Source organism: Salvelinus namaycush, chromosome 1, assembly GCF_016432855.1.
Source record: "Salvelinus namaycush isolate Seneca chromosome 1, SaNama_1.0, whole genome shotgun sequence".
Taxonomy (NCBI): Eukaryota; Metazoa; Chordata; class Actinopteri; order Salmoniformes; family Salmonidae; genus Salvelinus; species Salvelinus namaycush.
Window position 1 is genome coordinate 29,062,213 of NC_052307.1, and position 123,203 is coordinate 29,185,415.

Below are 123,203 nucleotides of genomic sequence, written 5' to 3' on the forward strand. Positions count from 1 at the left end.
TTATGTCAGTTGATTGATTTCCTAATATGAACTGTTGCATTTCACATTTATATTTTTGTTCAGTATATATAGAACCTAAAAAGCTTTGATACTTGTTTAGCTCACCCTGTTATGGCATTTTTTGTCCAACTGACAGCCTCAGGAGAAGCATGTTGTGTTAAAGGCTTTCACATAACAGCGCAGCAATGCAAGAATGACTCCACTCCCCTCCTCCCCACACACATGCCATTTTATGAAGAACGGTCCATCATTAATCACGCACACTACCATACGGGCCAGGAGGAACCACAGCCGGCAGCAAAAGTGCTTCAAACTGGGACAGTCAAGCCAAGCGCTACATAATCTGGTTATTATAACACCACTCTCCTGCCAAGGTATACAGATGGGGGCATTATGCAATTTCATTTCAGGATGTGGGCCACTACAGTCAATCGTGCAGTCTTGACCCAAGCACTTAGCAATGTTTAGCAACGTCAACCCCTCCCCTCTATGAAATATTTCATCACTCACAGTGGGTCTGTAGCAATCAGAGGACAGTCTTCTGTCACTGGGAGAGGATTTATTACCACATCTCTCTTTGTGACTTCATGTTCAATGTCAGGAGAAATTAAATATATCCTAAGACAGGGATTGTGATACCACATGCCTCCTCTCCCTGCTGTGTAACTGTTTGTCTGTGAATTAGCAGATCAAAGGCTATGTTGTGGATCTAATGTCTCAAACAGTAGTAGTTTGGAGATATGACAACAAAAAATGTTGAAGAAAAATGTAATACTGTGATAGCATGAAAAAACATTTATTTTCATAAACACATACGGTACATTATTTTAACAAATGTTTTAAAAAAAAGTGCAATATGCATTCAAACTACAGCAAAATTACAGTACAAAAAAATTACTGCATACTTCAATATAAAAAAAGATAAATTGTAACAAAAAAAACTGTGGAGCAACCTATCACTGTGATCTTTGCCAAATTGGTTTGACTTTAAGCCTATGAGAAGCTTCATAAACCATTAGTGATAGGAACACTCATCTATCGGTATGACACAATGCGGATGATTCCACTGTATCACTTCTGTTTCTCCCAAAAGTGCAATACATAAGATGTAACAGAGATCACAGACACACATAAATAAAATACATTCTGATTCTCATTTTGTATCTTTTAACAGCTTCAATGGTGTCTCTATTTAGTGACAACACCCATGGATAGAACTTTGGTCTTCTTCCACATTTAAAGGGCACAAACAAGTTTGGAGTCAAGATCCCGTCTCGGCAACCCTGATGGACATGTGAACGTGATAAGGAAGAGAAGAGGAGATTCAGTTTTATTCCTCTTCAAATCAAAGAATGTACCAGAAGGTTAAAAAATAAAGGAACACCAGGTTTCAGATTCTTGTTTCACATCGAAGTCTATTACTAGAAATAACAACAATGAAAGAACTGAAACGAAATGCAAGGCCATTGTTCTACTAAAGCGAAAGGGAAGTCTTGCCACAGAGTGTCCCATCATGCATCTACCCTTCCATCCAAACCCTCTGAAATACTGGCAGCTCCACACACACACACACACACTGCTCTATGCCTCTGGTCTCCCGGCTAAGGCACTTGTGTGTCCATAAATCAAACCTAAATGGATGTGGACTAATGGCTCACACACTCATATACCACTAAGGACCGCCATCTGCACTGTGTGCAGCATCAGACGCCACACTGAACACACCCCACAACAGAGGTTGGCATACATTTTTAAAAGGGACCAGATTGCCACTCACATTTTAACCAGTGTGCATATTACATGATTGCACACACATTCACACACCATAGGACAGCCCTGCTGTCCAGAGATGTTGGCCTTGCACCTGGGAAGCACATCCATCGTTCTGCCTTCTGAGATCTACTGTACAGCAGAGAAGGAAAAACGGCAACTAAACCCTCATCCTGTAATGAAAGCAGCAAGGGTGTAAACTGGGGAGAAACATTACAGAGCCATCTCTACAGTACAGAGGTACTGTATATGTGCACATCAGTGTTTCTGTGTGCCACAACAAATATACACTTTTACACAGTATCTTTTCCTTGATAGTGCATCATAAATGTTATCATGGTAGCAGGGTTCTCCCCAGGAATTTTGGCATTTTTTTAACACCTGTAACTGCCATTTACTGCAATTTAGACCTCCCAAAAATCATATATGATAACAAATAAAGTACTATGTTTATTTTTAATTGACTTAAAAACTAAATATTACAGTGGCGCAGCTAGTCCACAAGGTGGCACAGCGCCTCTATTACATTCTTTGGGGAGAACCCTGGGTAGACAGGCAATGTGCCAGCTAATTGAACACTTTCTTTGAGGTCAAGATTTCAGCGGTAAGTGGCTGTATGGGTTGTGCCCAATAGAACCAAAAATAAAAACAGGCATCTCTGACACAGCATTTCAATAAAATAGCATATGTACATACATACACAAACACACACACAGTACAACTGATTAAAACTGGAAGGACACTGCTTGCAGTAACAGTGTGTGTGTCCGCACAGGAACTGGAGTCATTGGGAAGAATTAAGTCTGTGCTCTCCATGTTACCAGACACATACAAACAGTACTATACAGCAGTATCTTCTGTAACATCATCAACTACTGTACATACATATTAACATACAGTACATACTTCATGTGCTCTCATACTTGTGGGAGAAATGCATGTGCAATATGAACCTATTCATGTGTTTAAAGTTTATTTTCACTTCTCATAAATAGTTCACAGTAACCATGTAACCACTCTCATGCACAAACACACAAATACTGAACTTAAAAAAACATTTCAAAACAAAATATTTGACTGCAACATTTTTGTAAAAAAACATATGGCAAAGTAGCAAGATGTTGCATAAAGAACCTCTATTCTTTTCACTTATAGATGAAGACAAGCTGAGTGGAATGAATTGGGTGACATAGAATGTGAAATAGTCAGTGGGACACTTTCAGAACAGCAGTAGTGATACAGGAAGAGGGAGAGAAAGAAGAATGATGGAAGTGAAATGGCACATGGCTCTTGTGACTTCATGCATGAGGAATGGTGTGACCCTCAGAGGAAAGATCAGAGAAAAACGTTCTCTGGAACCTAAAGAAGACTTTGTACAACTCCCAATGCAACTGCTCACAAATTCAATTATGCAGCACAACTCAGTTCTCAGACGCAATAAAGGACATGATTACAGACAACCGTGGATCAAAAAGAAGTTACGGAGGTGGGGAATCCTGTGAGTTCCCTGCTCAAATTATAAACCTGACTGAGAGCAGTTTAACATATAGCTGCAAGCAGCCATGCCGGGGTTCAAGCTATGACTCCAGAGCAAATTAAACACGTCACCCTAGGGCGAGCCACTTCTGTACTCCTTCCCACGCTTTCCAAATATCAGAACTCAAAATCCAACAGATCATGCAACATACTTTTGATGTATTTTGGACCTTTTCAAATGTTGACTACTTTAAACATCTTCTCCAGAACCGCTGGACCGATCAGCACCAAATTTGGTATTTAGCATCTATAGACACGTCTTCAAATAAGACTCTAGCTCAAACAATATGGCCGCTATAAGCCAATGAGCTCGCATGTATTATTTTTCATGTCCAACAGCGCCCCCATGCGGCCAAACAGAACCATACTCTACAGTTTAGCTAGACTCGCCTCCCTGAGCATGTGTGCCAAATTTCACGACTAAGTCAAACAGATCAAGAGATGTAAATATGTGCCCATTTTAGCCACTGTGTGGTCGATCTAAATGTGCTTGCATACGTTAAGTTCAGACAGTGTTTTGAACATGTATAGCAAGTTGTTACAATATGAATAACCGTGTCAGATTTTTATGCATTTATGTGCCAGGTCACGCCCACTTGAATGTTTATTGGTTCATGTTCTTTCAGATGCTAGCCAGGAAAATATTGCATTGAGAGACCTTGGTCCATAGATGCTATAAATCAAGTTTCAACCTGATCGGCCCAGTGGTTCCGGAGGAGATTTAATTTAAGTGTTTTTCAAAAAATTCTAAATGGCAGAAAATCCATCATAGCGGACCTTATGGGATCTTGAGGAAAATGTGTTCCTTGTGAGGAGAGAAACCTGTGTACTGAATTTCAGGACTATAGGTCACATGGGATAAGGCGCATGACCTTTCAAATTGTGCAATTTCAAGCGCTTGATATAGCGCCACCATGAGGCCCTGGCGTGGCATTACATGAGACGGTGTGGACTATGGGCCTTTCCCATCATGCCAAGTTGTACCCTCCTCAGCCCTACCATTACACAGGAATTTGCATGTTACTTTTCCTTGCGGAAAGAACCGGTATAACAATGAACGGCAACAAATACAATAGGGTTTCTCTCAGCTTCGCTACTACTTCGCTACCCCTAATAAGATTAGTGTTCAGTGTAGCCAGTCTCAGAAAGAACCTGTACAACTACACGGGTAAATCCAGGCCTAGACACAGGCTAATCCATGTTGGGAAGGGAGGGTAGAAAGGAGCTGCAAGATGTTGTTAAGCGAATGGCTTTCTCCGGCCCCTTTGGCTGTGTCATCATATCATTCTCATGTACTCTACTGTTGTTGAATCTCAGGTGAGAGTCCAGGTACAGTATGGGGGGCTCAGGAGACAACCATATTAAGACTATAAACCAGACAACTACGGACTACCCTGCATACAACATACAGCCCATAGAGATCCTATATAGATACAACATACAGCCTGTAGAGATCCTATATAGATACAACATACAGCCTGTAGAGATCCTATATAGATACAACATACAGCCTGTAGAGATCCTATATAGATACAACATACAGCCTGTAGAGATCCTATATAGATACAACATACAGCCTGTAGAGATCCTATATAGATACAACATACAGCCTGTAGAGATCCTATATAGATACAACATACAGCCTGTAGAGATCCTATATAGATACAACATACAGCCTGTAGAGATCCTATATAGATACAACATACAGCCCGTAGAGATGTAGGATCTCTATGATAAAGCATGTGAACTTCTCACCTGACAAGAGCGGGGTCTGTAGAACTACTTGAACAAAATGAAAAGCACCACTTCACCGCGGTGTCACAGAGGTTGAATGGTCCCAGAAGATTCTTGGAATGACACCTGGATGTTTTGACACGGGGACATGTTGGAAGCTTGGAGGACATTATAGCATGAAAGCGTCAGAAATGGAGGGGACTAGGACGAAGGAATTACTTTTCTTACAGAAGTGGAATCACACCGCAGTACTTACAGGAGGGGGCTATGGTCTTTTTGTTTTTGTATTCTATGTTTTGGGATCTGAATTGTTTGAAAATGATTTCTGATATATATATTTGGCTCATCCAAAATTAATCTGATTGATTAACTTTTTTATGCAAATACCTAAATACAACGCAGGCTCAGAAGCAGAGGAGCTAGATTCTATGCTTGTATGATTTTTTAAATACATTTCTAATATCGTAACAGCCTCCAACCTGTAACGGATAGTCATTAACACTGAGGTGAAAAGAGGAAGAAAACATTTTAGCATACCCGATATGATGATGTCACATACATTTGACCTATCACGACATTTCTCCCCAAAATACATGATGCACACCGAATTAATGGTGCTGTTTGTGTTATGACAAGTTTACGGTCTATGTGCGTCTCATATTGCTTACTGAACCCAAGATAGCAGTGACAAATACAACACAGACAACTATACCCACTTCTCCCCTTTGTTTTCAGTACATGGTGAAACTTCGGGAGCTCTATACCCAATGATAGCGCAAAATCAATATCATCTGATGATCAACTCTGACTAAGGCAGCACTTAATCAAAATACACCACAATTAACATTAACCAATGGAAAAGTAAACAACAAATTGTGATGATAAAGTCTGTGATAAAAACAAAATGTATCTGCTTGTGAAAGGCAGGGTATATGATGGTGATGATAATGATTATGATAATGATTATGATAATGATGAAGCTGTAACTCTGATCTCTGGACAGCTAGAAAGGCAGAGGACCAGACATGAACACCACTTTAAGTCCTGATGGAGACCAGGTCTTCTGTATGAGGTTCATCTTTGCGCACACATTCATTGCGCTCCATGCAAGAACAGCCTTTAACCAAGATACCGAGCAGCCTTCAACCAAGATACCGAGCAGCCTTTAACCAAGATACCGAGCAGCCTTCAACCAAGATACCGAGCAGCCTTCAACCAAGATACCGAGCAGCCTTCAACCAAGATACCGTCTGGATTATGGTATAATATTTGGATTCTGTTTATTTTTCCTTATATATGATGTGGATTTATATTAATATATATTTATATTATTCAAATGTTTATTTATACATGTATAATTCTATATACACATTTGTTTTTTAAGACTGTCCCTCTCCCCTCTCCAAAATCTGTGTGACCCTCCCCAGCTCAGATTGGGGGATGGAGGGATGGGTGGAGGAGTGTCCCTCCATCCTTCCTGTCAGCTCCTGGGACCCCCGGACAGTGCTCTCTCTGGGGTGGTCTGGTCCCTGTGTGCTCTGGGCTGGGTGGAGGAAGAGGTGGAGGGGCACTCCCATTGTAGGCCTGGCTCTGGGGAAAGAGAGAGGAGCAGGAGGGTGCCTGCATCCGAGGAGCAGACGGAGCACAGGTCTTCAGCCGAGAAGTTGAGGCTGCCCAGTTTGGCCAGTGAGTTGGAGCGTTTGAGGCTTGAGGGCACGGTGAGGCCGGCCAGCCGCATGCGGGTCTCGATCTCCTGAGCCCTCTGGCGCACCAGGCCGGGTTTGCCCCTGACGCTGCGGATGCTGTCACTGCTGGAGCTACGTGTCAGTGTGGAGCCATGGGGGGAAGAGTTGGGCGTCAGCCCCCCAGAGCCCACTGCACCCAGCAGAGCCTCGTTAGTCAGAGGAACCACCAGCAGCTCTAGGGGCACTGGGCATGGTGTGGAGGACTTGGGGAAGTCTTCTGGGAAGGCTGAGAACTCCACCTCCACAGGACTGGGGCCCTCCCTGGCTCCTGAGTGGGGGCTGTCTAGAGGCTCCAAGGGATGAAGCCCCTCCTGGGACAGACCTGACAGCCTCTCCAGCCTCTCTGCCCTCCGGCGGACCAGCCCTGACCTCTGTAGCTGCACTAGAGTCTCCTGCTGCTGGGCCACGTAGCAGGCCACCACCGGCCTCTTCTCCTCCAGGTTCAGTCCCAGCAGCTCTGGGACAGGGAGAGGCTCAGAGACCCCTAAAAGCTCCCCTTCCTCACCCTTGGCCTCACCAGCTATGTCCTCAGATGTCAGAGAGCAGGGGGAGTCCTGGGCATCAGGCAGAGGTGTAGAGGGCGGAGCAGCACAGTTGGCACAGTCACACAGAGGGCCACAGGGGTGCAGCAGGCTGGGGGTACAGGGTGTGTCGGGGGAGGTAAGTGGGAAAGGGAGAGTGGCACTTGGGACCTCCACAGAGACACTGGGCACGCTGGGGAGGTGTGTGGGGTTAAGGCAGAGATCAGCATCCTGGGTCAGTGAATCCATGTTATGGCTGGGCTTGTTGTCTGATCGCGAGAGAGCTGAAGGCTTGACTGGGTGAGCGGGTTTGGAAGGAGCAGTGTCCTAAACAGAGGGGAAACAAGTAGTCAGAAACAAAGAATAATCATTACTCTTTACTAATGTAGTTATCTATTTATTATGAGCTATTATATATACATATGAATTGGTTGTATATTACAGAGACAGAAGTCACCATAATGAAAACCGCTCCCACTTACATTGAGGCTGGACAGGTTATTAAAGTGGTTGTTATTGTTGGAGTTCTGGTTCAGGGTTACCAGGTCCAGCCCATTGCCCTCCTTCTCTCCCTCCTCTTCCTGAACCATCTCCACCTCTCCATCACCATCACCTCCTCCTGCACTCCCCACTCTTCCTCCTGGCTGTGCTAACGCCTCCATCTCTGCCTCATCTTTCTGAACCTCCTCCTCATCCTCCTCCTCTACGGTGCTGAACTCCAGACGCAGGCGCAGCTCTTCCAGGGGCTCTGGTCCTCGGCAAGAGGTCTGGGCCGCCGTCCCCACCCCAGCCAGCCCAAAGTGTGGCAGCGGCATGCCCTCTCGCCCCTCAAAGGCCTCGTCATCCAGCAGGGCGTCGCGCTCCACGTCCTCAATCTCTATGAAGACCCGCTCCATGTCCAGGAGGGGCGGAGCGCGCACCGGCGTGGAGGGGTCACTGTCCAGGGCCGAGTCAGACAGCCTGCGGAAGTAGTAGTTGTTGTAGGCGGGGTCCACCTCCAGACTGATCATCCTGCAGGGGGAAAGGGGACATGCCGCCCCCTTCTCCTCAAGAGCCTCCTCATAGCAGGGGGACATCCCCGGCTCAGGGGTCCGGTTCGCTGGGTACTCCCCCCCACAGCACTGGGCCTGCTGGCCCTCATGGAGGTCACAGTCTGGGTCGGGGCGGTCAGGACGCCACAGCTTGTTGTGGCGCTGCTTACTGGAAGTGGACAAAAGAGGTGGGGGGGGGGGGGGGGCAAGGAGGAGCATGGGAGATATGCTTGGATAATACACATAGAACATACAGCAAACTCTATAACCTAGGGCACTATTTCAGTGCTTTGATCCCTTGTTGGGCTACCCTAGTTGATCTGGGCTATGGTAATTACAGAGGGTGTAGTCGAGTGTGACTGTACCTGGCGTCCAGGATGCCCTCGTACTCAGCCAGCTGTCTCATGAAGCCTGTGTTGGGCCGTGTGATGCTTCTCTTCTGCTTGACAAAGTTGAAGGCCTTCTCCAGTGACCAACCATACTCCTTCATGGCGTAAGCAATAACGGTGGAGGCTGAGCGGCTGACACCCATCTTACAGTGGACCAGACACTTGGAGTGGTTCTTTCTGGTAGGGTTAACACCATGAATGTAGAGTAGTTAGGATAATCAGACTAGAATCCTCTGCCAGTTCTGTCACTCAAATGACTGTTCTCTGTCTGTGGCAAAGGTAATGACAGCCTTTGTGTTGCTAGTGGTAACCATCTTCAGCTTCCTTCTCTAGGACAACTTTGGTCACAGACTTGGTCCTACACTGCCTCGAATTACCCTAATTACACCCCAGTCAAGTCACTCACAGTTCTCTGTAAGCTACTATTACTGTACCTCAAGTGAAACAGCAAGAAGATACATGTAATACCAACGTATGAATAAAAAAAAGGATTATACAGGAGTGTGTTATGGTAAAGAATAGCTTGCTTTATCAGCTCTATCCCTCGCAATATCTCTGTCCTTTCCATCCCTCTTACCTGTTTCGAGACAAACATGACTTACTTTGCTTTAACTATGAAGTTGTATGTCTCGTTCCAGTGGGCCAGCAGGTCTGTATCCTCTTCGTCATAGACCCGTATGTTGTGGTAGGAGAATGTTCCTGGGAAGAAGTTATCTATCTCCCTGGTGACGTTGAGGATATAGCCCACCCTGGTGAAGAGACAGACACTACCCCATAATACTCCCACAATATTCTGACTCACACCAATGACTAATCTATGTTCTAATCGATGAGACAACCTTCGTGACAACTAATCATGTTCGTGACAACTTTAGTGCCTCTGAAAAAGTCCATTGACAGTGTTGGAGACATGACAGCCAATAACGGATTCACTCTATGGAATAGAAATGCTTGGAAGCGAGCAAAAGGCTGTACTTACCCAGTGTCCTGAAGCTCTTCCAGATTGGAGGCATTCCATTCAGATCCCTGCAAACAAACGTGGAAAAATGTCAGACTTAACTGCACATAAACACACAGTCAATTCCTCCACATGCTGAACAGTTATGGCTGTCCAAATGTTGCTCTTCCAGAGTACAACTTTTTCTAGCACTATCAGCCAAATATCATGGCTTCAGCAGGCCAAATCTCATTGAGACAAATAGATAATTCGACCTCAAACAATGAGAAAACTTATGAAATGCACTTGATTCATCAGATTAAGCAGAGTTTGAGTAGCCTGAGTGCCAGCCTGTTTGTGCTAGCATGCCAACTTCTTCTCACTTATTGTCATTCCAATGACAGCAATGGAGCTGGGAAGAGCAGAGACAGATCTGGGACCAAGCTAGAGTTTGAGCGGTTCCAAGCAGTTCTGGATAAGGAGTTGTTGCCAGGTGACTAACCAAATAGAGGTGGTCAAATATGAGTGTTGCCTTGTCCATCTGGCCCAGGATCAGCAGCATCTCGTTGTCGATGAACTCCTTGTACTGCATCAGGTTACAGCTCATATGCTGCTCCAGCTCCGTCCGGATCTGAGGGGACAGCAAACTCATCAACTCCCAACCATTTGATATTCTACCATTTGTACTTGTAATATTCCTGACTACAGTTTCAAATACATCAAATAATGTCTGGTCGAAATTGACTGAAGACTACACTACAAGTCAGTTAAGGCTGTAATGCAAAGATGTTTGTTTTCAATACCTTGTCCCAAATGGCACCCTATTCCATATTTTGTGCACTTCTTTTGACCAGAGCCCTATTGGCCTGGTCAAAAGTAGTGCACTATAAAGGGAGGGCACGCAGCTAATGTGTGCATTTAGTTCATCCCTCCCCGCTGCTTACCTGTTTAGAGGTAACGTTCTCCAGGTCCTGGAACATCATGATGCTACGGAGTTTGGCTTTGATAAGGCACTCTGTCCGCTCCCTTTCTGTGGGCCTGCATCAGCAGAGACAGACACACAGAGGCTTCATCAGCACACTGCTCTACTCTCAGTCAATGGGTCAGTCAGGACCAGCAGACCATCACACATTTCCTATACTGTCTATCTCGTTCTACATGTTTGACTTTGTGTGAAACTATTCACGTTATTTCATATCCATTTGCTATTTCTGTAGACTCACTTGTCGACAAACATGGTGGGGGAGTCAGGCCGCAAGGTCTCCAGGTCTCTCATGGCGTTCCACTCGTTGATGCAGCTCTGCTCTGAGGCGATGCAGCTCTCATAGTAACCCATCCAGGTGAGGGCCATGCCCCCGGGGAAGTAGTTGTACCTACGGGACACCTCACACACCTTGTGGAGGATCTGCAGAGCCGACCTGGGACAGGGGTTAGAAAGAGACACTGGTCAAAGTGGGTCAATTTATCTTTAATCAACCATCTTTGTTACTCTGGGAGAAATTTGGTGCAGTATAATAATTTTCTACCAATAGGCATTTAATGGGTAATGAGCTGATTCACATGAACAAATGGCATTCATTTTAGGCTGGGTATCTGTAAAGCACTGTGTGACAATTGCTGATGTAAAAAGGGAAATATAAAATACATTTGATTGATTGATGCATGCACCTGCATCTCTACACCAGTATTTGGCAGAGTATTTTGAAATGCCTCAACCGTGTGGTCTGATATGAATTCAGCAGCCAATGTATTGATGTGGGATTGCTTCATTAACAACAATGTATTAAGCAGTCATTCCTACGGTTGTGTCTACTCACCACATGGCCTGTACAGACACAGGTTTGAAGACATGATTCCGGCTCACTGTGTTCACACTGAAACCCCTGAGGGAGACACAAGACAGGCAATGACTCTCCCTGATCACACACTGATTCATACCTAGTAACCACTAAAACATAACTCTCTATCAAAACACATGTGGAGGTTAAAGTAATTTTAGCACATTAGCCTGTGCTGAGCTCAGTGTCTTTTTCTGTACCGGTATTCCAGTTATAGGTATTCCAGTTATTGGTATTCCAGCTTTTCCAGTTACAGGTATTCCAGTTATTACAGCGTTAAGCAAACAGAGCTGTTTCTCTCCAGAGTGTATAGCAGGGGGCTGTAGTCTGAAAGAGGGGTCACAGATACAGAACAATTGTATGTGTATGGGGGACTTGCTCACCCGTCTCCATCCAGATGGATCTTGGTGTCACTCCACAGAGGCAGCACCATGCCAACAGAGCAGCTTTTACTGGGAACAACACCAAAAGACACGTTCCCAGCAGATCAACACACCTGGTTTGACTTCAAATGGAGATGCTGCTACAACAACAACAAGGGTCTAACAGCTGGCATCAAGGACGACCATAGTAAGTGAGGAAAGAGACACACACACGAGCTGGCCCAGGCCCAGACCCATACACACCTGTCCTTGTCGCTGAAGTCTATGCCCAGCAGGATGTTCTCCTCTGTGTCCTGTCGTCCGCTGGTGTACACCACCACCATGTAACGCACTCTGTCTGACCAGGCACTCTCCAGCCGCACCGCCTGTAGCAGGGGACGTGACAGTTTCATCAACTCTTTCACAAACAACGAGGCTACATTGCCTACCTGTCCACGCACCTCTCCCAACATGTGATCTGATAAAAAGGTCATACAAACTGATTCTGAACATAGAGGGTACACACAGTCTGACTGCAGGGACACATGGGCTGCTGCATCATGTAATTCCACACGCACAAGACATGGGCATAACACCCACACAGTCCAACCGTAACACACACACATACACTCCAATCCTATAAAGTAATCTCCTCACAGTCAAAAACAGTTTGTTAATACATGGGAGGCATCATTCCAATGGAGTGTGAGAACATAGTGGTAGATAAACTAATAAACTCTCCATTTCACAGACACCATGGAAACACTTGGTAATGCTCTTCTGTGTGAGTTCAAACATGTTCTCATTATCTAATAATTACAGTGAGCAAACAAGTCTTTAGTACACAAAGGTGAAATAAAAAAAATAAAGTCTTTAGTACACAATAAAAAGCATTCAGGCAGGTTGACTATGTCATGGTGCCAGGTGGTTAGTCACTGGCCAGGGTTGTGGGGAAGTGTGTGTGTGTTGTCTCTTACCAGTTTGATTCGGTCCTCCGAGCGAAGAATGTTGATCATCACCTGCAGGTGCTGAGGTAAGTCTCCTGTTGAAAGAGAAGAACAGAAAAAAATAAAGACCTGGTTGGTTAGTGTCATCAGATAACATGGTTTATTGTGATTATAAATACATCTTAGTCATATGAAATAAATCTTTGACATTAGGAAACTGAACATCACTCATCATGGCATGGGCAATGGATGTTGAGTGAGAACATAAACGACAACTTAATGCACTCTATCGTTGAGTGAGTGAGCAGCTGCAGGCACAATTTGCTAGTGTCATGAAAGGATACATAGCAGAGAACAGTGCCCTCCAGAGCTGGGAATTTCCATGTAAAAGGATCCATGAACACCAACATGTGAAGTTCATAGGAGCATATCAAATTGGGTATTAAATTAAAGTTAAGAGTGTATATTTTGGGGAAATGAAGGCATATCCACATTTTTTTTTAAATGAATTGTCCATCTTAACAATTAGGCATAAGTAAAGGCTTTGATTTCTGGATTCAGATGGAAAAGGACTCTTAGAAAAAGTCTTAAAAGGTATCAGAAATATTTCAAAAAACAATAATGTTGACGTAAAGACCCCTGCCAACTAATATCAACATATATTTAGTTTTGGAGAAATTGTTTTCTGTAACTTCAAGAAATATTACCTTGTGCCTTGTAATTCCTTTACCAAAAACCCACATACCGTGCCTTCAGAAAGTATTCCCACCCCTTGACATTCTACATTTTGTTGTGTTACAGCCTGAATTTAAAATGGATTCAATTAAGATTTTTTTTGTCACTGGCCTACAAACAATACCCTATAATGTCAAAGGTGGATTATGTTTTTAGAAATGTTTACTAATTAATAAAAAATGAAAAGAGTCAATAAGTATTCAACCCCTTTGAGTAAACATTTGCTTAACAAGTCACAAACGTTGCATGGACTCACTCTGTGCAATAATAGTGTTTAACATGGTTTTTGAATGACAACCTCATCTCTGTACCCCACACATACAATTATTTTTAAGGTCCACCAGCCGACAGTGAATTTAAAACACAGATTCAACCACCAAGACCTGGGATGTTTTCACAAAGAAGGGCACCTATTGGTAGATGGGTAAATATTCAAATAAAGCAGACATTGCACATCCCTTTGAACATTTCTGTAAAAAAAAAAAAAAAAAAGATAGTTGTGTTCCTATTTTTTGTTGTCTCGGGTTGTTGACAGTAGGTGCACCCGATTCAGCTGCCCTGCATGCCAGGTAGGAAAACTGTTGCCATTTTGAACCATTTCATGTGTCTGAAGGTACAAACTCTGCCTTCCCGGCGGCCCAGAGAGCAAATCAGGTGCACTATAAACCTACCGCTGACTGATCGTATGGCTCAGATGACCATGTCCACAGTAACGTAGCAGGCATAAAAGAAAGCTACAGCAAAGTTGATACTGTGAGATTTCAAAACGTTTAAAACCAAGACTAGAGAGAGACTGTCAACAAATACAGCAAAGTGTTGCTGTTTTTATGAGTCAGTTAATGTTTAAGTTCTTACTCAGCACTGTCAACACTTTGCATTCAACACTTTTATAAGTCATTAAATGCACGTTCTTCCTATTTCCACTCAGTGCCTAAACAAGCACTGCAGCAGTAATTAATGAGTAGGGAAGTGTAACTATAGCTTTACTTTGTTGTTATTATTAGCAGCTTGGGTCTTTTTTCAATATCAAGGAATATTTCACTTTCTCTGTTCATAGGAGTAACAACATGAATTTGTGCACGAGGCAGAAATAATGTGGTGCGACTCGAGTTTTGCCATCAGTTGGAAGACGAAGTACCTTTTTGGCCAGTGTCATTGGAGGAAATGTAGAACGGAGGGATGTTGAGAGGCGGACCCTCAGTCTGCTGCTCTCTCCCTCTGCTAAGACTGACCATCAGCCCAGTAAAATAAAAATAAAAAGCAAATAATTTAAATGTATGCTCACTCAGCTGTGCTTCACAAGTAATACAACAACGGATCTATTACCGGTGTGATCAGATGGCCTACCTTAAATTTTGAAATATATATATTTTTAAATTGCCCAAACAACAATGCATTGGCAGGGCAATTCAAGCAAAGCCAATATGCGGTGATAATGTATTGGGCCTATAGCTTACTGCACAAACCTCATTGCTAAAGTACTGTTTTTAATTGGTTAATGTTGCATAGGCTTACGAGCGGTAGATCTCGGCTTGCATTTTGACTCAAAGTAATCTTGACTCAGAAAAGGTTGGTGACCACTGTTCTAGTGTTTTCCCTGTTAACACTATCTACATTTCCCTTTACTGTGACAATTGTGATCGAATCCACACAATATTAGCCACTTTCAATGCAGCATACCGAAACAAATCTAACTATGCAAGAGATTGTGTTGTAGGCAGAACGCATCGGTGTATGATTCTATTGCATTGACAAGCACTGCTCAGCCCATACTGTACACAGACCGGTGTGGCATAAACAATCAGAGCTGCAGTAGGTCTATAAGCAAATAGACCATTGATCTGTACCATTAACTTTGAACTGGACTGTGTTTACAGCATGAGCAGTCGTGAGTAGATGCGCTTGTTTTGAGATCAACGCGAGAGCTGCATGTAGCCATGTGTGCACATTTTTTCCGTTGCTAGTTAGTGAGTCATTAGCTCAGTTATAGATCATTTGTAGTCAGCCATAGGTGAGAGAGCACAAAACGTATACATTTCTTGACATCTTTGAAGAGAGTCAGGTAAAGAGCATATTTCTTCTTCTTAAATGGGCAGTTTTGTATTTTGAGTAGCCAATAGGCAGAGGGTAGTAAAATTTTTCTGATTCTCTGTGATAATGGTATGGTAATAATAATGCATTTTATTTTGTAAAGTGGTTTCTTGCATCAAACAACACAACAACATTTTCAGTCAATTCCTTGTCTGAAGGACAAGTGGATACACAGGTCAATGTCAAGCCCCTGCATGTTTTTTCTTCTTCTTCCAAAAGTCTCATGGAATGTAGTCCTACATTGAACACCAAACATTGGCTGCTACTGTAGGCTGAACGATAGAACAGCTATTTCCATGTTAAAATGTTATGGGATGCATTTACTCCATTGTTTTTTATTGTAAGACACCCTGGTAGGCCTACATTATGATCAAATAGCCACAGTAGCCTACATGGCCACTTAAAACTGTAACTTAAAGCGAGTACAGCCTCAGTGTTCACAGACTTTTCACAAATCTCAAGTTTGTGTTCAGCAGACCTGAAATTTGCTCAGTGCCTAAGAAATGTAGGGAAAATGAATCCCCACCACGTCTTTGAAACATTTTTTAATTGCATATCTGAATAAGTGCAAGCTATTGTTAAATCACTCCCTGTTCATGCACTTTCCCCAATGCATTAAAAACTGCTATGGTGAAACCCCTTCTGAAGAAAAGTCATCTAGATTCTTCAGCTCTTAGCAATTTTCAACTCTTTCATCTCCAACCTTCCATTCTTAAGCAAAATTCTGGAGAAATTGGTTTTGAAACAGCTAAATTATTTTTTAAGTACCAATTATTTTAAAAATCCAATCTGGTTTCCGTGCCCACCACAGCACAGAGACAGCCTTAGTTAAAGTTTTAAATGATCTTAGAGCCAACTATGGCTGAACCCATTTAGTCGACAGGTCGATTGTTTGGTCGATAGGCTGTTGGTCGACCAAGATGTTTTTGGTCGAGCAGTCGCAAATATTTAATTTTTGTCAAGGTGCCAAAGACACCTGTCTGATTCGCGCCCATCTCAGTGGACTAATCCATTGCGGAGACCACAGGGATGGCACAGTCCATCACTCTAAGACATGTGATACTGAAATTGTATACGGTTATATTATGTAAAAAATAATGATGCAACACTAATCAATCAAATATTATTTTATAACAAATGCGCTTTCTCCCGCATTGGATACGGTCGCTGTCCGCGGTTCTGAACCATAATCTTCCTTGAATTGGTGCCTTTCCCTATGTTGTTATGTGCATAATAGCAAAGTTAACCAGCAAATTGGGATTGAGAACAAAGCGGCGGAGGCAGCAGAGACGAGGAAACAGCGCTTGCCTTAGCCTAATTGTCTAAGAAAATTGAGGAGATTTAATTAGGTCTATAATCAATAGCCTAACTGTTAAATGTGCCTGGCTTTAGAAATCACCCATATATATCTACATAAATAAGACAGATCTTGCTTCTGTTGCCTGTTTGAGTGTTTGTTTAATAGCCTACTGTTTCCGTGAGCACCAAGCCTCATGCAACAGCAAAATGTTGCAAAAAGCAATTTCACAGATTCGGCTGTTTTTAATCTTTGCTATGCTGTAATAAAGGCTTTTAAAATAATGTTAGAACAGATTGGTATTACTTATAATTTATTTGGTGTTGTTTACACTGTTCCAAACAGGCAGAAAAATAATATTGTAATCTAACAGCACCTGTTTGTCACACATAATATGCACGTAGCTTTCACTCCTATAGCCTCCTTTTTCGTGATCTCCTTCTTGTTATAATTACAATTATTATTATGATCATCGTTATAATAATAAGTAATGTAGTTATTAGGCCTATAATTCAATATATATTCTACCTTAATCATTCATTCATTCATTCATGCCATCACACGGCACACGAGACATTCATGCTGTGAAATGCAGTCAAGCATTTTAGTTTTAAAATTAAATGAAGGGAGCTTTGAATAATTAGCCTAAACAATAAATAAACCGCAATTCACGAATGCATGCAACTGTTTTTAGTCTGCTGTAATAAAGGCTTTATATATTTTTTTCCCCCGTTAGACATTCTCTCTGGTACACTTATTTAGTGTTGTTTACACTGTTCTAAATGGTCATTAAAAAAATATATATTGTAATCTAACAGCAATTGTTTGGCACATAATACACACAACACTCGCTCATATACCCTCCTTTTTATTAATCTTCAGTCGTTTCCACAACTAAGTCAAATGTCTTCCACAGATCTGACTTCCACTTTCCCTCCTGAGAAACCAACAAACATTTTGTTAATATTAATATTAATATTTGCGACTGCTCGACCAAAAACATCTTGGTCGACCAACAGCCTATCGACCAAACAATCGACCTGTCGACTAAATGGGTTCAGCCATAGTTGGCTCTAAGATCATTTAAAACTTTAACTAAGGCTGTCCCCGTTTTTCTTTTTCACATCCTCGGGATCCATTTTTCTGTCGCCATTACTGTGTTCGGATTTTGTTATAACCAATTTACTGATGTGATTATGATAGACTATAGGTCAGGCACGATTGGTCACATGCATACGATGCTTACAGGGTTGAGGGAATAGGGAATGTTTTTCATAAAACAAATGAGGGATTTCGGTAACAGAACTTTTCACTCAGAAACTAAAATGGCCAAAATTACGTTGCAGCTTCAGAACAGACAGCGGCGTAATACTGCAATGCTCTTCTGTCTGGTGTACCCAAGAAAGTCATTGGTCAACTGCAAAACATACAGAATGCTGCAGCAAGTGTACAGACCAAGACCAGATGGAGAGCACACATTACACCGGTTTTAAAGTCTCTGCACTGGCTGCCTGTGAGTTATAGAATACATTTTAAGACTCTTCTATTGGTTTTCAAATCAATCCACGATTGTGCACCCCAATACATATTAGACATGCTTTTAAGTTATGTAGAGAGAGACATTAAGAGAGACAGCAAAAAAGGGAGGGCTACTCGATATGGCGGCGTTAAATGACAACCCTAACCACTACAATGATCAGTAAAGAGTGGCAGCCAAACATGTGTCAGTCAAGGTATTCTGATGACTGGCAAACAAACTATGTCCTCTCCTCCTGGGCGGCTTTAATTACAGCTGTCGGCGCCACGCTGGCTCTGGGCATGTTCCCCTGCTTCATGGCGCATCCATAGGTAGACGCCTCATAAAGACACGTTCAGACATATATTCATTTACATGTATTAGTAAGTTAGTACTTTACTCTGCAACTGTTCTGGGCCTTAACAGCCAGGGGCTACAGGAGTTCTCAGCTCAGACTCACAACCGAGACAAATGCTAATCTCTGCATTTGGTTTGGTTGAGGCCCACATCAGTTGACACGCAGGTATCTTTCTTTTTGTTTTGGAAGTTCTGCAAGTTCTTCACTGGGTGGTGTTTTCATGACATCTCCTGCCACTGTTACAGCTTTGACAAAAGATAGTGGCCAGCCAAGATTTGGGCCAGCAATGGTTGGTTACTCAGACAGAAGGGACCGCACAGTGTGGCCTCAGCTCATGGATCGGAAATCAGTCACCTCACAACCTGAGGGCACCGCTAAGTATTCTAACTACAAGGCGCAATGTTCACTGGCAGTGGGCTACAGGATAAACATTACCCAAAGGCCAGGCTAAGGAGATTATCCATTCCTGTTTGAAAACATTCTGTCCTACAGCAAACAACCTAAAAAAAATGGCCTGTTCACTTTCCACAGACAGCACTTTCTCTATAAGAAACACATGACTGCATCCTCCAGTAACTCCCGACCAACTTAATCACTCAATGCGGGCTAGCAGCCAATCCTGATTGTGCTCAAGATCATGTCAATTCACTTGGTGACGCAAACCATTCCAAATTCCATTTGAATTCACTTCAACAAGGAAACCAAAAATGAGAAACCAATTGGAATGAAATGAACAAAATAATAGCTCACAGAGTAAAACTAGAACAGCATTGGGAGAAAAAAAAACTATCCTTGGTTCTCTGATATTGAGAGTGCATGTTAAGCTCTCCCAAGCAACTGCAGGATCTTGTTTTTAACTAATTAAAACCTTTGCCTCAGAATCATACTTGAAATATCATGCTTTACATTATACTGGTGACTAAACACTGGAACCTCTTATATCCTTTTATACTAGGTCCTATGGTATACCATATGGCTTTGCAAGACATTGAAGCTTTGAATAGACTCGCAGATAAATGACTAGGTTACAAAATAGATGACAGCCAAATAGGGCTGACCCCAATTAGTCAACTGGTTGACTGTTTGGTCATTAGGCTGTTGGTTGACCGAGATTGTTTTTAAATCGAGCAGTAACAAATATACAGTGCCTTCAAAAAGTATTCTGACCCCTTAACTTTTTCAAAATTGTTAGGTTACAGCCTTATTCTAAAATGTATTAAATATATTATTTTACTCATCAATCTACACACAATAACCCACAATGACAAAGTAAAAACATGTTTTTAGAAATAAAAAAACTGAAATCACATTTACATAAGTATTCAGACCCTTTACTTAGTACTTTGTTGAAGCACCTTTGACACTGCTTACAGGCTCGAGTCTTCTTGGGTATGACGCTACAAGCTTGGCACACCTGTATTTGGGGAGTTTCTCCCATTCTTCTCTGCATATCCTCTCAAGCTCTGTCAGGTTGGATGGGGAGTGTCGCTGCACATCTATTTTCCGGTCTCTCCAGAGATGTTCGATCAGGTTCAAGTCCGGGTTCTGGCTGGGCCACTCAAGGACATTCAGAGACCTGTCCCGAAGCCACTCCTGTGTTGTCTTGGTTGTGTGCTTAGGGTCGTGATCCTGTTGGAAGGTGAACCTTCGCCCCAGTCTGAGGTCCTAAGTGCTCTGGAGCAGGTTTCATCAAGGATCTCTCTGTACTTTGCTCCGTTCATCTTTGCCTCGATCCTGACTAGTCTCCCAGTCCCTGCCGCTGAAAAACATCCCCACAGCATGATGCTTCCACCACCATGCTTCACCACAGGGATGGTGCCAGGTTTCCTCCAGACGTGACGCTTGACATTCAGGCCAAAGAGTTTAATCTTGGTTTCATCAGACCAGAGAATCTTGTTTCTTATGGTCAGAGTCTTTAGGTGCCTTTTGGCAAACTCCAAGCGGGCTGTCATGTGCCTTTTAGTGAGGAGTGGCTTCCGTCTGGTCACCCTACCATAAAGGCCTGATTGGTGGAGTGCTGCAGAGATGGTTGTCCTTCTGCAACACAGAGAAACTCTGGAGCTCTATCAGAGTGACCATTGGGTTCTTGGTCACCTCCCTGACCAAGACTCTTCTCCCCTGATTGCTCAGTTTGGCCGGGCAGCCACCACTAAGAAGAGTCTCGGTGGTTCTAAACAGGATGCACCTGAACTCAATTTCGAGTCTCATAGCAAAGGGTCTGAATACTTACAGTATGTAAATAAGGTAAGTGGGTTTTTTTCTTCTAAAAACCTGTTTTCACTGTCATTATGGGGTACATTGCTGAGGATTTGTATTTATTTCATCCATTTTAGAATAAGGCTGTAATGTAACAAAATGTGGTAAAAGTCAAGGGGTCTGAATACTTTCCGAAGGCACTGTATATATATTTGCGCCCATCTCAGTGAACTAATCCATTGCTGAGGCCTAGACTAAAAGCCAATTTATACCTGATCCGAAAATGTGGTCGGAGGCTCCATATGGAAAGTGTGATGCAATTGTGGAGCCTCCAGAGGCATGCAGAGGCCAAATGGAGCTCTGTACCGCATTGCTATGTGCCTCCCAAGTGTTGTAACAACGCGGAGGGCTATGTATAGCTCCGCATTGACATGATTGGTTGATGGTAGGTGGGGGCGGTACGTCCTGTATAAACACAAACTCACTTCCTTGACAACAGCTCTGCACTGCTCCGCAAAGTGCAAAAAGTATAAATGCCATGACCTCTGCTGAGGGCATTTCACCGTAAATGCTGCATGGACAATGCAAACGTCGGATTGACCATGCACCCAGATGCACAATGCACGTCTCTCTCCAGAATGGGCTCTATCTTATGAATTTGTGCACATTCATTGTTTCATAACTTCATTGTGTGAATTGTTTGCGTTTGATTGTTAGTGTCTATCACTTCACCATTACATATATCACCAGTAGTACATTTACCGTTAATTCCTATAATTTCTAATCTACAATGTTTGTGATTTTGTTTACGGTAATGTCTTTTAACGCATTCAATACTATTATTCCAGTCTTCCCGTTCTCATTGTCTGACTGGACACGTTGTTTGCAGAGTGCACAACCTATGCTACACTTGTGAGAAACAAGTTTTGGTTCATTCCATTTACGAGTTCTGTCAATTTAGTCCATTGTCTTTTGTTTGAAGCGCTCCTGTCAATGTTGAGTAAGGACACGCACGCGCGTAGGCCTATAGGCTACCTGGCCTGCGAGCAAATGTAGGCATATAAATGTGCCCATTTGGGGGTCTGATATTATTTCTGATTGACTTAACGCGCACCACCACTAATGACCTGTGGAGATTTTCAAAGTAATGTTTTCTTCACCTCAAACAGAAAGCAAACAAAGTCTGTTTTGACATCAATTCAGAATGACAATAGTTCCTCAATGTATTTGAAAAATCTTTCCAGCTCTCACCCTTTTGATAACCACTTGGAAGGAAGTTACTTTTTTAGGTTTGTATAATTTTCCTTAAGATAGAATTTTGATTAACCACATGACAATGATTTTGAGATATGACGTTATTATAAATTAAACTGTTTCATGAAAATATGCATATGAAAACCTTAACTGGCACGCAGATCGGTAGAAATGGTAAGATAAATTGGCATACAACATGAGAAAGGTTGCAGATTCCTTGTTCCTATTACCGGCAACTTCAGGAGAGTAATGGCAAAATCTGCTAAAGCCAGCAGGAGCGGGAAGAGGATAGATGGGTCAGGTTAAGATCTCTGACGCCCTCTTGAGACATTTGTCTTAACATATCAAACCGTAAGCTTAAAGCATCAGAAGAGCTCAATGTTTACTAACGACATGCCACTGACTGAGTAAAAGCCAGAGTGTCTATGTATCCGGATGACTCAACACTATACACGTCAACTACTGCAGCGACTGAAATGACTGCAACACTCAACAAAGAGCTGCAGTTAGTTTCAGAGTGGGTGGCAAGGAATAAGTTCGCCCTAAATATTTTTTACAACTAAAAGCATTGTATTTGGAACAAAACCCTCAGTAAACCCTAAACATCAACTAAATCATGTGGAAATTGAGCAAGTTGAGATGACTAAACTGCTTGGAGTAACCCTAAGATTGTAAACTGTCATGGTCAAAACATATTGATGCAGTAGTAGCTAAGATGGGGAGAAATCTGTCTATAATTAAGCAATGCTCTGCCTTCTTATCAACACTATCAACAAGGCAGGTCCTACAGGCCCTAGTTATGTCGCACCTTGACTACTGTTCAGTCGTGTGATGAGGTGCCACAAAAAAGGGCTTAGGAAAATTGCAATTGGCTCAGAACAGGGCAGCACGGCTTGCCCTTGGATGTACACAGAAAGCTAATATTAATAATATTGTGGCAGACAGCAGGGAGAGGTGAGGGGAGTGGTAATTGAGGGGAGATATCTTGCAGGTTGCTGACTCCACCCCCGAGCCTTAGATGGACTTCCTGCCCCAACGAGGAGAGGCTGTAGGTCGTTAAGCCAGGGAGTGCTTGGGGATAAAAGAGGAAGCAGCCTGTCCAAAGGGGTAGAGGAGGAGCGAACCAAGAGAGGTATGAAGAGTGAGAGAAGCGAGAGCAATATCTGTATGATTACCCGTTGTGACCTGGACTGTCGGACTACCTCCCTTGTGTATTTCATAGTATTGATGTCTTCACTATTATTCTACAATGTAGAAAATAGTATAAATAAATAAAATAAAAACCCTTGAAAGAGAAAGTGTCCAAACTTTTGACTGACACTGTATATAGCTGATTTTTTACAAAACATAGGGTGCGTCTATATATGGAAAACGACATGTTTAAAAATTGATTGGTCGAAAGAACAGATGACTTTCGGTCGACCAAGATTTTTTTTTGTCGGGGACAGCACTACTGCCAAATCCTCAGTGTCCTGTTTTGATTGATATGGAACAAAGGTAGGCCTACTAATGAGCACAACTTAACCACTAATCTGCCTAAGCTACACACGACACGTCTGGAACATGCTAATAATCAGCCAGACACTGTCCCTCCACCTCAACCCTGGGTGCACTCACTCATCTAGTGTGCTTTCCAGGACAGCAGGTAGAGACACTCATCAGACAAAGCAGCAAATAGGCTAACCAGACAAAACAATAACAACACTATCTAAGATGGACAGGGTAATGAAGTTAATTAGTCTGAGTTTTGGGACCATTTACCCACTTCGCCTGGCAACACAAACTTCCATTGGGTCCTGTCCTTTGGTTGTGTGGTAGGTACTCACCTGCATGTTTGTGGTGGGGATGTGCTTTCTGGTCCTGAGGACTGCTGCCCTGCTGCAGGAAGAGGGCGGCACCCTTCACCATGAAGAAGCTCTCGCTCAGGCTGCAAAAGCACAACAGATGAAGAGAGCAGTTAGGATCTCTGGATCAAGCAACAATCTGGGCAGACTGAGCCACATGGTCACTCACAGTTCATCACCGTGCAAACTGTTCCAGTCCTGTAACAGAACCCTTACACCTTTTACAGCCCTATGTTAGAGGGAATGAAGATAAAGAGAGTAGGTAAGTCATATTTGGGACCAGACAGTGTTTAATATATGGCTTCAGGTCAGGAGGCCCAGACAGGCACTGAGATAAGGATAAATCTTGGGTGTTGGCTGCCACTATTTCTGCCGCTAAACCAAATAGGAAAAGTCCAGCTGTAAGACAGGTTTGAGAGGGAGCCGGAGCCTCAACCTACAGCAGCTATGAATCAAGCTTTGATCCTGAATGCTTATTTGGCCTTTTTCCCCTGCATGAGCTGCTGCATCCTGATGGGATCTGGCAGGTCTCTGCTGGCCCAGACAAATGCAAAACAGCTTGAATAATTAGCTGCAGTATTTTGTAATGCATTCCTCGGAGCTACACACAGCATTTATATATGTCTCACCTGTCTCGGCTATATGTCAAACTTCTCGTTGACTTCCTGAGAAATCTGCAGGTGACAATTAATATAGAATGGTGATGGTGAAAGACAAAGTGGGGCTGAAGCTGTTCTCCATGCTAGCTCCAATTAATCCTTTTCACTGTGCTTTCAGAATGAGTCTCTCTCCAGGCTCATAAATCCACCTGACAGAAGGGCGGAACACATACCCAATGTACCCTGTTTGTGCAGTCTAGCAAACCAGCATGTCATTGGAAAGTACCGGTGTGATGAGAGACAGGAACAAAACAAACACCTAACAGGAAAACTAGACAACACCAAAGCCTAAGTACTGTTAAATGTCTAAACCAGTATTTCAGGTGAGACACTAAATGCCATAGGTTGTGCTGATGACAAAAGTCTGGTTGAAAAGGGGGTTAGCCTAAACATTCAGGGGTCATATATTTAAGCCCTGTGAGGGTCAAGAACCATCCCTGAGTCAGCCCACCACCCCCCTCCTTCATTGTCTGTCCCTGACTGGACTTCCTGTGTCCAGGCCAGAGGAGGAAGAGGCCTGGCACAAGCATACAATAACGCCGAAACAACAGGCTCTGCTTTGTGCCGCCGTCACACTAAAATTACCCCCCCCCCTCCGACCACAGAGACAGAGTTCCACAGTGACAGGCCCATGGGGGTGGCCGGCCACTAATCACAAGATCCTTTGTTTCACTTTGGCCTTTTGTTTCTCTCCTCTTTTTCCCCTGTTGTTAAAATGTATGGGGCTGTGTGGAGACTCCGGTCAGGGAATGATGAATATGAGGTAGAACTGCAGCTAGCTAAGTCTATAGGAGGAAATGGAGAACCTTCTTCAAACATCATGTCATTCTGTATGTGCAGTTACTTTGTGGGAAAGCCACTAGAGATAATCCCCATCCATGAATTCTACCTCCATCTAGTTTACCACTTTGAGCTGCCTTCAGCATTACCTGTAATATCTCGGCAGGATATCAATCTATTATAGAAAACATAGGGTATTTCTCTCCTACTAGAAAACAAAATAAAAGTTTCATTCTATTTTGTTGGCATCTACACATAGTACATACAATGCTGTATGATCCATTGAAATATGCTGCATGCGTAAACCACAGTGAGAAACCAATCGGAGGATGTGTTGAATGTGAACCGTCCTCTCCTTTCCTGCCATGTAAATCACCAGCATCCATACTCAGACAGTCAAATTAACTAGCTTCTGTTCTGCTCTACTCTGGTGTCTCAAGTCCTCCGGCACCCACCCTGCTATCAGCCTCTCCACTAACACCAGGACTAAAAATATATCTGCTACCACGGCACACAAAGACAACGATAGAGAGGCTTGCCAAATAGCCTCAATGATCCCTTATGATTATAGAGTAGGCCTACCTATTCTTCTGGGAGAGAAAAGAAGACAGGCTCTTCACTCTGAATGAGCAGAATTCATACAATCACAAGTGTATGACTAATTTTAGTATCAGGCTTGTTATGCGCATTAACTTGATCCCATGATTGCTCTTCAGTTGATCTAGGGAAGTTTCAAGCCAGTAGCTAGGCTATATACATTCCCCACTGTGTGTATTTGGACAGTGAAGCAAAAAAATTACATTTGTCTCTATACTCCAGCATTTTGGAATTGAGATTAAATGTTTCATATGAGGCGACAGTACAGAATGTCACCTATTATTTGATGGTATTTTCAAACATATGTTTTACCGTTTAGAAATTAAAACACTTTATATATCTAGTCCCCCCACTTGAAGTCATAAGTGTTTGGACAAATGTATTCATTTTTAGAGTATTAAAGTAGTCAAAAGTTTAGTATTTGGTCCCATATTCCTTGCACGCAATGACTACATCAAGTTTGTGACTCTACAAACTCATTGGATCCATTTGCAGTTTGTTTTGGGTTATGTTTTGCCCAATAAGAACTGAATGGTAAATAATGACTGGAGTAATTTTCTTTCTAAGTGAGTAGATAAGATGTTTCTGAACACTTCTAAATTAATCCTGATAATGTAATGGCACTATTAAAGAAAAACATCTTGAATAATGATGATTGAGAAAGTTAGAGGCTACAACAAAACATGCTAACCTCTCACCATTACCAAGGGGGGTTATGATCTTTGTCCCTTTTTAACCTTCACACTCATCATCATTCACAATTCATTCATGGTTATTCACAATCATGGTAGCATCCACATTACTGTAGAAGTGTTCAGAAAGATATTCTATTCTTACTTAGAATAAACATGACTGAACTTACACAACCCATTATTCACCATTCACTTCCTATTGGGAAAAACATAATCCGAAACAACCAAAACAAGCTGTAAAAATATCCACATTTGTAGAGTCACAAGCTTGATGTAGTGGTCATTGTGTCCAAATACATACAGAGGGGAGTGTAACATTTAAGATGGACGGGCAAATTAGCAGGTATTGTTCAGATTATTTAGGACAGATTGTGTAAGTACACAATAACATCCCAGTAGCCTTCCTAATGCATTTGTACACCACTGAGTTACCAGTCGTACACATCAATACATTCTACACAACTAAGAAGCACTGGATGCACTCCTGTCTTAGAACCACACAGGCACACAGTTCATCTTATAGCATTTCTATTCTTGTAGATCACACACTATATCTATGAGGGAACGGTTCAGAAGTCCCCACCCACTCCACACAGAAGCACTCTGCTAAACTCACATGCAGCATCTCTCGCTCTGGGTCAGCACGGCATTCTCAACAAAATAGGGCAGCATCTTTAGCACAGCCTCCTGAGGGGACTCCACCACCAGATGCATTCTGTTGACAGGCCAGAGAGATCTCTAGCCTCTCCCGTCTGCTCTGCAGCCCTTGTCTTCAGATCCAAGAAACAGAGTTGGAGTAAAGTAATGTAAAGAGAGAGATCGCGTCACAGCCTGACCCAAACCCTGGGTGACAGACTTACTTAGTCCGGTCTCTTCTGTGAGATGTAGGTAGGCGGCTGCCTGCTGCTCTGTAGTAGCACTGAGTAAAGCAGTGAAGACAAGCCAAGTCAGAGTGCTCCTGCCTAAGAAGACTTGCTGCTGCGCACTGTCTCCACCCGCAGGCAGAGGCTTGTGTTCTTCTGCCTCCCTCACTCGCTCTCACACGATAACAAAATCTGATTCCTCTTGCTCTCTCTCTCCCTCTCTCAGGCACTCTTAAACACTCAGACTATCACACAATCAAACCTCCTCATTTCTCACACATTCAAACTCACAGACTCAAACGTACGCACAAATAAACGGGACACTGTATAGCCAGAAGTGTTTACGACTCAAGAGGATTTCAGATGTTGTACTACCTCTTTTCTCAGCATCAATTCTTCCCCGGCATGAAATCCATCCTTATTTAATCAATTCAATTCTAATAAGACCACCAAACAATGTGTCTGTCCTAGTTCTCAGCTGCAGAACAACAGGTTTCCACTTCAGCAGGGGAAAAGAAGGTCCTCATCCAGGATCTTATACTGCTGTCCAACAGAAACCTGCTCTCCAAGACCTCAGAGAATGGCTTTCTTTCTCCCCTTCTCTGGGACCAGCAAAGCTACTTGTTCAATTGCAAAAATAAAATATATATGTCTTGATCTCCTTAGCTAGCAGGTTGCATGCCACCCAACAATTCAACTGACTCCAAGCCAGCGCTGCCAGGGAACTCCTCACGTGGACCAAGCATGGACGGGGAGGGCAGCGAGCCTGGCACACACAGCTCTGCACAAATCCCATTAACCTCAGGGGAGGGACCAACCCATTTCCCTCATTTAAGACTGGCCACTGCCGCCTGTCACTCACTCCCATTCCCATCTGTCCCAAACAGTGTTATTGTTAGTCACTCCACACTTGTGTCATATATGGATCAGGGTGGATCTGGGGGTTAGGAAGGGAGAACTTTAGAAAGAGTTGAGTATGTATTAGTTCTATGTTATGGTGTGACTCCTCTTTTCTCCAACACACATGCAGACGCACACATACATACGCACACACTCACTCGTAATTCAACTCATCTGAGAGGATTTGCTGGCATCGACAAAGGCAGGAGCTCTAGTACACAGATTTTAAAAAACACCATCTCCTCGTCAACAGGAAGAGCTCTGCGGGCTGTGCCGTGTGGCGCAGCAGTCTAAGACACTGCATCTCAGTGCTAGAGGTGTCACTAAAGACCCTGGTTCGATTCCAGGCTGTATCACAACCGACCGTTATTGGGAGTCCCATAGGGTGGCGCACAATTGGCCCAGCGTTGACCGGGTTAGGGTTTGGCCAGGGTAGGCAGTCATTATAAACAATAATTTGTTCTTAACTGACTTGCCTAGTTAAATAAAGGTTAAAAAAATGTTTTGTTAAATTTAAATACCTAGCCAACAGGCTACTAGCTAACTGACCTCTAGCCGGAAAACTCCTTCAAAACTCCTGGAAAACTCATGTTATCGATATAGTCAGGAATAGCGAAAGGATTAGCCGAAGGTGGTGCTGTCACCAGCCCAGTGAGGACATCTTTAGTACAGGGAGAACACAGGCCTAAACCATGTGACTGGGCACCCAGCTAACAATTCTAAGGAGAGAGAACGTATTTGTAACATTACACGTAATGTTCTCCTAATGTTTGAGTGTCCAGTTATTCATTAGTAAGGGGGAAAACCTTTTTTTGTTGCATGTTTTGGTGTTACTTTGGAGAACATACCCTTAATTTCAAGCAGAAAGTGCTTACAATGTTCTCAGAATATACAACATAAATGTTGTAGATGGATTTTATGGGAAGCTGAAAGAACATTAAATGTGTCCAGTTCTCTGAGAGTTAGGAGAATATTCCATCAACGTCACATCAAACATACACAGAACACGGTTGCAATGTTCTCAGAATATAACATATTGACGTTATAGACACGTTTCATCAAAACGTTGCAAGAACATTCCTGTGTCCATGTTCCATTTTTATTTTTTCCCCCTGCCTTTTTTTTTTTTTTACTCCACATACAAACTTATACATACGAACAACAACTTGGCCTTAAATTGTAATAATTAGTTTTCTCGCCGCCCATTCTATTTCAATAATAAATCATTCGATTTTTCTATTTTGTTAATGATGGCGGATTGATTGATTTCCAAGATTTTAGTATACCGTGCATTGGGAAGGTATTCAGACCCCTTGACTTTTTCCACACTTTGTTACGTGTTACGCATGATTCTAAAATTGATTTTAAAAAATTATCTTAATCTACACACAATACACCATAATGACTAAGCAAAAACAGGTTAAAAAAATGCTAAAAAATACAACTGAAATACACTGCTCAAAAAAATAAAGGGAACACTTAAACAACACAATGTAACTCCAAGTCAATCACACTTCTGTGAAATCAAACTGTCCACTTAGGAAGCAACACTGATTGACAATAAATTTCACATGCTGTTGTGCAAATGGAATAGACAAAAGGTGGAAATTATAGGCAATTAGTAAGACACCCCCAAAAAAGGAATGGTTCTGCAGGTGGTGACCACACACCACTTCTCAGTTCCTATGCTTCCTGGCTGATGTTTTGGTCACTTTTGAATGCTGGCGGTGCTTTCACTCTAGTGGTAGCATGAGGCGGAGTCTACAACCCACACAAGTGGCTCAGGTAGTGCAGTTCATCCAGGATGGCACATCAATGCGAGCTGTGGCAAAAAGGTTTGTTGTGTCTGTCAGCGTAGTGTCCAGAGCATGGAGGCGCTACCAGGAGACAGACCAGTACATCAGGAGACGTGGAGGAGGCCGTAGGAGGGCAACAACCCAGCAGCAGGACCGCTACCTCCGCCTTTGTGCAAGGAGGTGCACTGCCAGAGCCCTGCAAAATGACCTCCAGCAGGCCACAAATGTGCATGTGTCAGCATATGGTCTCACAAGGGGTCTGAGGATCTCATCTCGGTACCTAATGGCAGTCAGGCTACCTCTGGCGAGCACATGGAGGGCTGTGCGGCCCCACAAAGAAATGCCACCCCACACCATGACTGACCCACCGCCAAACCGGTCATGCTGGAGGATGTTGCAGGCAGCAGAACGTTCTCCACGGCGTCTCCAGACTCTGTCACGTCTGTCACATGTGCTCATGTGCTCAGTGTGAACCTGCATTCATCTGTGAAGAGCACAGGGCGCCAGTGGCGAATTTGCCAATCTTGGTGTTCTCTGGCAAATGCCAAACGTCCTGCACGGTGTTGGGCTGTAAGCACAACCCCCACCTGTGGACGTCGGGCCCTCATACCACCCTCATGGAGTCTGTTTCTGACCATTTGAGCGGACACATGCACATTTGTGGCCTGCTGGAGGTCATTTTGCAGGGCTCTGGCAGTGCACCTCCTTGCACAAAGGCGGAGGTAGCGGTCCTGCTGCTGGGTTGTTGCCCTCCTACGGCCTCCTCCACGTCTCCTGATGTACTGGCCTGTCTCCTGGTAGCGCCTCCATGCTCTGGACACTACGCTGACAGACACAACAAACCTTTTTGCCACAGCTCGCATTGATGTGCCATCCTGGATGAGCTGCACTACCTGAGCCACTTGTGTGGGTTGTAGACTCCGTCTCATGCTACCACTAGAGTGAAAGCACCGCCAGCATTCAAAAGTGACCAAAACATCAGCCAGGAAGCATAGGAACTGAGAAGTGGTGTGTGGTCACCACCTACAGAACCATTCCTTTTTTGGGGGTGTCTTACTAATTGCCTATAATTTCCACCTTTTGTCTATTCCATTTGCACAATAGCATGTGAAATTTATTGTCAATCAGTGTTGCTTCCTAAGTGGACAGTTTGATTTCACAGAAGTGTGATGGACTTGGAGTTACATTGTGTTGTTTAAGTGTTCCCTTTATTTTTTTGAGCAGTGTATCACATTTACATAAGTATTCAGGCCCTTTGCTATGAGACTCGAAATTTAACTCAGGTGCATCCTGTTTCCATTGATCATCCTTGAGATGTTTCTACAACTTGATTGGAGTCCACCTGTGGTAAATTCAATGGAACAGGACATGATTTGGAAAGGCACACACCTGTCTATATAGGGTCCCACATATATAAGGTCACTGACAGAGCTCCTCTGTGGAGATGGGAGAACCTTCTAGAAGTACAATCATCTCTGCAGCACTCCATCAAATAAGGCCATTATGGTAGAGTGGCAAGATCAAAGCCACTCCTCGGTAAAAGGCACATGACAGCCTGGAAAGGCTAGAAAATAGCTGTGCAGCGACGCACGCTCCTCATCCAACCTGACAGAGCTTGAGAGGATCTACAGAGAAGAATGGGAGAAAAACTCCCCAAATACAGGTGTGCCAAGCTTGTAGCGTCATACCCAAGAAGACTCAAGGCTGTAATCGCTGCCAAAGGTGCTTCAATAAAGTACTGAGTAAAAGGTCTGAATACTTATGAAATGCAATATTTCAGTTTTGTATTTTTAATACATTAGCAAAAACAATTGTAAAACCTGTTTTGGCTTTGTCATTATTGTAACGGTCGTAGAAGTCGTTCTCCTCCTCAGACGAGGAGGAGCATGGATCGGACCAACACGCAGCGAGGTATGATGACATACTGAATTTATTTAACAAGACGAAACACTATGAACACTTGAACAAACTACAAAACAATAAACGAAGTAGACAGACCTGAGCTTACGAACTTACAATAATAACACGAAGAACGCACGAACAGGAACAGACTACAAAACACGAACGAAAACGAAACAGTCCCGTGTGGTGCGACATACACAGACACGGAAGACAATCACCCACAAACAAACAGTGTGAACAGCCTACCTTTATATGGTTCTCAATCAGAGGAAACGTCAAACACCTGTCCCTGATTGAGAACCATATAAGGCTAATTACCAATGAACCTAAACATAGAAACACATAACATAGACTACCCACCAGTGGCGTGCCGTGGGCCTGGGGCCTGGGCCTTCAGTGAGGTACTACACAGTCCCACCCGAATTAATCCACCTCATTATGATGCCATGGCTCTAGAAACTATACATTTAGACAGAAACGCAGTATAACCAGGCGTTGCGTCACCTTGAAATTGACAAATTGACATTTTTGGGTAAACAGTGTTTACCCAAAAACATGACACAATCAATGAGTCTTTTCAATATTTCCCTTCACCTTTTCATTGTGCAGCTCCGTTGCCCTGCGCGTTTGTTCTTTGAGCTGTAGATCCACTCCGGTGTCCCCAAAAGTTTTCAAAAGCACCATTGCTTGTTAGTGCCCAGCCGTACTTTGGTGTCTCGTTGCTGCCTTGGTTAGACAACTCAAGTTTGCAAAGCCAGTGTGGCTCCAAACACCAAATCGATCACTTGCAAATAATAGGCATTCCCAGCAGTACAGTTTGCAGTGCTTCTCGGAGCCAAGGAGCCTGTGAGCCATTGACAGCGCTCGTAGTTGAAACTTTGAAAGTGGCGAGCGAACGAAGCACTTTCCCGCCTGTGACAGGCTTTGTGGCGTCGGGCGACCTCTCCTTACAATGTCTAACTTTTCTTGAAAAGTTCGTCTTGAGAATGGCGTTATAATTATATCCTCGACCAAATCGATATCTTCTCCTCCTTCCGCCATTGTGGGTTGAAAAAACAGCTTAGTAGTACGCGAATTAATTCGTTTATCAAATTCAGTTTCCTAGATCTCCATAGGACCTGCCTCTCAATATTGGTAATCCAATCAAAAGACGTACACGCACTACGCCTGCTAGCTGGCTCCTGTGTAACACTGGAGCCAGCCAGAAGGCGTACAATAGCCAACTCTAAAGCTGATTGGTTGACACTAAATTTTCATTTCCATTCACTATAAGCTACAAGCGCCCGCACTGTTGATTCTGAAGGCCTGAGGGCAGATTTTAGACCCCTGGCAACACATGATGGCTGAATATGATTGGATAAAAGATCTAACATAAAGACCATCCCTCAAAATCTCAACCTGGGGCTGGAAGCAGTGCAACCAAGAGGAAAGCTATGAAATGAAGAGTATAACTCTTACTCTGGGGAATAATTTAATACATATTTGTGGGGAAATATATTTAAAAAAAAAATTATATTCTGATGATGTTTAGGCCAGCAGAGAAGGCCTTGCAGGCCCTGACGGCCCACCACTGCTACCCACCCAGCTCACGTCCTGACCAACTAAACAAAGTAAAATAAAGGAAAATAAGGTCAGGAACGTGACAGTACCCCCCCCCCAAGATGCGGACTCCGGCCGCATAACTGAACCTCAAGGGGAGGGTCTGGGTGGGCATCTGTCCGCGGTGGCGGCTCCGGCGCAGGACGAGGACACCACTCCACCATTGTCTTTGTCCCCCTCCTTAGCGTCCCTTGAGTGGCGACCCTCGCCCCCAACCATGGTCCATGAACCTTCACCAAAGCCCCTCCTAAATATAGACAACTCAGGACAGAGAGGTAGCTCAGGACAGAGAGGTAGCTCAGGACAGAGAGGTAGCTCAGGACAGAGAGGTAGCTCAGGACAGAGGGGCAACTCCGGACAGAGGGGCAACTCCGGACAGAGGGGCAACTCCGGACAGAGGGGCAACTCCGGACAGAGGGGCAACTCCGGACAGAGGGGCAGCTCCGGACTGAGTGGCAGCTCCGGACTGAGTGGCAAGCTCCGGACTGAGTGGCAAGCTCCGGACTGAGTGGCAAGCTCCGGACTGAGTGGCAAGCTCCGGACTGAGTGGCAGCTCCGGACTGAGTGGCAGCTCCGGACTGAGTGGCAGCTCCGGACTGTAGGGCAGCTCATGACTGTAGGGCAGCTCATGACTGTAGGGCAGCTCATGACTGAAGGGCAGCTCATGACTGGAAGGCAGCTCATGACTGGAAGGCAGCTCATGACTGAAGGGCAGCTCATGACTGAAGGGCAGCTCATGACTGAAGGGCAGCTCATGACTGAAGGGCAGCTCATGACTGGAGGGCAGCCCATGACTGGAGGGCTCTGACGGATCCTGGCTGGCTGGCGGCTCTGGCGGATCCTGGCTGGCTGGCGGCTCTGGCGGATCCTGGCTGGCTGGCGGCTCTGGCGGATCTTGGCTGGCTGGCGGCTCTGGCGGATCCTGGCTGGCTGGCTGGCGGCTCTGGCGGATCCTGGCTGGCTGGCGGCTCTGGCGGATCCTGGCTGGCTGGCGGCTCTGGCGGATCCTGGCTGGCTGGCGGATCCTGGCTGGCTGGCGGCTCTGGCTGATCCTGGCTGGCTGGCGGCTCTGGCTGCTCCTGTCTGGCTGGCGGCTCTTGCTGCTCCTGTCTGGCGGAAGGCTCTGGCTGCTCCTGTCTGGCGGAAGGCTCTGGCTGCTCCTGTCTGGCGGAAGGCTCTGGCTGCTCCTGTCTGGCGGAAGGCTCTGGCTGCTCCTGTCTGGCGGAAGGCTCTGGCTGCTCCTGTCTGGCGGAAGGCTCTGGCTGCTCCTGTCTGGCGGAAGGCTCTGGCTGCTCCTGTCTGGCGGAAGGCTCTGGCTGCTCCTGTCTGGCGGAAGGCTCTGGCTGCTCCTGTCTGGCGGAAGGCTCTGGCTGCTCCTGTCTGGCGGAAGGCTCTGGCTGCTCCTGTCTGGCGGAAGGCTCTGGCTGCTCCTGTCTGGCGGACGGCTCTAGCGGCTCCTGTCTGGTGGACGGCTCTAGCGGCTCCTGTCTGGCAGATGGCTCTGAAGGCTCATGACAGACGGGCGGCTTTGAAGGCTCAGTACAGACGGGCGGCTTTGCAGGCTCAGTACAGACGGGCGGCTTTGAAGGCTCAGTACAGACAGGCAGTTCATGCGGCGCTTGGCAGACGGACAGTTCAGACGGCGTTGGGCAGACGGGCAGTTCAGGCGCCGTTGGGCAGACGGGCAGTTCAGGCGCCGTTGGGCAGACGGGCAGGTCAGGCGCCGTTGGGCAGACGGGCAGTTCAGGCGCCGTTGGGCAGACGGGCAGTTCAGGCGCCGTTGGGCAGACGGGCAGTTCAGGCGCCGTTGGGCAGACGGGCAGTTCAGGCGCCGCTGAGCAGACGGCAGACTCTGGCCGGCTGAGGCGCACTGTAGGCCTGGTGCGTGGTGCCGGAACTGGTGGTACCGGACTGGAGACACGCACCTCAAGGCTAGTGCGGGGAGCAGGAACAGGGCACACTGGTTTCTCAAAGCGCACTATAGGCCTGGTGCGTGGTGCCGGAACTGGTGGCACCGGACTGAGGGCACGCACCTCAGGGCGAGTGCGGGGAGAAGGAACAGTGCGTACAGGGCTCTGGAGACGCACATTAGGCCTAGTGCGTGGTGCCGGAACTAGTGGTACCGGGCTGGGGACACGCATCTCAGAGCTAGTGTAGGAAACAGCAACAGGACTCTGGAGACGCACATTAGGCCTAGTGCGTGGTGCCGGAACTAGTGGTACCGGGCTGGGGACACGCATCTCAGGGCTAGTGTGGGAAACAGCAACAGGACTCTGGAGACGCACAGGAGGCTTGGTGCGTGGTGTAGGCACTGGTGGTAATGGGCAGGAGACACGCACCATAGGGCTAGTGCGTGGAGGAGGAACAGGGCTCTGGAGACGCACAGGAGGCTTGGTGCGTGGTGTAGGCACTGGTGGTAATTGGCAGGAGACACGCACCATAGGGCTAGTGCGTGGAGGAGGAACAGGGCTCTGGAGACGCACAGGAGGCTTGATGCGTGGTGTAGGCACTGTCTTAACCAGACGGCTAGCACGCACCTCAGGACGAGTATGGAGAGCTGTTCCCGGTGACATCAACTCACCGCCACGTTCAGTCGGACGGATGTCGTGCCTCATGCACCAAACCAGTACATCCCTCATTACTCTCTCCTCCAATTTCCCCATTAAATCCTTCACAGTCTCTGCGTCACTCACCTCCAATTCCGCCCTCACCGGCTCCTTTCGGTAAGCAGGGGGAGTTGTCTCAGGTCTGACTCCTGACTCTGCCACACTCCCCGTGTGCCCCCCCCCCCCCCCAAGAAATTTTTGGGGCTGCCTCTCGGACATCCAGCCGCTCTGCCGTGCGAGCGCCTCATAATAGCGCCTCTCCGCCTTCGCTGCCTCCAGCTCTTCTTTGGGGCGGCGATATTCTCCTGGCTGTGCCCAGGGTCCTTTACCGTCTAGAGCGTCCTCCCATGTCCATTTCTCCAAATAGTGCAGCCTCTCCTGCTGCTGCTGCTGCTGCTGCTGCTGCTGCTGCTGCTGCTGTCGCTGTTGCCCGTTACCCCGCTGCTTGATCCTTTGTGGGTGGGTGATTCTGTAACGGTCGTAGAAGTCGTTCTCCTCCTCAGACGAGGAGGAGCATGGATCGGACCAACACGCAGCGAGGTATGATGACATACTGAATTTATTTAACAAGACGAAACACTATGAACACTTGAACAAACTACAAAACAATAAACGAAGTAGACAGACCTGAGCTTACGAACTTACAATAATAACACGAAGAACGCACGAACAGGAACAGACTACAAAACACGAACGAAAACGAAACAGTCCCGTGTGGTGCGACATACACAGACACGGAAGACAATCACCCACAAACAAACAGTGTGAACAGCCTACCTTTATATGGTTCTCAATCAGAGGAAACGTCAAACACCTGTCCCTGATTGAGAACCATATAAGGCTAATTACCAATGAACCTAAACATAGAAACACATAACATAGACTACCCACCCAGCTCACGTCCTGACCAACTAAACAAAGTAAAATAAAGGCAAATAAGGTCAGGAACGTGACAATTATGGGGTAATGCGTGTAGATAGATGAGGGGGAAAAATATTTAATCAATGTTAGAATAAGGCAGTAACGTAACAAAATTTGGAAAAAGTCAAGGGGTCTGAATACTTTTTATTCAACATTCTGGCTTGTAGACTACTGCATCTTTCTTAGCGCGACTTCGGTCAGAGTGACGATTTATAGAGTAACGATGGTAAAGGTCTGGTGTTTAGACAACGTGTATATTACCTTCAAAAGCATCTCTCTACCAGTGTGTTATATCTTTTTTATGTTAACGGAATTCATGCTGTAGGCTAACCCGTTTCCAATAGGCTATCGTAAAGTGTTTTTACCCAGCTTTACCTTTTCCTTGTGGAAATGCTCCCATTACTGTTTGTTAAATCGAGGAGAAAGAGAACAACATTTTTGTCAAATGCAAACTCTGCAAAGGCTGCATTGATATCTTTGTCCAGAAACACAAACCTGAAAAAGCATCTAGAGGTTGTGCACAAGAAACAAAGCTGGTAGTCAAAGTTCCAGAAATTCAGGGAGGATAAATCTACAGTCGTGGCCAAAGGTTTTGAGAATGACACAAATAGTAATTTTCACAAAGTCTGCTGCCTCAGTTTGTATGATGGCAATTTGCCAGTTTGTATGATGGCAACAACTCCAGAATGTTATGAAGAGTGATCAGATGAATTGCAATTAAATGCAAAGTCCCTCTTTGCCATGCAAATGAACTGAATCCCCAAGAACTTCAAGGAGAGCGGTTCAATTGTTGTGAAGAAGGCTTCAGGGCGCCCAAAAAAGTCCAGCAAGCGCAAGTGCATCTGCACGCACAGTGAGGCAAAGACTTTTGGAGGATGGCCTGGTGTCAAGAAGGGCAGCAAAGAAGCCACTTCTCTCCAGGAAAAACATCAGGGACAGACTGATATTCTGCAAAAGGTACAGGGATTGGACTGCTGAGGACTGGGGTAAAGTCATTTTCTCTGATGAATCCCCTTTCCGATTGTTTGGGGCATCCGGAAAAAAGCTTGTCCGGAGAAGACAAGGTGAGCTCTACCATCAGTCCTGTGTCATGCCAACAGTAAAGCATCCTGAGACCATTCATGTGTGGGGTTGTTTCTCAGCCAAGGGAGTGGGTTCACTCACAATTTTGCCTAAGAACACAGCCATGAATAAAGAATGGTACCAACACATCCTCCGAGAGCAACTTCTCCCAACCATCCAGGAACAGTTTGGTGACAATCAATGCCTTTTCCAGCATGATGGAGCACCTTGCCATAAGGCAAAAGTGATAACTAAGTGGCTCGGGGAACAAAACATTGATATTTTGGGTCCATGGCCAGGAAACTCCCCAGACCTTAATCCCATTGAGAACTTGTGGTCAAGAGGCGGGTGGACAAACAAAAACCCACAGATTCTGACAAACTCCAAGCATTGATTATGCAAGAATGGGCTGCCATCAGTCAGGATGTGGCCCAGAAGTTAATTGACAGCATGCCAGGGCAGATTGCAGAGGTCTTGAAAAAGAAGGGTCAACACTGCAAATATTGACTCTTTGCATCAACTTCATGTAATTGTCAATAAAAGCCTTTGACACTTATGAAATGCTTGTAATTACACTTCAGTATTCCATAGTAACATCTGACAAAAATATCTAAAGACACTGAAGCAGCAAACTTTGTGAAAATTAATATTTGTGTCATTCTCAAAACTTTTGGCCACGACTGTATACACACTATGATGCATAAATAATATTTCCAAGTGAAATGTCCATATAAACAAAATGTCTGAAAAATACAATTCAAAACGGCAATATTGACATTAGCATTCACTGAGTGTTCAAAACATTAGGAACTCCTGCTGTGGAATGCATCGCCTCTTGTAAAGTCCATGCCCCGACAAATTGAGGTTGTTCTGAGGGCAAAAGTGGTGCAACTCAATATTAGGAAGGTGTTCCTAATGATGTGTACACTCAGTGTATATTGCTAAGAAAGCGAGAGTAGGGTGACTCCCCGAGCGGATCTCGAACCCAGGCCACCAGCACCAATGACGAAAGCCCTAACCACTGTCCCAATAAGGTGTATCTTTACAGCATGTGCTTATTGAGCCATATGGTTAGGTCCTGTTCAGAAGAAACCACAAACCTCTGTAGATACTTGTGTAGATCTGAAATAACTTGATAGGCGTAAGCAATATGGTGAACGCACTTTGAAGTCATTCTCAGCTCTGTTAAAAGTACGCTGAAGAAATTGCTTTTATCATATTCTGTGTATGTTTGGTTGCAAGTTAATGGAATATTCTATTTACCCACATAAAACTGGACACATGAATGTTCTTGCAACATTTTCATTTAACGTGTCTAGAACATTAATATCTTATGTATGGAGGGGGACAACCTCAACTAGTCAGGTGTCAGTTGGAGGAGATGGATTGTAAGGAAAGGAAACAATGACATCAGCCTGCTCCCTATTAATAGGCAGCACACACACGCACACAAAAACACCTCAAATTCAAAATATCTGTCCAACAACCACAGGGCCCCAGCCCACAATCCCAGAGTTCAAACTAAATGCCTTGCTGACTTATTTGAATTGCATAAACCACTCTAGATAAGGGTATTTTCTAAGTAAGCAAACACAGCATGTTGCATCAAGTCAAGACCTGAGTGAAATAACACTTGCCAGACGGGAGTTCTCCTGTATGTGAGATAAAACTGTCTCTCTCCTGTTTGTGCAACGTTTCAGTAAATGTTCTCCCAGTGAAGACCTCACCTCTCAACCTCAAACACTTGCTCTTGCCTCATTCTGCTACCCTGTTGGTATGTTTGGTGAAATCATTGGTTGGTACAGTGCCGTTGCTACCTGGATGTTACAGTGTTTATGTTGGCCTGCTACACTAAGGCCTGGTCTTGTCATCCTTATCAAGTCCAGCAGGGTGGGAGCAGCGAGTGCTAATACACTCCCACTCCATTGCAACAATGCAGTAGTGGTGCCCTACATCAGCGGTTTTGATTCCCAAACTTTTTGTTATGACCAAACCAATTACAAATATCTTGTACAATGCCTTCAGAAATGATACATACCCCTTGACTTATTCCAAAAAATGTTGCGTTACAGCCTGAATTCGAAATAGATTAAATCGTTTTTTTCTCACCCATCTACACACAATACCCCATAACGACAAAGTGCTAATTTATTGAAAATGAAATACAGAAATATATCAAATGTACATAGGTATTACATTTACATAAGAATCACCTTTGGCAGCGATTACAGTTTTGAGTCTTTCTGGGTAAGTTTAAGAGTTTTGCACATCTGGATTGTACAATATTTGCCCATTATTCTATTCAAAATTCTTCAAGCTCTGTCCATTGAGTTGTCAATCTTTGCTACACAACCATTTTCAAGACTTGCCATAGATTTTCAAGCAGATGTAAGTCAAACTGTAACTCAAATCAAATTGTATTTGTCACATGCGCTGAATACAACAGGTGTAGACCTTACAGTGAAATGCTTACTTACAAGCCCTTAACAAACAATGCAGTTCTAAGAAAATGCATTAAAAAAGAAAGTGATAGGAATAACAAATAATTAAAGAGCAGCAGTAAATCACAATAGCGGGGCTATATACAGTGTGGACCAGTACAGAGTCAATGTGCGGGGACACTGGTGTTGCGGTAGTATGTACATGTAGGTAAAGTTATTAAAGTGAATATTTTTATTTCACCTTTATTTAACCAGGTAGGCAAGTTGAGAACACGTTCTCATTTACAATTGCGACCTGGCCAAGATAAAGCAAAGCAGTTCCACACATACAACAACACAGAGTTACACATGGAGTAAAACAAACATACAGTCAATAACACAGTAGAAAAATAAGTCTATATACAATGTGAGCAAGTGAGGTGAGATAAGGGAGGTGAAGGCAAAACAAAAAGGCCATGTGGCGAAGTAAATACATATGCATATGTTATGCATAGTTAATAACAAAGCAGCAGCAGTGTAAAAGAGGGGGGGGTGCAATGCAAATAGTCTAGGTAGCCATTTTGATTAGATGTCTTATGGCTTATACTCTCTGTAGTGTCTTGCGGTCGGAGGCCGAGCAGTTGCCATACCAGGCAGTGATGCAACCCGTTAGGATGCTGGTGCAGCTGGAAAACCGTTTGAGGATCTGAGAACCCAAGCTAAATCTTTTCAGTCTCCTGAGGGGGAATAGGTTTTGTCGTGCCCTCTTCACAACTGTCTTGGTGTGCTTGGCCCATGTTAGTTTGTTGGTGATGTGGACACCAAGTTACTTGAAACTCTCAACATACTCCACTACAGCCCCGTCGATGAGAATGGGGCGTGCTCGGTCCTCCTTTTCCTGTAGTCCACAATCATCTCCTTTGTCTTGATCGCGTTGAGGGAGAGGTTGTTGTCCTTGCACCACATGGTCAGGTGTCTGACCTCCTCCCTACAGGCTGTCTCATCGTTGTCTGTGATCAGGCCTACCACTGTTGTGTCATCGGCAAACTTAATGATGGTGTTGGGAGTCGTACCTAGCCGCGCAGTCATGAGTGAACAGGGAATACAGGAGGGGACTGAGCACGCACCCCTGAGGGGGCCCCGTGTGAGGATCTGCGTGGCGGATGTGGTTACCTACCCTTACCACCTGGGGACGGCCCGTCAGGAAGTCCAGGATCCAGTTGCAGAGGGAGGTGTTTAGTCCCAGGGTTCTTAGCTTAGTGATGAGCTATGAGGGCACTATGGTGTTGAACGCTGAGCTGTAGTCAATGAATAGCATTCTCACATAAGTGTTCCCTTTGTCCAGGTGTGAAAGGGCAGTGTGGAGAGCAATACAGATTGCATCATATGTCGATCTGTTGGGGCAGTACGCAAATTGGAGTGGGTCTAGGGTTTCTGGGATAATGGTGTTGATGTGAGCCATGACCAGGCTTTCAAAGCATTTCATGGCTACAGACGTGAATGCTACGGGTCGGTAGTCATTTAGGTAGGTTACCTTAGTGTTCTTGGGCACAGGGACTATGGTGGTCTGCTTGAAACAAGTTGGTATTACAGACTAGGACAGGGAGAGGTTGAAAATGTCAGTGAAGACACTTGCCAGTTGGTCAGCGCATGCTCAGAATACACGTCCTGGTAATCCGTCTGGCCCTGCGGCCTTGTGAATGTTGCCCTGTTTAAAGGTCTTACTCACATCGGCTGCGGACAGTGTGATCACACAGTTGTCTGGAACAGCTGATGCTCTCATGCATGTTTCAGTGTTAATTGCCTCGAAGCGAGCATAGAAGTTATTTAGCTCGTCTGGTAGGCTCGTGTCACTGGGCAGCTCTCGGCTGTACTTCCCTTTGTAGTCCGTAATAGTTTGCAAGCCCTGCTACATCCGACGAGCGCCGAAGCCGGTGTAGTACGATTCGATCTTAGTCCTGTATTGACGCTTTGCCTGTTTGATGCTTCGTCGGCGGGCATAGCGGGATCTCTTATAAGCATCCGGGTTAGAGTCCCACTCCTTGAAAGCGACAGCTCTACCCTTTAGCTTAGTGCGAATGTTGCCTGTAATCCATGGCTTCTGGTTGGGGTATGTACGTACAGTCACTGTGGGGACAACGTCATTGATGCACTTATTGATGAAGCCAGTGACTGATGTGGTGTACTCCTCAAAGCCATCAATAGAATCACGGAACATATTCCAGTCTGTGCTAGCAAAACAGTCCTGTAGCTTAGCATCTGCGTCATCTGACCACTTTTTTATAGACTGAGTCACTGGTGCTTCCTGCTTTAATTTTTGCTCATAAGCAGGAATCAGGAGGATAGAATTATGGTCAGATTTGCCAAATGGAGGGCGAGGGAGAGCTTTGTATGCGTCTCTGTGTGTGAAGTAAAGGTGGTCTAGCATTTTTTCCCCCTTTGGTTGCACATTTAACATGCTGACAGAAATTAGGTAAAACTGATTTAAGTTTTCCTGCATTAAAGTCCATGGCCACTAGGAGCACCGCCTCTGGATGAGCGGTTTCCTGTTTGATTATGGCTGTATACGGCCATAAGTGGGGTTTTAGTGCCAGCTTCGGTCTGTTGTGGTAGGTAGACAGCTATGAAAAACACAGATGAAAACTCTCTGGTAGATAGTGTGGTCTACAGCTTATAATGAGATACTCTACCTCAGACGAGCAAAACCTTGAGACTTCCTTAGATATCGTGCACCAGCTGTTGTTTACAAATATGCATAGGCCCCCGCTTCGTGTCTTTCCAGAGGATGCTATTCTATCCTGCCGATAGAGTGTATAACACATCAGCTGTATGTTATTCATGTCGTCGTTCAGTCACGACTCAGTGAAACATAAGATATTACAGTTTTTAATGTCCCGTTGGTAGGATATACGTGCATTCAGTTCATCCCATTTATTTTCCAACGATTGAATGTTAGCTAACAGTACTGATGGCAGATCAGCCAGATTAGCCACTCGTCGCCTGATCCTCACAAGGCACCCCGATCTCTTTCCACGAAATCTCAGTTTCTTTCTCCAGCGAAGGACGGAGATGAGGGCCTGTTCGGGTGTTTGGAGTATATCCTTCCCGTCCGACTCATTAAAGAAAGATTATTCGTCCAATTCGAGGTGAGTAATTACTGTTCTGATGTCCAGAAGCTCTTTTCGGTCATAAGAGACGGGAGCAGCAACATTATGTACGAAATAAGTTACAAACAATGCGAAAAAACTAACAAAATAGCACAGTTGGTTAAGAGCCAATAGAACGGCCCCAAACATAACACTATGTATTCAGGACAAAAAGTGTATTGCTTTGCCACATTATTTGCAGCATTACTTTAGTGCCTTGTAGCAAACAGGATGCATGTCTTGGAATACTTTGATTCTGTACAGGATTCCTTCTTTTCACTCTGTCAATTGGTTTAGTATTGTGGACTACGTTTTTCTCCTATCACAGCCATTAAACTCTGTAATTGTTTTAAAGTCACCATTGGCCTCATGGTGAAATCTCAGAGTAGCTTCAATCCTCTCCGGCAACTGATTTAGAAAGGTATGCCTGTATCTTTCTAGTGACTAGATGTATTGATACACCATCCAAAGTGCTAAAAAAACTTCACCATGCTCTATGGGATATTCAAATGTCTGCTTTTTTTTACCATCTGGTCTTTGTGGTTGAATCTGTGTTTGAATTTCACTGCTCTACTGAGGGACTTTACAGATCATTGTATGTGTGGGGTACAGAGATGAGGTAGTCATTCAAAAAACAAGTTAAAAGTGAGTCCATGCAACTTACCGTATGTGACTTCTTATGCAAATGTTTATTCCTGAACTTTAGGCTTGCCAAAACAATGAATATATATTGACTCAAGATATTTAAGCTTTCCATTTGTATTAATTGTGAACATTTCTAAAAACATAATTCCACATTATGGGGTATTGTGTGTAGGCCAGTGACACAAAATCTCAATTTAAATTAAGGCTGTAACACAAAATGTGGAAAACGTCAAGGCCCGTGAATACTTTCTAAAGGCATTGTAGGAGTTGAGGTCCATCAAAGAGACAACATCATGTTCTAACTACAACACCAAGCCCAAGAGGGAATGGCCACAACCCACCGTTTGTTAAAGACTGTGAAACATGGACACTTCACGAAGATTCTGTTGGGTCCCTTCTAGGATGCTTCAGACATAGAACCGATACAAAGATGCAAGGAACATAGATGTTTAATGTAAAACATGTTCGTTCACAGGTCAGGTGGTGGATTGAGTCGTAAAATAAAATATTTAATGTCTCCACCTGCCTAATAAAACTCAATACATTGCATTACCCATTACATAAGCGGAGGGTTTTTTGGCAGTTAAAGACCTGCTCCGGTACTTTGGCGGCTAGAAAGTATTTTTTAATCCTCCCGCTTTGGGTTGGATGTGTCAATGTGCAGTTCATACATAGTCTATGAGCAGAATTACTTTCTTACCTAAATCAGCCATGAAATCACTAGTTTAAAAGTGACTGTTTTCTGGAAGCCATTTTCCCTACATTTATCCCCATGTGGGCCAGCTCCCTAGCAATTCGAGTTTCAGCCATGGAGCTCCAGTCCCTCACCATTTGAGTGACAGCTAGCAAGACGCACACACAGTAGAGCGAGAGAGAGAATGACGTGTGCACATATCTGCACATTTGTGAGGTGGAACGCAATTTTCGGGGACCACTTTGACTCGTCGGTGCTACTTTCAGAACTACTGGTTAAAAAGTACAGTGCCTTTGGAAAATATTCAGACCCCTTGACTTTTTCCACATTTTGTTTTCACGTTACAGCCTTATTGTATAATTTATTAAATAGTTTTTTCCCCCTCATCAATCTTCACACAACACCCCATAATGACAAAGCAAAAACAGGTTTTTATATATAAGTATTCATTTACATAACTATTCAGACCCTTTACTCAGTACTTTGTTGAAGTACTTTGGCAGTGATTCCAGCCTTGGGTATGACACTACAAGCTTGGCACACCTGTATTTGGGGAGTTTCTCTCATTCTCTGCAGATCCTCGGGTTGGATGGGGAGCGTTGCTGCACAGCTATTTTCAGGTCTCTCCAGAGATGTTCGATCGGGCTCAAGTCCGGGCCACTTAATGACATTGAGACTTGGTTTCATCAGACCAAAGAATCTTGTTTCTCATAGTCAGAGTATTTAGGTGCCTTTTGGCAAACTCCAAGCGAGCTATCATGTGTCTTTTACTGAGGAGTGGCTTCCGTCTGGCCACTCTACCATAAAGGCTTGGTTGGTGGAGTGCTGCAGAGATGGTTGTCCTTCTGGAAGGTTCTCCCATCTCCACAGAGAACCTCCAGAGCTCTGTCAGAGTGACCACTGTGTTCTTGGGACCTTCAATGCTGCAGACATTTTTTGGTACCCATCCCCAGATCTGTGCCTCGACACAATCCTGTCTCGGAGCTCTACGGACAATTCCTTCGACCTCATGGCTTGGATTTTGCTCTGACATCGGTGGGACCTTACATAGACAGGTGTGTGCCTTTCCAAATCATATCCAATCAATTTAATTTACAACAGGTGGACACCAATCAAGTTATAGAAACATCTCAAGGATGATCATTGGAAACAGGATGCACCTGAGCTCAATTTCGAGTCTCATAGCAAAGGGTGTGAATAAATATGTACATAAGGTATTTCTGAAGAAAATAAAATTTATGTGCAAAAATTTCTAAAAACCTGTTTTTGTTTTGTCATTATGGGGCAGTGTGTGTAGATTGTTGAATAATTGTTTTAATTTAATCCATTTTATAATAAGGCTGCAATGTAACAAAATGTGGAAAAAATCAAGGGGTCTGAATACCTTCTGAAAGCACTGTATACAAAAGTACTAGAGAATATCTTTAAGTTGTGTAATATAGTGTATTATGTCCCATACTGAACCGATGAGACCTGGAGGCAAGACAGGCCTTAACTCATATCTCACCGATGTCATTCCTGAGTATGTGCATCACTTTGAGTGCCAAAATTGAAAATTGCATAACCAGTCAATTCAGCAAGCCATGACACCCATCATCTAAGATATATCTGAAATCATTTCTGTAGTTAGAAACATAAGATTAGTATTCCTGCAACATTCTTTGTTGAGATATAATTTAATTTCTGAGAAACTAAGTCAATTGATTGCACCCAAATTGGCCATTTTTATTTATAGGATTCATATAAATATTCAATACATATAGTACAGGGGTTCCCAAACTTTTTTGGCCAACAACCCCATTTTGACATTTGAAAATTCTCGTGACCCCACCACCCATGTGAAAAACATTATGTAATGAATAGCCAATGTTTACTTTTTTACTTGGGGTTATCAAAAAAAACGTAACAGTACTTCTGATACTGTTCTCAACTCACAATCACACACTTTTAATGGAGGTAGTCAATTGCAAATTAGTCTGTGCATGACGCATGTCACATCCGACCTTCTCAAAGTTAGGGGGCATCGTCGATAGTGCGCACCTCATCTCTGCTGTTACATCCAACCTGAATCGATATTTGGTTTTAATGCAGACGAAAGCTCTGAATCCAGCTTCACACAGATATGAGCTGGCGAAGAGTAGCCTACCATGAGTATTACGGTGCTTTCAAGACAACTGAGAACTCAGTGATCTTCAGGTCGTAAAGTCTAGAAACAGGCCCGAGTTCCTGAGTTGGATGACCGTTCAAAACAATTTTTCCCCAGTCGGAGCTCATTTCTTTCAGAGTTCCCTGTTGTTTTGAATGCACTGAAGTCGGAGATTTCCGAGTTCCCAGTTATTTTGAACGCAGCAGTAATGCTCAGAGGAAGACGGTATTCACTTTGAGTAAGGAACCAAAACTCCTCCGCAGTGACCCGTGAGTGCGTTGTCTGCAGCATTCGGTCACATGGCAGCTCGATCAGCCTGCCCGCCGTCCCGTGAGAGACGGAGCCCCATCTGTGCAAAAGCCCACCATTCGATCCCATATAGAATCAGTTTTTCGTCAATATAGCCACACAGCACAGTGAACATCCCATATGCCGTTTCATACTTGGGAATAGTGAGACAGAACAATATATCCTCGTGAATAGCATCCCCCGACATGTATAGCGAACAAAAGTCAATGCATGGGCATCTCAGCCCTCACAGCTAACGTCCATTTGGAGAGCATAAGCTGGGGAGTTTGAGTCGTTCAGTCAGAGTTTCCTCTTGATTGCTAGCAATAGCAGAAATTCTTAGTTCAACAGTGTTATCTGACAAAGGTATTGATGTGAGTTCTGTACCTCTGCATCCCCACACATTGTTTTCACCATATCAATTGCGGCCGGTAATATAAAAGTCTGTGCAATAGTGCATGGTTTCATTCAACAACAAAAAAAAGATCTCAGGATTTTGGAAATCTTTCACGACCCCATTTTCATATCAGGCGACCCAACATGGGGTCACGACCCCTAATTTGGAAACCGCTGATATAGTACCGAACATCTAACTTTTTTCTAAGAATGAGTAAGACATGGTAAGAAATGGTTAAAAGCCACCCACGGAACCCCCCCACACCAATCCCAACGAGTATGCATTATCAGTTCTCTATGCCTGACAAGTAGTATGGAGCTGTGGCGGTCATTACATTTTGTCAGACGGTTATTGTCATGCAAAAGTCTGCCAGTCTCACGGTAATTGACTGTTAATTAACATAAACAAGTTTAGCATCTCCATGCCTCCAAGCATACAAGCTGCATTCAAGCCGCTGATGTGCGCCTTTGGAACATGTACATTTAAAAAGTCTAATAAATCAATTTAATATACACCATCACAAATCCATTATTTATTTTAGTCAGGTCTAAAGAAACATTATGATATGAATAACATGTATTTTATGAGTTGGCCTACTGTATGTTATCTGGCTATGCTCCATGCCATAGGCTTGTTCATTTAGCTTACAAGATATGCTTATAAATCCCATTCAATTATTTTATATGATATGATTTTATAGTAACAAGAATAGAATTTAATTGAATAAAATGTAAAATATATTTTTCCCATTCCGGAGCAAGTGGGCTGTATGAATTGGCTATGTTGAGTGCAAAAGTGAACATTTGAAACAGGTCCTATACGCTAGATTTGGAGTTACTTGGCAACTTTAGTTGTGAATGATACAAACCTTAGAATGGCTTACAAATCAAAACACATATGGGCTGCATGATGGCTATAGGCTATTGATGATTTGAGAAAGTCGAGAGAAAAAAAGCTCACACTCCATTCCTTGCCTCCGGCTGAACAGCTGTTCTCTCAACAAGCGATCATATTTTCACCCATCAGACTATTCAATGTAATCTCATCTTTACTAATTATGTCAAATTAGTTTAGATTTAGAATGGCCCATTATTAAATGGACAGGGACAGAGGCATGGGGAAAAAATATGTTATCCATATGCACTCAACTAGCGAATGAAGGCCGCGCTTTCCCGCCTGTCCGTTTTTCAATGATACCGGAGAGGCAACTTCAGTTGTGAGAAATAATAACAACACTTATTTCGTTTCACACGTCAACCACTTTTGAGGAGCATGCTCTTGCTACGCGACAGGTGATATTCTGCCCAAACTCTGGATGCATGCGCTCCTCAACCCTATTCCTGCAGCTACCCAGTGCTCCATTTGAAATCTGTGAAACCCATAGATTAGGGTCATGAATTTATTTAAATTGATTGATTTCCTATATGAACTCAAACTCAGTAAACCCTTTTAAATTACTGCATGCTGCGTTTATATTTTTGTTCAGTGTAGTTCCATCTCGCACTCAGTGTTCCATGTTTGATAGTTTTCAGGTCTGAGATGGTTTGTCACTAATGAGGGGTGAAGGCTAATAATCCAGTGGGATAGACAGGAGGCGGAAGCTTCACAGCAGAATCAGATTGTTCTGCCTCCATACCCTCATGCAGTAAACAGTAAATCTCCCTGTGATGAATGACCAAGATTATTGACCTGTGGAGCCAGAGAGCCACATCTCTCACTATGTATGACGGGTGACGGCCTCCACTCCTCCACGCTCCCCCCTTTGTTAAGGGGCACAGTAGAGCAGGAAGCTATGGCCTTCTTTCAGGCATCCTGTTTTCAGCTAAAACAAAAAAATAAACTATTGTCTGACCCACATGCACAAGAATTGAGGACAAAAATAGTAAGATGTCACACCCTGATCAGTTTCACCTGTCCTCCTTATTATCTCCACCCCCTCCAGGTGTCGCTTGTTTTCCCCAGTGTATTTATCCCTGTGTTTCCTGTCTCTCTGTGCCAGTTCGTCTTGTATGTTTCCAAGTCAACCAGCGTTTTTCCCATTCTTCTGCTTTTTGCATTTTCCTAGTCCTCCCTGTTTTGACCCTTGCCTGTTTCTGGACTTTGTACCCACCTGCCTGACCATTCTGCCTGCCTTGACCAGAGCCTGTCTGCCACTCTGATCTGGTTTTGACCTTTTTGCCTGTCCACGACCATTCTCTTACCTACCCCTTTGGATTAATAAACATTGTAAGACTCAATCCATCTGCCTCCTGTGTCTGCATGGAGGTCTCGCCTTGTGCCTTGATAGGAGAGGTGAGATGATGTGCTTGAGAATAATCGTGTCTGATTGTCAACACCTCAGTTCGGGACGACTGAAGTTCAAATCAAATTGTATTTGTCACATGAAAAAAAAACAATTAAAGAGCAACAATAAAATAACAGTAACGAGGCTATATACAGGGGGTCCCGGTACAGAGTCAATGTGCGGGGGCACAGGTTAGTCGAGGTAATTTAGGTATATGTACATGTAGGTAAAGTGTCTAATAATAAACAGAGTAGCAGCAGCGTCAAAAATGTGTGTTTGTGTGTGTTAGGGGGGGGTCAATGCAAATAGCCTGGGTAGCCATTTGATTAGGTGTTCATGGAGTCTTATGGCTTGGGGGTAGAAACTGTTTAGAAGCCTTTTGGACCTAGACTTGGCTCTCCGGTACCGCGTGCAGTAGCAGAGAGAACAGTCTATGACTAGGGTGGCTGGAGTCTTTGGCAATTTTTAGGGCCTTCCTCTGACACCGCCTGGTATAGAGGTCTTGGATGGCAGGAAGCTTGGGCCCAGTGATGTACTGGGTCGTACGCACTACTCTCTGTAGTGCCTTGCAGTCGGAGGCCGAGCAGTTGCCATACCAGGCGGTAATGCAACCAGTCAGGCTGCTCTTGATGATATAGCTGTAGATTTTTTTCAGGATCTGAGGACCCATGCCAAATCTTTTCAGTCTCCTGAGGGGGAATAGGCGTTATCGTGCCCTCTTCAGTTAAACATCCGATTCTACATTCATATCAAATCTGTCAAATTAAGTAATCCAGGTTCATGGTGCATCTTGCCCTTCACACCCAATCTGAACTAGAAACTCTGATTACTTCACAAGGGGAAAACAACTTTGGTTTAGTGGCACACATTGTTTAAATGGTTCTCACTAGGCTAAATCCTTTCAGTGAATTTTTGATTGAAAAAAAGACATGGAAATTGACCGCTCAAACCAATAAATGTTCAAGATCCAGTCTCTTCTGTAATGAATAAACCCTGCAATTCCAACGAGAGTAAATTTGTGACTTCCTTTGTCAGTCAGATGTGAACAAAGATGGGACATAGATACAAACGTACCTGACTAATATGTCTGAGCCTGAGATCAAAGGAAAAGCCAACGGCTATTTTTCAGAGTCTGCTTGGGGTATCAACTCTGTTACCTTCTCCTTTATAAACGGTCTCACATGACCATTGAAGCTGAGATATTGCTAGCAGTGGTGAGGTGTGGTGTGCTACCTTGAAATGACTGCAGGCAAGTCTGACCTGTGACCCATGACTTACACGGTGACCATATACTGTATGAACTAATATAGCAGATTTCCTAAATAGTGGATAGAGGACATCAATTTGAAGAGTGAATGGTTCTCCCAATCCAGAAGGGTACAACATGGGTAGTGCAGGCTTCACTGGACACATCAGAACTGGGCACAGCTCTCCAAACAGATCCAACTTTAGTGACGCTTCTTAAATAATAAATTCAGAACAAAATAACAACTTTTAACTTCAGAGATAAAAAAATGTATGTGTCTGCCTTGGTGGTAGTGATGATCCATATTCCAGGTTTAAGAGGAGTAGACCCATAATTCCATGTTTGACAATAATATTTGGGACGCTTTTAAAGTCTCAACGGCAGAAGCTCTTACCTTCAATGTTTTTAATAGAAAGAATAATAAAACTAAAAAAGAAACAACGCATATATACTATTTCATCAGTCTATCCATCATTGAGCTTATCTCTCTTAACCAGCCCCGGAGACTCAGCTTTACAAGCTCAATGCAGGATTCCGCTTTACAGGCTCATCGCCTTCTGCCTGTAATCGTCTCAACCACCACATGTCATCCCCAAGTTCTGACATGATTCAGTCACTCAGTCCTTTAATACCTGAAAGAAACACGCATCTCTGATCCATTTTACTACAGTGAACTGATAGACAAAGACAAAGCCTTAAAAGGACCCCCAGAGGAAGTTGATGCCACTATTTAAATGTAATTTCCTGTCCTAGAGGAAATGCATGTTTAGGTTCAACCTCTGAAGAATGACAAAGGCTACTTATACAGTACCAGTCAAAAGTTTGGACACCAACTCATTCAAGGGTTTCTTTATTTTTACTATTTTCTACATTGTATTATAATAGCAAAGACATCAAAACTATGAAATAACACATATGGAGTCACGTAGTAACCAAAAAAAGTGCTAAACAAATCAAATTATATTTTATATTTGAGATTCTCCAAAGTAGCCATACTTTGCCTTGATGACAGCTTTGCACAATCTTGAAATTATCTCAACAAGCTTCATGAGGTAGTCACCTGGAAAGCTTTCCAGCAGTCTTGAAGGAGTTCCAACATATGCTGAGCACTTGTTGGCTGCTTTTCCTTCACTCTGCAGTCCAACTCATCCCAAACCATCTCAATTGAGTTGAGGTCGGTGATTGTGGAGGCCAGGTCATCTGATGCAGCACTCCATCACTCTCCTTTTTGGATCATTGTCTAGTTGAAAAACAAAATGATAGTCCCACTAAGCGCAAACCAGATGAGATGGTGTATCGCTGCAGAATGCTGTGGTAGCCATGCTGGTTAAGTGTGCCTTGAATTCTAAATGTCACCATCAAAGCACCCCCACATTATTACACCTCCTCCTCCATGCTTCTCGGTGGGAACCACACATGCGGAGATCATCCGTTCACCTACTGTCTCACAAAGACACGGCGGTTGGAACCAAAAATCTAAAATTTGGACTCATCAGACCAAAGGACAGATTTCCACCGGTCTAATGTCCATTGCTCATGTTTCTTGGCCCAAGCAAGCCTCTTCTTCTTATTGGTGTCCTTTAGTAGTGGTTTCTTTGCAGCAATTTGACCATGAAGGCCTGATTCACGCGGTCTCCTCTGAACAGTTGATGTGGAGATGTGTCTGTTACCTGAACTCTGAAGCAATTATTTGGGCTGCAATCTTAGGTGCAGTTAATTTCTGAGGCTGGTAGTCTGAATGAACTTATTCTCTGCAGCAGAGGGAACTCTGGGTCTTCCTTTCCTGTGGCGGTCCTCATGAGAGCCAGTTTCATCATAGCGCTTGATGGTTTTTGCGACTGCACTTGAAGAAACTATCAACGTTCTTGAAATGTTCCGCATTGACTGACCTTCATGTCTTAAAGTAATGATGGACTGTCGTTTCTCTTTGCTTATTTGAGCTGTTGTTGCCATAATATGGACTTGGTATTTTACCAAATAGGCTTATCTTCTGTATACCACCACTACCTTGTCACAACACAACTGATTGGCTCAAACGCATTAAGGAAACATATTCCACAAATGTAATTTTAACATGACGCACCTGTTAATTGAAATGAATTCCAGGTGACTATCTCATGAAGCTGGTTGAGAGAATTCCAAGAGTGTGAAAAACTGTCAAGGCAAAGGGTGGCTACTTTTGAAGAATCTAAAATATATTTTGATTTGTTTAACACTTTTTTCTACATGATTCCATGTGTGTTTTGATGGTTTTGATGTCTTTAATATTATTCTATGATGTAGAAAGTAGTGAAAAAAAGAAAAACCCTTGAATGAGTAGGTGTGTCCAAACTTTTGAATGGTACTGTATATTTTTAATACAGACTAACTAAAAAATAAGTGAACATACACAAATTATCCAATGGATTATGATAATTCTCTGTAAAAAACAGTGGAGGTGCAAACTTACATTTGCACCCCCTATTTAATTTACTCCATGGCTCAGGGGGCCAAGTGAACACAAGGCTGTTTAGCGCATCTCAGTCGCGAAGAGGAATAACTTCGCAGCGGTTTCAGATTAATAAACAATGCCATGCTGGTGGCTGGTAACATTCAAATAAAACCCAGCCTTGAAGCAAAAGAAGTGGGCTGAAAATAATTTTGATGTCATATTATAGCAGGGGCAGAACTTTGGTTTTAGAAGTGGGGGGCCCATAATTTGGTGGGGGGTCTTCCCATTTTCCGAGGCATCTAAAGCTAATTTCCTTCATTTCTACACAATCTAATATGACCCATGGCCGTTCTAGCGTCTCTATATAGAACATAAAGTAAGCAAAAGTACCCAGTCATCGAGCTAGGTGAGAGATCATTATTAAATATGTTTAAGTGATTGATAAGACTGAACTAGATCCACGATAATTCAATAATCAAGTGTTGCACCTTTAACCAATAGCCTAACAAATGAACAACTCTTACAAATAAAGTACAAAGACCTTTGATCCTCTATATCAAATTTCAGCCAGACCGCCCATGCACGCCCGATCCCACCAGTCTAGTCAATAACTCAACTCACTCTCTCTCCAACAACTTCCTCCGCATCTTTTTTTTTATGTCTCAAGGAAAGGTTTGGAAAACAAAAGTTTTATAAAAACACACATAGACCTACACAGTAACAAACAGAAACTGTACACCCTCCATAAATTAATATCACTGTACTGTAGAGCTCTTTTTACTTGTACACAATATAGCTGGGTCACCCTGTCCTGCCCCTAGGGGTCCACGGCCCTGCAGCTCCCCAACCCAACACACCCACCTCAGCTTCAGGATCTTAGTGAAACATTCACTATTGGTTTCAGGTGTGTTAGTCCAAGGCCAGAGAGACAACCAACAGTATGGCAGAGCCCCAGGGCCAGGACTGAACAGCCCAGCAGCTAGGGATTGCCTTAATAGATATCTCCCCTGACATGGGCATGTTTTCAATGCAGACATTTTTTGTCAAACAGTATTCCATATAAGGCATCCAGAGCTTATGAAAGTTGCACAGTATACCCCTAATCTTGTAATAAATCAAATCGCATGATACATAACGTGACATTTCTTCCAACCTAATTAATGGCAATGCATTTCTTAGCCGCTATAAATGCTAGTTTACACATTTTCTTCTGATAAATGTCTCCAGTATAAACATTTCCAAGCAAACAACAACAGGGAGACTCTGTTAATTTATCTCAGCATGTCTACATACTCTTTGCCAGAATTCAACCAGCCTTCACAAGACCATAACATATGCAAATATGTCCCCTTTTTGTGTTTTAAACCTCCAGCAGAAGAACTACATTTGTGTGTGCATGATATTCAATTTCACTGCCATTATTCCCAGAGTTTAGTCTACCCATCAACTCAAGATGGAACTTAGTATCCATTCACTGATTGTTATAATATACTAGAAAATTCATCTGAGCTCCGTAGACTGGTCTTCCCTGGCTGTCTGACCCTCCATGGAGACCTGTCACAATCTGAACCTACTAAGACATGATGAGCATAGTGTTGTGTACTGACTGTTCACCATTACAGTGAAGCCTGTAGAGCCCTTTATACCGTGTCAGTGTGAAAAGTAGGGAATTAGCTGGGGAAACGGACAGATCAATAACGTTACATTGATATACTGACTAATAAAAAAATCATATTGTTCTGAAAAAACATCAGAATATCGGTCTTCAATCGTTTGGCAGCTGGTTTCATCGTTTGATTCAGGTCTAGTGTGATTGAGGCAAAAATAGTAGCTAAACTTAGTGAGCTAGCCAGCTAGCTACCATACGATAGCCAACTTTTGGCTAGCTCTGCTAGTTAATGGTAAATCATCAAATTTGTACCCCCCTTCCCCAGTGAAAGTTGCACCCCTGTATTATAGGAAAAGACACCATATTCACACGGATTTGCACAAAGTGGGCAGTTCGGATTTTGTCGCTTCAAGCCAAAATACAGTGCATTCAATAAGTATTCAGACCCCATTTTGTTACGTTACAGCCTTATTCTCAAATGGATTAAATTAAAATGTTCCTCATCAATCTACACACAATACCCTATAATAACAAGGCGAAAACAAGTTTAGACATTTTTGCAAATGTATTAAAAATAACAGAAATACCTTATTTACATAAGTATTCAGACCCTTTACTAAGAGAATAAGAGAATCAAAATCGAGCTCAGGTGCATCCTGTTTCCATTGATCATCCCTTAAATGTTTCTACAACTTCAATTCAATTGATTGGACATGATTTGGAAAGGTACACACCTGTCTATATAAGGTGCCACAGTTGACAGTGCATGTCAGAGCAAAAACCAAGCCATGAGGTCGAAGGAATTATCCGTAGAGCTCAGAGACAGGATTGTGTCGAGGCACAGATCTTGGGGAGGGGAACCAAAACATTTATGCACCATTGAAGGTCCCCAAGTGTCCTCCATCATTCTTAAATGGAAGAAGTTTGGAACCACCAAGACTCTTCCTAGAGCTGGCCACCCGGAAAAACTGAGCAATAGTGGGAGAAGGGCCTTGGTCAAAGAAGTGACCAAGAACCCAATGGTCACTCTGTCAGAGCTTCAGAGTTCCTCTGTGGAGATGGGAGAACGTTCCAGAAGGATAACCATCTCTGCAGCACTCCACCAATCAGGCCTTTATGGTAGAGTGGCCAGACGGAAGCCACTCCTCACTAAAAGGCACATGACAGCTCGCTTGGAGTTTGCCAAAAGGCACCTAAATGACTCTCAGACCATGACAAACAAGATTATCTGGTCTGATGAATCTAAGATTGAACTCTTTGGCCTGAATGCCAAGCGTCACATCTGTAGGAAACCAGGCACCGCTCATCACCTGGCCAATACCATTCCTACGGTGAAGCATCATGGTTGCAGCATCATCCTTTGGGGATGTTTTTCAGCGGCAGGGACTGAGAGACTAGCCAGGATCGAGGGAAAGATGAAAAGAGCAAAGTACAGAGAGATCCTTGATGAAAACCTGCTCAGGACCTCAGACTGGGGCAAAGGTTCACCTTGAACAGGACAATGACACTAAGAACACTGCCAAGACGCAGGAGTGGGCTTTGGGACAAGTCTCTGAATGTCCTTGAGTGGCCCAGCCAGAGCCTGGACTTGAACCCGATCTAACATCTCTGGAGAGACCTGAAAATAGCTGTGCAGCGATGCTCCCCATCCAACCCGACTGAACTTGAGAGGATCTGCAAAGAAGAATGGAATAAACTCCCCAAATACAGGTGTGCCAAGCTTGTAGCATTATATCCAAGGAGATTTGAGGCTGTAGAACTGCCAAACGTCAACAAAGTACTGAGTGAAGGGTGCAAAGTTTTTTTTTTTATACATTTGCAAACATTTATAAAAACCTGTTTTTGCTTTGTCATTATGTGATATTGTGTGTAGATTGATGAGGAAAAATAACAATTTAATACATTTTAGAATAAGGCTGTAACGTAACAAAATGTGGAAAAAGTTGAGGGTTCTGAATGCTTTCTAAATGCACTGTATATCGTACTTTGACTAAAACGATGACTTATTGACTTAAATCGTCTTTCAGCTTGAAAGTGTAGATTTCTACTGGTGTTGGCGTTTTAAGGTCCAATGCAGCCGTTTTTCTCTCAATATCAAATCATTTCCGGGTAACAATGAAGTATATTACTGAGATATTTTCAATTAAAATGGTCAAAAAGAAACAAAAATAGCTTCTTAGCAAAGAGCAATTTCTCAAGCAAGAATTTAGCTAGGACTGTCTGGGAGTGGTAGACTGAAAATGAGCGGTTATTGGCAGACGTTTTGAACTCTTTATTGGTATATTAACTAATTCACCTTCTGGTGATGTCAACAGGCAGGCCAAAATTCCAAAACACGCTCAAATTTCAGCTGTTCTTTTCAAACAGCTCTTACACTAAAAGTACATTATCATAATTTTCACAATTTCACAGTATTATTCCAACCTCTGTGTGGAAATATATATAAAACACAGGTAAATCACGTTATTTACTGCACTGGGACTTTAAGCACCTGTTGCAACAATGACTAGCAAAAAGGGGAAGACAATATTTTGTCTAATTGTCTATTAGAGATAGGTGACTACCCTGTATAGACAGACAAAGGTTTCTTAATAATTTGTTACAGTGGTGACCAGAGGTGAAAGTACATTTAATTTCTACAGGTAGGGACACCCAAGTGCGCAATCTTTTTTTTTTTACTACAAAAATTACAGGGTAGCCTACTCTGGTGACACTGACAAACATATCAATAAAAACGATGTTGTCTGATACATATAATTGGTCTACGAAAAGGGGAGACACAAATACAATACGACATCCATTTAACCTAGAGGAGGAAATTATTGTCCAAAAACAAACTAAAGTGGCGCTGACCCAATGACAAAGACAGTGAATATGCACACTCACTGGGGATATTGCCGATATTCTCCTCTATTGCCAATATGATAGGCTACCGTTCACTCAATTAAATAAAAAATGTTGATAACTGAAAGACAGATTGGGGTATTTATATTGTAGTCTCTTTACAACAGTTTTCCCCTGATTTTATTTTTAAATATTGCAATATGACTGGCTGGGTCTCTCTGCTTTTCACTGACAGTCGCTACTCAACAATCATCTATTTGGTATTTGCAACGCGCTGCCCAAATTGCGGGCCCTTTCGATTGTAGGCTATGCGATAAAAACATTTTTTTTAAGTAAGCAGCTAATGAGCCTCTGTGGCCAAATCCTGCTTTCTGGTGTAGTAGCCTATTTTGAATGATTTTATGTAATGTTAAATAATTGTATTTATTTATTTTACCTTTATTTAACTAGGCAAGTCAGTTAAGAACAAATTCTTATTTTCAATTACAGCCTAGGAACAGTGAGTTAACTCCCTTGTTCAGGGGCAGAACGACAGATATGTACCTTGTCAGCTCGGGATTCGATCTTCCAACCTTTCGGTTACTAGTCCAACGCTCTAACCACTAGGCTACGCTGCCGCCCCTAATGATGTTGTAATAGCCTATATTTTTGGGGGCATGTTGTATTAATTATGATAGGCTCACGTTTTACCAGTACAGGTACACCCACTACACCTCCACCCACAAACAAACGCAAATCACAAAAACGTCCTCCTATTACTCTCCATTTGGCATAATATGTAGCTGTAGCGTGCTCCCCCATGCAAAATAATGGATAGAAAGGAGCAGCAGCTCTGAGCTACCCTAGCAAGTCCATCTTTAGTACTGTAAGTACTAAGAACACTTACCTCTGATTTAGCCGGCGCTCATCATCACTCCCAAAGTCCTGTAAACCAAGAAAAGGCAGAGCAAAAATAAGCAAAAGTTACCAATCTGATACTACAAGACATTGAAGCTCTACAGTGCAGCCATTAGTATCAGGTGGACATTAACCTGTCCACAATTCAGAGTACATGTTTTGCCTCATAATAAGCTCTGATAGGTAGGTTACTATTCTACAGAGGGATATAATGAGGGGAATCTAATTCTCATTACTCACAACTCATTGAAGAGTTGAGTGGATTCAGGGGTAGATTTTCAATATTCTTTTATAAAACTATTGTAGAAATGTTTCCCAAAATAAACAGAGTGTACAAAACATTAAACACCTTCCTAATATTTAGTTGCACCCCCATTTGCCTTCAGAACAGCTTAATTCGTTGGGCAAGGTGTCGAAAGCATTCCACATGGATGCTGGCCCATGTTGACTCCAATGCTTCACACAGTTGTGTAAAGTTAGCTGGATGTCATTTGGGTGGTGTACCATTCTTAATAAACACGGAAAACTGTTGAGCATGAAAAAACCAGCAGCGTTGCAGTTCTCGACACACTCAAACTGGTGCGCCTAGCATCTACTACCATACCCCGTTCAAGGCACTTAAATATTTTGTCTTGCCAATTCACCCTCTGAATGGCACACATACACAATCCATGTCTCAATCGTCTCTAGACTTAAAAATCCTTCTTTAACCTGTCTCCTCTCCATCTACACTGAAGTGGATTTAACAAGTGACATCAATAAGGGATCATAGCTTTCACCTGGTTAGTCTATGTCATGGAAAGTGTAGGTGTTCCTAATGCTTTGTACACTCAGTGTGTATCTAGTCTAATACACAATGTTGAGGTTTCAATGTTCACATAAATGTATTTAACCTAGGCTAACCTTGGAACAGACAAATCTACCAACGCCCCAACAAATCAACACTACTGTTTATACCAAAACTTCTGTTCTTTTTCGATACTTGAACATGAAAAACATTTCAGTAATATAATTTTTGTTACTTTCGGTACTTCTATTAAATGTGTCTCACGTCATCTACTGATTGAGAGAGGATCAAGTCTGTCTATCGGCGCAGCAGACGTCCCCATATCGTGTGAAAGCACCGGCACCATGCCTGCTCCACTTACTCATTACTAGCTCTAGCTTGTCCTAAGGAATCCCTGTACTATGGGCTGAGGCTGGGATGCGTCATGTTAACTTCTGTGCAGCATGAGTGGGGAGCTAACACACTTAATTACTGTTGGCAAAACAAAAGTACATTACAGGCTAGAACCCTTTACAATGCAACGAAATACCTGTAGCTTTAAGACAACTTTCCTTGCTAGCTTACAGCTGAAGCTAACATCAATTCGCTACTCTAGTACTTTGTTTGTCATAATATACAAACCACAATGCGAAATAAACTGATTTGAAAGTGGATTGTCACCAAAAACCAGTCATTGCTAAAAACGGTATTATTTAACTTAGTCTCCCTCTCCTCAGTCACGTATCTCCTGTTCCTCTCAATGTGTGTTGAACGACATCATTAGGTCTTAAAAAAACAGCGTGCACTTTAATTTAGACTTATTTTTTTTTACATTTTAGTAATTTAGCAGATGCTCTTATCCAGAGCGACTTACAGTTAGTGCATTCATCTTAAGATAACAAGGTGGGACAATCACATATCACAGGCATAGAAAGTATATTTTTCCTCAATAAATTAGCTATTAGTAGAATCAGAACTAGGGGTGGAGGGGGGTCAAGCCAAGTGCAGGTTGAGGTAAAATCAATCAAAATGTGGGGGGGTTAGAAGAAGGATGATTTAAATTCTCTTAAATTCTTTTAATAAAATATTAAATCTTTAGAAAAACCTAACATACTTGAATAAAACACCAAATACATTGCTGTAGTTTGTCTCATTACCGTAACAATTTAAGTTCCTGTCAAAACTTAAAAACAGTGCATTCGGAAAGTATTCAGACCCCTTCTCTTTTCCCCCAAAAAATTTACATTACAGCCTTATTCTAAAATTGATTAAATAAAAAAGTGTCATCAATCTACACACAATATCCCATAAAGACAAAGCGAAAACAGTTTTTTAGAATTTTTTGCAAATGTATTACAAATAAAAACAGAAATACTTTATTTACATATTCAGAGCCGTTGCTATGAGACTTGAAATTGAGCTAGAGTGCATCCTGTTTCCATTGATCATTCTTGAGATGTTTCTACAACTTCATTGGAGTCCACCTGTGGTAAATTCAATTGATTGGACATGATTTCAAAAGGCACACACCTGTCTATATCAAGGTCCCACAGTTGACAGTGCATGTCAGAGCAAAAACCAAGCAATGAGGTCGAAGGAATTGTCCGTAGAGCTCAGAGACAGGATTGTGTCGAGGCACAGACCTGTGGAAGGGTACCAAAAAATGTCTGCAGCATTGAAGGTCCCCAAGAACACAGTGGCCTCCATCATTCCTAAATGGAAGAAGTGTGAAACCACCAAGACTCTTCCTAGAGCTGACCGCCCGGCCAAACTGAGCAATCAGGGGAGAAGAGCCTTGGTCAGAGAGGTGACCAAGAACCCGATGGTCACTCTGACAGAGCTCCAGAGGTGGTGGTGGCAGCATCATCATCATGCCGTGGGGATGTGTTTCAGCGGCAAGGACTAGGAGACTAGTCAGGATCGAGGGAAAGATGAGCAGAGCAAAGTACATTGATGTAAACCTGCTCTAGAGCGCTCAGGACCTCAGGACCCTAAGAACACTGCCAAGACAACGCAGGAGTGGCTTTGGGACAAGTCTCGGAATGTCCTTGAATGGCCAAGCCAGAGCCCGGACTTGAACCAAATCGAGCATCTCTGGAGAGACCTGGAAATTGCTGTGAAGCGACGCTCCTCATCCAATCTGACAGAGCTTGAGAGGATCTGCAGAGAAGAATGGGAGAAACTCCCCAAATACAGGTGCGTCAAGCTTCATACCCATGAAGACTCAATGCTATAATCGCTTCAACAAAGTACTGTGTAAAGGATCTGAATACTTATGTAAATGTGATATCAGTTAATTTTTTTCCCTAAAAACCTGTTTATGCTTTGTCATTGTGGGGTATTGTGTGTAGATTGAGGGGGGGAAACGATTCAATCCATTTTAGAATAAGGCTTTAATGTAACAAAAATGTGGAAAAAGTCAAGGGGTCAGAATACTTTCCGAATGTACTGTAAAGTTGTATTCACCCATGATGCATCATCTAGAGGAGTAGTCTTTATATGAACACAAGTTAATGTATTTGCTTATATGCCTTCAGAATGATTATTCTCAAACACCCCCTTTACTCCACTTGGCCTTCTCATTACCGATACGGCTAAAGAGCTCAAATTGGGGGAAAAGTCTGATTAACTTTATAATTGTATCATTTAATTTGAAATATTTATATTTTCAGTGTGATGTTTGACTGACTCCTTTTCATTAGGGGAGCAATGTAAAACAAAAAATTGAAATATTGATTTGTTCACTACTTTTTGGACTTTTGTGAAAATGCAGGTAAAATGCATAATATCTCATTTAAAAAAACTATAATAATACAATATAGATTAGTACAGATCCTAATATCAGTGTTTCAAGAAGAAATTTAGTGAAAAATGTATTTATTCAAAGTTTCGTGAGAATGACCCACCTGGCTTTATGAGAGAGGTGAACGCCACTAAATGGAGGGAATGTGGCCATTCTTTATGATAGTTTCACCACAGTAAATGTCTTAAAAACAGTTATTGTTCAAGGAGAGATATCATAGACTGGGAGTATCAGGTTATAGTAACATGGTGACAGGTAACTGTGAGGAGGTGGGCCATTCTCCAGAAGTTTCACCTACTAAAGCCTGAGGATTGTCAACCAAAGCACTACTAGTGAGAAGCACAAGGTCCCTGCCAAGGTTAGGTACTGCAGTACTAAGAGGAAATGTTGTGACAAGATGTATCCAACACTGTATTTCAGCTCCAAAAACACACGGCACTTTCCACTACTGTATCTAACAAACTAAATCGGGCGAGCATCACACTTGTGATGAGCAGAATGGGTTCAAAACAGCGAACAGACGTCATTGTCAAACCTAACATTTTTATAAACACACACAAAAAGTATTTTCCCCCCCATTTAAACAAACGGTGCAGATAAGGTGAGGTAAGTCCTCTGAGGTTGGTCTCTACCTCTACCCATTCAACCAGGGAACGGGCATCAGGGTGAAACTCATAACAGGGACGTGTCAAACGCTGTGTTTAACATGGGTTTCAGTTGGTCATCGGGGAGAGTAATCGAATAATTGACTTGAACAGCCCTGCAGCCGCTACAAGTGAAATCTCAGCCATAATTCTCCCACAGCAAGACACATGACAATAGCCAAATTTCACCTCGTAGGGAAGGGATGAAACTCTCCATTCTTGGCAAAATCATGTAGCCTACCTTACACCGTCACAACAGCTACCATATTATTACCCCACCACCGTCCTCCACTCATCGCTTTCCCCCCACCCTCCATGTGAGAATGACATCATAGCTGCAGCAGCTTCCTGAGGGGCTTGGCTGCTCCTCATCAGACAGGCCCCTGGGAAGAGCCCTGGAAGCAGCCAGGCAGCCAGTCAATTCTATCCCACATTTAAAGTGAGTGGCAGGCAGTGACAAGGAAGGCTGGTCCTCAGTCAGGCCAGCTCAACCATCTTCACGATAAAGGTGTTTCTTTTTACACGTTTCATTTTTTAAATGGCAGGTGTAATGCGTCAGGCCCAATGACTCAGTAGCTAAAAAAGTAAAGCAGCAGCCTAATGAAAAACCAGCTAATGCTCAAGTACCAGTTCTTGATTCAGGCCTAACCATGGTTGTTGTCATCTTCAAAACAAATCTACCCAATACTCCCTCAATAAGGGCGAGTGGAGAAAACCTGCTGTAGGCTAGAGCCTTTGTTGTATTTAGCGTGACTCCTGTTTCCATTAACAGATAGCGCCCCCAACTGGTTGAGAAGGTGCACAAAAACAGTACTTCGATTGTAGCTATCTTTCATGAGTGACATCTAAATGTCATACCTGTGATGTGTAGGCACTAACTGTTACACTACATGACCAAAAGTATGTGGACACCTGCTTGTCGAACGTCTCATTCCAAAATCATGGGCATGAATACGGAGTTGGTCCCCCCTTTGCTGCATTAACAGCCTCCACTCTTCTGGGAAGGCTTTCCACTAGATGTTGGAACATTGCTGCGGTGACTTGCTTTCATTCAGCCACAAGAGCATTAGTGAGGTCGGGCTCTGATGTTGGGCGATTAGGCCTGGCTCGACGTCGGCGTTCCAATTCATCCCAAAGGTATTCGATGGGGTTGAGGTCAGTGCTCTGTGCAGGCCAGTCAAGTTCTTCCACACCAATCTCGACAAACCATTTCTATATGGACCTCGCTTTGTGCACGTGGGCATTGTCATGCTGAAACAGGAAAGGGCCTTCCCCAAACTGTTGCCACGGCCTGTTCACCCCAGTACCATCTAGAAGGCGGAGACAGTACAAGTGCATCAAAGCTGGGACCGAGAGACGGAGAAACAGCTTCTATCTCCAGGCCATCAGACTGTTAAACAGTCACCACTAGCCAGCCTCCGCCCAGTACCCTGCCCTGAACATTAATCAATGTTCTAGCCAGCTACCACCCGGTACTCTGCCCTGCACCTTAGAGACTGCTGCAGTATGTACATAGTCACTGAACAGTGGTCACTTTAATGTTTAGATACTGTTTTACCCACTTTTTCGTCATGGCTCATCCTATATAAGTTTATTTTTTCTGGATTATGTGTGTATTGTTTTTTTTAATTGCTAGGTATTACTGCACTGTTGGAGCTAGAAACATATGCATTTCACTGCACCTGTGATAACATCTGCAAATCTGTGTACGCGACCAATAAACTTTGGTTTGATTTGCATTTTGAGATGGGATTGTTCTTGTGGTTTATTCATTGGCTGTTGGTGATGCCTACTCTTTGGTTAATCTGAATAAACAAATAAGCACAAGGAGCAGTACCAAGAGTTTATTTTGCCATCATGGAAGTGTTCAAAGCTCACCTGACTTATACTAGTTTGATTTTGGCAGACTATCTTTACTCTTATGGAAAGTATGACTAGGCCTCTACCACAGTGGTTCCCAACCCTTTTCGGTTACTGTACCACCAAATGAATTTTGCTCTGCCCAGCATACCCATGAAGTACCTCCTCATGTGCATTTTACCAGTAGGCATATAGTCTCATGAGTCTTCTCACGTACCCCTGTGGATACACCAAGTTCCCCCAGGGGTCCTAGTATCCCTGGTTGGGAACCACTACTCTACCTCATGACTGTATGAAGTTACATGCCACATTTCACCTCATTGACTGGTCCCTTTTAGAAGACATCTCAGAACAACATAGAAAATAACCCATGCTGTCCATAACACTGACTTTAACATTAAGCAACATTAGGCAACTAACTTGATAAATGTTATCATTTGGGAGTACCAAATTGTATGGCACCACTGCAGTACACTGGTGATTTCTTAGCTGACTAGCTAGCTTACTGCATTCAGCAGCAGGACATTACGGTATGACTTACATGAAACTACCTGGCAGATAACCAGATACCTAGGTAATCAGGCTAACGATGCTATTGGAAATGAATAGCCAGCTAATGCTACAGCAGTTACGCTTCTCATTAAAAGTAGTAAGGCAAACAAGAAACTAGCTAACTAGATTAACTGTACATTTGTTGTACGTCAGCTGGCAAGCGAATAACTTTACTAACTGGCAATAGCATTACGTTATATCAGTGTGTTAGACAACTTTGCTTGCTAGCTTTTCTAGACAACAGCTAACGTTAGCTCGGTAGCGATTGAGTTGAGGCTAATAATAGCTACTAACGTTACCTAGTTAGCTTATCCCATTGCAACATATCTAGCTAGCACGGCTAGGCCTATGTCACTCCCACGTATCCTAGGTGTTTTCTTGCGCTTTGTTGACGTTTCTAAAACGTCTCTCCAGCTATTTCCAAGCTTACCTCCCCCACGTTGGTGGTGGTTGTGCTGGCTGTGGATGCAGCGCTTGGGGTAGGGGAGCGCTGCAAAGTAACCAGAGCCATGGCTGAGAGAGTGTGCACAGGCCGGTGTAGCCTGTCCAGAGAACAGCTTTATTCCGGGTGAATAACCTAAGGAAATTGTTTCTTGGTGTCAACGTCTATAGCGGTCGAAGCAGAGAATTTCATCGCCGTTAAATTTCCATCGTCCTAAAATCTGGAAGCCAGTTGTTCCTTTTGAATTTTCTCAAATAAAAATAGACGAATTTCATAGTAAGAACGTACAGAGCATGTACTTATCGTTCCCCATGTTGCGGCTTTCTCACTAGCTTGCACAAAACCGCTTCCACCAGGGGATGCACGCTTATGCTAGTCAGCTGCTGCCAGCCAACCACACAGTGATGCTGAGTTCAAACATTCTGATCCGATGGATGTTGTAGCCTAGCTAGGTTACCAATTCTGTCAAATACATAACTACATCATGACAGAATCTCTTCCAGTTCAAACTGTGTATTTCACTTGGCCTGTCGGTTAAAAATAATAAATGACATTAGCTACAGTTCATGTAATGCAACTACACAAACCTTCACAACCCGCAGAATGTGAGCAATCTTTTGCATAATGTTTTTTAGCCAACTGCTGTGGTTTTGTTTTGTTTTGTTGTTGTTGTTGTTTTTTATATATATCTACATCCCGATTTTTTTCACTGTTATATTTCAGGTTATTACACATTACACGATGTACAATTTCAGTTTACTTCCTACAGTTAGATGGGTCAGAGGTTCAGGTACACTCAAGGACATGGAAATGTTTACATTGTCAAAGTTATATGGAATGGTAGCAGATTCTGAGCAGGACCAAGCCAGTCACACAGAATGGAGGCCAATCCGATTTTTTCAAGATAAATAATAATAACAAAAGCAACAACAATTGCTGTGTTTGTTATCTCCAGACAAACTCGTGGCAGTGATCAGAGCTGGGGTCAGTGGCCTGTCCACGGCTCAGAGCATCTATGAGCACTACCACTCTACAGTCAGTCAGTCCACCCGCGATGGGCCTGCAGGATTCTGGCAGCCATACCTCTACGAAACGTGGAAATGTGAGAGGGCTTTCTTCTTGGCTTTCTTCTTTCTTCAGGCATCATCATTCACATGGAGGCAAGGTCTAGTTGTTTTGCATTTTAAGCTGCTGTAATTAAGCAATAAGACCCGAGGAGGTGTGGCATATTTAAGCAATAATGCCCAAGGGGGTGTGGTATATGGCCAATATACCACGGCTAAGGGCTGTTCTTAGGCACTACGCAACGTGCTGTCAGCCAATCAGCATTCAGGGCTCGAACCACCCAGTTTATAATGGCCAATATACTATGACTAAGGGCTGTTCTTATGAACAACACAAAGTGGACTGCCTGGATACAGCCCTTAATCATGGTAAATTGGTCAAATACCACAATCCCGAGGTGCCTTATTGCTAGTATGAACTCGTTACCAACATAAATAGAACAGTAAACAAGCATTTTTGCGTCATACCCGTGGTAGATTGTCTGATAGGCACACGGCTGAAATGCTGTATCAGCCAATTATCATCCAGGACCCAAACTACCTGGTTTATAATGTCCAACTACTACTGTATAAGCCCTTTGCTGAAGTAGATTAACTTGTGTCATTACAGCGTAGCAATGGTCTATCGTAGCAGTGGCTTCACTCAGTTTACATGTTCTGAATGGAGTCTGAATTCACTCAGCCCATCTGAATAGTCTACTGTTCAGCACCACAAACAGGTCTATGGAATTATTAAAAGACATGGCCACTGAGGCCCCTCTGTCTGTCACAAGGCTAAATGATTAATGAAGCCTCTACATCACAAATGTAAACCAACACAGTCAAGGAAGGTAATAAAAATAGATGAGTAACAAATACATCCACTCTCTTTTATTGCACAATCCCTATTTTTAACAATCATGTGCTGGACTCTAGATAGCTTACACTCTTAGAAAAAAGGGTGCTATCTAATACCTAAAAGGTTTCTTTGGCTGTCCCCATAGGATAACCCTTTAAAGGACCCAAAAGGGTTCTACTTGGAACCAAAAAAGTCTCCACCTGGTATCAAAAAGGGTTCTCCTGGGGACAGCTGCTGGATTTTTACAAATGTTCAAACACGATTTCTTTGAGAATAACTGTATATTGGCAAATCTGTGGGATGAACTTGGTTTATCTGGTGGGAAGGGGATGCAAAAGAGAACTTTCTACTTATATCTTATGGTGGTTTCATCATCTCTCAAGGTGAATGTTATCTTTTGGGTCCCAGCCTAATGTCTATACACCATAAAAAGAGGTGCAATTTGGGTTCCCTGTATTACTTCATTTTCTATGTACCTTTAAACAAGTCAACCTGGCAATGTGTTGTTTCTAGGTTGGTCAGCATCTGACCATAAGGCCCTACAGAGGGTAGTGCGTACAGCCCAGGTCATCACTGGGGCCAAGCTTCCTGACATCCAGGACCTATATACTAGGCGGTGTCAGAGGAAAGCCCAAACAATTGTCAAAGACTCCAAGTCATAGAGTGTTCTCTCTGCTACCGCACAGCAAGCAGCTACCGCACTTATGCCTTGTCTCTGTAGGAGTCGTTCAGTGGTTGTTGGTGGGTGTTGCCAGCTGGGGAACTGGAGTAAGCGGAACAACTCTGAGGACCACGAGAAGGTCTGGCAGGGGATGTGCCAGCTGGAGCACAGCCTCAAGGTCACAGACCACTGAAACAAGCCTGGTCCCTGGTCTGACAGATGTTGAATAGAGGGGTTATCCCAGCACCTATGTTGATATGGAGTAGACAAAATACATGTACAGATACAGAATAACTACATTAGCTAGCTCCTCCCTGCCTGTTTATTCATGGCTCCCCCCTGTCACCTCAGCATGCCCGGATAGTGGAGGACTGGTCAGGGCTCAGGCCTGTTCACAGTAAAGTTTGATTGGAGAGGGAGACCATGCAGTCTGGACAATCCACATTTGAGGTGAGCCAACAAGAATATACAAGTTACTACTTCTTCAGTAACCAATATTTATTGTCTGACTATTAGTGTTAGGCATCCTGTAGGTTCCAGATAAGTAGTACATAGACATAACACTGATATGAATGTGTTGTTTTCAGGTGATCCACAACCATGGCCATGGAGGGTTCGGATTGACCATCCACCGAGGCTGTGCCCAGGAGGCAGCTAGGATCTTCAGGGAGATATTGGAACTGAAGGACTGGGGGGCCAAGGTCTTGTTTGTAAACAAGTGGTTTACCTAAACAGCAGTGGCATCATCATCATTCACATGTCTTTATGGGACCTCACAACGGTTTGCAGAGGAACCCGAATAGGAGGACACTCCTGGGCCTTTCAGACGACAATGATGATATTTCATATTTTCAAGAGAACAACTCTAAATCAGAGTTTAGATAGTGAAGTACCTGATTAACCTGAGAGCAGCTAACTTGGAACACAAATACTACCAGCCAGCCCTAAAATAGTTACATGCCAGCCATCAGGATAGCTTTTATGTCGTAACTATTAGGTGATCGGTGAAATCTATTTTGAAGTTACAATTTTATATTTTTGTTTAAGTGATGTTAATATATAGATACAGTACCAAGCAAAAGTTTGGACACACCTACTCATTCAAGGGTTTTTCTTTATTTTGACTATTTTCTACATTGTAAATAGGGAATAGTGAAGACATCAAAACTATGAAATAACACATATGGAATCATGTAGTAACTTGGTGACAGCTTTGCACACTCTTGGCATTCTCTCAACCAGCTTCACCTGGAATGCTTTCCAACAGTCTGTAAGGAGTTCCCACATATGTGTTGGCTGCTTTTCTTTCACTCTGCTGTCCAACTCATCCCAAACCGTCTCAATTGAGTTGAGGTCGGTGATTGTGGAGGCCAGGTCATCTGATGCATAACTCCATCACTCTCCTTCTTGTTCAAAGCCCTTACACAGTCTGGAAGTGTGTTTTGGGTCATTGTCCTGTTGAAAAACAAATGATAATCCCACTAAGCGCAAACCAGATGGGATGGTGTATCACTGCAGAATGCTTTGGTAGCCATGCTGGTTAAGTCTGCCTTGAATTCTAAATAAATCACAGACAGTGTCACCAGCAAAGCAGCCCCACACCATCAGACCTCCTCCTCCATGCGTCACAGTGGGAACCACGCATGCGGAGATCATCCGTTCATCTACTCTGCATCTCACAACGATATGGCGGTTGGACCAAAAATCTAAAATTTGGACTCATCAGACCAAAGGACAGATTTCCACCGGTGTAATGTCCATTGCTCGTGTTTCTTGGCACAAGCAAGTCTCTTCTTCTTATTGGTGTCCTTTAAATCAAATCAAACTTTATTTGTCACATGCGCCAAATACAACAAGTGTAGACCTTACCGTGAAATGCTTACTTACAAGCCCTTAACCAACAGTGCAGTTCAAGAAGTGTTAAGAAAATATTTACCAAATAAACTAAAGTAAAAAATAGGTTAGTTGAGGTAATTTGTACATGTAGGTAGGGGTGAAGTGACTATGCATAGATAATAAACAGCGAGTAGCAGCAGTGTACAAAACAAATGGAGGGAAGGGGCAGGGGGTCAATGTAATAGTCCGGTGGCCATTTGATTAGTAGTGGTTTCTTTGCAGCAATTCTACCATGAAGGCCTGATTCACGCAGTCTCCTCTGAACAGTTGATGTTGAGATGTGTATGTTACTTGAACTCTGAAGCATTTATTTGGGCTGCAATTTCTGAGGCTGGTAACTCTAATGACCTTATCCTCTGCAGCAGAGGTAACTCTGTGTCTTCCTTTCCTGTGGCGGTCCTCATGAGAGCCAGTTTCATCATAGCGCTTGATGGTTTTTGCGACTGCACCTGAAGAAACTTAAAAGTTCTTGACATTTTATGGATTGACTGACCTTCATGTTTTAAAGTAATGATGGACTGTTGTTTCTCTTTGCTTATTTGAGCTGTTTTTGCCATAATATGGACTTGGTCTTTTACCAAATAGGCCTATCTTCTGTATACCACCCCTACCTTGTCACAACACAAATGATTGGCTCAAACGCATTAAGAAGGAAAGAAATTCTACAAATTAACTTGTAACAAGGCACACCTGTTAATTGAAATACATTCCAGGTGACTACCTCATGAAGCTGGTTGAGAGAATGTCAAGAGTGTGCAAAGCTGTCATCAAGGCAAAGGGTGTCTACTTTGAAGAATCTCACATATAAAATATTTTGATTTGTTTAACACTTTTTTGGTTACGACATGATTCCATGTGTGTTATTTCATTGTTTTGATGTCTTCACTATTATTCTACAATGTAGAAAATAGTAAACATAAAGAAAAACCCTTGAATGAGTAGGTGTGTCCAAACTTTTGACTAGTACTGTATATATATTTGATATACATATTGAACCAATAAAATGTTTTCCAAAAATGTAATAAGCAAATCTCACAAATGTGACATAAGAATAGGACTGCAATATCAAACGAAAATGTTATTATTAATAATCTTATTAACATAAAACAATACACTATCGTAAGTTCTAAAATTTATGAGGTTTGAAAATGAATCAATAAATAAATACCACCACAATTCAACATTCTTTCTCCTTCTTTGAAACATAATTTATTATTGTATCATACACATTTACATCCAGTGATAAGAATCTGTGCACAGACACTTAATGCAGCACTAAATCGCAAAGGCATTTGCGATTAGGAGACCAAGGTTCTTTAACATTTTTAACAACACCTTGTTTTCACATGTTATTTTTTACAAGGGGACAAAGACCATCCCCGCACCAACAAACAAAAACAACAACAACCAACCCAGGTTTTGGTACAGTATATACAGAGATTACTTTTGCCCAGTTAGCAAAAGCTGTCATGGGGTGTACCCTGAAAAACCATTGTGATTATGTTTGCTTTGAATGATTTCACCCATGTAGTGTAATTACTACTGTACGAGACTGACAACTTTGGGTGACTACATTAAGAGGTGACAGTATCAAGTATAGTACAGTTCAAATATTTCACTTGCACTTCAGTTTCATGGCATATACATAAAACCCTCAAAATGCATATATGAGCATTATAACACCTGGCATGAACTTTCATCAGTACTCATATGCAATTTTCCTAATTTACATAAACTATAGTCATCGTGAGAAATAACATTACGACCTTCTCAAGACAGGTCTAGAATATGAGTGCTAATGAATGCTTATGCCAGCTGCACAGAGAGACTTTACGTAATTATTTTGATTGCCTCATTTACACTGAACAAAAATATAAACGCAAAATGCAAAAATGTCAAAGATGTTACTGAGTTACAGTTAATAAATGGAAATCAGTCAATTGAAATAAATGCATTAGGCCCTAATCTAAGGATTTCACATGACTGGGGATACAGATATGTATTTGTTGGTCACAGATACCTTAAAAAAAGGTTGGGGCGTGGATCAGAAAATCAGTCAGTATCTGGTGTGGCCACCATTTGCCTCATGCAGTGTGCCACATCTCCCTCGCATAGAGTTGATCAGGCTGTTGATTGTGGCCTGTGGAATGTTGTCCCACACCTCTTCAATGGCTGTGCGAAGTTGCTGGATATTGGCGGGAATTGGAACACACTGTCGTACATGTCGATCCAGAGCGTCCCAAACATGTTCAATGGGTGACATGTCTGGTGAGTATGCAGGCCATGGAAGAACGTTGACATTTTGAGCTTCCAGGAATTGTGTACAGATCCTTGCGACATGGGGACATGCGTTATCATGCTGAAACATGAGGTTATGGCGTCGGATGAATGGCACGACAATGGGCCTCAGGATCTCGTCACGCTATCTCTGTGCATTCAAATTGCCATTGATAAAATTTAATTGTGTTGGTTGTCCGTAGCATATGAATGCCCATACTATAACCCCACCGCCATCATGGGGCACTCTGTTCACAATGTTGACATCAGCAAACCGCTCGCACACACGGTGCCATTTGTCCCGTACAGTTGAAACAGGGATTCATCCGTGAAGAGTACACTTCACCAGCGTGCCAGTGGCCATCGAAGGTGAACATTTGCCCACTGAAGTCAGTTACGATGCCAAACTGCAGTCAGGTCAAGACGACGAGCACGCATATGAGCTTCATCGAGACGGTTTCTGACAGTTTGTGCATAAATTCTTTGGTTGTGCACACCCACAGTTTCATCAGCTGTCCGAGTGGCTGGTCTCAGACGATCCCGCAGGTGAAGAAGATAGATGTAAACAGGGATGTAAGCAAATTTGTGCACAACATTTGAGAGAAATTAGCTTTTTGTGCGTTTGGAACATTTCTGGGATATTTTATTTCAGCTCATGAAACCAACACTTTACATGTTGCGTTTATATTTTTATTTGGTATATAAGTGTCTAAACTGAAGCATAACTGAGATTTGTGACCTCACACCTCTATGAAGTGCATCATGTCGGATGGTTAACGTGGTGATGCGAAGCCGCAAACAACCCCAGATGTACAGATTTGATTATGTTGAGTGGGTAATTATTGTATCATTAGATAGCAATTCATTACATTTTTATTGTTCAGAAATGTGGTGGGTACTCTCTTCGTTCGCTGGACTTTATCCTGCTAACTGTTCCAAATGTCCTAACTGAATTTGGTAAAAGGGCTTTTATGTACTCTGCGCCATCGTCTTGGACGCCTTACAAAATACTTATAAACTGGAAGAACTTGTCCCGATTGGTATTTTTAAATCACTGATGAATGATCTTGAGACTGATTCCCTGACCTGTCAATGTTTTTAATTTGCTGTTTTTGATTTTTGTTATACTCTTGTGAATTCTATGGTTTTTACTAGATTACTTGTAGTTTTTCATGTTGTTTGTATGTCATTTTTGTAATGACTTGGTGCTGCCTATCTTGGCCAGGACGCTCTTGAAAAGGAGATTTTAAATCTCAATGAGCCCTTCATGGTTAAATAAAGGTTAAATAAAAATAAATAAAAAATGTCATTGTTTTCATTATAGCTTTGCAAAATATAATGGATTTTTTGGGGCCCTTGACGTCACATCTCTGTCAAAAGCCCTCAATGTGTCCCTTATCCAAAACTGAGTGGTAGGACCTGAGTAGAACCATTGTTTTAAGGCTCTCTTAAAAGAAACAGGTTAATAGAAACAATGCAACAAAGCAATGTCCTCTATCACTCTCTTTCACCATCACTCTCACTGTTATAAATCTCGCTGTTCTTCTCCCTCACAATATGAAATTCAAATACTGAGATATAAGAATGACAAACCCACCCTGAACAGTTTCTCTCCCTGCTACCACCCAGTGTATACTCAAGATAATCGATTGAGCTCTGTCTCACTCAGAGTGTGGTTATCCTACATTGGCAAAAATCATGACAGTGGTAGTGGTTGAAGATTAAAATGAGAGAGAAATGTTTTTGAATAACATTTTGGTGGCAGGCTCTCTCTCAAGTCACTGTGGTGCCTATATACAAACCAGTAATGACACATTTGAGCTGAGAATGGACAAGGGCTGCTTGCCTAGCTTCCTTCTCCTTCATTGCCTCTTTCTTCCACTCCAGCGTCCCTCCTTCACCACCCTCTTGCATGTGCTCCGTCCTCCTGGGACCCAGAGTCGGAGTGTGGGATGCCCCCAGAGCTGTTGGCAGGGGCCCGGCCCATCATTTCCTGGCCCCACTCGCGGTGGCTGGACTCCTGGAGGCCCCGGCCAGTGGTCTCAATGGGCAGAGCACAGGAAGCGATGGCAGCCAGCAGGCAGCAGATGCTGTACACTGACAGAGTCAGGTACACAGAAGACTCCAACATCAACTGCAGGACAGGGGGAGGAATGAAAACAGTATCACCAGCCTAGGTAGGATAACTCTCTATGTGATGGTGTGAATGTCTTTCAGTACACATTATCTAGAAATATTCTTTATATATTGGTTGTAGTAACCTTTTTTTAAATTTTACCTGTGCAACGAAGGGTGTGATGAGGGCTCCCACTCTAGCCATTCCACTACTAGTGCCCAGACCTAATGCTCTGGTTGCTGTTGGATATACCTGAGGAGTCAGGAGAACACCATGGGAATACATCATGTATTAACATTCAGAACAGACACTTCATGCTGTTTACGCAAAAGGGAATGTCAAGTTTTACGCATTATTTTTATTTACAGTATAATTTACTTTATACCTTATTGACACTGTAATACTTATTAGAAACCAATGGAGAAGAAGAGTATGAACCAAATAACTATCCCTTCGTTTAGTCACAAATCTATCAAAGAAATAAAACTGAACAGAAACCTGACGTCTGCGATTTAGTATAATCTTTGTTTTTAAAGTAAGAGCTGGCATTCTATTGAGTCGATAATGTAGCCACAGGGTACATGGGGTTGTATGGCCTATAACCTCACCTCAGGGGTGTAGACATAAGCAGCCTGGAAACCTCCTGCGATGAAGGCCCTGGCGATGAATATCAATACTGTCAGCCAGGTCCTGAAGCACAGACAACAATGTTAATAACAACAACAACAACACTGTTATTGTGTTGTCAGTTGCGGATCCACCACAGTGTTATGTTTGTCATAGAGTAGTGCATTGCGAATCCTAAAAGTAATAACTTTGTAATTTTGTATTGGATGGTCTTACCTCCCTACACAAGCGTAGAGTGGCACAAGGCAGAGAGAGAAGACGAAGAAGCACAGTGCCATTGTCTTCCTCCTTCCCAGCCGATCGATGGCCCACAGAGTCACCAGCAAGCCTGCCCAACATTAATACATCAACCAATCTATTCAGATATTCTACTAGTCTTTTTAATCAATAAGAACAATTTACAATCTACTTTATTTCACAGTACCCTGCTCCCCATGCTATTGTGTTTAACAATATTATGACTATTAGTTGAAAGCAGGAGGTCGAAGAAGTATACCTGGGAATTCAGACAGGGTGGTCCACAGCAGATCCTTGTAGTCGTCTGAGGTCAGGTATTTACACTCCAGGCTACACCTGGGCTCCCTCTTACTACCTTTTGACTCTAGAGCGAGACATAACACAAGAAACACGTGATGCTGAAATGACCTTGAGACTTAAAGTCTAATGTAACCTGCGGTCAATTGGAGTTATTCTTGGTTAAAGCGTTACAAAAATATCAATTTTTAGTTGAATAAGATGGTTTGGGCTCAGCAGGTTAATACTATCCTTAAGAGTGTTTGTGTGAGTGTTACTGATGATGTCAGAGGAGAAGGAGCAGTAACTCACCCCCACAGGCACCCCCCTCCTGGAAGAGCTCAGTGGTGAGCAGGACCAGGCCATAGTAGGCGAATGCATTAGAGAACCTTAAGAGATAAAAGAGTCAATCTAAGGATTCCCATAAGGAAAACTGGGATAATTAAGGATGCAACTCTTATGTTAAATAAAGGTTACATTAAAAAAAGGTATGAAGATGTTCAATCAAAGTATGTAACAGAGCAGTACTGGTTATGTTTTAAAGATGTAAGAGTTTAAATTAGTCATCAGATGTGATCTACTAACTTTTAATTACCTGTATCTAGAAATTAGGAAATGTAAAGTTTTTCTTTGTTAAAATGGTTTAAGTTATTTACCAAATAAACCACAGCAGAATTGTGGTCCAGCGAAAATGCGGTGAGAAAAGATCCTGGAACTTCCCACGGTCCTCCTAATTGACAAACAGTCAAGAAACACAATATGACAGATAAACAACTGAAACAAGCCAAACTACTTTAGTATGCCCTGTACGTATTACAATATATCTTAATGTGCTGGGCTGTACCTGTCTGGCAGCAATTAGTTTTCCCAGGGGCATGGGGACTCCGTTCTCCTTGGCGATGCGCTTCAGGGTAGTCAGAGCTTTCTCCTGGTTCCCTGTCAACACGTCATAGCGTGCACTCTCTGGCAGCCACTGTTTCCAAAACCAAAGGGTCAGTCGTTTAGTAGTGTAAAATAAATTAATTCAAGTGAATTGGTAGTAGCTGTTAGTGGCATACGAGTGGTGGAAAAAGTACCCAGTTTCATAAAGATACCTTAGTAGAAAATGACTCACGTAAAAGTGAAAGTAACCCAGTAAAATACTACATGAGTTTTAAAGTATCAAAAGTAAATGTAATTGCAAAAATACACTTAAGTATCAAAACTAAAAGTACAAATAATTTCAAATTCCTTATTTTAAGCAAACCAGATGGCGCCATATTATAGTTTTTTAATTTACGGAAAGCCAGGGGGCACACTCCAACACTCAGACATAATTTACAAATTAAGCATGTGTTTAGTGAGGCCGCCAGATCAGAGGCAGTAGGGATGACCAGGGATGTTCTCTGGATAAGTGCGTGAATTGGACCATTTTACAGTCCCGCTAAGCATTCAAAATATAACGAGTACTTTTGAGTGTCAGGGAAAATGTTTGGAGTAAAAAGTACATTATTTTCTTTAAGAATGTAGTGAAGTAAAAGTTGTCAAAAATAGTAAAGTACAGATACCCCAAAAACTACTTAAATAGTACTTTAAAGTATTTTTACTTAAGTACTTTACACTACTGCATACTCACAAAAGAGAGGATAGCGAAGATGAAGAGCGGAATGGTGGAGAGGCCGAGCAGCCAGCGCCAGCCCAGAGTGGGCATCACCAGGATGGCCAGCAGCACCTCAAACACAGTGCCCAGCGCCCAGAATATCTGCAGGGGCACAGCAATAGGTACATGAAATGGTTGGCATGATGAGTTCCCTGGCACATTGAAGCAGCTTCATTGATCCAGGTCAGTGGAGATCTATCCTGCTCCTGAGTGGCCACAAACTTGGCATCAAGAGGATCACTCACAAACAAGTGGATCAATTTGTACCTCACAGACCTGCTAATGTCTCAAATCAATGACGGACTTGACAGAGTTAAAAGTGGACCTCACAGGACGACTGCAGAGTTGGACAGAGCGATAGAAGCACAGGAGAGAGGAGTTGAGTTGGACATGCTACAGACTAGAGTGTAACTCTTGCTAAGTGATAGTAAAGGATAAGTCATACTTCGATTAGCAAGATGCAGGTGGCTCTGGACCTCATGGGGAGAAACTCTGCATACAGTGTCACCCTGAAGGGAGAAGGACATGTCACTATTATGCTACTTCTATGAACTATTATTGTGTGTCATTAATATAAAGTCAAATCTGTAGCCCACTTATAACTGGGTAGATAACATAACCCAATCCTTTACTGTGTCCTACTACAGTATACTGTAGCTATTGCTATAATGCCAACAGGAAAGGATACGTACGACTGTGGGGCTCCTCCGATGCCGAAGCCCACCAGGGCACGGAGGAAGACAATCCAGCCGTAGACGGGGGCAAAGGCGCTCAGTACACCGTAAAACATGGTCCACGCCACACTCATCTTCAGACCCTGTGTACACACACACACCCCCACAACTGTGTGGTCTGACACAGACAGCAAAATACCCTAACTATCTCTACCACATATCACACTGTCATGGACATCCCTATTCCCCATCTCTGCCCAAAAGTTTATATAAAACTGATGTCTCATGAAAGCCTGTCAAAGCACATAACTAGGTCATTCCACGAAATGAGTGTATTTTGCATCCCTTTGAGATTAAGTAGAAATTGTGCACCAATATTGAATTTTAAAAGCCTATATTAAATGAAGTGCCCTTTAATATGGACCACATGGACCACAGATTTTTATATAAATGAAGACTTGCTGAAGTGCCAAAATGCATAATTTTCCACCGAGGGCCCTCTGGTGACTTCTAGGAAGATTTTAAATCCACTTAATCACAACATTTCTCCAAGTTCTCACCATCATTGTAAAGCCCTATTTATTTCATGTGATTAGTGATTCATTTAAGTCTGTCCCTCATTTTAAGGTAAAGCCTGTTACGTGAACAGAACTCACATTTTAATATGATTAAATTATTCCTTTTTCATATTGTTTTCAAAAGAAACATTGAACAGCTAATAGTCAAATCATAGTGTAAAAGCAGGTGAGTATAATGATGGGGCGGTAAGTCGGAAGCAGGTGAAACGTTTTAATAAAACAACAAAACCAAGAACACGACACTAACATAAGGCAGTACGCCGAGACACAAGAACAACTGGTTAGTGAACCTGGGAGAGTGACATATAAAGGGGAGGAAATTATGAAGGTAATGGAATCCAGGTGTGGGTGCACGTAATGATGAGTGCCAGGACTCCTCAGGAACCTCCCCAGCTCCTGATTCATCCTCTCCACCTGCCCGTTAGACTGAGGCCGATGCCCGGGTGTGAGGCTAACCGTGACCCTGAGCTTCTCCAAGAAGGCCATCCATACTCGGAATGTGAATTGGGGTCCACGGTCCGAGACGATGTCCCCAGGAAGGCCATAATGCCGGAAGATCTGATGGAAGAGTGCGTCAGCGACCTGGAGAACAGTGGGAAGACCAGGAAGAGGAATTAAGCGACATGACTTAGAGAATCTATCCACTACCACCAAAATGGTGGTGAAACCATCAGAAGGGGGAAGCTCAGTAACAAAGTCAATGGATAGATGGGACCAAGGTCGCTGAGGCACGGGAAGCGGCAGGAGCTTCCCTGCTGGAGCATTCCGGGGGGACTTGGTTTGAGCACACACGGAACAGGAGTTGATATACCGCGTAACATCCTGCACCAAGGTGGGCCACCAGTATTTCTCAGTGATGGAATGGATGGTGCGAGAAATACCTGGATGTCCAGCGACGACAGCTGTGTGTGCCCAGGTCAGCAGCCGATCCCTTATCGCTGTGGGAACATAGATGCGCGCGGGAGGACAATTCCGGCGTGTGGGCTCCCTCTCTAAAGCCAGGGGGATGACCACATCTACGTCCCAAACCACTGGATCCACGACTCAGTAGGATGGGATTATGGGTGCCTTCTGGACAGGAGCCTCTCCCGAATCGTAGTTATGGGTAAGGGCATTGGCCTTGATGTTCTTAGAGCTTGGGCAATAGGTCAGCGTGAAGTTGAAACTTGTGAAGAAGAGGGCCCACCTGGCTTGGCGCGGATTCAGTCTCCTTGCTGTCCGTATATACTCAAGGTTCCGATGGTCGGTGAGGATGACGAATGGTTCCTTGGCTCCCTCCAGCCAGTGTCTTCACTCCTCTAATGCCAACTTCACTGCCAAGAGCTCCCAATCGCCGACGTCATAATTCCTATCTGCGGGGGACATTTTGGAGAAGAAAGCACAAGGATACAATTTGTGGGTCCCCCTGTCTTTGTGACAAAACTGCCCCTACACCCACCTCCGATGCGTCTATCTCAACCACAAAAGGTAGCTTGGGATCTGGGTGTTTTAGCAAGTGAAACAGGTGAAACGCCCCTTGAGGAGACGAAAGGCCTCGTCAGCTGCTGGAGACCAAACCAACCTACTAGGCCCACCCTTGAGGAGGGAGGTGAGAGGGGCGGCGACGGCGCTGAAGTTCCTGATGAAGCGGCGGTAAAAGTTGGCAAACCCCAAAAACCGTTGTAACCCCTTGATGGTGGTTGGGACTGGCCATGGCCTTACCGCATCTACCTTCTTGTCCTCCATCCTCACTCCCTGCGGGCTGATTTGGTAGCCCAAGAAGGAGACAGCCCTCTGGTGGAATTGGCACTTCTCTGCCTTGACGAACAGGTGGTTAGCCAAGAGGCGTTCCAGGACTGCTCAAACGTGAGTGATGTGATCCTCCAGGTTGATCAGAGGAAGATCAGGATGTCATAGATGTACACAATCACCTGATGTCTGAGCATGTCCCTCAACACCTCGTTGACGAATGCCTGGAACACTGACGGAGCATTGGCTAAGCCAAAGGGCATAACCAAGTACTCTTAGTGACCAGACATCGTGCTGAACGCCGTCTTCCACTCAACCCCCTCCCGGATGCGAATGAGTTTGGTGAAGAACCTGGCCCCGCGGAGCTGCTCGATGACTGAAGGCACCAGAGGGAGAGGGTACCAATACGTTGTGGTGATGTCATTGAGTCCATAATAATCTAAACCAGGACGTAATCTTCCCTCCTTGTCCACGAAGAAGAAACCAGCCGACGCAGGGGACATGGACCTGCGGATGAAACCCTGTTGGAGCGCCTCTTGAATGTAGTCCTCCATGGCCTGGGTCTCAGCCACTGACAGAGGGTAGATGTGTCTGCGCGGAGGTGTAGCACCGGAAAACAGGTCAATGGCAAAGTCTCAGGGGCGATGAGGAGGGAGACAGGTTGCACGAGTCTTGGAGAATACCTCCCTTAGATCCTGATATTCCTCCGGGATGTTGGGTTGGAGGAAAACCAGACTCTCAACCAATGTGGAACCAAAGGGGACAGGAAAGCAGGTCTTCCAGCATTCAGGTGACCAGTTGGTGATTCTCATCCTCAACCATGAGATGGTAGGGTTATGGCGCTGAAGCCAAAGTAGGCCGAGGATGATCTTGTGAACGGGTGTACTGGTGATGAAGAAGGGGATGTTTTCCTGGTGATTGGGCTCCACGGTGAGGGTGAGTGGTTGGGTGATGTGTGTGATGGTTCCCGGATCCTAAAGGCCAACAGTCAAGACCTTGTACCGGAAAAGGAGAGGAGAGCAGGTAGGTAGTAATATTGAGCGAGCAGGCAAGGGTCTGATCCATAAAGTTCCCCGCGGCGCCTAAAGCTGTGGACACAGGACATGAGCGACAGTTAGCCAGAGTGATGGGTACTAAAAAGAGTCTAACAGGAAGCGCAGTAGATTGAATACTCACTCCTGGTCCAGGGGATGGAACGTCACGTGACCGTCCCTCTGCTCTAGTGGATCCCGGATTCTGAAGTAACGGACACCGCTGGCGCTTGTGCCCTCCCTGGCCACAGTAGAGAGCCCCAGCCCGTCGTTCCGCCGCGGGAAGGTGTGTTACCCCTACCTCCATGGGTTCAGGCTCTGATCCCGAACACTCGCCGAAAGAGGGAGAGAAGTGATGTAGATGCCAACGCTGCCGGAGGAGGTTATCCAGACGGATGGCCATCGCAATGACTGCATCCAGGGTGAGGTTGTCATCTCGGCAGGCCAGTTCCGTCTGGACCTCCTCGCGCAGACCTCTTCTAAATAACGTGCTGAGCGCCAGCTCATTCCATCCACTGGAAGCTGCTACTGTCCAGAAGGTAAGCGCATACTCAGCAGCCGTCTGATACCCCTGCTGGAGCGGACGCTCACCTCCCTCTCTGCCCTCCGCAGCATGATCAAAAATAAATTTAAACAGAGCCATGTACCCCTCATAAGACTCAAGCTCCTCCTCTCCTCTCATCAACCCTGTTACGGTCAACCATGTGACTTTATTTGGAACTTAAAAGGCACTGCTGTCCCCATACCATAAGACTGCTATCTGAGTTGACCTTTGTATTTTATTCATATTTTTGCCTCTATGCAAAAATAATATGCACATATTATACTGAGTCTACACACACCCACTCACATACAATCATCATATATGCTGCTGCTACTCTGTTTATGATATATCCTGATGCCTAGTCACCTTACCACTATACATATCTACCTCTATCGATCCAATATCCCTGCACATTGTAAATATGGTGCTGGAACTGACCCTGTATATAGTATGTTTACTTACTTTATCGTGTTCTTCTTATTTCTATATCTTGTGTGTTTTTGTTGTACCTTGTTATTTTTTGTATTACATTGTTATTGAAAACTGCATTGTTTGGGTTAGAGCTTGCAAAAAAGGCATTTCACTCTACTTATGCATGTGACATTAAAACTTAACTTACTATAGTTATTTTTTTATTTAAACTCTTTTTTTATAAAGTTGAACATGTGCTTTTTTATGACAGAATGTAAAAATTTGGTGAAATCAAATGTTTTTTGGGGACTAAGTTACACTTCTAAAAAGGCACCGAATAAGTGGAATGACCCAACTGCTGTGAAATGCCAATTAGAAATCGATATAGACCTCCCCCATAATAAACCCAGCTGTTGAACTCACTGTTTTTCTCCCATACTTATCGGATATGTTCCCCCAAATGGAAGAGCTGATCATCATTCCAATGAACACCGCCTGGAGTTAAAAAAACAGAGGAAATGGATATCACATATGTAGAGGCCTTGTCAGTAATGAAATGTGACAGTGTAAGACTGCATTAACATCAACAGCTACTGCTATTACACTCATCACTACCACTACTAGTCCATACAATCAGCACCACCTTCTCAACAACTCATTGTTATTATTGATTAATGTACTGCATTGTTGAGGAAGCTAGCACATAAGCATTTCAATGCACCTTTTATACCTGTTGTAAACTGTGTATGTGACGAAAACATTTAATTTGATTTTAACTACCGTTAGCCCACCAATCCAGTCATAATTTAGTGTTACTGGTAATCAATGTAAGAACGAGACCGGCATTACCGAGGTGAGTAGCGCCACCCACAGGCTTGGAAGCCTCCATTCACAGTGAAGCTGTGGTGCCAGGATGCTTAGAATCATCATCTCCATAGCATCAGCCATCTGAACAAACAGCGGCCATAAGGAACGGTGGGAAAGGAAACAATGAAGACACAGTGAATTGTGCTCATATACATTATACTCACATGTACAAGTTTGAAATACAGCACATACACAACATGTTATTGAACTGTTATGTTTTTCTCTCGGACTGTCTTAAGCGTGGCTGCTCACCCAGGACAGACCAGTGAGGATGGAGAGTTTCCACTGGAACTTCCCAAAACCAATGGCCTCCACAGCATCCTCCACCATGAAAGTGTCTGGGAAGAATAAGAGGTGTAACCAATTAACAATAAATTCTATACCAACTCAAGTAGGAAATGACATAACATACAGATGATGACTTGCAAGTATGGATTGCAAGTTACTATGATAAATGTGTACGCAATGAGTAACTGTAGTCAATCTCATTAAAGAGAAAGGCCATTATAATAGCCCAGTGGTCCCCTGAGGTGGTAAGTGGAAGAAGAGAGGGGGAAGGCGATTTCATGCATATGGAAGTTATTATGAGTTTGGATGGGACAGTCAGAGTGGTGGCTAAGGAGGGACCCAGTCATACCATCAGTTGGGTTGGCAAACTCCCGGGGTACTAGTGCGCCATCGTGAAGTGCCACAGACTCCATGTAAGCCTGCCTCCCATCGATCTGGACTTCCTGCTCTCTCCCCAAGCAGTCATCCTCAGAGCGTGTGCTCTCACCCGTGCGACGGAACTTGACCACGCTGCAATAAAGAAAGCCAGGAAGATCAACTTGGATCAGTTTGCCAGCCTACTGTAAAGAAGTTTGTGCCAACACAGCTGAATGCAGCTGAGAATGAGAGGCTGTTGCCTAGGTGATATGAGCTGTTCCTGCTGTTCACAACTGACAAACTTGTGTGCCACCTAATAATTGTGTGTAGACCACAAATAGATTTGATGTTAAGAAAAATTAAATTCTCAAATTTAGACAATACCTTAAACACCTGTATGTTATCTGTACATCAAGCTTATAAACTCCACATTTTGTAAGATGACAGACTGCTGATAGAGGGTGGAACACTGTAAAAGGAACATGGAGGCAGCCCAGTGATGTCTTAATCACTGTGATTACTACACAGATTTGCCAAGGGCAGAAGAAATACAGCTGATCGCCCAGTGAGGAGCCTAGAAATCAACATGCCTTGCTTACTGTGGTTCAGTTTCTTTCAGTTCTGTACAGAACAATCCCACAGTTATCCCATATAGACTTGGAGAAGGGCATTGCTCAATGGACAGATTCTGTAAACCGTTGTGTTGATGGCTTTACACTTTCTGCAAGAAAGTTGCAATGAGGCCTAATTGCCTCAACCATCATCTCCTCTCAAGTAATAGCATAAGATCTATGGATCCAGTTTGGAAATATTATTTTGGGGATCACACTGGGGAGAAAGACAGTTTGCTGCCACAACCACATAGCACAATTTCAGTTCTCCAATTTTTAGGTAGTAACTGGGCCTACTGGCAAGTCACTGCTTTACTGGCATAGGAACAATTGTAAAGAGAATGTTGTGCCTTTTTTTATTACACATAAAAAGGGAGAGTCTCAATAGAAACATAGTTGGAAATTGATAGTGATAGCCAGGTATGGACAACTCTGGTCGACCAGCTTCAGTGAAAAGTGTGTATTTTTTTCAATAAATATAAATGAACGTAATACATTTTCATGCACAATAGATACAACTGTAGTATGAATATTCTAAAACCATTCCAAATCATGGTTATATTTGTTGCTACTAAATAATTTGTAATAGGCTGACATATACATCTGTTACCTACAGTATACCTACAGTAATTGTTAGGCTAAATGTGTGGCCATCGCTAGCAGAAATATTTGTGATAAAATGAAAATAGGCTACATGTTGTGTAACATATTAGATGTTAACCACCCCATTCTAACAAACTGGTGCAACTCATGCATGATCAAAATAAAGGCATGACGAATGATGTTGGCACAGTAGTAGCTTCATATACAATAGGCAATGATGTGAATGAACCCCCTGTGAAATATGCACACTGTCACTACCAGTAAAAAAACAAATACAAATACTAGCCGACATTGTTGTAGCACCCATATGAGCAGCTGGGTCAGGGTTACTGTTTACCGGTCATTGATGCTTTGCTTTCAAACAAAACGCCCGTCAGTTCCTCGACATGCCACATTGTATTCGTGTAGAGTACTCTGACTAGCACAAAATATGAATACAATGTTGCACATATTATGTCAAGAGATCATTGTCACCCAACAGCTGCAATTCAAGCAATCACGAAAGAAAGGCTGTGGGCGAAGGGTCGGTTTAACAAAATGACCCAGTTTCGATCAAATTAGAAATTAATACGTTTTTTTATATATACACTCACGGGAGTTGTCTTAACTGGAACAAATCATCGTCCATTTTGGTGGTGTTTATTGGGTTCCACAGTGAATTGTCTCATCGCCATGACATCGTTATCATAGCGAGTCGAGATTTCAGCACCACAAGCTTGCGGAGAGCCACCCGTTCTGGTTCTCAGCGGAGAGCCAATGAGGGACGGGATATTCAGAATTATGTATATCATTGGATATTCACTATTTCAGCTTCCTGTGTCGTGTCAGAGCAGTGTGCCAGCCAAAAGGTACTGTGAAGTGATGGCGGCAGGGTCACTCGTGCGGACCGGGAACAATGACGTATAGAACCCCTGGACAGCTGAGACTTTGTGTTGGCCAATAAGAGCCTTTAAGCCACCGGGGCGGCATTATCATACTTCTCCTTTCGTGTCTTTGATTAATAATGGAAGTGAATCACGGAAAAACAATATAGGCCTACCCACATTAAAATAGCCAACTTGTCAACAACGTCACCATTTGCGAAATAAGGATGCAGCCAGCACCAATGCAAGCCTGGGATGTGGGATGACATTTCATATTAAGTATCGAAATTATTTGGGTAGAACATTTACTTTTTGGTCTATTTTGAGAGACATGCTGCTCAAGACAGCTTGTGGTACTGTGTAACCATAGCAACGCATGTAAGCAAATGTCAGCGTATGCTAGCTAGTTTACAAAACGATCGCCCATTGTTAATGTTAGTAAGCATGGGATACATGTGAACAATTGAACTGTTGTTCTTTTAGATGTTCTAATAGTCAATTCACAACTGTTGAACAAATATTGTGCTTTGACAATGAATGTAGTTAACGTTAGCTGCCAGCCTAGTAAATTGGGCGTTCACTCACTGCTTAACAATGACGTAGAGAAAAACGGGGCATTCAAGAGTGTGCTACGAAATTATTGTCAAAACGTAGTTTTCTTTGACCTTTGTCATTATAAATTACATATAATTAATAATTACATTGTTCTCTACAATATTATAACCTTAATATACTTGTACTTGACAGTGTTGATGAAATAAGAACTAGCACAAGAGGAGGCCCAACATGCACCTTTTTTCAATTTTAAATTGAATGTCATTGCGAAAATAAAGGTTTCATAATGTTTTTTTTGCTAACGTCCTTTCTTAATTTCAAAGTAATCATCTAGTTTTTCAAAAATATCTCTATTTTCAGTTTACATGTAATCAATTACACCCCAACCCTGTTTGTGGTTGACTCGTAAGAGTATGGGGCTACTTTGATTTGCAAACTATGCCAAGGTAAATGTGTCCTTTGCCAAGACCTTTCCACCTTTCTCTCTGTCTTTTCAGCCTGTGAATGCCTGTGCAGAAGCTGGTACAACCAGGCAAATTAACTGGGGTGGTGTTTAGGACTTTGGTCAAATGCTACACAAGGTGCTACACTAACGAAATCCTAACACATTCAATGTGTTGCTCACATGCAAAATAACTTATAACTGAAATAAGAAGTCTTAATTGTATTCTAACTGATATTTAAAATATTGAATTAATTGAAACACTTGAGTATGCTTCCTTTGTGCCAAGGTGTATTTTGGTTTGAGCAATGGTAAATACATGTTACCTATTCTTCATAGATGCACATTTATATTTGTATAATTTAAGATGAAGCAAAGCAAATGTGCTGTAGGAAATGAATAATAGTAACTGTTTCGGCCTTGAATCAAACTAATTTAAAACCATCTGAACATGCAACGTTTAAGATTTTCATCAGACCATTAAACATTGTGTATATTGCTGACAAGGCCGGCCTGTAGTTTCCTCATGTGGACTGCCTTGTGTCAGTTTGAGTCAACTCAACTGTAAATGTTACTGCTCTGTCTCTATCATGTCAAATAAGGGAGCAATAGCACAACGGACAAGAAACTGACCAGTACCTTATGTTGCTTTATCTTTTCTTTTGAGTTGGAGTCATGACAATGATGGTTGACAGTTTTAGTTTTATACATGTTTATTACTTGATAACAATCTCATTAATATACGCTTATATCAGCCATGCTTAATTTAAAGTTTACAATTGAATACAAATGTAGAACAATTCACATTTTTGTTCAAGATTGATTGCTTTTTCTCTATAGACATGGAATGCATAATAAGTTAAGGGCTTCATGTGACAGGTGGTTTCAGGTCGATCCTGGGTTTCTTCAGCCTCCCCTTAGACGGAGCGTCAGATGGATGGTGCTTTGGTTTGTGATGTTGTAGTACTCCAGCCTCTGGCCATCCTCCAGCTGCCTACCCTCATGAATTAGCCTCTGTTGGTTGGCAGGGACTCCCTCCTTGTTTTGTACCTTGGCTTTGAACTGGGTTACAGTCTCACCAGGCACCACATCATATGTGTGTGTCTGGCCCTTTTCGTTTTTCAGGAACACCTGGATAGGAGCGGGCTCCGTAATCAGCACCATCACTTTAGATCCTGAATGCAGGCCATAGTCGCTCAAAGTTTTTGAATCATCGCTGAGACTGATGTTGCTCCCATTGACACCTAACAGCCTCTGCTTTGTTGTGGCCACTCCAAAGTGTTGTGTAATCAAACTCTTGAGAGACCCCACGGTGGTGTGTGGCTGAACTGTCAGGGGAAGTGAGTTCCCGTTCAAAAGTGTTATAGTGAGTTCCATGATAGATATCTGAAAGAGGATTTAATGTATTATTTATTTGGTCTTACATTAGCATAGCTCAATTGAATGTTTTGAATTAATTAGTTTAGTAACACTTTACTTTACACTCTACTGGTGTAATGCTTTATAACTTGTTGAAAGCATGTATGATCCTTATAATAAGGCTAACAATATGTAATGTTTTGTCTCTATCCAACATTTCAGCTGACTCAAATGGCTGGTATATAATGAGAATCATTATGAGATTATGATTGAAAGACATAAGGGAGTCATACACACTCATGACAAGTTATACTGTACAATGCATTATAACTTTTGTATTTACCTACAGGCTTTAACATGACCATTTATTCAGCCCATTGTAATAACTAACAAATTATAAGATAATTTGCTTGATATGCTGCTAAGCTTTTTATCTCTCCAGTACATTTCTGTAAAATAGGCCTGTTGTAGCTTAATAATGGAAAATTACTTACATGTTCAGTAGATATTGTTGAGAAGTTGTTGTTGTGAATCTTACAAGTTTGTTTTAAGAAATACTGTTGGTAAATCCGTTTGCTGACAATTGGAAACTTACCCGATGAAAGATGATGATAGCTCTGTCAGTGTCCATCTGAGCAGTCTATGTATATAACATCTGATCTGCCCCGCCCCTTAAATTGAGATTCGTTTTTCCCTCTCTGTCTCGCAGCTTTCGGTTTCTATTATAAAATAATGATGTAGTCTGCTGCTGTTTGCAGAAAGTTGAGTGCAATAAATTGTTTATTTGATATTGCCCAATGACGACTTGCCCCCAATCAAAGTATGCCCAATTTTGATTTAATTGATGCATATCACACTGAAATTTACAAAGATCACTCTAGCTCAGGGGTGTCAAACATTCGGACCGCGAGGGGTTCCAATCCGGCCCGCCGGTGACTAAAAATGAAACTACAGTTTCTTGACTGTCTGTCCAGCTCTCTAATAATCACTAGACAGCCGGGGAGCATCGACAATTCATAATTTTGAGGCAAGGAAATATTTTTGTTTAGATGTCAGTGCTGCCCTCCAGACGTCGCTGAAGACCGAATGCGGCCTTCGGGGTAAAATGAGTTTGACACCCCTGCTCTAGACCATTCCATATAATTCATTATTTTAAATCGGGGTAGGCAACTATATAGATTCAGCCGCCGGCCGATTTTTGTCGAAGGGGATGATCCAGATGCCAGAACATAATTATAATAAGTTGTACACTACAAATTGACCACAACTAAGACAAAAATTTGATTGTATTTAAAAATTTAAAATAATTTCATACTTTGATTACATTGAAACACGATCACATCTAGTTTTCTATTCGTGGGAGTATTTGATGAACAGATTTCTGCATAGTTCCTGATGATTGTAGTCTAATTTTGATCAAAAACTTTGGGGGGCCCAAAACGTATTGTGGCCCGGTTTGGCCCGCAGTCCGCCTTTTGCCGAACCCTGTTCTAGATCATTCCCCTATCATTGAACCAGGTTCTAGATCATTCCCTATCATTCTAGATAATTCCCTATTTTTCAACACAGATATGTCAAACACCAGAAAGGAAAGAGAAACCTAATGCCTAAACCCAACCTCATTGGGAAAACCCAGGCCCAGATGATACTAACAATGACGAACAATTGCAGGCATCTTGTGATACGTCAGACATACACCTTTGTGAGTGCAGAGGGAATTTTAACAGCAATACAAATAAAAAGACTATACCCTGCCTCATCCTCCCCAAAATGATATCAACACATGTTTATTTTGTCAGTAGTTGAATCATGTCTTTCAGACTACACATCTTAGTCAGACTGTACCCAAAGTTATTCACCCGTATGTTCTCTAGTACAAACAGTAACCAGTGGATGTACAGTAACTTCTATATTCTCCAGTAATTTATGTTCTTCTCTTTAATTTCTGCCTCTATGGATATTTCCAGGGGTCAATGACCTCTGTGCATTTGACTGACGTAATTCTAATGAGTCAGAACTGATGTCTGCCATGTCAGCTGAGGTAAGTGGTGTTAAAAGCAGTTCAATCATGTGTAGACTTCTGAGAAGTATAGGTGTTTAGTGTTTGTTGTTGTTTCCTGTGCCAACCCATGAAGCTTAGCCTATTCTCTCACTAAGTCTGTGAGGACACCTTTCACCGCTGATGTCCTGTTAGTAAAATACAAGTCATTTTACATTACAGATGTGCCTTGAGGCAGAATTCTTGGTCATTCTAATTTCTGTCATAAGCAATGAGAGCAGAGAACGCTTGGGTGTTTATATTTTTAGCATTATGACTTAGCAGCAATTACAGTCATGGCGTAAGATGCTCCAATTTAATTAAAAAGGCAGATTGGGAAGGTATACCAAAGAAAATGTATTGCATACTTACACTACAACAGTGATTCTCAACTAGCGAGCCTCGGGGGGTCTGAGAGACTTTTCAAGGGACCTGGGGGGGACAACCATTTTCAGGCGGACGCTATTTGCATGACAGGCCTCAAGAAACAAAAACTAAAAACAAACAAACCAAAATATCTCAGGTTTCAGTTTGGTACTATTTGAAATACAAAACATGACATGCAGCCGGTAGATGATGGAGGCAGTGTTTTGGAAACGGATGTAACCTTTGAGACTGACGACTGGAAGAAGGCAAGATGGCAAAAGACTAGGTGATGTGAGGCAAAAAGAAGGGTGCGAGGTTCAAACCCAAACCGACATCTGCGAAATACAAGCAGAGTACTTTCTTCTTTGAGTCAAGTACAGGAGAGATAATGCCATGTTCCGTTCCTGAAAACCCTGAGCAGTCGACGAATAGTGAACTCTCTCAAATTGAACCTAACAGAAGTGAAGAGGAAAAACATGCGCCGACAGGTGAGGTGAAGGCTTCCGAGCCTCACACCAATGATCAGAAAATTGCCCGAGATGACTCTGCCCCGTAGGAGTATGATTAATGGAGAAAGTGGATCCATGCCTTTTGGCTGATCCGTTTGTGAAATCAGGCTGGGTGAAGAGGATGTTGGGTTCTGTCAATTCGGTCAAAGTATCCAGAAGTGGACTCGCGTTTCCCGACTCGGAATGAGAGCTGTGGCCTGCTTTTCTCTCCGGAGCAGAGCGGAGTTGAAAGGAGTGATAACAGGGGTAGTGTTGAGGTGGATTGTCTGAAGTTGAGGATCCTCGGTGTCTGTGATGCACGCCGTTTGGTGAGACGCAGACCCAGAGGGGAGCGCGAGACTGAGGAAACCCTGTCTGTCCTTCTGAGTTTTGATGTCGAGTATTTGCCTCTGAAACATGACCCGCCAAGCCGTGCTTCTTTACACCCGCCTGCTTAACCCGGAAGTCAGCTGCACCAATGTGTCGGCAGAAACACCGTTCAACTGATGACTGAGGTCAGCCTGCAGGCGCCAGGCCCACCACAATGAGTCGCTAGAGCGCGATGAGCCAAGTAAAGCCCCCTCGGCCAAACCCTCCCCTAACCCGGACAACGCTGGGCCGAATGTGCGTCGCCCATGGTACTCACGGTCACATCCGGTTTTGACACAGCCTGGGTTCGATCCAAGGCTGTAGTGATGCCGCAACACTGCAATGCAGTGCCTTAGACCACTGCGCCACTCAGGAGGCCCAACATGCACCTTTTTTCAATATTCAATTGAATGTCATTGAGAAAATAAAGGTTTCATAAAGTATTTTTTTGCTAACATCCTTTCTGAATTTCAAAGTAATCATTTAGTTTTTCAAAAGTATCTGTATTTTCAGTTTACATGTAATCAATTACACCCCAACCCTGTTTGTGGTTGACTTGTAAGAGTATGGGGCTACTTTGATTTGCAAACCTTGCCAAGGTAAATGTGTCCTTCGCCAAGACCTTTCCACTGTCTCTCTTTCTTTTCAGCCAATCAGCCTCTGCTCTGAGAACCCCTTTGTCTTTCCTGACAACAGTTGCTTTTATCATAGTTACATTGTTTGAATTCACTTAAATAAAACTTTTTCAACTCTGACCACCACCATGACAACAAATAAACTGTCTACGTGTTTTTCAGTGGCATTCTCTCTGCCTTGGGAAATCTTCTATCTCAAGCATTGGAAGCAAAACGAAAGGCCAAAGAAAGGTCCCCAGTGAAGGAGATGGACATTTCAGGACCTGCCCGCTTTGCCATTTATGAGTGGGCATTGGGAGGCTCCCGAGTGGTGCAGCGGTCTAAAGCACTGCATCTCAGTGCTAGAGGCGTCACTACAGACCCTGGTTCGATTCCAGGCTGTATCACAACTGACCATGACTGGGAGTCCCATAGTGCGGTGCACAATTGGCCCAGCATCGTTCGGGTTATGGTTTGGCCGGGGTAGGCCGTCATTGTAAATATGAATTTGTTCTTAACTGACTTGCCTAGTTAAATAAAAGTTAAATAAAAAATAGTGGTTAAAGTCATGTCCAAATCAATTCAATAAGGTTGTTTCTTGTTACAATGTAATCTATTGCAATCTACTGTAAATTGAACACAGCCATAGTATTTCCCTTGTTTTTTTTCAGGTTGCTCATTACTTTTACCAACTTATGGAGGTGTGATGCCTACCACTGTTCCCTACTGCATGGTCAAACGCTTCCTCTTGGATCGCCTTATCTTCGCCCCTGCATACCTGCTGGTTTTCTTTTGTGTTATGGACATCCAAGAGGTTAGTCAGCTGCCCCCTTAACGACTCTCCTGCACCATACACCTGAATTAATTCTCACTGCTTGGATCCGATAACCACCAAAATTGGTATTACTCTGTGTGGTTCAAACTTTAAGCAGGGACTGGTTATTAGTCTGCCAGTTTACATTTGCACTAGTGAAATTATGCAGTACTTCTCAGACAGTTCATTTCTGTTAGTGGTTAATTAATTACTTTACAATCCAGACTATTGTTGATTTATTTAACCTTTATTTAACTGGACAAGTCACTTAAGAACAAATTCTACTGCTAACCTACAAAGCATTACATGGGCTTGCTCCTACCTATCTCTCCGATTTGGTCCTGCCGTACATACTTATACGTACGCTACGGTCACAAGATACATTATTGTCCCTAGAATTTCTAAGCAAACAGCTGGAGGCAGGGCTTTCTCGTATAGAGCTCCATTTTTATGGAATTGTCTGCCTATCTGTGTGAGAGATGCAGACTCGGTCTCGACCTTTAAGTCTTTATTGAAGACTCATCTTTTCAGTAGGTCCAGTGATTGAGTGTAGTCTGGCCCAGGGGTGTGAAGGTGAACGGAAAGGCACTGGAACAACGAAGCGCCCTTGCTGTCTCTGCCTGGCCGGTTCCCCTCTCTCCACCGGGATTCTCTGCCTCTAAACCTATTACGGGGGCTGAGTCACTGGCTTACTGGTGCTCTTCCATCCCGTGCGCCTAGCCATGTACTGTTAGAATCTCAACCCGGCACAGCCAGAAGAGGACTGGCTGCCCCTCAGAGCCTGGTTCCTCTCTAGGTATCTTCCTAGGTTCCTTCCTTTCTAGGGAGTTTTTCCTAGCCACCGTGCTTTTACATCTGCATTGCTTGCTGTTTGGGATTTTAGGCTGGGTTTCTGTATAGCACTTTGTGACATCTGCTGATGTAAAAAGGGCTTTATAAATTCATTTGATTGATGATTTACAATGACGGCCTACCAAAAGGCAAAAGTCCTCCTGCGGAGACTTGGGCTGGGATTAACATTTTTAAATTAAGTAAAAACATAGGACAAAACACACATCACGACAAGAGAGACACCACAACACTACATAAAGAGAGACCTTAGCAACAACATAGCATGGCAGCAACACATGAAAACACAGCATGGTATCAACACAACATGGCAGCAGGACAACATGGTAGCAGCACAAAACATGGTACAAACATTATTGTGCACAGACAACTATTGTCATGCCTGTACATTAATTTTAATACATTCTAATGCTGTTTTAGGGTAAGAGGTGGGCAGACTCCAGAGAAAAGTGAATAGTATTTATTGGCCTGCCTTGAAGATGAACTGGAAAGTGTGGATCCCCTTCCATTTCATCAACATCAACTATTTTTTTATTTTACCTTTGTTTAACCAGGTAGGCAAGTTGAGAACAAGTTCTCATTTACAACTGCGACCTGGCCAAGATAAAGCAAAGCAGTTCGACACATACAACAACACAGAGTTACACATGGAGTAAAACAAACATACAGTCAAAAATACAGTACAAAAACAAGTCTATATACAATGTGAGCAAATGAGGTGAGATAAGGGAGGTAAAGGCAATAAAAAGGCCACGGGGGCAAAGTAAATACAATATAGCAATTAAAAACACTGGAATTGTAGATTTGCAGTAGGTGAATGTGCAAAGTAGAAATACTGGGGTGCAAGGGAGCAAAATAAATAAATACATAAATACAGTAGGTGTCACGGCAGCCTTCCCTCTCTTCACTAAAAGAGGGGGTGAAACAGGGATCGGACCAACACGCAGCGTAGCCAGTGCTCAACATGTTTAATTAAACAAAAACAGTGGACACTTACAACGAACAAAAAATAACAAAGTGTGGCAAACCGAAACAGTCCTATCTGGTGCAGAACACAAACACAGAGACAGGAAACAACCACCCACAATCCCCAACACAAAACAAGCCACCTATATATGATTCTCAATCAGGGACAACGATTGACAGCTGTCTCTGATTGAGAACCATATTAGGCTGGACACAGAAACAGACAAACTAGACACACAACATAGAATTCCCACCCAGCTCACGTCCTGACCAACACTAAGCAAGCAAAACACATAAGAACTATGGTCAGGGCGTGACAGTAGGGGATGAGGTAATTGTTTGGGCTATTTATAGATGGGCTATGTACAGGTGCAGTGATATGTGAACTGCTCTGACAGCTAGTGCTTAAAGCTGGTGAGGGAGATAAGTGTTTCCAGTTTCAGAGATTTTTGTAGTTCGTTCCAGTCTTTGGCAGCAGAGAACTGGAAGGAGAGGCAGCCAAAGGAGGAATTGGCCCTGGGGGTGACCAGTGAAATACACCTGCTGGAGCGCGTGCTACGGGTGGGTGCTGCTATGGTGACCAGTGAGCTGAGATAAGGCGGGACTTTACCTAGCAGGGTCTTGTAGATAACCTGGAACCAGTGGGTTTGACGACGAGTATGAAGCGAGGGCCAGCCAACGAGAGCGTACAGGTCGCAGTGGTGGGTAGTATATGGGGCTTTGGTGACAAAACGGATGGCACTGTGATAGACTGCATCCAATTCGTTGAGTAGGGTGTGTATGTACCTATGTGTACTATGTGCCTGTACAGGTGAGCAGTTCTCATTGGCTTTTCTTTTAAGGATGCATACATTTGGAATGTACCGTGGTGCTCTGTTGCCAATCTGTGTTTTTGTGTTTTCAGTTTCGAGTGCTGTTTACCAAATTGGTGGCATTATTTTGGAATGCTTAGCTTGCATCTGTGAGGAAGTGAAGCCTCCCAAGATTTTCTCCCAAATGGATGAATGAAGAGGGCACCGTGTGTGTGTGTGCCTCAGGAGTTACATCATGTTACAAGGGCTGGTCTGTGAATGCCAGTGCAGCAAGCTGGTACAACCAGGCAAGTTAACTGGGGTGGTGTTTAGGACTTTGGTCAAACGCTACACAAGGTGCTACACTAACGAAATCCTAACACATTCAATGTGTTGCTCACATGCAAAACAACTTATAACTGAAATAATAAGTCTTAATTGTATTCTAACTATTTAAAATATTGAATTAATTGAAACACTTGAGTATGCTTCCTTTGTGCCAAGGTGTATTTTGGTTTGAGCAATGGTAAATGCATGTTACCTATTCTTCATAGATGCACATTTATATTTGTATAATTTAAGATGAAGCAAAGCAAATGTGCTGTAGGAAATGAATATTAGTAACTGTTTCAGGCCTTGAATCAAACTAATTTAAAACCATCTGAACATGCAACGTTTAGGATTTTCATCAGACCATGAAACATTGTGTATATTGCTGACAAGGCCGGCCTGTAGTTTCCTCATGTGGACTGCCTTGTGTCAGTTTGGGTCAACTCAACTGTAAATGTTACTGCTCTGTCTCTATCATGTCAAATAAGGGAGCAATAGCACAACGGACAAGAAACTGACCAGTACCTTATGTTGCTTTATCTTTTCTTTTGAGTTTGAGTCATGACAATGATGGTTGACAGTTTTAGTTTTATACGTGTTTATTACTTGATAACAATCTCATTAATATACGCTTATATCAGACATGCTTAATTTAAAGTTTACAATTGAATACAAATGTAGAACAATTCACATTTTTGTTCAAGATTGATTGCTTTTTCTCTATAGACATGGAATGCATAATAAGTTAAGGGCTTCATGTGACAGGTGGTTTCAGGTCGATCCTGGGTTTCTTCAGCCTCCCCTTAGACGGAGCGTCAGATGGATGGTGCTTTGGTTTGTGATGTTGTAGTACTCCAGCCTCTGGCCATCCTCCAGCTGCCTACCCTCATGAATTAGCCTCTGTTGGTTGGCAGGGACTCCCTCCTTGTTTTGTACCTTGGCTTTGAACTGGGTTACAGTCTCACCAGGCACCACATCATATGTGTGTGTCTGGCCCTTTTCGTTTTTCAGGAACACCTGGATAGGAGCGGGCTCCGTAATCAGCACCATCACTTTAGATCCTGAATGCAGGCCATAGTCGCTCAAAGTTTTTGAATCATCGCTGAGACTGATGTTGCTCCCATTGACACCTAACAGCCTCTGCTTTGTTGTGGCCATTCCAAAGTGTTGTGTAATCAAACTCTTGAGAGACCCCACGGTGGTGTGTGGCTGAACTGTCAGGGGAAGTGAGTTCCCGTTCAAAAGTGTTATAGTGAGTTCCATGATAGATATCTGAAAGAGGATTTAATGTATTATTTATTTGGTCTTACATTAGCATAGCTCAATTGAATGTTTTGAATGAATTAGTTTAGTAACACTTTACTTAAAGTCTACAGGTGTAATGCTTTATAACTTGTTGAAAGCATGTATGATCCTTATAATAAGGCTAACAATATGTAATGTTTTGTCTCTATCCAACATTTCAGCTGACTCAAATGGCTGGTATATAATGAGAATCATTATGAGATTATGATTGAAAGACATAAGGGAGTCATACACACTCATGACAAGTTATACAGTACAATGCATTATAACTTTTGTATTTACCTACAGGCTTTAACATGACCATTTATTCAGCCCATTGTAATAACTAACACATTTTAAGATAATTTGCTTGATATGCTGTTAAGCTTTTTTTCTCCAGTATATTTCTGTAAGATAGGCCTGTTGTAGCTTACTAATGGAAAATTACTTACATGTTCAGTAGATATTGTTGAGAAGTTGTTGTTGTGAAGTCTTGCAAGTTTGTTTTAAGAAATACTGTTGGTAAATCCGTTTGCTGACAATTGAAACTTATCCGATGAAAGATGATGATAGCTCTGTCAGTGTACATCTGAGCAGTCTATGTATATAACATCTGATCTGCCCCGCCCCTCAAATTGAGATTCGTTTTTCCCTCTCTGTCTCGCAGCTTTCGGTTTCTATTATAAAATAATGATGTAGTCTGCTGCTGTTTGCAGAAAGTTGAGTGCAATAAATTGTTTATTTGATATTGCCCAATGACGACTTGCCCCCAATCAAAGTATGCCCAATTTTGATTTAATTGATGCATATCACACTGAAATTTACAAAGATCACTCTAGCTCAGGGGTGTCAAACATTCGGACCGCGAGGGGTTCCAATCCGGCCCGCCGGTGACTAAAAATGAAACTACAGTTTCTTGACTGTCTGTCCAGCTCTCTAATAATCACTAGGCAGCTGGGGAGCATCGACAATTCATAATTTTGAGGCAAGGAAATATTTTTTTTTAGATGTCAGTGCTGCCCTCCAGACGTCGCTGAAGACCGAATGCGGCCTTCGGGGTAAAATGAGTTTGACACCCCTGCTCTAGACCATTCCATATAATTCATTATTCTAAATCGGGGTAGGCAACTATATAGATTCAGCCGCCGGCCGATTTTTGTCGGAGGGGATGATCCAGATGCCAGAACATAATTATAATAAGTTGTACACTACAAATTGACCACAACTAAGACAAGAATTAGATTGTATTTAAAAATGTAAAATAATTTCATACTTTGACATACTTTTATATTGAAACACGATCACATCTAGTTTTCTATTCGTGGGAGTATTTGGTGAACAGATTTCTGCATAGTTCCTGATGATTGTAGTCTAATTTTGATCAAAAACTTTGGGGGGCCCAAAACGTATTGTGGCCCGGTTTGGCCCGCAGTCCGCCTTTTGCCGAACCCTGTTCTAGATCATTCCCTATCATTGAACCAGGTTCTAGATCATTCCCTATCATTCTAGATAATTCCCTATTTTTCAACACAGATATGTCAAACACCAGAAAGGAAAGAGAAACCTAATGCCTAAACCCAACCTCATTGGGAAAACCCAGGCCCAGATGATACTAACAATGACGAACAATTGCAGGCATCTTGTGATACGTCAGACATACACCTTTGTGAGTGCAGAGGGAATTTTAACAGCAATACAAATAAAAAGACTATACCCTGCCTCATCCTCCCCAAAATGATATCAACACATGTTTATATTGTCAGTAGTTGAATCATGTCTTTCAGACTACACATCTTAGTCAGACTGTACCCAAAGTTATTCACCCGTATGTTCTCTAGTACAAACAGTAACCAGTGGATGTACAGTAACTTCTATATTCTCCAGTAATTTATCTTCTCCTCTTTAATTTCTGCCTCTATGGATATTTCCAGGGGTCAATGACCTCTGTGCATTTGACTGATGTAATTCTAATGAGTCAGAACTGATGTCTGCCATGTCAGCTGAGGTAAGTGGTGTTAAAAGCAGTTCAATCAGGTGTAGACTTCTGAGAAGTATAGGTGTTTAGTGTTTGTTGTTGTTTCCTGTGCCAACCCATGAAGCTTAGCCTTTTCTCTCACTAAGTCTGTGAGGACACCTTTCACCGCTGATGTCCTGTTAGTAAAATAAAAGTCATTTTACATTACAGATGTGCCTTGAGGCAGAATTCTTGGTCATTCTAATTTCTGTCATAAGCAATGAGAGCAGAGAACGCTTGGGTATTTATATTTTTAGCCATATGACTTAGCAGCAATTACAGTCATGGCGTAAGATGCTCCAATTTAACTAAAAAGGCAGATTGGGAAGGTATACCAAAGAAAATATATTGCATACTTACACTACAACAGTGATTCTCAACTAGGGAGCCTCGGGGGGTCTCAGAGACTTTTCAAGGGGCCTGGGGGGGACAACCATTTCAGGCGGACGCTATTTGCATGACAGGCCTCAAGAAACAAAAACTAAAAACAAACAAACCAAAACATCTCAGGTTTTAGTTTGGTACTATTTGAAATACAAAACATGACATGCAGCCGGTAGACGATGGAGGCAGTGTTTTGGAAACGGATGTAACCTTTGAGACTGACGACTGGAAGAAGGCAAGATGGCAAAAGACTAGGTGATGTGAGGCAAAAAGAAGGGTGCGAGGTTCAAACCCAAACCGACATCTGCGAAATACAAGCAGAGTACTTTCTTCTTTGAGTCAAGTACAGGAGAGATAATGCCATGTTCCGTTCCTGAAAACCCTGAGCAGTCGACGAATAGTGAACTCTCTCAAATTGAACCTAACAGAAGTGAAGAGGAAAAACATGCGCCGACAGGTGAGGTGAAGGCTTCCGAGCCTCACACCAATGATCAGAAAATTGCCCGAGATGACTCTGCCCCGTAGGAGTATGATTAATGGAGAAAGTGGATCCATGCCTTTTGGCTGATCCGTTTGTGAAATCAGGCTGGGTGAAGAGGATGTTGGGTTCTGTCAATTCGGTCAAAGTATCCAGAAGTGGACTCGCGTTTCCGACTCGGAATGAGAGCTGTGGCCTGCTTTTCTCTCCGGAGCAGAGCGCAGTTGAAAGGAGTGATAACAGGGGTGGTGTTGAGGTGGATTGACTGAAGTTGAGGATCCTCGGTGTCTGTGATGCACGCCGTTTGGTGAGACGCAGACCCGGAGGGGAGCGCGAGACTGAGGAAACCCTGTCTGTCCTTCTGAGTTTTGATGTCGAGTATTTGCCTCTGAAACATGACCCGCCAAGCCGTGCTTCTTTACACCCGCCTGCTTAACCCGGAAGTCAGCTGCACCAATGTGTCGGCAGAAACACCGTTCAACTGATGACTGAGGTCAGCCTGCAGGTGCCAGGCCCACCACAATGAGTCGCTAGAGCGCGATGAGCCAAGTAAAGCCCCCTCGGCCAAACCCTCCCCTAACCCGGACAACGCTGGGCCGAATGTGCGTCGCCCATGGTACTCACGGTCACATCCGGTTTTGACACAGCCTGGGTTCGATCCCAGGCTGTAGTGATGCCGCAACACTGCAATGCAGTGCCTTAGACCACTGCGCCACTCAGGAGGCCCAACATGCACCTTTTTTCAATATTCAATTGAATGTCATTGAGAAAATAAAGGTTTCATAAAGTATTTTTTTGCTAACATCCTTTCTGAATTCAAAGTAATCATTTAGTTTTTCAAAAGTATCTGTATTTTCAGTTTACATGTAATCAATTACACCCCAACCCTGTTTGTGGTTGACTTGTAAGAGTATGGGGCTACTTTGATTTGCAAACTATGCCAAGGTAAATGTGTCCTTCGCCAAGACCTTTCCACTGTCTCTCTGTCTTTTCAGCCAATCAGCCCTCTGCTCTGAGAACCCCTTTGTCTTCCTGACAACAGTTGCTTTTATCATAGTTACATTGTTTGAATTCACTTAAATAAAACTTTCTTCAACTCTGACCACCACCATGACAACAAATAAACTGTCTACGTGTTTTTCAGTGGCATTCTCTCTGCCTTGGGAAATCTTCTATCTCAAGCATTGGAAGCAAAACGAAAGGCCAAAGAAAGGTCACCAGTGAAGGAGATGGACATTTCAGGACCTGCCCGCTTTGCCATTTATGAGTGGGCATTGGGAGGCTCCCGAGTGGTGCAGCGGTCTAAAGCACTGCATCTCAGTGCTAGAGGCGTCACTACAGACCCTGGTTTGATTCCAGGCTGTATCACAACTGACCATGACTGGGAGTCCCATAGTGCGGTGCACAATTGGCCCAGCATCGTTCGGGTTATGGTTTGGCCGGGGTAGGCCGTCATTGTAAATATGAATTTGTTCTTAACTGACTTGCCTAGTTAAATAAAAGTTAAATAAAAATAGTGGTTAAAGTCATGTCCAAATCAATTCAATAAGGTTGTTTCTTGTTACAATGTAATCTATTGCAATCTACTGTAAATTGAACACAGCCATAGTATTTCCCTTGTTTTTTTTCAGGTTGCTCATTACTTTTACCAACTTATGGAGGTGTGATGCCTACCACTGTTCCCTACTGCATGGTCAAACGCTTCCTCTTGGATCGCCTTATCTTCGCCCCTGCATACCTGCTGGTTTTCTTTTGTGTTATGGACATCCAAGAGGTTAGTCAGCTGCCCCCTTAACGACTCTCCTGCACCATACACCTGAATTAATTCTCACTGCTTGGATCCGATAACCACCAAAATTGGTATTACTCTGTGTGGTTCAAACTTTAAGCAGGGACTGGTTATTAGTCTGCCAGTTTACATTTGCACTAGTGAAATTATGCAGTACTTCTCAGACAGTTCATTTCTGTTAGTGGTTAATGAATTACTTTACAATCCAGACTATTGTTGATTTATTTAACCTTTATTTAACTGGACAAGTCACTTAAGAACAAATTCTACTGCTAACCTACAAAGCATTACATGGGCTTGCTCCTACCTATCTCTCCGATTTGGTCCTGCCGTACATACTTATACGTACGCTACGGTCACAAGATGCATTATTGTCCCTAGAATTTCTAAGCAAACAGCTGGAGGCAGGGCTTTCTCGTATAGAGCTCCATTTTATGGAATGTCTGCCTATCTGTGTGAGAGATGCAGACTCGGTCTCGACCTTTAAGTCTTTATTGAAGACTCATCTTTTCAGTAGGTCCAGTGATTGAGTGTAGTCTGGCCCAGGGTGTGAAGGTGAACGGAAAGGCACTGGAACAACGAAGCGCCCTTGCTGTCTCTGCCTGGCCGGTTCCCCTCTCTCCACCGGGATTCTCTGCCTCTAAACCTATTACGGGGCTGAGTCACTGCTTACTGGTGCTCTTCCATCCCGTGCGCCTAGCCATGTACTGTTAGAATCTCAACCCGGCACAGCCAGAAGAGGACTGGCTGCCCTCAGAGCCTGGTTCCTCTCTAGGTATCTTCCTAGGTTCCTTCCTTTCTAGGGAGTTATTCCTAGCCACCGTGCTGTGGTTTTGTTTTTTGGGGTTTTATAGTTTGGTTGTTTGGGCTTATACATCTGCATTGCTTGTTGTTTGGGATTTTAGGCTGGGTTTCTGTATAGCACTTTGTGACATCTGCTGATGTAAAAAGGGCTTTATAAATTCATTTGATTGATGATTTACAATGACGGCCTACCAAAAGGCAAAAGTCCTCCTGCGGAGACTTGGGCTGGGATTATTTTTTTTTAATTAAGTAAAAACATAGGACAAAACACACATCACGACAAGAGAGACACCACAACACTACATAAAGAGAGACCTTAGCAACAACATAGCATGGCAGCAACACATGAAAACACAGCATGGTATCAACACAACATGGCAGCAGGACAACATGGTAGCAGCACAAAACATGGTACAAACATTATTGTGCACAGACAACTATTGTCATGCCTGTACATTAATTTTAATACATTCTAATGCTGTTTTAGGGTAAGAGGTGGCAGACTCCAGAGAAAAGTGAATAGTATTTATTGGCCGGCCTTGAAGATGAACTGGAAAGTGTGGATCCCCTTCCATTTCATCAACATCAACTATTTTTTATTTTACCTTTGTTTAACCAGGTAGGCAAGTTGAGAACAAGTTCTCATTTACAACTGCGACCTGGCCAAGATAAAGCAAAGCAGTTCGACACATACAACAACAACAGAGTTACACATGGACTAAAAACAAACATACAGTCAAAAATACAGTACAAAAACAAGTCTATATACAATGTGAGCAAATGAGGTGAGATAAGGGAGGTAAAGGCAATAAAAGGCCACGGGGGCAAAGTACATACAATATAGCAATTAAAAACACTGGAATTGTAGATTTGCAGTAGGTGAATGTGCAAAGTAGAAATACTGGGGTGCAAGGGAGCAAATAAATAAATACATAAATACAGTAGGTGTCACGGCAGCCTTCCCTCTCTTCACTAAAAGAGGGGGTGAAACAGGATGATCGGACCAACACGCAGCGTAGCCAGTGCTCAACATGTTTAATTAAACAAAAACAGTGGACACTTACAACGAACAAAAAATAACAAGTGTGGCAAACCGAAACAGTCCTATCTGGTGCAGAACACAAACACAGAGACAGGAAACAACCACCCACAATCCCCAACACAAAACAAGCCACCTATATATGATTCTCAATCAGGGACAACGATTGACAGCTGTCTCTGATTGAGAACCATATTAGGCTGGACACAGAAACAGACAAACTAGACACACAACATAGAATTCCCACCCAGCTCACGTCCTGACCAACACTAAGCAAGCAAAACACATAAGAACTATGGTCAGGGCGTGACAGTAGGGGATGAGGTAATTGTTTGGGCTATTTATAGATGGGCTATGTACAGGTGCAGTGATATGTGATATGTGAACTGCTCTGACAGCTGGTGCTTAAAGCTGGTGAGGGAGATAAGTGTTTCCAGTTTCAGAGATTTTTGTAGTTCGTTCCAGTCTTTGGCAGCAGAGAACTGGAAGGAGAGGCAGCCAAAGGAGGAATTGGCCCTGGGGGTGACCAGTGAAATACACCTGCTGGAGCGCGTGCTACGGGGTGGGTGCTGCTATGGTGACCAGTGAGCTGAGATAAGGCGGGACTTTACCTAGCAGGGTCTTGTAGATAACCTGGAACCAGTGGGTTTGACGACGAGTATGAAGCGAGGGCCAGCCAACGAGAAGCGTACAGGTCGCAGTGGTGGGTAGTATATGGGGCTTTGGTGACAAACGGATGGCACTGTGATAGACTGCATCCAATTCGTTGGAGTAGGGTGTGTATGTACCTATGTGTACTATGTGCCTGTACAGGTGAGCAGTTCTCATTGGCTTTTCTTTAAGGATGCATACATTGGAATGTACCGTGGTGCTCTGTTGCCAATCTGTGTTTTTGTGTTTTCAGTTCGAGTGCTGTTTACCAAATTGGTGGCATTATTTTGGAATGCTTAGCTTGCATCTGTGAGGAAGTGAAGCCTCCCAAGATTTTCCTCCCAAATGGATGAATGAAGAGGGCACCGTGTGTGTGTGTGCCTCAGGAGTTACATCATGTTACAAGGGCTGGTCTGTGAATGCCAGTGCAGCAAGCTGGTACAACCAGGCAAGTTAACTGGGGTGGTGTTTAGGACTTTGGTCAAACGCTACACAAGGTGCTACACTAACGAAATCCTAACACATTCAATGTGTTGCTCACATGCAAAACAACTTATAACTGAAATAATAAGTCTTAATTGTATTCTAACTATTTAAAATATTGAATTAATTGAAACACTTGAGTATGCTTCCTTTGTGCCAAGGTGTATTTTGGTTTGAGCAATGGTAAATGCATGTTACCTATTCTTCATAGATGCACATTTATATTTGTATAATTTAAGATGAAGCAAAGCAAATGTTCTGTAGGAAATGAATATTAGTAACTGTTTCAGGCCTTGAATCAAACTAATTTAAAACCATCTGAACATGCAACGTTTAAGGATTTTCATCAGACCATGAAACATTGTGTATATTGCTGACAAGGCCGGCCTGTAGTTTCCTCATGTGGACTGCCTTGTGTCAGTTTGGGTCAACTCAACTGTAAATGTTACTGCTCTGTCTCTATCATGTCAAATAAGGGAGCAATAGCACAACGGACAAGAAACTGACCAGTACCTTATGTTGCTTTATCTTTTCTTTTGAGTTGGAGTCATGACAATGATGGTTGACAGTTTTAGTTTTATACATGTTTATTACTTGATAACAATCTCATTAATATACGCTTATATCAGCCATGCTTAATTTAAAGTTTACAATTGAATACAAATGTAGAACAATTCACATTTTGTTCAAGATTGATTGCTTTTTCTCTATAGACATGGAATGCATAATAAGTTAAGGGCTTCATGTGACAGGTGGTTTCAGGTCGATCCTGGGTTTCTTCAGCCTCCCCTTAGACGGAGCGTCAGATGGATGGTGCTTTGGTTTGTGATGTTGTAGTACTCCAGCCTCTGGCCATCCTCCAGCTGCCTACCCTCATGAATTAGCCTCTGTTGGTTGGCAGGGACTCCCTCCTTGTTTTGTACCTTGGCTTTGAACTGGGTTACAGTCTCACCAGGCACCACATCATATGTGTGTGTCTGGCCCTTTTCGTTTTTCAGGAACACCTGGATAGGAGCGGGCTCCGTAATCAGCACCATCACTTTAGATCCTGAATGCAGGCCATAGTCGCTCAAAGTTTTTGAATCATCGCTGAGACTGATGTTGCTCCCATTGACACCTAACAGCCTCTGCTTTGTTGTGGCCATTCCAAAGTGTTGTGTAATCAAACTCTTGAGAGACCCCACGGTGGTGTGTGGCTGAACTGTCAGGGGAAGTGAGTTCCCGTTCAAAAGTGTTATAGTGAGTTCCATGATAGATATCTGAAAGAGGATTTAATGTATTATTTATTTGGTCTTACATTAGCATAGCTCAATTGAATGTTTGAATTAATTAGTTTAGTAACACTTTACTTTACACTCTACTGGTGTAATGCTTTATAACTTGTTGAAAGCATGTATGATCCTTATAATAAGGCTAACAATATGTAATGTTTTGTCTCTATCCAACATTTCAGCTGACTCAAATGGCTGGTATATAATGAGAATCATTATGAGATTATGATTGAAAGACATAAGGGAGTCATACACACTCATGACAAGTTATACTGTACAATGCATTATAACTTTTGTATTTACCTACAGGCTTTAACATGACCATTTATTCAGCCCATTGTAATAACTAACAAATTATAAGATAATTTGCTTGATATGCTGCTAAGCTTTTATCTCTCCAGTACATTTCTGTAAAATAGGCCTGTTGTAGCTTAATAATGGAAAATTACTTACATGTTCAGTAGATATTGTTGAGAAGTTGTTGTTGTGAATCTTACAAGTTTGTTTTAAGAAATACTGTTGGTAAATCCGTTTGCTGACAATTGGAAACTTACCCGATGAAAGATGATGATAGCTCTGTCAGTGTCCATCTGAGCAGTCTATGTATATAACATCTGATCTGCCCCGCCCCTTAAATTGAGATTCGTTTTTCCCTCTCTGTCTCGCAGCTTTCGGTTTCTATTATAAAATAATGATGTAGTCTGCTGCTGTTTGCAGAAAGTTGAGTGCAATAAATTGTTTATTTGATATTGCCCAATGACGACTTGCCCCCAATCAAAGTATGCCCAATTTTGATTTAATTGATGCATATCACACTGAAATTTACAAAGATCACTCTAGCTCAGGGGTGTCAAACATTCGGACCGCGAGGGGTTCCAATCCGGCCCGCCGGTGACTAAAAATGAAACTACAGTTTCTTGACTGTCTGTCCAGCTCTCTAATAATCACTAGGCAGCTGGGGAGCATCGACAATTCATAATTTTGAGGCAAGGAAATATTTTTGTTTAGATGTCAGTGCTGCCCTCCAGACGTCGCTGAAGACCGAATGCGGCCTTCGGGGTAAAATGAGTTTGACACCCCTGCTCTAGACCATTCCATATAATTCATTATTTAAATCGGGGTAGGCAACTATATAGATTCAGCCGCCGGCCGATTTTGTCGAAGGGGATGATCCAGATGCCAGAACATAATTATAATAAGTTGTACACTACAAATTGACCACAACTAAGACAAAAATTTGATTGTATTTAAAAATTTAAAATAATTTCATACTTTGATTACATTGAAACACGATCACATCTAGTTTTCTATTCGTGGGAGTATTTGATGAACAGATTTCTGCATAGTTCCTGATGATTGTAGTCTAATTTTGATCAAAAACTTTGGGGGGCCCAAAACGTATTGTGGCCCGGTTTGGCCCGCAGTCCGCCTTTTGCCGAACCCTGTTCTAGATCATTCCCCTATCATTGAACCAGGTTCTAGATCATTCCCTATCATTCTAGATAATTCCCTATTTTTCAACACAGATATGTCAAACACCAGAAAGGAAAGAGAAACCTAATGCCTAAACCCAACCTCATTGGGAAAACCCAGGCCCAGATGATACTAACAATGACGAACAATTGCAGGCATCTTGTGATACGTCAGACATACACCTTTGTGAGTGCAGAGGGAATTTTAACAGCAATACAAATAAAAAGACTATACCCTGCCTCATCCTCCCCAAAATGATATCAACACATGTTTATATTGTCAGTAGTTGAATCATGTCTTTCAGACTACACATCTTAGTCAGACTGTACCCAAAGTTATTCACCCGTATGTTCTCTAGTACAAACAGTAACCAGTGGATGTACAGTAACTTCTATATTCTCCAGTAATTTATGTTCTTCTCTTTAATTTCTGCCTCTATGGATATTTCCAGGGGTCAATGACCTCTGTGCATTTGACTGACGTAATTCTAATGAGTCAGAACTGATGTCTGCCATGTCAGCTGAGGTAAGTGGTGTTAAAAGCAGTTCAATCATGTGTAGACTTCTGAGAAGTATAGGTGTTTAGTGTTTGTTGTTGTTTCCTGTGCCAACCCATGAAGCTTAGCCTATTCTCTCACTAAGTCTGTGAGGACACCTTTCACCGCTGATGTCCTGTTAGTAAAATACAAGTCATTTTACATTACAGATGTGCCTTGAGGCAGAATTCTTGGTCATTCTAATTTCTGTCATAAGCAATGAGAGCAGAGAACGCTTGGGTGTTTATATTTTTAGCATTATGACTTAGCAGCAATTACAGTCATGGCGTAAGATGCTCCAATTTAATTAAAAAGGCAGATTGGGAAGGTATACCAAAGAAAATGTATTGCATACTTACACTACAACAGTGATTCTCAACTAGCGAGCCTCGGGGGGTCTGAGAGACTTTTCAAGGGACCTGGGGGGGACAACCATTTTCAGGCGGACGCTATTTGCATGACAGGCCTCAAGAAACAAAAACTAAAAACAAACAAACCAAAATATCTCAGGTTTCAGTTTGGTACTATTTGAAATACAAAACATGACATGCAGCCGGTAGATGATGGAGGCAGTGTTTTGGAAACGGATGTAACCTTTGAGACTGACGACTGGAAGAAGGCAAGATGGCAAAAGACTAGGTGATGTGAGGCAAAAAGAAGGGTGCGAGGTTCAAACCCAAACCGACATCTGCGAAATACAAGCAGAGTACTTTCTTCTTTGAGTCAAGTACAGGAGAGATAATGCCATGTTCCGTTCCTGAAAACCCTGAGCAGTCGACGAATAGTGAACTCTCTCAAATTGAACCTAACAGAAGTGAAGAGGAAAAACATGCGCCGACAGGTGAGGTGAAGGCTTCCGAGCCTCACACCAATGATCAGAAAATTGCCCGAGATGACTCTGCCCCGTAGGAGTATGATTAATGGAGAAAGTGGATCCATGCCTTTTGGCTGATCCGTTTGTGAAATCAGGCTGGGTGAAGAGGATGTTGGGTTCTGTCAATTCGGTCAAAGTATCCAGAAGTGGACTCGCGTTTCCCGACTCGGAATGAGAGCTGTGGCCTGCTTTTCTCTCCGGAGCAGAGCGGAGTTGAAAGGAGTGATAACAGGGGTAGTGTTGAGGTGGATTGTCTGAAGTTGAGGATCCTCGGTGTCTGTGATGCACGCCGTTTGGTGAGACGCAGACCCAGAGGGGAGCGCGAGACTGAGGAAACCCTGTCTGTCCTTCTGAGTTTTGATGTCGAGTATTTGCCTCTGAAACATGACCCGCCAAGCCGTGCTTCTTTACACCCGCCTGCTTAACCCGGAAGTCAGCTGCACCAATGTGTCGGCAGAAACACCGTTCAACTGATGACTGAGGTCAGCCTGCAGGCGCCAGGCCCACCACAATGAGTCGCTAGAGCGCGATGAGCCAAGTAAAGCCCCCTCGGCCAAACCCTCCCCTAACCCGGACAACGCTGGGCCGAATGTGCGTCGCCCATGGTACTCACGGTCACATCCGGTTTTGACACAGCCTGGGTTCGATCCAAGGCTGTAGTGATGCCGCAACACTGCAATGCAGTGCCTTAGACCACTGCGCCACTCAGGAGGCCCAACATGCACCTTTTTTCAATATTCAATTGAATGTCATTGAGAAAATAAAGGTTTCATAAAGTATTTTTTTGCTAACATCCTTTCTGAATTTCAAAGTAATCATTTAGTTTTTCAAAAGTATCTGTATTTTCAGTTTACATGTAATCAATTACACCCCAACCCTGTTTGTGGTTGACTTGTAAGAGTATGGGGCTACTTTGATTTGCAAACCTTGCCAAGGTAAATGTGTCCTTCGCCAAGACCTTTCCACTGTCTCTCTTTCTTTTCAGCCAATCAGCCTCTGCTCTGAGAACCCCTTTGTCTTTCCTGACAACAGTTGCTTTTATCATAGTTACATTGTTTGAATTCACTTAAATAAAACTTTTTCAACTCTGACCACCACCATGACAACAAATAAACTGTCTACGTGTTTTTCAGTGGCATTCTCTCTGCCTTGGGAAATCTTCTATCTCAAGCATTGGAAGCAAAACGAAAGGCCAAAGAAAGGTCCCCAGTGAAGGAGATGGACATTTCAGGACCTGCCCGCTTTGCCATTTATGAGTGGGCATTGGGAGGCTCCCGAGTGGTGCAGCGGTCTAAAGCACTGCATCTCAGTGCTAGAGGCGTCACTACAGACCCTGGTTCGATTCCAGGCTGTATCACAACTGACCATGATTGGGAGTCCCATAGTGCGGTGCACAATTGGCCCAGCATCGTTCGGGTTATGGTTTGGCCGGGGTAGGCCGTCATTGTAAATATGAATTTGTTCTTAACTGACTTGCCTAGTTAAATAAAAGTTAAATAAAAAATAGTGGTTAAAGTCATGTCCAAATCAATTCAATAAGGTTGTTTCTTGTTACAATGTAATCTATTGCAATCTACTGTAAATTGAACACAGCCATAGTATTTCCCTTGTTTTTTTTCAGGTTGCTCATTACTTTTACCAACTTATGGAGGTGTGATGCCTACCACTGTTCCCTACTGCATGGTCAAACGCTTCCTCTTGGATCGCCTTATCTTCGCCCCTGCATACCTGCTGGTTTTCTTTTGTGTTATGGACATCCAAGAGGTTAGTCAGCTGCCCCCTTAACGACTCTCCTGCACCATACACCTGAATTAATTCTCACTGCTTGGATCCGATAACCACCAAAATTGGTATTACTCTGTGTGGTTCAAACTTTAAGCAGGGACTGGTTATTAGTCTGCCAGTTTACATTTGCACTAGTGAAATTATGCAGTACTTCTCAGACAGTTCATTTCTGTTAGTGGTTAATTAATTACTTTACAATCCAGACTATTGTTGATTTATTTAACCTTTATTTAACTGGACAAGTCACTTAAGAACAAATTCTACTGCTAACCTACAAAGCATTACATGGGCTTGCTCCTACCTATCTCTCCGATTTGGTCCTGCCGTACATACTTATACGTACGCTACGGTCACAAGATACATTATTGTCCCTAGAATTTCTAAGCAAACAGCTGGAGGCAGGGCTTTCTCGTATAGAGCTCCATTTTTATGGAATTGTCTGCCTATCTGTGTGAGAGATGCAGACTCGGTCTCGACCTTTAAGTCTTTATTGAAGACTCATCTTTTCAGTAGGTCCAGTGATTGAGTGTAGTCTGGCCCAGGGGTGTGAAGGTGAACGGAAAGGCACTGGAACAACGAAGCGCCCTTGCTGTCTCTGCCTGGCCGGTTCCCCTCTCTCCACCGGGATTCTCTGCCTCTAAACCTATTACGGGGGCTGAGTCACTGGCTTACTGGTGCTCTTCCATCCCGTGCGCCTAGCCATGTACTGTTAGAATCTCAACCCGGCACAGCCAGAAGAGGACTGGCTGCCCCTCAGAGCCTGGTTCCTCTCTAGGTATCTTCCTAGGTTCCTTCCTTTCTAGGGAGTTATTCCTAGCCACCGTGCTTATACATCTGCATTGCTTGTTGTTTGGGATTTTAGGCTGGGTTTCTGTATAGCACTTTGTGACATCTGCTGATGTAAAAAGGGCTTTATAAATTCATTTGATTGATGATTTACAATGACGGCCTACCAAAAGGCAAAAGTCCTCCTGCGGAGACTTGGGCTGGGATTAACATTTTTAAATTAAGTAAAAACATAGGACAAAACACACATCACGACAAGAGAGACACCACAACACTACATAAAGAGAGACCTTAGCAACAACATAGCATGGCAGCAACACATGAAAACACAGCATGGTATCAACACAACATGGCAGCAGGACAACATGGTAGCAGCACAAAACATGGTACAAACATTATTGTGCACAGACAACTATTGTCATGCCTGTACATTAATTTTAATACATTCTAATGCTGTTTTAGGGTAAGAGGTGGGCAGACTCCAGAGAAAAGTGAATAGTATTTATTGGCCTGCCTTGAAGATGAACTGGAAAGTGTGGATCCCCTTCCATTTCATCAACATCAACTATTTTTTTATTTTACCTTTGTTTAACCAGGTAGGCAAGTTGAGAACAAGTTCTCATTTACAACTGCGACCTGGCCAAGATAAAGCAAAGCAGTTCGACACATACAACAACACAGAGTTACACATGGAGTAAAACAAACATACAGTCAAAAATACAGTACAAAAACAAGTCTATATACAATGTGAGCAAATGAGGTGAGATAAGGGAGGTAAAGGCAATAAAAAGGCCACGGGGGCAAAGTAAATACAATATAGCAATTAAAAACACTGGAATTGTAGATTTGCAGTAGGTGAATGTGCAAAGTAGAAATACTGGGGTGCAAGGGAGCAAAATAAATAAATACATAAATACAGTAGGTGTCACGGCAGCCTTCCCTCTCTTCACTAAAAGAGGGGGTGAAACAGGGATCGGACCAACACGCAGCGTAGCCAGTGCTCAACATGTTTAATTAAACAAAAACAGTGGACACTTACAACGAACAAAAAATAACAAAGTGTGGCAAACCGAAACAGTCCTATCTGGTGCAGAACACAAACACAGAGACAGGAAACAACCACCCACAATCCCCAACACAAAACAAGCCACCTATATATGATTCTCAATCAGGGACAACGATTGACAGCTGTCTCTGATTGAGAACCATATTAGGCTGGACACAGAAACAGACAAACTAGACACACAACATAGAATTCCCACCCAGCTCACGTCCTGACCAACACTAAGCAAGCAAAACACATAAGAACTATGGTCAGGGCGTGACAGTAGGGGATGAGGTAATTGTTTGGGCTATTTATAGATGGGCTATGTACAGGTGCAGTGATATGTGAACTGCTCTGACAGCTAGTGCTTAAAGCTGGTGAGGGAGATAAGTGTTTACAGTTTCAGAGATGTTTGTAGTTCGTTCCAGTCTTTGGCAGCAGAGAACTGGAAGGAGAGGCAGCCAACGGAGGAATTGGCCCTGGGGGTGACCAGTGAAATACACCTGCTGGAGCGCGTGCTACGGGTGGGTGCTGCTATGGTGACCAGTGAGCTGAGATAAGGCGGGACTTTACCTAGCAGGGTCTTGTAGATAACCTGGAACCAGTGGGTTTGACGACGAGTATGAAGCGAGGGCCAGCCAACGAGAGCGTACAGGTCGCAGTGGTGGGTAGTATATGGGGCTTTGGTGACAAAACGGATGGCACTGTGATAGACTGCATCCAATTCGTTGAGTAGGGTGTGTATGTACCTATGTGTACTATGTGCCTGTACAGGTGAGCAGTTCTCATTGGCTTTTCTTTTAAGGATGCATACATTTGGAATGTACCGTGGTGCTCTGTTGCCAATCTGTGTTTTTGTGTTTTCAGTTTCGAGTGCTGTTTACCAAATTGGTGGCATTATTTTGGAATGCTTAGCTTGCATCTGTGAGGAAGTGAAGCCTCCCAAGATTTTCTCCCAAATGGATGAATGAAGAGGGCACCGTGTGTGTGTGTGCCTCAGGAGTTACATCATGTTACAAGGGCTGGTCTGTGAATGCCAGTGCAGCAAGCTGGTACAACCAGGCAAGTTAACTGGGGTGGTGTTTAGGACTTTGGTCAAACGCTACACAAGGTGCTACACTAACGAAATCCTAACACATTCAATGTGTTGCTCACATGCAAAACAACTTATAACTGAAATAATAAGTCTTAATTGTATTCTAACTATTTAAAATATTGAATTAATTGAAACACTTGAGTATGCTTCCTTTGTGCCAAGGTGTATTTTGGTTTGAGCAATGGTAAATGCATGTTACCTATTCTTCATAGATGCACATTTATATTTGTATAATTTAAGATGAAGCAAAGCAAATGTGCTGTAGGAAATGAATATTAGTAACTGTTTCAGGCCTTGAATCAAACTAATTTAAAACCATCTGAACATGCAACGTTTAGGATTTTCATCAGACCATGAAACATTGTGTATATTGCTGACAAGGCCGGCCTGTAGTTTCCTCATGTGGACTGCCTTGTGTCAGTTTGGGTCAACTCAACTGTAAATGTTACTGCTCTGTCTCTATCATGTCAAATAAGGGAGCAATAGCACAACGGACAAGAAACTGACCAGTACCTTATGTTGCTTTATCTTTTCTTTTGAGTTGGAGTCATGACAATGATGGTTGACAGTTTTAGTTTTATACATGTTTATTACTTGATAACAATCTCATTAATATACGCTTATATCAGACATGCTTAATTTAAAGTTTACAATTGAATACAAATGTAGAACAATTCACATTTTTGTTCAAGATTGATTGCTTTTTCTCTATAGACATGGAATGCATAATAAGTTAAGGGCTTCATGTGACAGGTGGTTTCAGGTCGATCCTGGGTTTCTTCAGCCTCCCCTTAGACGGAGCGTCAGATGGATGGTGCTTTGGTTTGTGATGTTGTAGTACTCCAGCCTCTGGCCATCCTCCAGCTGCCTACCCTCATGAATTAGCCTCTGTTGGTTGGCAGGGACTCCCTCCTTGTTTTGTACCTTGGCTTTGAACTGGGTTACAGTCTCACCAGGCACCACATCATATGTGTGTGTCTGGCCCTTTTCGTTTTTCAGGAACACCTGGATAGGAGCGGGCTCCGTAATCAGCACCATCACTTTAGATCCTGAATGCAGGCCATAGTCGCTCAAAGTTTTTGAATCATCGCTGAGACTGATGTTGCTCCCATTGACACCTAACAGCCTCTGCTTTGTTGTGGCCATTCCAAAGTGTTGTGTAATCAAACTCTTGAGAGACCCCACGGTGGTGTGTGGCTGAACTGTCAGGGGAAGTGAGTTCCCGTTCAAAAGTGTTATAGTGAGTTCCATGATAGATATCTGAAAGAGGATTTAATGTATTATTTATTTGGTCTTACATTAGCATAGCTCAATTGAATGTTTTGAATGAATTAGTTTAGTAACACTTTACTTAAAGTCTACAGGTGTAATGCTTTATAACTTGTTGAAAGCATGTATGATCCTTATAATAAGGCTAACAATATGTAATGTTTTGTCTCTATCCAACATTTCAGCTGACTCAAATGGCTGGTATATAATGAGAATCATTATGAGATTATGATTGAAAGACATAAGGGAGTCATACACACTCATGACAAGTTATACAGTACAATGCATTATAACTTTTGTATTTACCTACAGGCTTTAACATGACCATTTATTCAGCCCATTGTAATAACTAACACATTTTAAGATAATTTGCTTGATATGCTGTTAAGCTTTTTTTCTCCAGTATATTTCTGTAAGATAGGCCTGTTGTAGCTTACTAATGGAAAATGACTTACATGTTCAGTAGATATTGTTGAGAAGTTGTTGTTGTGAAGTCTTGCAAGTTTGTTTTAAGAAATACTGTTGGTAAATCCGTTTGCTGACAATTGAAACTTATCCGATGAAAGATGATGATAGCTCTGTCAGTGTACATCTGAGCAGTCTATGTATATAACATCTGATCTGCCCCGCCCCTCAAATTGAGATTCGTTTTTCCCTCTCTGTCTCGCAGCTTTCGGTTTCTATTATAAAATAATGATGTAGTCTGCTGCTGTTTGCAGAAAGTTGAGTGCAATAAATTGTTTATTTGATATTGCCCAATGACGACTTGCCCCCAATCAAAGTATGCCCAATTTTGATTTAATTGATGCATATCACACTGAAATTTACAAAGATCACTCTAGCTCAGGGGTGTCAAACATTCGGACCGCGAGGGGTTCCAATCCGGCCCGCCGGTGACTAAAAATGAAACTACAGTTTCTTGACTGTCTGTCCAGCTCTCTAATAATCACTAGACAGCCGGGGAGCATCGACAATTCATAATTTTGAGGCAAGGAAATATTTTTGTTTAGATGTCAGTGCTGCCCTCCAGACGTCGCTGAAGACCGAATGCGGCCTTCGGGGTAAAATGAGTTTGACACCCCTGCTCTAGACCATTCCATATAATTCATTATTCTAAATCGGGGTAGGCAACTATATAGATTCAGCCGCCGGCCGATTTTTGTCGGAGGGGATGATCCAGATGCCAGAACATAATTATAATAAGTTGTACACTACAAATTGACCACAACTAAGACAAGAATTAGATTGTATTTAAAAATGTAAAATAATTTCATACTTTGACATACTTTTATATTGAAACACGATCACATCTAGTTTTCTATTCGTGGGAGTATTTGGTGAACAGATTTCTGCATAGTTCCTGATGATTGTAGTCTAATTTTGATCAAAAACTTTGGGGGGCCCAAAACGTATTGTGGCCCGGTTTGGCCCGCAGTCCGCCTTTTGCCGAACCCTGTTCTAGATCATTCCCTATCATTGAACCAGGTTCTAGATCATTCCCTATCATTCTAGATAATTCCCTATTTTTCAACACAGATATGTCAAACACCAGAAAGGAAAGAGAAACCTAATGCCTAAACCCAACCTCATTGGGAAAACCCAGGCCCAGATGATACTAACAATGACGAACAATTGCAGGCATCTTGTGATACGTCAGACATACACCTTTGTGAGTGCAGAGGGAATTTTAACAGCAATACAAATAAAAAGACTATACCCTGCCTCATCCTCCCCAAAATGATATCAACACATGTTTATATTGTCAGTAGTTGAATCATGTCTTTCAGACTACACATCTTAGTCAGACTGTACCCAAAGTTATTCACCCGTATGTTCTCTAGTACAAACAGTAACCAGTGGATGTACAGTAACTTCTATATTCTCCAGTAATTTATCTTCTCCTCTTTAATTTCTGCCTCTATGGATATTTCCAGGGGTCAATGACCTCTGTGCATTTGACTGATGTAATTCTAATGAGTCAGAACTGATGTCTGCCATGTCAGCTGAGGTAAGTGGTGTTAAAAGCAGTTCAATCAGGTGTAGACTTCTGAGAAGTATAGGTGTTTAGTGTTTGTTGTTGTTTCCTGTGCCAACCCATGAAGCTTAGCCTTTTCTCTCACTAAGTCTGTGAGGACACCTTTCACCGCTGATGTCCTGTTAGTAAAATAAAAGTCATTTTACATTACAGATGTGCCTTGAGGCAGAATTCTTGGTCATTCTAATTTCTGTCATAAGCAATGAGAGCAGAGAACGCTTGGGTATTTATATTTTTAGCCATATGACTTAGCAGCAATTACAGTCATGGCGTAAGATGCTCCAATTTAACTAAAAAGGCAGATTGGGAAGGTATACCAAAGAAAATATATTGCATACTTACACTACAACAGTGATTCTCAACTAGGGAGCCTCGGGGGGTCTCAGAGACTTTTCAAGGGGCCTGGGGGGGACAACCATTTTCAGGCGGACGCTATTTGCATGACAGGCCTCAAGAAACAAAAACTAAAAACAACCAAACCAAAACATCTCAGGTTTTAGTTTGGTACTATTTGAAATACAAAACATGACATGCAGCCGGTAGACGATGGAGGCAGTGTTTTGGAAACGGATGTAACCTTTGAGACTGACGACTGGAAGAAGGCAAGATGGCAAAAGACTAGGTGATGTGAGGCAAAAAGAAGGGTGCGAGGTTCAAACCCAAACCGACATCTGCGAAATACAAGCAGAGTACTTTCTTCTTTGAGTCAAGTACAGGAGAGATAATGCCATGTTCCGTTCCTGAAAACCCTGAGCAGTCGACGAATAGTGAACTCTCTCAAATTGAACCTAACAGAAGTGAAGAGGAAAAACATGCGCCGACAGGTGAGGTGAAGGCTTCCGAGCCTCACACCAATGATCAGAAAATTGCCCGAGATGACTCTGCCCCGTAGGAGTATGATTAATGGAGAAAGTGGATCCATGCCTTTTGGCTGATCCGTTTGTGAAATCAGGCTGGGTGAAGAGGATGTTGGGTTCTGTCAATTCGGTCAAAGTATCCAGAAGTGGACTCGCGTTTCCGACTCGGAATGAGAGCTGTGGCCTGCTTTTCTCTCCGGAGCAGAGCGCAGTTGAAAGGAGTGATAACAGGGGTGGTGTTGAGGTGGATTGACTGAAGTTGAGGATCCTCGGTGTCTGTGATGCACGCCGTTTGGTGAGACGCAGACCCGGAGGGGAGCGCGAGACTGAGGAAACCCTGTCTGTCCTTCTGAGTTTTGATGTCGAGTATTTGCCTCTGAAACATGACCCGCCAAGCCGTGCTTCTTTACACCCGCCTGCTTAACCCGGAAGTCAGCTGCACCAATGTGTCGGCAGAAACACCGTTCAACTGATGACTGAGGTCAGCCTGCAGGTGCCAGGCCCACCACAATGAGTCGCTAGAGCGCGATGAGCCAAGTAAAGCCCCCTCGGCCAAACCCTCCCCTAACCCGGACAACGCTGGGCCGAATGTGCGTCGCCCATGGTACTCACGGTCACATCCGGTTTTGACACAGCCTGGGTTCGATCCCAGGCTGTAGTGATGCCGCAACACTGCAATGCAGTGCCTTAGACCACTGCGCCACTCAGGAGGCCCAACATGCACCTTTTTTCAATATTCAATTGAATGTCATTGAGAAAATAAAGGTTTCATAAAGTATTTTTTTGCTAACATCCTTTCTGAATTTCAAAGTAATCATTTAGTTTTTCAAAAGTATCTGTATTTTCAGTTTACATGTAATCAATTACACCCCAACCCTGTTTGTGGTTGACTTGTAAGAGTATGGGGCTACTTTGATTTGCAAACTATGCCAAGGTAAATGTGTCCTTCGCCAAGACCTTTCCACTGTCTCTCTGTCTTTTCAGCCAATCAGCCTCTGCTCTGAGAACCCCTTTGTCTTTCCTGACAACAGTTGCTTTTATCATAGTTACATTGTTTGAATTCACTTAAATAAAACTTTCTTCAACTCTGACCACCACCATGACAACAAATAAACTGTCTACGTGTTTTTCAGTGGCATTCTCTCTGCCTTGGGAAATCTTCTATCTCAAGCATTGGAAGCAAAACGAAAGGCCAAAGAAAGGTCCCCAGTGAAGGAGATGGACATTTCAGGACCTGCCCGCTTTGCCATTTATGAGTGGGCATTGGGAGGCTCCCGAGTGGTGCAGCGGTCTAAAGCACTGCATCTCAGTGCTAGAGGCGTCACTACAGACCCTGGTTCGATTCCAGGCTGTATCACAACTGACCATGATTGGGAGTCCCATAGTGCGGTGCACAATTGGCCCAGCATCGTTCGGGTTATGGTTTGGCCGGGGTAGGCCGTCATTGTAAATATGAATTTGTTCTTAACTGACTTGCCTAGTTAAATAAAAGTTAAATAAAAAATAGTGGTTAAAGTCATGTCCAAATCAATTCAATAAGTTTGTTTCTTGTTACAATGTAATCTATTGCAATCTACTGTAAATTGAACACAGCCATAGTATTTCCCTTGTTTTTTTTCAGGTTGCTCATTACTTTTACCAACTTATGGAGGTGTGATGCCTACCACTGTTCCCTACTGCATGGTCAAACGCTTCCTCTTGGATCGCCTTATCTTCGCCCCTGCATACCTGCTGGTTTTCTTTTGTGTTATGGACATCCAAGAGGTTAGTCAGCTGCCCCCTTAACGACTCTCCTGCACCATACACCTGAATTAATTCTCACTGCTTGGATCCGATAACCACCAAAATTGGTATTACTCTGTGTGGTTCAAACTTTAAGCAGGGACTGGTTATTAGTCTGCCAGTTTACATTTGCACTAGTGAAATTATGCAGTACTTCTCAGACAGTTCATTTCTGTTAGTGGTTAATTAATTACTTTACAATCCAGACTATTGTTGATTTATTTAACCTTTATTTAACTGGACAAGTCACTTAAGAACAAATTCTACTGCTAACCTACAAAGCATTACATGGGCTTGCTCCTACCTATCTCTCCGATTTGGTCCTGCCGTACATACTTATACGTACGCTACGGTCACAAGATGCATTATTGTCCCTAGAATTTCTAAGCAAACAGCTGGAGGCAGGGCTTTCTCGTATAGAGCTCCATTTTTATGGAATTGTCTGCCTATCTGTGTGAGAGATGCAGACTCGGTCTCGACCTTTAAGTCTTTATTGAAGACTCATCTTTTCAGTAGGTCCAGTGATTGAGTGTAGTCTGGCCCAGGGGTGTGAAGGTGAACGGAAAGGCACTGGAACAACGAAGCGCCCTTGCTGTCTCTGCCTGGCCGGTTCCCCTCTCTCCACCGGGATTCTCTGCCTCTAAACCTATTACGGGGGCTGAGTCACTGGCTTACTGGTGCTCTTCCATCCCGTGCGCCTAGCCATGTACTGTTAGAATCTCAACCCGGCACAGCCAGAAGAGGACTGGCTGCCCCTCAGAGCCTGGTTCCTCTCTAGGTATCTTCCTAGGTTCCTTCCTTTCTAGGGAGTTATTCCTAGCCACCGTGCTTATACATCTGCATTGCTTGTTGTTTGGGATTTTAGGCTGGGTTTCTGTATAGCACTTTGTGACATCTGCTGATGTAAAAAGGGCTTTATAAATTCATTTGATTGATGATTTACAATGACGGCCTACCAAAAGGCAAAAGTCCTCCTGCGGAGACTTGGGCTGGGATTAATTTTTTTTAATTAAGTAAAAACATAGGACAAAACACACATCACGACAAGAGAGACACCACAACACTACATAAAGAGAGACCTTAGCAACAACATAGCATGGCAGCAACACATGAAAACACAGCATGGTATCAACACAACATGGCAGCAGGACAACATGGTAGCAGCACAAAACATGGTACAAACATTATTGTGCACAGACAACTATTGTCATGCCTGTACATTAATTTTAATACATTCTAATGCTGTTTTAGGGTAAGAGGTGGGCAGACTCCAGAGAAAAGTGAATAGTATTTATTGGCCTGCCTTGAAGATGAACTGGAAAGTGTGGATCCCCTTCCATTTCATCAACATCAACTATTTTTTTATTTTACCTTTGTTTAACCAGGTAGGCAAGTTGAGAACAAGTTCTCATTTACAACTGCGACCTGGCCAAGATAAAGCAAAGCAGTTCGACACATACAACAACACAGAGTTACACATGGACTAAAACAAACATACAGTCAAAAATACAGTACAAAAACAAGTCTATATACAATGTGAGCAAATGAGGTGAGATAAGGGAGGTAAAGGCAATAAAAAGGCCACGGGGGCAAAGTAAATACAATATAGCAATTAAAAACACTGGAATTGTAGATTTGCAGTAGGTGAATGTGCAAAGTAGAAATACTGGGGTGCAAGGGAGCAAAATAAATAAATACATAAATACAGTAGGTGTCACGGCAGCCTTCCCTCTCTTCACTAAAAGAGGGGGTGAAACAGGGATCGGACCAACACGCAGCGTAGCCAGTGCTCAACATGTTTAATTAAACAAAAACAGTGGACACTTACAACGAACAAAAAATAACAAAGTGTGGCAAACCGAAACAGTCCTATCTGGTGCAGAACACAAACACAGAGACAGGAAACAACCACCCACAATCCCCAACACAAAACAAGCCACCTATATATGATTCTCAATCAGGGACAACGATTGACAGCTGTCTCTGATTGAGAACCATATTAGGCTGGACACAGAAACAGACAAACTAGACACACAACATAGAATTCCCACCCAGCTCACGTCCTGACCAACACTAAGCAAGCAAAACACATAAGAACTATGGTCAGGGCGTGACAGTAGGGGATGAGGTAATTGTTTGGGCTATTTATAGATGGGCTATGTACAGGTGCAGTGATATGTGAACTGCTCTGACAGCTAGTGCTTAAAGCTGGTGAGGGAGATAAGTGTTTCCAGTTTCAGAGATTTTTGTAGTTCGTTCCAGTCTTTGGCAGCAGAGAACTGGAAGGAGAGGCAGCCAAAGGAGGAATTGGCCCTGGGGGTGACCAGTGAAATACACCTGCTGGAGCGCGTGCTACGGGTGGGTGCTGCTATGGTGACCAGTGAGCTGAGATAAGGCGGGACTTTACCTAGCAGGGTCTTGTAGATAACCTGGAACCAGTGGGTTTGACGACGAGTATGAAGCGAGGGCCAGCCAACGAGAGCGTACAGGTCGCAGTGGTGGGTAGTATATGGGGCTTTGGTGACAAAACGGATGGCACTGTGATAGACTGCATCCAATTCGTTGAGTAGGGTGTGTATGTACCTATGTGTACTATGTGCCTGTACAGGTGAGCAGTTCTCATTGGCTTTTCTTTTAAGGATGCATACATTTGGAATGTACCGTGGTGCTCTGTTGCCAATCTGTGTTTTTGTGTTTTCAGTTTCGAGTG

At 43.0% G+C, this 123,203-nt stretch overlaps 6 protein-coding genes and 2 pseudogenes across 6 annotated transcripts; 2 read left to right on the plus strand and 6 right to left on the minus strand.

Annotated features, from left to right (window-relative positions):
• Positions 1-780: 780 nt before the first annotated feature.
• LOC120026358 (protein phosphatase Slingshot homolog 1-like) lies at positions 781-66,905 on the minus strand. The gene is made up of 15 exons (XM_038971234.1): positions 66,581-66,905; positions 59,515-59,552; positions 24,084-24,184; positions 12,841-12,905; positions 12,128-12,249; positions 11,885-11,953; positions 11,481-11,546; positions 10,887-11,081; positions 10,608-10,701; positions 10,166-10,294; positions 9,706-9,752; positions 9,329-9,475; positions 8,703-8,903; positions 7,789-8,506; positions 781-7,633 (listed from the first exon to the last, which is right to left on the minus strand). Exons 1-15 carry the CDS (start codon positions 66,659-66,661, stop codon positions 6,521-6,523), a joined length of 3,186 nt encoding a protein of 1,061 aa, XP_038827162.1. The 5' UTR covers positions 66,662-66,905; the 3' UTR covers positions 781-6,520.
• An 8,320-nt stretch (positions 66,906-75,225) lies between these two features.
• Positions 75,226-86,543, minus strand: LOC120051300 (synaptic vesicle 2-related protein-like). Its single transcript, XM_038998111.1, has 16 exons — positions 86,509-86,543; positions 84,694-84,854; positions 84,309-84,394; positions 84,039-84,137; positions 83,613-83,684; positions 78,916-79,040; positions 78,669-78,732; positions 78,200-78,325; positions 77,429-77,557; positions 77,241-77,314; positions 76,897-76,973; positions 76,568-76,672; positions 76,288-76,399; positions 76,053-76,134; positions 75,607-75,696; positions 75,226-75,462 (listed from the first exon to the last, which is right to left on the minus strand). Exons 1-16 carry the CDS (start codon positions 86,541-86,543, stop codon positions 75,226-75,228), a joined length of 1,674 nt encoding a protein of 557 aa, XP_038854039.1.
• A 1,920-nt stretch (positions 86,544-88,463) lies between these two features.
• Positions 88,464-89,759, minus strand: LOC120026446 (polyubiquitin-like). Its single transcript, XM_038971347.1, has 2 exons — positions 89,629-89,759; positions 88,464-89,161 (listed from the first exon to the last, which is right to left on the minus strand). Exon 2 carries the CDS (start codon positions 89,150-89,152, stop codon positions 88,682-88,684), a length of 471 nt encoding a protein of 156 aa, XP_038827275.1. The 5' UTR covers positions 89,153-89,161; positions 89,629-89,759; the 3' UTR covers positions 88,464-88,681.
• A 1,709-nt stretch (positions 89,760-91,468) lies between these two features.
• LOC120051308 lies at positions 91,469-96,611 on the plus strand (annotated as a pseudogene).
• Positions 96,612-97,339: 728 nt separating this feature from the next.
• LOC120026540 (polyubiquitin-like) lies at positions 97,340-98,636 on the minus strand. Its single transcript, XM_038971413.1, has 2 exons — positions 98,496-98,636; positions 97,340-98,031 (listed from the first exon to the last, which is right to left on the minus strand). Exon 2 carries the CDS (start codon positions 98,020-98,022, stop codon positions 97,552-97,554), a length of 471 nt encoding a protein of 156 aa, XP_038827341.1. The 5' UTR covers positions 98,023-98,031; positions 98,496-98,636; the 3' UTR covers positions 97,340-97,551.
• A 7,611-nt stretch (positions 98,637-106,247) lies between these two features.
• LOC120026700 (polyubiquitin-like) lies at positions 106,248-107,540 on the minus strand. Its single transcript, XM_038971450.1, has 2 exons — positions 107,410-107,540; positions 106,248-106,944 (listed from the first exon to the last, which is right to left on the minus strand). The coding sequence occupies exon 2, from the start codon at positions 106,933-106,935 to the stop codon at positions 106,465-106,467; it is 471 nt and encodes a 156-aa protein (XP_038827378.1). The 5' UTR covers positions 106,936-106,944; positions 107,410-107,540; the 3' UTR covers positions 106,248-106,464.
• Positions 107,541-109,247: 1,707 nt separating this feature from the next.
• LOC120051315 lies at positions 109,248-114,390 on the plus strand (annotated as a pseudogene).
• A 722-nt stretch (positions 114,391-115,112) lies between these two features.
• Positions 115,113-116,418, minus strand: LOC120026794 (polyubiquitin-like). Its single transcript, XM_038971538.1, has 2 exons — positions 116,275-116,418; positions 115,113-115,810 (listed from the first exon to the last, which is right to left on the minus strand). Exon 2 carries the CDS (start codon positions 115,799-115,801, stop codon positions 115,331-115,333), a length of 471 nt encoding a protein of 156 aa, XP_038827466.1. The 5' UTR covers positions 115,802-115,810; positions 116,275-116,418; the 3' UTR covers positions 115,113-115,330.
• Between the last annotated feature and the right edge of the window lie 6,785 nt (positions 116,419-123,203).

Coding starts and splice junctions, on each gene's coding strand:
- LOC120026358 (XM_038971234.1), bottom strand. CDS start 66,661: ATGGCTCTGGTTACTTTGCAGCGCTCCCCTACCCCAAGCGCTGCATCC. Junction 24,185..59,514: donor GAGCGCCGGCTAAATCAGAG/GTAAGTGTTCTT, acceptor GTGCTTTTGCAG/CCTGAGCGAGAGCTTCTTCA. Junction 9,753..10,165: donor TATTTGACCACCTCTATTTG/GTTAGTCACCTG, acceptor GTTTGTTTGCAG/GGATCTGAATGGAATGCCTC.
- LOC120051300 (XM_038998111.1), bottom strand. CDS start 86,543: ATGGACGATGATTTGTTCCAGTTAAGACAACTCCC. Junction 84,138..84,308: donor TCCTCACTGGTCTGTCCTGG/GTGAGCAGCCAC, acceptor CTGTTTGTTCAG/ATGGCTGATGCTATGGAGAT. Junction 83,685..84,038: donor GGGTGGCGCTACTCACCTCG/GTAATGCCGGTC, acceptor TTTTAACTCCAG/GCGGTGTTCATTGGAATGAT.
- LOC120026446 (XM_038971347.1), bottom strand. CDS start 89,152: ATGGAACTCACTATAACACTTTTGAACGGGAACTCACTTCCCCTGACA.
- LOC120026540 (XM_038971413.1), bottom strand. CDS start 98,022: ATGGAACTCACTATAACACTTTTGAACGGGAACTCACTTCCCCTGACA.
- LOC120026700 (XM_038971450.1), bottom strand. CDS start 106,935: ATGGAACTCACTATAACACTTTTGAACGGGAACTCACTTCCCCTGACA.
- LOC120026794 (XM_038971538.1), bottom strand. CDS start 115,801: ATGGAACTCACTATAACACTTTTGAACGGGAACTCACTTCCCCTGACA.